The 142,755-nt window shown below is 56.5% G+C and overlaps 1 protein-coding gene across 1 annotated transcript; it reads right to left on the bottom strand.

Annotated features, from left to right (window-relative positions):
• Positions 1-63,073: 63,073 nt before the first annotated feature.
• DLL3 (delta like canonical Notch ligand 3) lies at positions 63,074-140,614 on the bottom strand. The gene is made up of 7 exons (XM_065420988.1): positions 140,564-140,614; positions 132,776-133,018; positions 126,116-126,173; positions 97,659-97,916; positions 79,416-79,777; positions 70,539-70,755; positions 63,074-63,744 (listed from the first exon to the last, which is right to left on the bottom strand). The coding sequence occupies exons 1-7, from the start codon at positions 140,612-140,614 to the stop codon at positions 63,074-63,076; spliced, it is 1,860 nt and encodes a 619-aa protein (XP_065277060.1).
• Positions 140,615-142,755: the final 2,141 nt, after the last annotated feature.

Here is a 142,755-nt window from a genome sequence, read left to right as displayed (position 1 = left end):
TGGTCTCTTTCGCCAACAGACGCTGGTCCAATCAAGACGTCTCTCTAATAGCCTGAGACCAACATGGCTACACCCACCCTGCAAATCTCCAAGGGCTGGAAGGGAAGCAGCGATGGGAGGTGAAGCTGGGCGCTGTCTCTTTGGGACCAGCCGATCTGTGAATTCTGCGAGGGGCCAGCGGATCAGGGGCTGCGCCTGCCACGGGGAAGCCTGGGGGCAGGCGTTTGCCTGGCGCCAACCTGAGCGGGCTAAACAGGGGGTGGCCGGTGACCCCCCCAGCAAGTACAGACAAAGCTTCCTGACGCGAAGGGGAGGTGGAAGCGAGCTGCCGCACAGCCCTGGGGACCCCGGGAAGCATCACAGGCTGCCCTGAGGGATCTTTAAGAATTTGGTCCTCCCCGAACCGACCCCAGCAGCTAATCAGCAAAGCTGCCTCTCTGCAAAGGGGAAGGGAGGAGAGCCCCTCGTTCTCGCTGGGTTTCTCCCTCTCGCTCTGCGGCCAGCTCCCGGCCAGGAGCTCAGCACCACCTAACCCATGCTGGAGCGGACAGCAGCGCCGGCGCCAGGGGGCGTTTTTACGCGTTAAGGACGGAGCCAGCGAATCGGGTGCGACTCTCACCCCCCCCAGCACAGTCCCCATTTTCTTATCAGCAGCCCCCACACAGACGCACGCTGCACCCGTCACCCAGTGCTGCAAAACCAGGGGCCACTCTGCAATCGGGGGAACACACTGCACCCCAGAGCCCACGTCGACCCCCCCCTCCCCACCCTGCCCCCCATTTGCATGGCGTGGCATCCCCCATGGTAACTCTGGCATCAGTCGGAGTGGTTCCATCTCTCCCCTCCCGCACATGCACACACAGGGGTGTTTTAAGGGGTAGATTGGTGCTGACGAGCGCTCACTCCCCACAGGGCCATATGAGGATATAACGCCCTCAGCTACAATAGCTCCACTACTGCGCTTGCTCCCCACAGCGCCCCCTTGGGGCCTTAGAGGATATACCACCCCAGCTACCCTAACTCCAGTACTGCACCTGTTCCAGGTGAGCGCTCACGCCCCACAGTGCCCCCCGGGGGGCATTAAGGGGGTATAACACCCCAGGTACCACAGCTCTGCTGCTGCAGCTGCTCCAAGCCATCCCAACCCGACCCACGGGATTCAGCAAAAGCAGCCGGCTTTGCGTTCGGCCCGAAAAACACCTGGAAAGGAAAGTGATGAGCTTATACGCGGCCGCCCGCAGGGGGCGCTGCTGCCAGCATGCAATGCAGCTGCTCTGAAGCGGCCTCAACAGCCCCCTGCCTCCCCCCACCCCCGCATACACACACTGGTCTTAGCTTCATGCACCTTGGGGTCATGCATGTTACCCCCACCTCCCCAGAGGAGCAGGCATGCGGCTCGGGGTGGCAGGAAGCACACGCGCCAGGGCTGGCTGGGTTAGGGATCGGCAGGGGTGGCGAGCGGGGGGGGGGGGGTCGCAAGCGCACCGCGCATCTTCATTACCTCGGTGGCAAAGATGCAGGGCTCCGTCTGGTCCGGGATAATATAAATAGGGCGATAGGGGCCTTCTTTGGGGTACCCAGCAGGGGCACGGGAGAAGATCGGCTCCGATTTCTTACTGCGAGAGAGAGAGAGAAAAACAGCGTCAGTGATGGGGGGGGGGGGAGGAACGAGATTACGCCGCCGCGGCAAGAGGGCCTGAATAAATCCTGACCATCAGGAGGCGATATGTGGGCGGCATCGTGAGGTCACGGCCCGTGGCCCCTGTTCACCCAGTTAAAAGGGGAAATCAAGACCGAGCAGGGAGGCTGGAACCAGCTGTGGTATCCAGTGGTTGAAGCCAGGACTGCTGGGTTCTCCTCCCAGCTCGCTGTGTGACCTTGGCTGAATCAAGCAGACTAGGGGAATTATGTACCCAGCTTCCATTAAAATAATCACATGGACTGTGGTAGTGCCGAGGTGCCCCAGTGATGGAGCAGGGCCCTATGGTTCTAGGAGCTGTACATTTTTATTGCTATTAGGTGTATTACAGTAGTGCTTGAACCATGGGGATCCCGGTCCATCCTTGAATGCCTAGGTGCTACCGTAATTCACCTAATAGCAATAAAAATATCTTATGGTAGCACCTAGGAACCCCAATCACGAACCCGGCCCCCATTGTGCCAGGCGCTGTACAAACAGCGAACAAACAGGATGGTCCCTGCCCCAGAGAGCTTCCAATCGAAGTATAAGACAGGAGACGACAGCTGGGGAGAAGTAGAGGACAGCACATGAGGAAACAATCAGCGAAAGATGGTCAGCAAGACGGGCTGGGCATACTGGCACAGGGATGGCAAAGGAGAACAATGCAGATGTTTAAAGGGAGCTCCTTCCAACCAGGGCCGCTCTCTCTGGCCTGACTGCTAACTCAGCCCCGAATCCCTGTGCGGATCTAGAGCGCACATCTCCTCTCTGCTCAGCATCCGGCCGGCCTGCGTCCCAGTGTCTCAAACCAGACCGGAGCTGCCAGAACTCGTCAGCTTAGAAAAATCAAGCTGGCAACATCTCCAATAGGGCGGACAACTCACCCCCGCACCAAAATCCCAGGTCCCCTGCTCCACAAAAACATTCCCCTGGCCGATCTGGGCCAGGGGAAAAAGACGACGTATAGTCAGAGCTGTCTGGACAAGGGTACTTCCATCCCATGGGAAATTCCGATATTTCGCCCGGGATGCGGGGGGAATCAAATTTCCTCACAATGAAAAAGTTCAACCCTGAAACGGCGGGGTGGGGGGGACGGGTGGGGAAGGGAAGAGTCAACATTTTTGAAAATACTTCCTTAGAATTGTCCTGTGGAAAAAGTCACCAAAAACGGACAATTTTACCAACCAACCAACCCACACCAATTTCACCCAACTCCCTACACCTTGTCAAGAAAACATTTCATTCAATCAGATCTGTGGATGGGGGCTGTAGAATTTAATTCCTCTTAAGGAGCTGCCTTCGACTCAAAGTTTGCTAGCCCCCCGCCCCCCCAAGAAAGCATTCACAAAACTTAATGGCAAAACAGATGACTAGCTAGAGCATCAAAGGTATTGTTAGCCATATATATATTAGGCATAGTATACACCATGTTCATGGGTATTATGCACACGGTATTAATATACATTATACATAGAATCATAGAATATCCGGGTTGGAAGAGACCTCAGGAGGTCATCTAGTCCAACCCCCTGCTCAAAGCAGGACCAACCCCAACTAAATCATCCCAGCCAGGGCTTTGTCAAGCTGGGCCTTAAAAACCTCTAAGGAAGGTGATTCCACCACCTCCCTAGGGAACCCATTCCAGTGCTTCACCACCCTCCTAGTGAAATAGAGTTTCCTAATATCCAACCTAGACCTCCCCCACTGCAACTTGAGACCATTGCTCCTTGTTCTGTCATCTGCCACCACTGAGAACAGCCGAGCTCCATCCTCTTTGGAACCCCCCTTCAGGTAGTTGAAGGCTGCTATCAAATCCCCCCTCATTCTTCTCTTCTGGAGACTAAACAATCCCAGTTCCCTCAGCCTCTCCTCGTAAGTCATGTGTTCCAGCCCCCTAATCATTTTCATTGCCCTCCGCTGGACTCTCTCCAATTTGTCCACATCCCTTCTGTAGTGGGGGGACCAAAACTGGACGCAATACTCCAGGTGTGGCCTCACCAGTGCCCAATAGAGGGGAATAATCACTTCCCTCGATCTGCTGGCAATGCTCCTACTAATACAGCATGTAAGTATTGGGAAGTTACATATTATGCTCTCCCCACAATTCTGTTCACCCATGTAACGTATCCCATCATATGCCGCAAAGCTGAGGGCAGGTTTGGATTTAAAAATAGGATGTCTGTCAAAGCCAAGACACACGAACCATGTGTCCCAGCACGGGGTAGGATTTACCTCCACGCCCAACTCTTTTGCAAGGTAGTATCCAAACCAGAAATAAGCGAAGGGCAGAAGAAAACCAAGTTACGGAACTGGTACAAACTGGTGGGTTGGATTTTAGCGATGGGTACAGAGTAGGGTGACCAGATGTCCTGATTTTATAGGGACAGTCCCGATTTTTGGGTCTTTTTCTTATATAGGATCCTATTACCCCCCCACCCCCGTCCCGATTTTTCACACTTGCTGTCTGGTCACCCTAGTACAGAGTTTTGTAACTTGTAAAATCAGACTGTAAATACTACTGGCTGAAAGGCAGTAGTCTATGAAGCACACTTCTTTTCGTATTGTACTACTTTGTCCTTAGCCCATAAATCAAGCCAAGTTTGCTTATTTGGTCTCTTGACCAAATAAGAACAAACCTCGAGTGCAGGGTGGATTTAAAAAAAAAAAAAAAAAAAATAGATTTTTTTTGGAAAAAATAAAAATAATTTGATTTTTATTAATTTCAATTAGAACAAGTTTTTCTTTTTTTTTAAAAAAAAGCTTGTTCAAAACGAAATCTGAATTGAATGCAAAATATATGTTAAGGCCTAAATTTATAATCTCTTCAAACATTTAAATTAAAAAAAAAAAAAATGTTGAATCCATAAGCCTCTATCAAAATTACCGAGTTAAAGGCTGTTTTTCCATATAAAAGAAAGAATCAAGGGAAAAAACAGTTAACTTTTTAGGTCAAGCTTTATAAATATGGCACAATATGTCATGTACTGTGTTACGGTCTTGTTTCATTTAATAAAAATAAATTTTATATGCTGTTGCATGTGTTTAATTTCATTCCCGGTACCATCCTAATGCAGTTTGACAAATCATGAGCCAAAAAAAAAAAATTAATTATATTAATTATCTAGCAAATAAGCAATATCATTCACCATTTTCCAATATACTAAAACTGTACAACTAATAACAGGAGTACTTGTGGCACCTTAGAGACTAACAAATTTATTAGAGCAGTGAGGTTCTTACCCACGAAAGCTTATGCTCCCAATACTTCTGTTAGTCTTAAAGGTGCCACAGGACCCTCTGTTGCGTATATGGGTATAGTGTTCCCTCCTAGGTAGCAAAAAGATAGAGCCTTTAAGCTAGATTTGGTATATTTCCTTGTAAATCAACATGTTTTAAAATGGTTCTAGCAAGCAATGAGAATGTCCCTTGGTTTAGAAAATAAAGGAAGTACGATGGATGAGACGATTAAATCGAGGATTTAAATGCAGCGTTCCACCTGATGATTTAAATCAATCCACCCTACACGAGTATAGGCAGATAACGGGCTGCACCTTTTAGTCAATATTATTTAGGTATCTAAAGATGCTGGCAGGCCCCTAACACAATTGTCAAAAGCACCTAAGTACCTAACTCTCATGGGCACATCTGAAACCCCCACCCCCCAGGTGTCTATCTGCGTCTTTAGGGGTCTGAAGGCCTTTGACAATCTGCCCCCATGTTCATAAGAATAGGGTTTTCCCCTTTAACGGTACAGTAGAAACAGGAAACTTTCCCTTTTCAGCCATTGCAGGCCCAGTCTAAGGCTTGGTCTACACTCTAGAGTTAGGTCAACGCGAGGCAGCGTACGTCAACCGAACTCTGTAAGCGCCTAGACTGAAATGTCGCTCCCACTGATTTAACCTGCCCACTACACGGCCTTAACACCACCTCTGCGAGAGGCACAGCGCTTAGGTCGACGTCCGCAACGCGGTGTCTAGGCCAGGGGTGGGCAAAATTTTTGGCCCAAGGGCCACATTGGGGTTCCAAAACTGTATGGAGGGCCACCCCCTGACTGCCCCCTCAGAACCCCCAGCCCATGCAACCCCTCCTACTCCTTGTCTCCTAACCGCCCCCTCCCAGGACCCCCCGCCCCCAACTGCCCCCCGGGAACCCACCCCTATCCAACCCCCCTGCTCCCAGTCCCCTGACTGCCCCGACCCCTATCCACACCCCCAGCCCCTGACAAGCCCGCCGGGACCCCACGCCTATCCAACCCACCCTGTTCCCCGTCTCCTGACCCCTATCCACACCCCCGCCCCCTGACAGGCACCCCGGGACTCCCACGCTTATCCAACCCCCCCGTTCCCCATCCCCTGACCACCCCCCCGCAGAACCTCCGCCCCATCGAACCACCCCCTGCCCCTTATCCAACCCCCCCCTGCTCCCTGTCCCCTGACTGCACCCTGGAACCCTCCGCCCCTTATCCAACCCCCCAGCCCCTTTACCATGCCGCTCAGAGCAGCATGTCTGGCAGCCGCGCCGCCTGGCCGGAGCTAGACACGCTGCCGCTCTGCTCGGCAGGAGCACGCCACTCCGCTGCCCAGAGCGCTGCCTGCGTGGCGGCGTGACTGCAGGGGAGGGGCCAGGGGCTAGCCTCCCTGGCCGGGAGCTCAAGGCCCGGGCAGGACAGTCCCGTGGGCCAGATGTAGCCCGTGGGCCGTAGTTTGCCCACCTCTGGTCTATGCTGACACTACATCGATTGTTGCTGCCTTTCAGAAGCCATCCCACAATGCCCCACGCTGACAGTTCAATCGGTGCAAGCCAGAGAGTGTCGTGTGGGCGAGCGGAAGCGATTTAATAACCGCGGTGGCCGTCCGTCGCCGTAACTGAAGTCGACTTAAGTTTTGTAGTGTAGACTTGCTCTGATAAAACTGCCCCAACTGAGGCAAACTGTAGAGGAAGGATTTAAAACACGCTCAGCGTTACCCGCCCAAGCATTCAAAATCATGAGTTGGACCCTAAAAATCAGGAGATCGCGCATGCTTTGTCTAAAGACAAAAGTTGACCCATTTTAACTACCCCGGCATAGTCAGAGAGGTACAACAGCTGTCGTGTGGTCACAGAAATAGGGTATAACAATATTCCCTAGCTCTTCTACAGCATTTTTCATCAGCAGATCTCAAAGCTCTTTGCAAAGCAGGGCAGGATTATTATCCCCATTTTACACATGGGGAAATGGAGGCACAGAGGGGCACTGACTTGCCCAAGGTCACCCAGCAGGCTTGGAGCCGACCCGGGACTAGAACCCGGGTCTCTGGAGTACTCCACCCCCAGGCCACACTGCCTCCATCCAGGGAGGGGAATTATCTATAGTGATAAAAGGCAATTCTAGCTTGGTATAACTGCATCCACACGAGGACTTGCACCAGTAGAACTGTATCAGGGTTACCGTACGTCTGGGATTTCCCCCGACATGATGCATCTTTTTCGATCCTCCGCCCTCTGTCCAGGTGGATTTTTCAAATAAGAGGAAATAAATATCCAGGATTTTTGCAGCGCCGACACTGCAGTTCAGAAAGAGCAATCTCCGCACCCCGATTGGTCCCTCCCCTGCATTCACTGGATCCTGCCCACCCTGGCCTGGCCCGCCAGGTAAGCGAAGCCACCAAGCGCCTCTCGGCCGGGCCACCTGCCCCGCTGCGGGGCTTCAGACTCAGCCGGGATGGGTGACAGGGTCAGGCCCCAGCTCCCTGCCCTGGGGAGGGGGAGAGGCCTGCAGGGAGGCGCTGACTGACAGGCTGGCACTGCATCCTGGGCCTGCACCAGCCTCCCTGCCACCATGACAGGGAGCACGACACTGCCCCCCACCTCGACAGTGAAGCTGCAGGTATCCCCTCCAGCACCCCCTCAAGTTCTCGCCTAACCTTGGGACACCTGGAGCTGGGTCTTCGAGGATTAAAAACACCAAATATTGCAAAACTTGCAATCAAATTGCAAACGTTGCTAACAGAAGTGGACTTAAAAATAACGAGAAGTGACACGATTATTTTTTTTTTTAAACGCTCCCGTCTTAGTCAATTGCAGCCAACACGTTCTAGAAAGGTTTGATGTGCGTCCACTGCTGGATGCCAGACTTGCAAAACCTTGAGCTAGTCTTTCCAAGCAGCTCAGGGTGTTGGGACCTGAGCGCTGTTGAAAATCCGGTTGCGAGGGTCACAGTGGGAGCTGCTGCGAGGTTTCGCAAATCGGCCTTTTCTGGAAGTAGATCTGTGGGAGCAGCGCTCTGGAAAACAAACTGCATGCCCAGTTGTGTGTTTGTGGAGTGTTAAAAGCTACACGGTGGGGGCTGTGCCTGGGAGAACCTGGCATCTCAGAAAATCAGAGATTTGTAGATTTCAAGGAGAGAATGGACCACTGTGATAATATATGGAGCTATACCTATTTCATAGAACTGGAAGGGACCCTGAAAGGTCATTGAGTCCAGCCCCCTGCCTTCACTAGCACGACCAAGTACTGATTTTTGCCCCAGATCCCTAAGTGGCCCCCTCAAGGATTGAACTCTCAACCCTGGGTTTAGCAGGTCAATGCTCAAACCACTGAGCTATTCCTGCCCCCCAATCAATCAATCAATCAATCAATCATCTAGTCTGACCTCCTGTATAACACCGGCCGGCAAACAGCACTGAATTAATCCTGTCTGATCTACAGCAGATCTTTTAGAAAACTGTCCAATCTTGGTTAAAAAAAAGAAAACTGTCAGTGCTAGAGAATCCACCAGGACCCTTGGCAAATTGTTCCAAAGCTTCATTCCCGTCACTGTTAAAATGCATGCCTTATTCATAAGGCATAAAACCCGGTCCATGGTAACTCAGAGACCGAGGCAGGGAAAGCCCCTGAATTCTGCAATGGTTAGATATACGCCCTGCCATAAGCTTGCGAATTGTCCCTCGGCTGTCATGGAGGGACCACAGAATTGTAGAAGTGTCAGACTGGAAGGGGCTCTTGAGAGATAATCTAGCCCAGGCCCCCTGCAGCCCTGACAGGGCTTTATCCAACCTGTCCTTAAAACCCTCCAGTGACGGGGATCCCACAACCTCCCTTGGACGCCTGCTCCAGAGCTTCACTCCCCTGAGAGTTAGGAAGTTTGTCCTAATATCTCACCTAAATCTTCCTCGCTGCAGATTACGCCCGTTACGGCTTGTCCTGCCTTCAGTGGACATGGAGAACAGCTGACCCCCGTCCCTTTACATCAGCCCATAATGTATTTGAAAAAACGTATCGGGTCCCCCCCTCAGTCTTCTTTTCTCAAGACTAAACATGCCCAGTTTTTTTAACCTTTCCTCCTAGGGCAGGTTTGCTGAACCTTTGATCCTTTTTGTTGCTCTCCTCTGGCCTCTCTCCAGTTTATCCACATCTTTCCTACAGTGCGGTGCCCAGAACTGGACACGATACTCCAGCTGAGGCGGCACCAGCGCCGAGAAGAGCAGGACCGTTACCTCCCATGTCTTACCTACAACAACCCCAGAACAGTATTAGCGTTTTTCACAACAGCAACACGTTGACTCATATTCAGTTTGTGATCCACTGTAATGCCCAGATCCTTTTCAGCCGTACGACCCCCTAGCCGGTTATTCCCCATTTTGTGGGGCTGCATTTGATTCCCCCAGCCCCCTCCTAAGTGAAGTACTTTGCACTTGTCTTTATTGAATTTCCTCTCGTTGATTTCAGACCAAATTCTCATGTGCCCGGCATTAAGCATGTGTCTAAAGTTCCGGTAGCATCAGGGCCAAAATCAGCGCCCGCTTTTTAAAATGTCACCCTATGTGATCTAAGGCAGTGGTTCTCAAACTAGGGCCGCTGCTTGTTCAGGGAAAGCCCCTGGCGGGCCAGGCCAATTTGTTTACCTGCCGCGTCCGCAGGTTCGGCCGATCGCAGCTCCCACTGGCTGCAGTTCGAATGGGGACTGCAGGAAGGACGGCCAGCACGTCCCTCGGCCCGCGCCGCTTCCTGCAGCCCACATTGGCCTGGAGCGGTGAACCGCGGCCAGTGGGAGCCGCGATCGGCCGAACCTGCGGTCGCGTCAGGTAAACAAACCAACCTGGCCCACCAGGGGCTTTCCCTGCACAAGCGGCGGCCCTAGTTTGAGAACCACTGATCTAAGACACCAGATGCCATGGTGATGGGCGCAGTATGTGGATATGACATTAGCAGCAGCACAGGTCAAGAATCCCGAGAAGTGCTTTCCGATTCTCAGAGTGGTGCGACAGAAGGATGAACTCTAGAAAAGCTGGGATGCTTTTAGGCCTGATGAAGCCATTTGATTATCTAGCCTGGTGGGGAACAACTGGTTCTTAAAATTAAGTCATGCCTCAAAATGCAGCACAGGGGAAAGCTTTTTGTAAGGATTTGCAAACACACGGTTGGACTTTAAGTGAATGAGCCCCTCAAAGCCCATGTTTAAAGACGACAAATAAAAAGGGTCATGTTTTCCATAACTCCCTCTCACCATCTGGATAAAAACTGGGTCTGATCATTCAATGTGCATGTCTCAGAAAAGTGAAGAATTGCTAAATGGTCCGATCGAGAGCTTTGTTCGTTATATTTTAATCATTTATAATTATGGACAGTGAGTGAGTGAGTGTTGATCAGGGTAACACTTCCCTCGGGCCAGCAACGACTTGCCTGTGGTTCTGCCACCTCTCCTTTTATATGAAAGTGGATAAAATAATGTTATTGCTAACAGGACAGAGGTACCATATTGTGCCGAATGATTTTAGTAAGCAATACACCAACCTGTAATGGCCCGAAGCCCTTTTTACTGGGAAAACCCCGGAGCAGAATGACATGCAACAGAATGACACTGAAATTGTCTAAATACCAAAAATGGTGCAAATAGAAACTCCCGCATGCATGCTGTATGGGTTACTTAACATGCTTGAAGCTGATTGGAGGAAGGTTGAGAAAGATATAGTGAGGAAAATGTATGAAAAGACTTAAGTGCACAAGGCCCAAATCAATGAATCACAAGGCCAGAAACTGAAGGAAGGGGACTGAAGGACCAGACCAGGGATCAGAGCTGGTGATGTTCTTCATGAATTCCCTGGTGCCCCAAAATGCTGTAAAACTCGGGCTCTCTACTTATGCGGTCTCATCTGTTTATTGTCTGTCATAAATGTGTGTTTGGACACCAGAAGTGACAATAATTCTGTCTGAAACTGTATTAAATAAAGACAAAAATCTATGAAGTCTAAATTGGGTGGATTTATGCCTCAGTTTCCCACCTTACTCTCCCAACAAGCCCGGCCTCCTGCATAGCCCAGGCCGGTGAATATCTTCCACTTGAGTGGTGGTCTTCGGACTTGTCTGAGACAGCAACCAAAGAAAAAACAGCGTATCCCTGCAGGGATCGAGGATATGAATCTGAAGGAATCGAAGAACTTTGTTTTATCCAAATGTGTCTAGAAAGATGATCCAAACACACACACACACACACACCCCCAAGAGATCTCAGAGAACGCCAGACCTGCATTCCACCTAAATAGGAAAAGGGAGGAGGGTTTATGTACATTTATGTACACTTTTTCTTAAGTTCTTTTCTTAATTAACTCCCTCCCTAAGGGGTTGAGTCCTGGCAGCATTGCCTGGTCTTGCAGCTTTGATAAGTTGTAAAACTGCATAATTCTACCGGAGCCCTTGAAGCAGGTGGTATTCAGGAACGCATATGCTGAAAGTCATTTAATTTCATGTTATTGATTTTTACATTAAAAAAAAAAAAGACAAATGAATCCCAGATTTGCCCCCAGTTAGCTCTGTACCGATCCCAGTGACTGAAGATTATTATTTGATAATCTACGCCTCTCTCTCAAGCTGCTGCCCATCTGTTTTCAGATCCCCTCTGACGCGTCTCTTCTCCCTTTGCTTACACCTTTCTTATATGCCCCACAGAAGATGTTCGGATTCAGTTGGTAGGAAACAGACTTCGTACATACCACGTGGTCTGCACTAATGGGCCAACACACAGTAGTCAGCCTTGTAAGGATTGATCCAGCATTCGGATCCGTTACTGTACGATGAAGTCACAGCATAATTTTAATTAACCCGTGGTCTTGTGCGCAGAGTCCCAGCTAACAGACAGCTTTAATGACACTGCTTCCTTGAGCACAGTTTAGTGGTTAGAGCAAGGGATTAAGGAGGCGGATGTCTAGGTTCTTTTTCCTCGATTTGGGAGGGGAGTAGACCTAGTGGTTAGAGCAGGGAGGGCGGGGAGTCAGGACTCCTGGGTTCTGTCCCCAGCTCTACCACTAACTCAGTGTGTGACCTGAGACGATTTAAGTCAATCGCTTCCTCAACCATAAAACGGAGACAAAGCTGGCTGAGAGGGGTCGCTCTCAGATGGCTGGTTCTATGGAAGGGCAAATGATTCCGACATTTAAAAACTGTTAACATAATCTGGATCCAGTCCTGCCCCCATGTGACCCCTGCTGTACACATGTGACCCCCTTACTGAAGTCACCACAGAATCTGGCACTACGTGTGTCTTTTGCAGCATCAGATACATTAGAGCCGGATGAAACATTTTTCCCCCCCTGAAAAACATTGCGACTAAGAAAGTTTTCAGAAACCAAACAAAAGAATAAATTTAGCTTCCCACCTCCCATCTCTCCTCTTCACCTGCACTATTTCAAGGAGGGAGGGAGCAAGGGACGGAAAAAGAAAAAATGTTTTGCTTTGTTCTTCTTTCGAAAAAAAGAAGATTCCACACAAAAAGACAAAAATGTTTTACTTCGTTTCCACCGAGAATCTAGAGCACATTTTCCCCAGCTCTAAGACAAACTGAGATGTTCAAAGCAAAGACCTCTTCTCTCACTCAACTCTGTTCTTACCCCGTGGCAAAGCATGAACAGGATCTTTGTCTATTACGCCTTCCCACAGGACGGAGATCCCAGTCTGTACAACACAGACTTGCCATGTCAATATCACTGTCTGATATGTGATCTGTAATCACGTCCGAGCAAGCACCCATCCCAGTATGCGCCACAAACACAACCTACATCTGAGAGTTCCTCCTTCCAGACCACTCAGCCCACCCCCTCGGTCCTCTCTTCCCAAAGAGCTTTTATATACAACCACCTGCCTCCATGAGTCAATAGAACCCACTTAGCTCTTTCCCAGAAGATATTAAAAGATGTTCCAGGCACACAGATAGACAGACATTGTTGTTATTATTATTAAGTTGCTCTGGGACTATTGTTATGATCCTCTCACTCAGAATTTCAGCTCTTTCCTAACTAAGTGGCTGAAAAACAGTCTCCCCTAAAAGAAGGTCTGAGATCTCATCAAGCCCTGGGGAACAAACCGTAGCTGAAAACACTCCATCAGATCTAGACAGTGTACCTGTAGTTTATTATGACTTTGCCTAGCAGTTCCAACTGAGAGCGGGGCTCCCATCATGACGGAGGCTAAGTGAGAGACAGTCCCTGGCCCAAACAGCTTACAAACTAGCTCAACAAGACGAACAAAGGAAGGGTTATTCTCTCAGATGGGGAAACTGAGGTACAGAGAGACCTGCCCAATGCAGGGTAGCCTGTGGCAGAGTTGGGAACTAAACCCTGGTTTCCCGCATCCCAGCCCCGTGCTTTAACCACAAGGTAAGACTGCCTCTCAGCTGTAACGTCTATAGCTGGACCCCAAATGATCCTTTCCTAGGCCAAGCAACTCCACACCTTCCCCGCAAGCCTCGCTCCTAATGGCACGGCTCCCCTGCTCTGGCACCGGCTCCTGCGCCCCGACCTCCCGAGGCAGAGACACAGCGGGATAATGGGCCGCGCAGACACAAAATTCACTAGCAACTCTGGCCGCCCCTCTTCCTAGCAGGCAGCGCGCCCTTCCCCGGAACCGGAGCCAGTCTCCCCTCCCCTCCCTCTGCCTGGGGAGGGGGGAAATCTATTTAGTATAAAGCCATGAAGTCCCTGCTCAATCAACCCCCCCCCCCCCGGGCGAGGTTCATCGCTGCCCTATGGCCCCCTTGAGCCAGCTAGGCCGGTGGATAGCGTGGGAGGGGCAGGCACACCTAAGCACCGCCCTCTCTCTCAGGGGCAGAGCTGGCACAGAAGCCCCTCCTCCCACGTTGGCATGGAGGGGCACGTCGAGGCGGCAGACTGGGTCGGTGACAGCAGAGATGCCAGCTAGGGCAGCCCCATACCCATGCCACCGGTGGGGGGGGGGGCTGAAATGGCCCAAGCTACCTCCCCGTGCCCCTGCACCAGCCCTCGTGCCCCTCCCCAGAAGCGAATAGGGTAGAATTCCCTCTAGCTCAAACAGGAGCCAGGGATCAGGGCCGTCAGCATAGATGGGGCCAGGGGGTGGGGATATCTAGTACAAAGCATTGGGGTTCAGGGAGCCAGGCGGAGGGGGACTGGACGGAGCTGCCCAGAGCTGGCTGGGAGCCCGTTTGCAAAGGGGCACCTCCTGCTGGGCCCAGGGGACTCTGGATCCTGCCCCCCTCCGCAAGCCCGGTAGAGAGGAGAAGCCAAAGGAAAAGGGGGAAGTTGAGGCGCTGTGAGACAACTCAGGGAAGCTCTGGCAGGTGTTTAAAGGAGCTGCCATCTGGCAGAAGCAGCCTTCGAAAGAGGGGCTGTGTTTTCCAAACAGAGGGGTACTCGGGGGGTTGGATTCACTCACCGCTGCTCAGCGGGGTCTGCAAAGCCAGGTGCATCCTCGCCACGCCCCCACCCAGGCTGACAAATCTTGGGAGACCCCAGGCCTGCTGGCACAGAGCTGGGCCACAAGGAGAGCTCTAAGGCCCATTTCACCATTGCCCTGGTTCCTTGCACAATGATCACCCAGGTTACCATAATACACCTAATAGCAATAAAAACATAAGCACCTAGCACATGACTTCGGTTCCCAGGTGCTACCGTAATACACCTAATAGCAATAAAAATGTACAGCACCTGGCACATGACTCAGGTTCCCAGGTGCTACCATAATACATCTAATAAATAAGAATAGTAAGTTCAGCTGCTGCAGCCCAGGTGTGGCAGCCCTGAATGGGATGGAGATGCGTGGGGGTGAGCTCCCAATCAGAGACAGCAGCACCAGGCCCCTGGGGCTGGGGATGGGTTTAACATGCCCACATCCTCGCCCGTGGCCCCACCCACTGCTGTTGCTGCACCCACTGCATGCCCCACTCAGCTTTCCCTCCAGCGGCAGTGTAAACACATTAGCTGCCCCCTGGGGGCCAGTCTGAGGGGAGGATAACAGCTCACTACTGCTGCCGGAGGCTGGCGGGGGGGAATGCTATGCACCAAGCGAGTGTTATAATCCCCTAGGGGTCCGCAGTGTTTCAGCATCCTCCCCTCCCCATTGTCCTTTGGCCCAGTGGCATGTGGGCTCCACATCACACAGGAACCCACCCCCCCCCCCAGTAAAATCCCACAGGGGCGGGGCTGGGTCTCGGGGCTGGAAGCTGCAAGCCCAGGGAGCCCACCGTCCTCCAGGGGTGCTGCTCTGGGTCCAGTTCGCTCATTGATGGGCCTGCATATGGCATCCTCCCCTGCCCCATCAACCTCGGAGGGCCAATATCCCAGCCCCTAGGGGCCAGGCTGAGCTGGTCTCAGTACTGCCTCCCGCTGGGCTGGGCTGGGTAGTGCCCAGGCCGAGCCAGTCCCAGCCGGAGCTCGCTCGCTCTCCTGCCCTCACACAAAGCACCCATGAGCCGGGCAGTGGTGGGGTCTGTGCCTCAGCTGGGGGGAGCTTTCAGCTGCACTGAGATGGTGGAGATGCCTCTCCCACCCATCCCCCGCCTCCCTACCTGCAGCTGTGGCCCCCCTTCCATTCCCTTCCCACCCCCGCACCCACCCCACCCCCGATCCTAGCACACACCCCCAGCTGTTCTCCCTTTGACCTCACAGCAGGCAACTCCCCTGCCAGGCGAGATGGGTTTCTAGGAAGAGGGTTGTATGGGAAATGCATGCCCCTGGGGCGGGATTTGGGGGGATGGGAGGATGTCCCCAGGAACCAGGGGGATGCAACTCCTGATGGGATAAGGGCACTCCCCGCCACTTTCCAGCACTTATGGGGTTAAACGGTTTGTGCAGCACTTCGCTGTGTGTAGGGAGAGCACAGGGCAGGGCAGACCTCAGGGTCCCCCAGGGTCTCTAGGAGGAGAGTGGGGTCTAGTGGTTAGAGCAGGGGGCTGGGAGCCAGGACTGCTGGTTTCTATTCCTGCCCCGGCCCCTGATTCTCACTCTGGTCCTGGGCAAGTCCCCTCCCCTCTCTGTGCCTCAGTTTCTCCATGGTGCAATGGGGGCATAAAGCAAAGAGGAGGCTCTCTTGAATTGCCAAGCTTCTCACGGGACTTATCTTCCCCTTCCAGCTCAGGGCAGGAACCCTGGCTGCTTTATACCCCTCCACTCCCACTCTCTGCCCTGCATAGACCCAGTGAGCTGGAGTCGTTAGTTCCTGAAGCCTCCAAGAGTCAGCATCATTATCCCCATACCGCTGGTGGGGAAACTGAGGCACGAAGTGGTTGTCATGATGTCACCCGATGAATCACAGAAGAGCTGGCAGCAGAACCCAGGAGTCCTGCCTCCCTGCTCTAACCCCTAGACCTCACTTCCCTCCTCTTGGCTTGGAGAGAAGCCAAGAGTCCTGTCTCCTAGCCCCCTCTGCTCTAACCACTAGACCTCACTCCCTTCCCAGAGCTAGGGATAGAACCCAGGAGTCCTGGCTCCCAGCCCCCCTGCTCTAACCCCTAGACCTCACTCCCCTCCCAGAGCTGGGGAGAGAAGCCAAGAGTCCTGTCTCCTCCCTCCATCCTGCTCTAACCCCTAGATCTCACTCCCCTCCCGGAGCTGGGGAGAGAAACCGGGATCTCTAACTCCTGCTCCACTCAGTAGACAACACTGCCTCATGTGCAATGCCACATTATTAAAAGATCCCCACCCAGGCAAGACCCCCACTTACTCCATCAAGCACCCATCCTCTCGCGGTGCCTTGCAGGTCTAAGCTCCAGCAGGGAAGCTGTGCTCCCAGGTCGCCCGGCTGCGGGGAAAGCAGCTCTCGCCTGTTGCCGGGACTGAACCAGCAGCTTCTGGATCCAAACACACGCACCCCACCCTGCCTGAGCTGATGGGGCAGCTCCGTGAGGCTGCAGCCAGTGAGAGGCCCACAAACCGCTCGCCGTGGTTCAGCTGTTAGCGAGGGACACAGGCCCATGCTGGCTTGATATGGGGTTTGTCCTAAGCCGTCTGTAGCCCCTATTTGCCAGAGGACAACGGAGAATCCATCCCACCCACCTGGCAATGGGAGGTGCCAGGTGCAAGCCCTTGAGACCACCTAGCTCGCGCTGCCACGGCCCCCTCTTTCCCCTCCCCTGCCAGACCCAGGCGACGGAAGGCCAGTGCATTGGGGTCTGCCTAAAAGGGGAACCTCAGACTGGGGTTAGAGACGGGCTCGCAGATCCACCGACCCCCCGGAGCAACAGACCTGGCCCCGCTCCGTCCACGCTGCTGCTGCAGAGAAGCGAGGCAGGGCGGGATTGGATCCAAAGGGGACAAAACTATCAAGGCTGCTCCGGACAGAGGCGGACCCTGGCTTTATCTCCGTTTCTCCCGCTCCCGAGGCTGCGCTGCCTGCTGTCACCCCATGGGGGCTCCCTCAGTCCTGATACTCAGCTCCGTCTAGATTCCCATCGCCAAGAGATCCTGGTGGGTCTGGCTCTGGGGTATCGCTTGGGGGCTCTTTAGTGAGGGCCATAAGCCCCAATACAGCAGCCCTAACCTGCCCCCGCTGGGCCGTACAGCAGCTGGGAGAATAGCCAAGTGCAGTCACGCCTCCCCCTTGTACAGTAATTTCCCTACACCCCCCCTGAATTTCCCCAACCCCCCCTCCCCCCAGTTTTGTGAACTAGTTACATGCCAAACCTGGTGGCTGAACTTCGCGACTTTGGCCTCACCCACAACTATTTCACATTTGGGAACATGTATACCTTCCAGTCAGCGGCACTGCTATGGGTACCCGCATGGCCCCACAGTATGCCAACATTTTTATGGCTGACTTAGAACTACGCTTCCTCAGCTCTCATCCCCTCACGCCCCTACTCTACTTGCGCTACATTGATGACAGCTTCATCATCTGGACCCATGGAAAAGAAGCCCTTGAGGAATTCCACCAAGATTTCAACAATTTCCATCCCACCATCAACCTCAGCCTGGACCAGTCCACACAAGCGGTCCATTTCCTTGACATTACTGTGCTAATAAGCGATGGTCACATAAACACCACCCTATACCGGAAACCTACTGACCGCTATACTTACCTACACGCCTCCAGCTTCCATCCAGGACACACCACACGATCCATTGTCTACAGCCAAGCTCTAAGATACAACCGCATTTGCTCCAATCCCTCAGACAGAGACAAACACCTACAGGATCTCTATCAAGCATTCTTAAAACTACAATACCCACCTTGTGAAGTGAAGAAACAGATTGACAGAGCCAGACGAGTACCCAGAAGCCACCTACTACAGGACAGGCCCAACATAGAAAATAAAAGAACGCCACTAGCCATCAACTACAGCCCCCAACTAAAACCTCTCCAGCACATCATCAAAGATCTACAACCTATCCTGAAAGATGATCCCTCACTCTCACAGATCTTGGGAGACAGACCTGTCCTCGCTTACAGACAGCCCCCCAACCTGACGCAAATACTCACCAGCAACCACAGAACAAAAACACTAACCCAGGAACCAAACCCTGCAACAAACCCCGGTGCCAACTCTGTCCACATATCTATTCAAGGGACACCATCACAGGACCTAATCACATCAGCCACGCCATCAGGGGCTCGTTCACCTGCACATCTACCAATGGGATATATAACATCATGTGCCAGCAATGCCCCTCTGCCATGTACATTGGCCAAACCGGACAGTCTCTACGCAAAAGAATAAATGGACACAAATCTGACATCAGGAATCATAACATTCAAAAACCAGTAGGAGAACACTTCAATCTTCCGGGACACTCAGTAACAGATTTAAAGGTGGCAATTTTGCAACAGAAAAGCTTAAAAAACAGACTCCAACGAGAAACTGCTGAACTTGAATTAATATGCAAACTAGATACAATCAATTTAGGCTTAAATAGAGACTGGGAATGGCTGAGCCATTACACACATTGAATCTATTTCCCCATGTTAAGTATCCTCACACCTTCTTGTCAAACTGTCTGAAATGGGCCATCTTGATTATCACTACAACATTTTTTTCCCTCCTGCTGACAATAGCTCATCTTAATTAATTAGCCTCTTAGAGTTGGTTGGGCAACTCCCACCTTTTCATGTTCTCTGTATGTATATATATCTCCTCACTATATGTTCCATTCTATGCATCCGATGAAGTGGGCTGTAGCCCACGAAAGCTTATGCTCAAATAAATTTGTTAGTACACCTCTACCCCAATATAACGCTGTCCTCGGGAGCCAAAAAATCTTACCGCGTTATAGGTGAAACCGCATTATATTGAACCTGCTTTGATCCGCCGGAGCGCGCAGCCCCGCCCCCCCAGAGCGCTGCTTTACCGCGTTATATCCGAATCCGTGTTATATCGGGTCGCGTTATATCGGGGTAGAGGTGTAGTTGTATTTACGGGCCTGTGCTCAATTTGTGTTTTCGATGATTTACCTTCTAAAAAAATCTGGCCTGTCTCGCACCCCCAGAAAGAGCATCTCACACCCCCAGGGTGCGCGTGCACCCCAGGTTAAGAACCACTGCTCTAAGTTGTGATCATATTCTGTTGCCTGCGATAAATCTGGTTCCGAAGCCACTCTGGATTTACCCCAGCAAGCAGGATTCAGGTGCTGCGGCATGAACAGAAGCTCAATATCCCTCTAGCACAGCTGGGCTAATGCAACGAAAATTGACGTCCTGGCGTCAAACGCCAACTCAGCTCCGGCTGTGCTGACAGCACGTGGCGCCCGGGGGCAGAGCAGCGGGAAGTGGCGTGAGCACTGGGTCATCTGGCCCTGCTATGCTAGCTACCCTTAAGTGGCTGGCACATGCATCCCTGCCCCTTTTGTCACCAGTGGCACCTGCCTTGAAACACTGCCGGATCGGAGCGGAGTGGGGACCTTCTTAACTCTCCCCCCCAACCCTGCATTGACACACTTTGGAAATACACCAGAGGGAGGAGGGGGTATTAACCAGCAGGGGAAAGCGATGCAAAAATGCGGATCAGAGCGGGGCGTTTTGCACCCGGTGTAAACAGCTGCATGTGGTGCCGGGAACCTGACCCAATGGTGCATGTGAGAATAGTCTGGCTCTGAGATGCAACAGAACCAAGGCGGTGGGCCCTGCTGAGCCCCTCACCCCCATCAGGACTCAGACCACGTCAGGCCCCTGCCTCGCAAACTTTTACCACCTGCTTGTCTCTTGGCTGGGACCTAACTTGAGCCCAGAGGCAGGAAGATGGCGTCAGAAGCAGATCCCGCGCTCATGCCCCAGTGCCGAAGAGGCCCGGCTCTAGGCACCCGGTCCTCCAAGCCCTGCCCAAGTGCGCGTGACGCGGGCGTGAGATGAAACGGGGCGGGAACGGCCCTGTGGTCTCCAGTCGCTTTGCAGTAGTGCGAAGGGGGCCCCGAGGGGCCGGGTGACAGAGCAGCCCAGCTGGGACTTGCACGTGGTGGTCAGCAAGAGGCACCGGGAGGGGAGCGTTCGAAAGGGACGGAGGACGCTGCGCTTGCCGGAAGTCTGCAAACAGGGCAGCTGGCTAGAATGGCAGGTGACCGGTTAAAATCGACATTAGCCACCCATGCGGAGGGAGGATGGCCCAGTGGTTAGAATGCTAGCCTGGGATTCAGGGGACCTGCATTCAGTTCCCCTGCTCTGCCCTAGATGTCCTGGCGAGTCTCTTAGGAGGTTTTTTAAAAGGTAAAGGAATTGAACGCAGGTCTCCTGCTGGTGCTCTAACCCCTACACCATCCTTCCTCTGGATCGGCCAAGGGAAGTCAGCACCAACAAATGCAAATGGGGTAACTGGGAAGGGTTCGGAAATAGCCATTCCTGCAGGGAGCAGAGTTTCACATGTGAGTTTCGGAGGGCAACAACCTTCAGATACCTCCAGGCCAGCAATCAGATTTGAACAGGCATCTTGAGCCTTGTTTATACAACCTCAAAAAACCCCAAATTTCCCACTGGGTCTACTCCCACAGAGGGGAAAACGACCAGCATCAAAATAGTTAACAAGCCTGGACATTTAAATCCATCATCATTAGGGTTCAGAGTTAATATGCCCTAATGAGAAACCCACACATCTCTCATAACTATAGCAACAGGAGGAATACAAGCCTAGAAAAAAATATTATCACCTTCCACTGTTATACTGAGAAGTTCAAATCCCTTCCAGTTCTCAACTGCCGCTGTTAACTCTGAACCCTAATGATAACAATTCTGACTATTCATTTTGTTCCCTCTGTAGCTACTGATCATTTAACCCTCCCAGGGGAGCTGAACCAGTGGGGAAAATTTGGGTGCTGTAGATACAGCCAGATGCTAGGCTCTGTACCTTCCAACCTTAGACTGTTTTGTTCATAGATTCCAAGGCCAGAAGGGACCATTGTGATCATCCAGTCTGACCCCCATATAAAACAAGCCATAGAACTTCCCCCAAATAATTCCTAGAGCAGATCTGTTAGAAAAACACCCACTGTTGATTTAAAAATGGCCAGGGATGGAGAATCCACCATGGCCTTTGGTCAATTGTTCCAATGGTTACTTACTCTCATTTAAGAATGTACACCCCAATTCCAGTCTGAACTTGGCTAGTTTCAACTTCCAGACATTGGAGCATGTTATTCCTTTCTCTGCCAGACGGAAGAGCCCATTATTAAATATTTGTTCCCCCATGGAGGTGCTGATAGACTGGGACCAAGTCACCCCTGAACCTTCTCTTTGTTAAGCGAAATAGATTTTGCTCCTTGAGTCTCTCACTACCAGGTAGGTTTTCTAACCCTTTGATCATCCTCCTGGCTCCTCTCTGACCCTCCTTCACTTTATCAACGTCCTTCTTGAATGGTGGGCACTAGAACCAGACCCAGGATCCCAACAGCGGTCGCACCAATGCCAAATCCCGAGGGAAAATCACCTCTCTGCTCCTCCTCGAGATTCCCCCGTTTATACATCCCAGGGTCACTTTAGCTCTTTCGGCCCCAGCGTCGCCCTGGGAGCTCAAGCTCAGCTGTTATCCGCCATCACCCCCAAATCTTTTCACCGTCAGAATCCCGCCCCCATCCGGTAAGTACGGCCTGCGTTCTTTGTTCCTAGATGTACGCATTTGCATTTAGCCGTATTCAGGAGCGACAGAAGGTCCCTAAAAGTGTGTGTGTGTGGGCCAGCAGTGCCACCCCTTCTCCCTGAGGCCCCGCCTTGCTCCTCTCCCCTCCCCCGCCTATCACTCGCTCTTACGGCCAGTAGGAAGTGGGAGGGCATAGTCCCCTGCCCCCGCCCCCCCAGTTCCGGCGCCCTTGGCCGTATTAAAACACACGTTGTTTGTGTGCGCCCAGTTTACCAAGCCACCCAGATCGCCCTGAATTCATGCCCTGGGCTCTGCGTTACTTACCGCTCCCCCAAAGGCTGGGGCACCTGCAAACTGTCAGTGACGTAGACGTGGGAGAGAAAATATTTTAGGCTATTACAGAGCCTGCTTTTACACCGCTAACAGCTACGCCCGTCAGGGGGGTGATTTTTTTTACCCATCTGCTTTGACCAGGACAAGCCCAAGTGCGGATGCAATTACACCATCCAGGATAAAGGGGCCTTATACCGCTATAGCTTATTCCACTTCCCGTACAGGACTGGGGAAAGAACACACCCCTTGTGTGATTGGACACGTCCTTAGAGGTGGAGCAGCTGGTGAAGAGAGGCAGTTCGAGAACCAAGCTGAAGCCAGATAAACTCGGGCACAAATTTGTTTTTAATCACCATGCGGCTGACCCGCCCTTGGAATCAACCTCTTTGGCTCTCGACTGGCTGCCTTTCAGGAAGAGACGCTTCAGCCAAACTCGCGTCACTGGGTGCTCAGCACTGGGGGATCTGGGTGAACCTGAACAGCCTGTGCTCTACAGGAAGGCAGATGAGATGATTTCATGGCGTTTCAGACCAGGAAGGATCATTAGATCCACCAGTCTGACCCCTGGATAGCACAGGCCATTACACTTCACCCACAATCACAGAAGATCAGGGTTGGGAGGGACCTCAGGAGATCATCTAGTCCAACCCCCTGCTCAAAGGAGGACCAATCCCCAGACAGATTTTTGCCCCAGATCCCTAAATGGCCCCCTCAAGGATTGAACTCACAACCCTGGGTTTAGCAGGCCAATGCTCAAACCACTGAGCTATCCCTCCAGAACCCCCAATATTGAGCCTACTGACTTGAGTGAGGAGGGATAGCTCAGCGGTTTGAGCATTGGCCTGCTAAACCCAGCGTTGTGAGTTCAATCCTTGAGGGGGCCATTTAGGGATCTGGGGCAAAATCAGTACTTGGTCTTGCTAGTGAAGGCAGGGGGCTGGACTCGATTCGATTCGATGACCTTTCAAGGTCCCTTCCAGTTCTGAGAGATAGGTATATCTCCATATAAGACTGCTTGATAACCCGGGAGCGAGCAAGCAAACAAACAATATGGGTTTTGATGCAGCTAAATGGAAGACGTATACATCTGGGAACTCAGAATGCAGGCCCTACTTACAGGATGGCGGACTCTCTCCTGAGAAGCAGCGACTGAAAGCTATTCCCTCCCAAAGAGCCAGTGCAACACTGGGGCCAAAAGTGCTAACATGATCCTGGGATGTATGAACAGGAATCTCGAGGAGGAGCAGGGAGGTTATTTCCCCTCTGTGTTTGGCCCTGGTGCGACCGCGGCTGGGATCCTGCGTCCGGTGCTGGTGCCCACAATTCAAGGAGGATGTTGGTAAATCGGAGAGGGGTCAGAGAAGAGCCATGAGGATGATCAGAGGGATAGAAAACCTGCCTGGTAGCGAGAGACTCAAGGAGCTCGATCTATTTCGCTTAACAAAGAGAAGGTGAAGGGGTGACTTGATCCCAGGCTGTCAGTACCTGCACGGGGAACAAATATTTGATCTTGGGCTCTTCAGCCTAGCAGAGGCAGGTCTAACACGACCCAATGGGCTGGAAGCTGAAGCTAGACACATTCAGACTGGGGGTGTGTCTACACTACCCGCCAGATCAGCGGGGATCGATTTATCGCGTCTAGACTAGACGCGATAAATCGACCCCCGAGTGCTCTCCCGTCGACTCCTGTACTCCAGCGCCGCGAGAGGTGCAGGAGGAGTCGACGGGGGAGCGGCAGCAGTCGACTCATCGCGGTGAAGACACCACGGTAAGTCAATCTAAGTATGTCAACTTCAGCTACGTTATTCTATACGCTCTTCTTGCCTGGGAATCCATGAAAAACCCCCATCTCAGACCTCAGGGGACTAAACTGATGCACACCGCAGGTGGAGACTGGGACAAACTGAGGTCCCACCAATTCCCAAGCCAGCCAATGCTCTCTTGTGGCCCTAAGATCAGGAAATGGATGCCATGCCAGCCCGGTCGCAGCCGGCCTGGATTCAAAGAGAATCTAGCCCAGAGGGCTGGTTGGAAAAGGAGGAACATTTTCCAAAGAAAAACGTGGAATGAGACAAAAAATAAATCTCAATAGATTTAAGATCAGGAGTTACTGACATCCTCAGAGCTTGATGTAAAGGCTTCAAGTTACAGAGAATCCACCCTTTACTCTACTTCAAACCAGCAAGTGGCCATGCTGCAGAGAAAGGCAAAAAAAAAAACCCAGGGTCTCTGCAGATCAGACCTGGGAGAAGATTTGTTTTGTTTAGTTTTCCAAGGAAGTTTGTTTGGACAGGGCTGTTGGGATTTTTGTTTTGGTTTTTTGGTTTTTGTTAATGAAATTAAACCCAATTTAGTTGATGTTTTCCTTTCGGGGTTCCCTGAAAAGGGAGTAAAAAACGGGACATGGGGAACCACCCCTGAAAACCCCCCACCCTGAAAATAGGTTGGCCATCGAAGACCCTGGAAAACATGTGCCATTTTGACTGAAAAGTCTTTTGGGGGGTAGGACAAAAAAAGCTGTTTGGATGGAAATATTTCCACCGGTTGTAACTGGCACCAACCAGAAAGATGTTGAGCCGGGATTCCCATACTTTTCCATGCCATGACCCCCTTTTCCACACCAGGGAACTCCTGTGCCCCCCCTTTATCTACCCAGGACTCATCCTGCCCCCCATCCAGTTGAGTTCTAGGGGCTCAGAAAAAGATCTAGCTAAGTCCATGAATGGCTATTAGCCAAGATGGTCAGAGACGCAGCCCCATGCACTGGGTGTCACTAAACCTCTGACTGCCAGAAGCGGGGACTGGACGACAGGGGATGGATCACTTACTAATTGCCCTGTTCTGTTCATTCCCTCTGAAGCACCTGCCATTGGTCACTGTGGGAAGACGGGATATTGGGCTAGATGGACCATCGGTCTGACCCACCGTGGCTTTTCTTATGACACTCTCCCCTCTCCATTTAGCACTATGTGCAGGGCGGGGGAGTGGGTCGCAGTCCCTGGGCTAGACCGATGCTTGATAAGTCAACAAGAACCACCTGATGCCTTAAGGCCACGTTTTTCCAAGTGCAGCCTCTCAATTTTGGGGCATCTCCAGTCGTGGGACCCTAAGCGGGGGACATCTGAGGCGAGGAAGCGGGAGTCTGGCTTTCACAAGTGCCAGGCACCTCCAGCTGGGAAACGGGAACCATCAGCACCCTCCGAAAACCAGGCCCCGAGTGGTCTCAGGTTGGGGTCCCCTCCAAAATCACAGCACACACCCCCTCCCCAAATCAGTGGCAGCACATGGTCGGATCATCCGCCAAGCCCCTCCCCTCACACACAAACCCCGCCCCTCATCTGCATGTAGGCCCCTCCCCTTGTCTTGGGGGCTGAATCCAGCCAACTGATCCTTGGTGAAGCTCGACCTGCAGAAGCCAAATTCCTGTTCGGCTGGATGGGAATTGGGTCAAAATCTAGGCAGCTTCGGCGGAAAAAAAAATCCAGTGGTCCATACCTCATTCCCTAACCTCTTTCTATTTGTCTGTCCTCGGTCTATGACCCTGCCATAGCTCCTGCGGCCTTTGAGAAGCCCCGATGACAGAGCGGGCGCTGTCATAGCGAAAATATCTGCCTGTCCATAGGGGTCTGTGCTGAGGAACCAGATCGGAGTTCAAGCCCCTTTCCGAAGAGACAGCGTCTAAATGGCCCTGGGGGTTATTCGGTGTCACCTGGTGCAGGTCAACAGGTGCTCAACTGACAAGCAAGGTAATGGGGAGGGTCAGTCTCCCCCGCCTGGCTTTTTTATCCCTGGGATCTGAGAGTCAAGCTGGGTTCTTTCCTTCAGCTGTAAAGAAGGCCCAGCAGAACCAGCCACTGCCCTTGATTGAGAGCGGCGCATGCAGTGGCCTCGTGCGGCTGTGTAAACGGGGGCAGATTCTGCTCTGGGATCTCAGCTCCTCGGCCTGATTCTCCTTTACCCTCACTACCACTTTTAAGCCCCATTGATGCTGCTAGATCGGCACAAAGAGCCCTGCGAACAAGACTCGGTCCCTCACATCTCTAGCCCTGATGGCTGTGAAGTGACCCTTCAGGCCGGGAGCCAGGTAGCAGCCCACACCTGAGTCTGCACAGAGCCTGACACCATTGCTCTGAGAGGCACAAATTCCTTCTGCCCTTCTAAACAAGAGCGTTGACTCTGAAGTCTAACAACTGCCATGTAAATTAACCGTTTCACTGCCGATCCTTTTAGGAGAAACAGCCAACTAAGGGGTTGGATGCACTGGCAGATCCTGAGCAGGGACGGCAGCCGGTAGCGATTAAGGGATGCTGGAGAATTTGAACGGTCATTCCCCAGGGAAAGGTGGGGGGAGAGGGAAAACAGACAGCCCCTCCCTGTCCATCAAAACCCCCATCAGTCATCCGCCCCCGCCCGGGGTGCCCAAACCCTCAGTTCCTTCCCCTCTCGTCGATACCCCCAAAGGACCTCGGAAACTGGTGTGTAGGGTAAAACAGACTGAATAGAATCAAGAGACATCAGTAATGACACGGGATCCTGCGCTGGTTGACGTGGCAGGGAGGGGCGGGGGGCCATCGCGCTGCATGAATTCTAGGGTCCACATCAGCGCCGATCCGATGGGACACGGGGCCATTACAACGGTGAAACCTCTCTCTGCTCCCCACCCCACTCCAACAGGCAGACCAGGGCCATGCAGTCTCCCCCATGCCACAGCCCAGCCCTTCCAAGCACCAGCCTCAGGTGGGCGAGGCACCCTCTGTCATCGGACCAACTTCCGCTGGTGAGCGCCACGGAGCGTTTCTCCGGGCCCAGCCATGGGGAGGAGCTCGGAAGCAGGTCTCTTTCACCGACAGAAGTGGGTCCACTAATGGAGATTCCCTCACCCACCTTGTGTCTCTAATATCCTGGGACCAACCCGGCTACGACAACACTGCGAACCCTAAGACGTGCCCATCTGCTGCTACCCCCCCTCCCCCCCAGCTGGACTGATTTTCCCATGCTGCACCCCTCAGCTTAGCTCCTGCCTCCACCCCCTCTCTGCCCCTTCCAACAAGCTGTAAGTGCGAGAGGGGATCCTTTGCCCTGCGGCACCTGGCGCCAGTCCCCACAGTTTGTAGGCCCCGGCTGGACTCTCCGAGCCCAGGGAACATTTGTAAAAGGAGTAATGTGTTTTTAACTCCCATCCTGGAGTCATGCAGCCCTGCCCTTCCCTGCCCCCTTCAACACAGAGAGGCTCCCATGGCAGTGCTGTTTGAAAGCAGAGGCACTCAGGGCCCAGGCCCGGGGCCCTGGCTCCCAGAGTCACAGCAGAACCAGCTTTCATTCCAGACAACAAGCTTCTAGCCCTCGTGATTGTGAAGAAAAAGCTTGAAAAGCCGACCTGAGCGTAACTGATGCCACGACGCCTGCCTGAGTCTGCAGAGAGCCTGAGCCGATTGCTGCTGCCTGAGTCCGCAGAGACCCCGAGCCCAGCGCTCCAAGACAGAGCTGGCTCAGAATCCCAATGGGGTGTTAACACTAAGCCCCACCTCTCTGGGCCCTTTGTCATCGCCACCCCAGCCAGGGATGCTGGGGGGAGGGGACGGACTTTGCTGCCAACCCACAATCACGGCTGTGCTGGGGATGGGTGTCAGCAAAGCCCCCTCCCCTCCGAGCTCGCCACCCAGGTATGGCAGAGTTCTTCCCGCTCCAGGACACACCCCAGCCCGCATGAAGGCAGGGAGTGGTGTTCTGGGGAGACCCAGGTGTTTGGGGGGTGGGGCGAGACCTGCCACTACACCCCTTTGATTTCTTTGATCTGGGGCAGGCGCACCTCCCAAGTCCAATATTATCAGTATTACAGCAGCACCGGAGAGGGGGGGCCCAGTTAGGGATCAGGGCCCTCACTGTGCTAGGAGCTGGACAGATGATCCCACAGCAGCCCCATTAGCAAAGGTGTCTGTCTGTCCATCTTCTGCCCCCTGCTGGAGGGGATGAGCCCTGCTATCGGGGGGAAGGGGGGCTTTCTGTCTGCCCCGGTGGAGGGATTGAGCCCTGCTTTGTGCGTACGTCCCTGTGTGTCCACCCTCCAATTCCACACATCTGCCTCCTCTCCATCTACCCCCTTCTGATTTCACAGCGTCTACGTCAGTGTTTCTCAAACTTTTGTACTGGTGACCCCTTTCACATAGCAAGCCTCTGAGTGCGACCCCCCCTTATAAATTAAAAACACTTGTTTATATATTTAACATCATTATAAATGCTGGAGGCAAAGCGGGGTTTGGGGTGGAGGCTGACAGCTCATGACCCCCCCATGTAATAACCTCGCCACCCCCTGAGGGGTCCCGACCCCCAGTTTGAGAACCCCTGGTCTACGTTTTCTGCTAAGGCCAGAAGGGGCCGTTAGATCAGCTGGCCCGACCTCCCGCAGAGCTCGGGCCGTTCACTTTCACCCAGAGCCCCCATGCTGAGCCCGGGGACTCAAGTCCAACCAAAGTGTTTGAGTGCCCGGGAAACGCGGGGAGACAAAGACCAGGCGAGAGCCCGGCGGCAGGGAACTGATCGGGGGAGATCTGCCCGCGGGATGCCCATGGGCGCCCCGCGTCGCAGACAAACCCAAACAGCCTCTTCCTCCTGATCTGACCTGGGGGAGAATTCTGCCCTGACCCCACATGTGAGACCAGCCAGACGCTAACAAGGCCCCTCAAGCTCAGGGGAAGAATTTGCTAGTATTTCAGGGGCTGTGAGCACTAGGCCCTTCAGGGCGTTTGCCCGTTTCACCCCCCGGTTACAGCACTGTCAGCGCTAAATCCCAGTGCACGGACCACCAGGGAGCCATGGGCAGCCATGCTCTGCACCGCTGTAATTCCCTCCCCCCCCCCCCCCCCCATGCCTTATAGCGCAAGCCAAGCAAAGCTTCACTGCCCCCAGGAGGGAGCCAGAAGACGCCACACTATGCAACTCAGCCTGTTCCCCCCCTCCCCTCCCCTCCCCGCATTCGGGACCCTCCCCACCGAGACGTGCTGGGCCCCTGGGAACGCAACCAACTCCTGCCCACCCCAGCATCCTCCTCCCCCGGCTCGGGACTCAGCTCCAGCCATCCTATCACCCCAATGTGAGGTCTCCTTTCTCTGCAGAGCGCCTGGGAACATGCCCTCCCTGCTCCGGGGCAGCCATGTCACGCCAGCCCCGGCCTGGGCTCATAGACTTTAAGGCCAGAAGGGACCATCTCAGCTGACCTTGTACACCTCACAAGCCACAGACCCTCACCCACCTACTCCTGTAATAGGCCCATAACCTCTGGCTGAGTCACTGACGTCCTCAAGTCTTGATTTAAAGTCTTCAAATTACAGGGAATCCAGCATTTACTCTAGTTCAGACCAGCAAGTGACCCGTGTCCCATACTGCAGAAGAAGGAGAAAAAACCCCCAGGGTCTCTGCCAATCTGACCTGGGGGGAAGATTCCTTCCCGACCCCAAATACAGCGATCAGTTAGACCCTGAGCACGGTGGGATTTGATACCGGGGGGATTTGATAGCAGCCTTTAACTACCTGAAGGGGGGTTCCAAAGAGGATGGAACTCGGCTGTTCTCAGTGGTGGCAGATGACAGAACAAGGAGCAATGGTCTCAAGTTGCAGTGGGGGAGGTCTAGGTTGGATATTAGGAAACACTCACTAGGAGGGTGGTGAAGCACTGGAATGGGTTCCCTAGGGAGGTGGGGGAATCTCCATCCTTAGAAGTTTTTAAGGTCAGGCTTGACAAAGCCCTGGCTGGGATGATTTAGTTGGTGTCGGTCCTGCTTTGAGCAGGGGGTTGGACTAGATACCTCCTGAGGTCCCTTCCAACCCTAATCTTCTATGATTCTATGTCAGCTAGTCCCACCAGCCAGATACCTGGGAAAGAATTCACAGTAGTGACTGAGAGCCCTCCCCTTCTAGTGTCCCATCTCCGGCCGCTGGAGATATTTGCTAACGGGCCACATGCCATTGTAGGCCACCTCATCAGACCATCCCCCTCCATGAACTTGTCAAGCTCAGTCTTAAAACAAGGGTAGTTTTGCCCCCACTGCTCCCCTTGGGACGTCCCTCCTCTGGTGGTTAGAAACCTTCATCGAATTGCAGCCTAAATGTGTTGGTGGCCTGTTGATATCCATTCATTCTTGTGCCAACATTGCCCCTTAATCAACTTCTCTCCCTCCCTCGTATTTATCCTTCTGATGTATTTAGAGAGAGCAATCCGATCTCCCCGCAGCCTTCCGTTTGGCCAGGCTAAACCAGCCAAGCTCTTGACGTCCTCTCGTAAGGGAGGGTCTCCATGCCTCGGCTCACGCCAGTAGCCCTTCTCTGCACCTGTTCCAATGTGAATTCCTCTTTTAACACGGGAGACCAGGACTGCGCATGGTATCCCAAATGAGGTCTTACCAGTGCCTTGTATCATGGTACTGGCACGTCCCCATCTCTACTGGAAATACCTCGCCGGACGCCTCCTAGGAGTTCATCGGCCTTTTTCACAGCCGCCTCACACGGGTGGCTCACCACCATCATGTGATCGGCCAGTACACCCAGGTCTTTGCCCTTCTCGGGTGTTTCTAACAGATACACCAGCTTATAGCAACGATTCTTGTTAGTCCCCAAGTGCATGACTTTGGGCTGTTACATTTCATCCCTTTTCTCTTACTCCCATTCTCAAGGTTGTGCAAATCCCAACAGCTCCTCCCCTCCCCTCACCCACCCCGGGGCCTCGGCCGCTGTGGACCACCCCACGTTCACCCTGGATCCTTTGCTGGAGTTGCCAGGGCTCTTCTTGGCATGGTTTTGCTCATACCCAGCTGTCTCTGATGGGGAGGCAGTGTGGTCTAGTGGATAGGGCACCAGGCTGGGATACAGCAGGGCTGAGTTTTAGCCCCAGCTCTGCCCTGGTGGGTGACCTTGGGCAAGCCACATCCTCTCTCTGCACCTCAGTTTCCCCTCTTGCCACTTAGCTGTCCAGACTGACCTCTTTGGGGCAGAGACTATCCCTCGCTCTGTATGTACAGCACCTTGCACACTGGGGCGCCAATCTCATCTCTGTACGCTGCTTTGAAGCATGCTGAAGTCTCACCACACACCCCTCAGTTCTCCTTTCTTGTCACGCTGGGCCAAAGATCCCTGGGTTGTAGCACTGCTACGCCAGGGATCAATTTGCCCTCCCCCCCCTCTGTTGACCCCTCCTCACCCACCCTGTAATATGAGAGCAATTCTACAGTAGAATCCCATCTACCGCTAGTCACGTGACCTCCCATTGCCACAGCCGGAGTTCCGCCTCTGCCCTTGGTGACTCCGCCTCCCCCCCTGCTTGTACCCCCCCCCCCGAATATCAGGGTTGGAAGGGACCTCAGGAGGTCATCTAGTCCAACCCCCTGCTCAAAGCAGGACCAATCCCCAATTTTTGCCCCAGATCCCTAAATGGCCCCCTCAAGGATTGAACTCTCAACGCTGGGTTTAGCAGGCCAATGCTCAAACCACTGAGCTATCCCTCCCCGTCTCAACCCCCCGTACGCCATTCCTTCCACCAACCACCACAAGAGTCCCCTTCTCTGCACTGTCGTAGTTCTAGACCCATTGGCCGGTAGCTGCCAGGCACCAGCTGACGGCACAGGCCCCAGTTGAACTCAGGAGAGGTCCATCAGCAAGGGGTGCCATTGCCACGGGGAGCCCCTCCCCCCCATTTCCCACTCCAAATCTGGGCTGTTAGCAAACTTGCCTAGTTGTTTTTTTAATCAGCTGGGGGAAGGAGAGGGCGCACGAGAGGCAGCTGTTCGGGAAGCCAGATCTAACTCTCCACGAAGTCCACGGGCGCCTTTCTGCTAACAGGGAGGGGAACCGGACCTCGCGCTGGGAGTGGGCTGAAACGGCCGGCTTCTAGACAGCTCACTAAGCCACAAGTTTTATATCATGGTTTATTTGTATGCCCAGAGGTGGCAGGCACAAACCAGGCCCCCATGGTGCCGCTAGCTGGATAGAATCACAGAAATGTCGTGCTTGATGGGACCTCAAGAAGTCATCCAATCCTGGGCCAAGTCAGGACCAAGTAGACCTAGACCGGCTCTGACAGGTGTTTGCCCAACGCGTTCTGAAAAACCTCCACTGACGGGGATCCCACAACCTCCTTTGGGAGCCTGTTCCAGAGCGTCACTCTCCTGAGAGTTAGAAAGTTTGTCTTGATCTCTCACCTAAGTCTCCCTTGCTGCAGATTACGCCCATTACTTGAGGCCTCTCTCTTGAAGTCTCTAAACCATGATTTGAGGACGTCTGTAACTCAGCCAGAGATTAGGGGTCTATCACCGGAGTGGGTGGGGGAGGTTCTGTGGCCTGCAACGTGCCGGAGGTGAGACTGGATGAGCCCAATGGTCCCTTCTGGCTTTGAAGTCGATGGGTTTCAAGTCGGGCATTGAGAAATGGAAGCACGTCAAACCTCTCTAGAAAACGTTGGCTGCAATTGACTAAAACAGGAACATTTAAAAAAAAAAAAAATCAAGTCACTTCTCGCTACTTCTAAAGCCATTTGCACTGGCGCTGCCTGTGAGTCTTGCAATATTTGGTGCCATCCCTGAAGGCCCAGCTCCAGGAGTCACGAGATGAGGAAGATTAGCTTCCATTTAAATAAAGAAATTAATTTTCTTTTAATCTTTAAATAGATAAGTAAAAAAAGTATTTTTTTAAAAAGTGAAGTAATTTTTTTTACAGGTAAAACACTTCTTAAAGAGTTAAAGACAAAAAATAAAAGGGAATTTAAAGGTCATTTTCCAGTCCTTGAGATTCTAGTGAATAGCTTGAAATCATGATCCAGTAGCAACCCAAAAGCTCAGGAACTGGAAAGCAGATAAAAAGAACCCAACAAATGTTTTTAAAAACCTCCTGGCTACGAAGCTAATCTCATTGTTGTTATTAATATGAATTATTAGGTAGTACCTAGGACCCCCAATCACGGAGCAGGCCCCCCCCATCCTGCCAGGTGCTGTACAAAGAACAAAAAGATGGTCACGCCTCCAAAGAATCTAACCTGCTCTGCACAGAGGTTTTGCCCTGGTGTAGCTATTTCAATTAGAGCTGTTAGTTATTTTTAACTGATACAGGTCTAGTGGTGTGGACGCAGTTATACCAAGATAACAGCTTTTGAAAAGCTGTTATCAGCCCCCCCCAGTCTTCTTTTCTCCAGACAAGACATGCCCAAGTATATTTTTTAAAACCTCTTTCCTCCTGATCAAAGGTTTAGAAAATCTGACCTATTTTTGTCGCTCTCCTCTGGACTCTCTCTAATTCATCCACGTCTTTCCTGAAGTGTGGCACCCTGAATTGGACACGGTACTCCAGCTGAGGTCTCCCCAGGGCAGAACACAGCAGGATAATTACCTCCTGTGTCTTACATACACCTATTAGCCTTTTTCACAACTGCACCACATTGTTGATCCATATTCAGTTTGTGATCCACTCTAACGCCCAGCTCCTTTTCGGCAGTACGACCCCCTAGCCGGTTATTCCCCAGTTTTGTAGTTGTGGGTTAGAGTTTTCCGTCCTGAATGCAATACTTTGCACTGGTCTTGATTGAATTTCCTCTTGTTGATTTCAGACCTATTCTCCAATTGCTCAAGGTCATCTTGAAATCTAATCCTGTCCTTCAAAGTGCTAGCAACGCCGCCCAGGCTGGTGTCATCCGCAAATTTTATAATCACATTCTCCACTCTATTACCTGAGCCATTAGTGAAAATATTGACTAGTACCAGACCCAGAACTGTCCCTTGTGGGGCCCCACTAGACACACACTCCCAGTTTGACAGCAAACTGTTGATAACAACTCTTTGACTACAGTCTTTCACCCACCTTATAATGATTTCATCAAGTCCATATTTCCCTAGTTTGCTTATGAGAACGTCATAAGAACAGCCATACTGGGTCAGAAACAAAGGTCCATCTAACCCAGGATCCTGTCTCTGACGGCGGCCAGTGCCAGATGCTTCCAAGAGAATGAACAGAACAGGTCAATTATCGCGTGATCCATCTCGTCATCCAGGCCCAGCTTCTGGCAGTCAGAGGTTTAGGGACACCCCAAAGTATGGGGTTGCATCCCTGACCATCCTGGCTAATAGCCATGGATGGACCTATCCTCCAGGAACTTAGTTGATTTAGTTGGGGATTGGTCCTGCTTTGAGCAGGGGGTTGGACTAGATACCTCCTGAGGTCCCTTCCAACCCTGATAGTCTATGATTCTATGAACTTATCTCATTCTCTTTTGAGGCCAGTTATACTTTTGGCCTTCACAGTATCCACTGGCAATGAGTTCCACAGGTTGACTGTGCGTTGGGTGAAGAAGTACTTCCTTCTGTTTTAAACCTGCTGCCTGTTAATTTCATCGGGTGACTCCTGTTTTTTGTATGATGTGAAGGGGTAAATAACACTTCCCTAGTCACTTTCTCACACCAGCCATGATTTTATAGATCTCTCTCATATCCCTCCTCAGTTGTCTCTTTTCTAATCAGACCAGCCCCAGCCTTTTTAATCTCTCCTCTGATGGAAGCTGTTCCATCCCCTGAATCGTTTGCGTTGCCCTTCTCTGCACCTTTTCCAATTCTAATATCTCTTTTTTGAGATGGGGCCACGAGAACTGCACGTGGTATTCAAGGCGTAGGCGTAGCATGGATTTATTCTGTGCATGATGATATCATGCGGGACTGGGGCAAAAGCCGTCCTCAAATCAAAATATGTCACATCTACAAATTCCTCCCATTCACCAGGCCAGCATAAATGCACAGAAGGGGGTGGGGGGGGGGAGAGAGAGAGGGATCCCAACCCCAAAGAGCTGACAATGGATCTAGGCCTCTGCAGCCATTTAAATAATCACCGCTAGCTCTTTTCGTTAGCAGATCTCAACGCACTTTATAAAGGAGATCAATATCTCTATTCCCATTTTACAGATGAGGAAAACTGAGGCACAGAGCCGGGACCTACCCAAGGGCACCCAGCAGGCCTGTGGCAGATCCAGGAATAGAACCCAAGTCCCCTGCATCCTAATCCAGGGCACTAGCCCTGGCTTGTGTGCTTCCACTCCCGGCTCCTGCATCATGCACGGTCTATCATTCCATGCCCAGGCCGTTTACTCTTTCCATACCACGGCTAGCACCACCACCACGTTTCTCCAGCCCGATACAATGAGACCAGAGCAATTGTGTACCATCGTACCACGACCTCGGCTTTCCCGCATGCTGCAGCTTTAAGGCCAGGCTGTATCTCTCAGATTCTTCAGGGTTAGACAGTCCTATGGTGTAGGGGCCTGCGCTGACTGCCACCCATATCCACAGCTGGAATCGATCACGTTTCCAGCCTAAGGGAGCATTCAACAGCCAGGCTGAACCTCGGGTATAGCACGGGCCAGAGAAACCCAGCCAGGGATTTCTTCATTCAGCCCCTATCTGGTGGTTGAGCTAGAGTGGGGCTTTTGGAAAGAGCCAGCCAATCACAACGCCGAGTGAGGGAGAATCCAACCCATCCCTGGGAAGCTGCTCAAATGGTTAATCCCCCTGCCTGTCACAACCTTGCAGGTTGTGTTTGTACGGTGCCTCGCACAAAGGACAAATAATCATTTCCACTCTGAATCTATCTCGTGTCCAACCCCCAGCCGCCGGGAGTCCCTCTGCCTAGGTCCAGCTCGCTCACAAGATATGGGCTGGAAACAGGAATTCCTGGGCCATTTTCTCCAGCCCGGGTTATGCAGGAGCTCAGACTGAGCCGATCATAAGGGTCCCTCATGGTGACCAGATGTCCCGATTTTATAGGGACAGTCCTGATTTTTGGGTCTTTTTCTTATATAGGCTCCTATATAAGCAGCCATTCCAGCTGAGCCCTGGGGCAGGAAGGAGTCCACTTTGAGCCTGCCTGGCCCACAGGCATAAGTCAGAGCAGCCTCAGGGCTACCCTAACTTACACTTTGCCTGACTATAGCCCTACACGGACATTTAGGCAAGTGGGACTAGCCAGCATACAGCCCTTCCCTCCACTGCAATGGCCCCATGGAGCTACTTTGCAGGCCTGTGCTCGGCCACCAGCGACCCGGGGAATCGTACTTATTCATGACGGTTTCAACCCCTTGTCTTTATTCGAACTTCCACACCCCACGACTTTGGGGGAGCCCCGCTTCTCATAGGCTAACTGGTTAGTTCCTCTGAGACAATCACCTCATTCAATCACCGTAACGATGTGTGGCGAGCACCCCGCCGATACCCTAGAGTCCCCCAAATACTCAAACTGGCTTTAACGTGGGCCGTTGCAGGATATATTCCCGAAATACCAGCCACGGAACACCCTGACTTCCTGCCGCAGCCTAGCGGGTGATCGAGGGTCATCGCTAACTTGTGCCAACTTAGGAGCTAGGGTCACTTCCTGGTTACTTGACACAAGCAACTTTTTCTTTAGGCCAGAGGCCTTGGTTAAGCTAAATATCGCTGGGTACGTCTACACTACCAAACATCGCATTTGGGCTCCGGCTGGAGCCGGGGCTCTGAAATCCTGCAAAGCGGGAGGGCCTCAGAGCCCAGGTCCAGCCCAAGAGGCTACACTGTATTTTTCGCCCCGCAAGCCCAAGTCAATTGACCTGAGCGCGGAGACTCGAGCCGTGGGTTTTTTCTTGCAATGATGACATACCCTCTGAGGACTGTAGGCCCCGGGTTAGAACATTTCATTCATATTTCTATTTCACGTCTATATACGAAATACACCGGATCTCGTTTATCCTTGGCTACGGTGTGTGTGTAATTCTTCGACGGGCAGATCTGTACCACCAGAGCAGCACAGAAGGGCCAGGGCTCCAAGGAGGCATAAGTCTTTGAAAAGGGCGGCCCGGGGACTTGGGGAGGGGCTGGAAAGGAGAGCGGAGGCCTGCCGGAGCGTGGGGCTCAGGGACGGCCAGAGGAGGAAGACGTTGGAGCGAAGGTGGGAGGACGAGGCAGAGGTCACTGACGGCAGAGCACAAGCCAGCCAGGGATTTCTGCATCCAGCCCCTATCTGGTTGCTGAGCTAGAGTCGGTGTTTTAGAAAGAGCCGGCCAATCAACTCTGCGGGACGGAGAAACCACCCCGTCCCCTGGTGTGGGTCCGGATCTGGGGGCGTGTGCGTCACGATTCCTTCCCATCCGGGGAGTTGAGTTTATCTTTGGGGGTTCTGCTTTCTTGCTGTCTCCTGCTAAGGGGCGGGGCATTGGTAGGAAGGGGGTGTTAACCCTTGGTCTCCCACAGAGGAAGCCCACCCCGAGGCCAGCCTAGCGAGCAGCTTCCACCACGGCTCTCAGCACCAGCCCCCCGCAATCCTTGCCCCTGCCTGGACCCTCTAGGAGCCCCCCCCCCACACTTCCAGCCCTGCTGCCAGAGAGGGGGCGCTGACCCCAGAGTTAGAGTGGGCAGGATTCCCCCTGCAGGGGGCACTGGCCCCAGAGTTCCCCCCTCCCCACGAGCTAGGGTCTCGCTGGTGCGTCGGGAGGCTCAGCAGGGCCCCGGGGTCACTGGGCCAGACCCACTTGCATCCTTTTGGGATCCAGCACCCCAAGGGGGTGGCTGGATGGGGGCAGGAGTCACTGATGGCAGAGGACAGCAGGAAGGGTACTGAGAACCCAGAGAGGGCAGCTAATGGATGGCGGCCCCTCGATACACCCAATCTCCTCCCCTCTCCCACCCCACACACCAACCTCCCCATAACACCTTCTCCTCCCCCCCCGATACCCCGTTCCCCCTCCCCTCACCTCCTCTCCAGGCCCTATTTTGCCCCCCGTCTCCTCCCCACAACATGTCCTCTCCTCCCTCCCCTTCCCTCACCCAATTTCTTTTGTCCCCTCTGTATTTGGTGGGCTCCCTGTCGTGAAGCGTCCGGGACACTCCGTTAGAGCAGTAACCACACAGCAGGAGCGGGACTGGCAAATTTGCCCCCCCGCCCGTCCCATCCCAAGTCACCTGAGTGCAAAGGGAGAATCCCCATCATCTAGGAGCAATAGAAGGTCTATGACACATGGTCAAACAGTTCCTATGCCATCCAGCGGAGGGTAGCAGTATGCACGCACGCCCATTCCCGGCAGTATCTGGGAGCGTTTAACCCTTGCCACTACAAAGTGCCTTTGATAGAACCTATCGTTCCTCAGGGCCTCTTCCAGTCCCAATGCCCCAGGTACACAAGCTTCCTCTGCAAAGATAAGGACCTCCCTCCACAAAACACAAGCCTCCAGCCCAGGCACACAACCCCCACTCCCCTTCTCCAGCAGCCCCCCCCCTTTATACACTGGGGAGGACTGGAGCTCACCAAGGTTGGGGGACAACAGCTGGGTGAGCACAGGATTGGTGGGGGGGGAAGGGGATGACAGATCAAGTCTCGCATCCCCACAAAGGAGACCTGGATGCAGGGAGATGTTCCAGGCCTGGGGAAAGATTCCCTGGATGAGACGTCTCAATGAGGAAAGACGGGGCACAAACCCAGCTCAGGACCAGACAGGAATGACGGACACAGGGCATCATCCCCCAAACACAACCCATGACCCCCAGGCCAGCTGGGCCCCCGACACAGCCCAGAGGGAACCAGCTTTTTCACTACCCACGGGCAACCTGTAGCAGCATGACCGCCCCAGTCTGGCTTCACACGGCTGTAGGGTTGCCAGTTTTGGGGGTGTAGGACACATGGTGGAGCAGCTCAGAATCTATCCAGCAGAGGTCACTGGTCTCACACACACACATAAGTCATTTGGTTACAGTATCACAGCTTTAGGAGACCAGTTGAATATTGTAGGGGGGAAGAGGTCTGAGTCCAGCCCCTTGTGCATCTGTCACCTGATCTCGGTCACTGTGTGTCTGGGCAGCGCCCGGCCCGACGGGGCCCTGATCTCAGTCACTGTGTGTCTGGGCAGCGCCCGGCGCGATGGGGCTAGGGTTGCCAACTTTCTAATCGCACAAAACTGAACACCCTAACCCCGCCCCTTCCCCAAGGCCCTACCCCTGTCCCTGTCCCATCCCTTCCCCGAGACCCCACCCTCCGCTCACTACATTCCCCCTCCCTTGGTGGCTCGCTCTCCCCCAGCCTCACTCGTTTTCACTAGGCTGGGGCAGGGGGTTGGGGTGCAGGGAGTGAGGGCTCTGGGGTGAGGCCAAAAATGAGGGGTTCAGGGTGCGGGAGGGGGTGAGGGCTCCGGCTGGGAGTGCGGGGGCTGGGGTGGGGCTGGGGATGAGGGGCTTGGGGTGGAGGAGGGGGCTCCAGGCTCGGGGGGTAGGGCCAAGGGATTTGGAGTGCGGGAGGTGGCTCTGGGTTGAGGCAGGGGATTGGGGTGCAGGAGGGCGTACGGGCTCTGGGCTGGGGATGCAGGCTCTGGGGTGGAGCTGGGGATGAGAGGTTTGGAGTGTAGGAGGGGGCTCCGGGTTTGGGTGGGGGCTCAGGGCTGGGGCAGGGAGTTGGGGTGCGGGAGGGGGTGAGGGCTCCGGCTGGGAATGCAGGTTCTGGGGTGGTGCCGGGGATGAGGGGTTCAAGGTGCGGGAGGGGGCTGTGCGTTGAGGCAGGGGGTTGGGGTGTGGCAGGGGGTGAGGGCTATGGGGTGGGGCCGGGGATGAGGGGTTCAGGGTTTGGGGGGGCTCAGGGCTGGGGCAGGGGGTTGGGGTGCAGGGTTTTGGCACGGGTTTATCTTGGGCAGCTCCCAGTCAGCGGTGCAGCGGGGCTAAGGCAGACTACCTGTCCTGGCACCACACTGCACCCCGGAAGCGGCTGGCAGGTCTAGCTCCTAGGCGGGGGGGGGGGGGGGGGGGGCAGGAGGCTCCGGGCGCTGCTCTTGCACACAGGCACTGCCCCCCCCAGCTCCCATTGGCCGCAGTTCCCGGTCAGTGAGAGCTGGGGGGGGGGGGGGGGTGGAGGTTGGAGCGGGGACAGCGCGCGGAGCCCCATGGCGCCTCCCCCCTCCCACCTAGGAGCCGGACCTGGTGGCCGTTTCTGGGTGCAGCGCGGTGCCAGGACAGGTAGGAACTAGCCTGCCTTACCCCTGCAGCACCTCTCACTGGACTTTTAACGGCTGGTCAGCAGTGCTGACCGGAGCTGCCAGGGTCCCTTTTCGACCGGGCGTTCCGGTGAAAACCAGACACCTGGCAACCCTAAATGGGGCCCTGATCTCAATCACTGTGTGTCTGTGCAGCGCCCGGCGCGACAAGGCCCTGATCTCGGTCACTGTGTGTCTAGGGGGCCCTGATCTCGGTCACTGTGTGTCTGGGTAGCGCCTGGCCCGACGGGGCCCTGATCTCGGTCAGTGTGTGTCTGGGCAGCGCCCGGCGCGACGGGGCCCTGATCTTGGTTGCTGTGTGTCTGGGCGGCACCTGGCGCAACGGGGCCTTGATCTCGGTCACTGTGTGTCTGGCCAGCGCCCGGCGCGACGGGGCCCTGATCTCGGTCGCTGTGTGTCTGTGCAGCACCCGGCGCGACGGGGCCTTGATCTCGGTCGCTGTGTGTCTGGGCAGCGCCCGGCGCGACGGGGCCCTGATCTCGGTCGCTGTGTGTCTGGGCAGCGCCCGGCCCGACGGGGCCCTGATCTCGGTCGCTGTGTGTCTGGGCAGCGCCCGGCCCGACGGGGCCCTGATCTCGGTCGCTGTGTGTCTGGGCAGCGTCCGGCGCGACGGGGCCCTGATCTCGGTTGCTGTGTGTCTGGGCAGCGCCCGGCGCGACGGGGCCCTGATCTCGGTCGCTGTGTGTCTGGGCAGCACCCGGCGCGACGGGGCCCTGATCTTGGTTGCTGTGTGTCTGGGCGGCACCTGGCGCGACGGGGCCTTGATCTCGGTCACTGTGTGTCTGGCCAGCGCCCGGCGCGACGGGGCCCTGATCTCGGTTGCTGTGTGTCTGGGCAGCGCCCGGCCCGACGGGGCCCTGATCTCGGTTGCTGTGTGTCTGGGCGGCACCTGGCACGACGGGGCCTTGATCTCGGTCACTGTGTGTCTGGCCAGCGCCCGGCGCGACGGGGCCCTGATCTCGGTCGCTGTGTGTCTGTGCGGCACCCGGCGCGACGGGCCCTTGATCTCGGTCGCTGTGTGTCTGGGCAGCGCCCGGCGCGACTGGGCCCTGATCTCGGTCGCTGTGTGTCTGGGCAGCGCCCGGCCCGACGGGGCCCTGATCTCGGTCGCTGTGTGTCTGGGCGGCACCCGGCGCGACGGGGCCCTGATCTCAGTCAGTGTGTGTCTGGGCAGCGCCCGGCCCAACGGGGCCCTGATCTCGGTCACTGTGTGTCTGGGCAGCGCCCGGCCCGACGGGGCCCTGATCTCGGTCACTGTGTGTCTGGGCAGCGTCCGGCCCGACGGGGCCCTGATCTCGGTCGCTGTGTGTCTGGCCAGCGCCCGGCCCGACGGGGCCCTGATCTCGGTCACTGTGTGTCTGGGCAGCACCTAGCAGAATGGGGCCTTGATTTTGGTGTGACAGAAATGGTGATTTCCTGCAACACCCTGGACAGCCCTTCCTGAATTAAGTTGAAGTATCTTAGGAATTCATTGTATTAAAAATGCAATTGTTTATGTACCATTGTGGGATCGTGGACGACTTTTGCAGGCGGGAGGCATGACTAATGGAAATCCTGGCAATTGTTATGAGCTGTCTGAAACAATGGTCAAGACAAGAATGAACTTTTAAAGCACAAGTCGATTTCCCAGGAAATCCCTCGGCTGAGGGGTCTGGAAATGTACCTACTCCAGTTATGCCTGAATTTAGCCTTCCGACGCTTCGCCCTGGGAAGGTGGGACCGGATCCCCTCTAACTGGAGGACAAATTAAAGCCCCAAAAGCCGTACAGAGAAGTAGCTCAGAGATTCATGGCAGGGCACTGAGCCGAAGCTGCGATAAACCTGTGACCCCAGAAAAACGCCTGGGTCGAGTTTCAAGGACTAACCAGCCAGAGCTCGTGTTGGCGGATCTCTGGTGAGCTGGTCAGCAGGCGGGTAAGTTCTTTGAGTGTTTCAATATGTTTTCTCTCTAATGCTTTCACCTTACGAATACATGTGCTTGCTTAGAAAGGGCAGGTTGGTCCCTCAACTATGCGCAGTTACTCGTGTATAGGCTCAGAGAGGGAAGCACAGCGACTGGCTGAGGCAGTCTGGCTTGCTGGGGAATTTACAGTGTAGACAGGGAACTGTGCAGCCTGGAAAAAAAAATAACCCCGCCCCTCCTAGAACGGGGAGAGACACAGGTTTGTGCCCAAGAGAGGTGATGGCTGGGGAAGCAGAAGGGTAGGAGTGGGTGCCCTTGGGGACCGGAGAGGGGGAATACAGATGCAGGTAACCTGAAATATGGCACTCAGTGACTGTGTGTCTGTGCAGCGCCCGGCGCAACGGGGCCCTGATCTCGGTCACTGTGTGTCTGGGCAGCGCCCGGCATGACGGGGCCCCGATCTCGGTCACTGTGTGTCTGGGCAGCACCCGGCCCGACGGGGCCCCAATCTCGGTCACTGTGTGTCTGGGCAGCGCCCATCGTGCTGGGCACCACAAAAACACAGAGCAAAGGTCAGTGCCTGCCACACAGAGCTCACAGAGTAAATAGACAGAGGGTGGCAGGGGAAACTGAGGCACAGAGCAGGATCAGGGATTTGCTGAAGTTCACACAGCAAGTCTGTGGTGGAGCTGGAAATGGGACCTAGATCTCCTGTGCCCTTCCCACACTGCCTCCCCCCCACCACATGCGATCTCTTGCCGAGAAAGGGGCACAATTAAATTTCAGCTTTGTCAAGGCTCCGGGTTTGACTCTATGGTGCCCGACGCGGTAATACACAAATATCCCCCCTGTGACTGGCACCAATGGCCCTCGCCGCTGACATCTGCCCTCGACCCCCCAGCCCCACTTCGGAAACCCACCTATTTCCCCCCCCTCCGCCACACGATCTATCGCTCCCCTCGGACTGCACCTGTCTCCTGGAGGGGGAAGAGGAGCAGAGGCAGCAATTGGCCCAAACCAGAAGAGGAAGGGGGAAAAAAACCCCACACCCTCCCACCCACACATTACAGCCCACAGTACACCCCCTCCAGCCCCCGATCCCAGCTCACAGCACAACACACCACACACACACTCCAGCCCCTGATCACAGCCCACAACACAACGCACACGCACCCCTCCAGCCCCTTATCCCAGCCCACAACACAACACACACACCCCTCCGGCCCCGATCCCAGCCCACAACACAACGCACACCCCCTCCAGCCCCCAACAAAACACACACCCCCTCCAGCCGCAATCCCACCCACGACACAATGCACACCCCCTCCAGCCTCCAAGCCCAGCCCACGACAACACACACACACCCTCCAGCCCCCAACAAAACACAGTCTCCAACCCCTGATCCCAGCCCACGACACAATGCACACACCCCTCCAGCCCCGATCTCAGCCCATGACACAATGCACACACCCTCTAGCCCCAATCCCAGCTCACTACACAATGCACATCCCCCTCCAGCCCCCGATCCCAGCCCACCACAAAACGTACACACCCCCTCCAGCTCCTTATCCCAGCCTTCGACACAATGTACATACCCCTCCAGCCCCCAATCCCAGCCCACAACACAACGCACACAACCCTCCAGCGCCGGATCCGAGCCTACAGCCGAACACACACCTTCCAGCTCCCGATCCCAGCCTGCAACAAAATACACACCCCTTCCAGCCCCCGATCCCAGCTCACAACACAACAGAGACCCCCTTGCACCCAGATCCCGGTCCACAACACAGACTCCCTCCAACCCTGGCCCACAACACAACAAATATGCCCTCCAGCCCCGATCCTTGCCCACAACACAACACACACCCCCTCCAGCCCCCAAAACAACGCACATACCCCTCCAGCCCCTGATCCGAGCCCACAACAGAAAACACACACCCTGCTGCTTCTTATCCTTATCCCAGCCTTCGACACAATGTACATACCCCTCCAGCCTCCAATCCCATCTCGCAACAAAACCCACACACACTCCTCCAGCCCCCGATCCCAGCCCGCAACAAAACACAAACCCTACAACCCCCGATCCCAGCCTGCAACACAACACACATATCCCTTCAGCCCCCGATCCCAGCCCACAACACAACACACATATCCCTTCAGCCCCCGATCCCAGCCCACAACACAACACACATATCCCTTCAGCCCCCGATCCCAGCCCACGACACAACACACACAACCCTCCAGCGCCGGATCCAAGCCTACAACCGAACACACAACTTCCAGCTCCCGATCCCAGCCCACAACACAACACACATCCCCTCCAGCTCCTGATCGCAGCCTGCAACAAAATACACACCCCTTCCAGCCCCCGATCCCAGCTCGCAACACAACACACAAACCCAACAGCCCCCGATCCCAGGCCGCAACACAACACACACACCCCTCTAGCCCCCGATCCCAGCCCGCAACAAAACACAAACCCTACAACCCTCAATCCCAGCCTGCAACACAACGCACACCCCCTCCAGCCCCGATCCCAATCTGCAACACAACACACACACCCTCCAACCCCTGATCCCAGCCCGCAACACAACACACACTCTCCAGCCCCCGATCCCTACCTACAACACAACACAGACCCCCTCGAACCCAGATGCCGGCCAACAACACAACACAGATCCCCTCCAACACCAGCCCACAACACAACAAAGGTCCCCTCCAGCCCTGATTCAGCCCCACAACACAACACACACCCGCTCCAGCCAGTGATCCCAGCCCACAACACAACACACAACCCCCCCCCCGGTTTGGCTGGGAGTCTCCTGGAATCGGGCTTGTTTTCCTGGAGGCTACTGAAGCCAATCTGGGAGATTTTAGGCTGCTAAAAGTCCGGCGGCGCAGCGGGGCTAAGGCAGGCTCCCTGCCTGCCCTGGCTCCGTGCCGCTCCGGGAAGTGGCCGTCATATTCATCAGCGGCTCCTAGGCGTAGGCGTGGCCAGGGAGGTCTCCATGGGCTGCCCCCGCCCTGACTGCCGACTCCACAGCTCCCATTGGCCAGGAACTGGGAACCACGGCCAATGGGAACTACGGGGGCGGTGCCTGCAAGCAGGGGCAGCTCGCACCGCCTCCTGGCCGCCCCTGAGCCTAGGAGCTACTGCCAGACATGCCGTTGCTTCCGGGAGCCACCCGAGGTAAGTGCCACCTGGCCGGAGCCCGCACCCCTCACCCCCTCCCGCACCCCAACCCCTTGCCCCAGCCTAGTGAAAGTGAGTGAGGATGTGGGAGAGTGAGCAACGGAGGGAGAGGGGGTGGAGTGAGCGGGGGGCAGGGCCTCGGAGAAGGGGCGGGGTAGGGGGTGGGGCAAAGGTGTTTGGGTTTGTGTGATTAGACAGTTGGCAACCCTATCCAGCCCCGATCCTGGCCCGCAACACACACACACACACACACACTCCAGCCCCAGATCCCAGCCCAGAAAACAACACAGGCCCCCTCCAGCCCCGATCCCAGCCCACAACACAACACAGGCCCCCTCCAGCCCCGATCCCAGCCCACAACACAACACAGCTCCCTTCCAGCCCCGATCCTGGCCCGCAACACACACACTCCAGCCCCAGATCCCAGCCCACAACACAACACAGACCCCCTCCAGCCCCGATCCCAGCCCACAACACAACACAGACCCCCTCCAGCCCCGATCCCAGCCCACAACACAACACAGACCCCCTCCAGCCCCAGATCCCAGCCCACAACACAACACAGACCCCCTCCAGCCCCAGATCCCAGCCCACAACACAACACAGACCCCCTCCAGCCCCGATCCCAGCCCACAACACAACACAGGCCCCCTCCAGCCCCGATCCCAGCCCACAACACAACACAGACCCCCTCCAGCCCCAGATCCCAGCCCACAACACAACACAGACCCCCTCCAGCCCCAGATCCCAGCCCACAACACAACACAGGCCCCCTCCAGCCCCGATCCCAGCCCACAACACAACACAGATCCCTTCCAGCCCCGATCCTGGCCCGCAACACACACACTCCAGCCCCAGATCCCAGCCCACAACACAACACAGCCCAGCCCACAACACACACACACACACACACACACACTCCAGCCCCAGATCCCAGCCCACAACACAACACAGCCCAGCCCACAACACACACACACACACACACACACACACACTCCAGCCCCAGATCCCAGCCCAGAAAACAACACAGACCCCCTCCAGCCCCGATCCCAGCCCACAACACAACACAGATCCCTTCCAGCCCCGATCCCAGCCCACAACACAATACACACCCCCTACAGCCCTAGGGTTGCCAACCCTCCCGGTTTGGCTGGGAGTCTCCTGGAATCGGGCTTGTTCTCCTGGAGGCTACTGAAGCCAATCTGGGAGATTTTAGGCCGGTGAAAGTCCAGCGGCGCAGCGGGGCTAAGGCAGGCTCCCTGCCTGCCCTGGCTCCGCACCGCTCCGGGAAGCAGCCAGCATGTCCAGCAGCAGCTCCGAGGCAGAGGCGCGGCCCGGGGGGCACACTGCCACCGCCCCGAGTGCTGACTCCGCAGCTCCCAGTGGCTGGGAACAGGGACAGGGGCGCCATTTAGCGGGGCCAGGGGGGCGGAAGCCCCCTGAGTTTCACACAGAAGGTGTGCGAGCTCTTAACTACAGCCCAGCATTAATGTGAAATGTAAGTTCTGCAGAGAAGAGGTGCCCCTGGGGCGGGGAGTCAGTATTTTGTTTACAGACAGAGGCAGGGTGATTAAGATAAGAAAGGGCCGGTGATTAATGAAAGGATCTGGAAGTGTAGCCTGTAAAACAGGAATCCCTCTGTGGAGGGGTGGGAGGGATTGTTTTAGAGCAGTGGTCCCCATGGGTGCCATGGCGCCCGCCAGGGCATCTATGTGCGCCCGCGTAGTGGCCGGCGGACAAGCATCCGCCGAAATGCTGCCGAAAAGCGGCGTCATCAAGAGGTGTCGCCGCTGAAATACTGCTGATTTTCGGCGGCATTTCGGCGGCGACGCCTCTTGGCGTTGCCGCTTCTCGGCGGCATTTCGGCGGATGCTTGTCCGCCAGGCACGGTCCTCGGTGGCTCGTCGTCCGGCGCCCGCCACCCGGAAAAGGTTGGGGACCACTGGTTTTAGAGAGAAGGCAGGGGACGCAGAAGAAATGCAGCCAAGCCCTTTGAGTCAAGGTTACATTCAGAAAAGGGGGAGATCTGGGGGCACGGGAAGGGCGAGCAGTGTATAGAAAAGTTCCCACTCTCCCCGTGATACTTATGTGGCTCCATCTCCGTAGAATCTGAGCGCCTCACAAGGTCTAACCGATTTCTCCTCCCAGCCCCTCAGTGAGGTCGAGCCGGGCTGGTCTCCCCATTGTACAGATGGGGCACTGAGGCACACACACAGACCAAAGGCCAGATTTTCAAAGGTATTTCGGCACCTAGTGGGCTTTTCAGAAGCGCCTAGGTTAGGGGCTTTGTAAACCCCTCTAGATGCCTAGCTGCATCTTTGGGTGCACAGGTGCTGACTTTTCAAAGTGCCAGAGGGTGCTCGACCTCTGGCTCCATCCCTTCCCCCAAAGCCTCGGCCCCACCCCCACTCCGCTTCTTCCTGCCCAGTCCTGCCCCCTCCCCCGAGTGTGCCGCATCCTCCCCTCCCAGCCTCCTGCATGTCGCAAAACAGCTGTTCGTGGTGGGCGGGAGGCGCGGGGAGGGAGCGGGAGGCGCTGATCTGCGGGGCCCGCCGGTGGGCGGGAGAGGTGCTGATAAGGGGGCTGCTGGTGGGTGCTAAGCACCCACCATTTTTTCCCCATGGGTGCTCCAGCCCCAGAGCACCCATGGAGTCGGCGCCTATGTTTGGGTGCCTAAAAGGTTTTGAAACTCTGTCTTTAAGGCACTGGCCTGAGGTCGGACAGGAAGTCCATGGGGGGAGTAGAACCCAGGTCTCTCAGGGCTACCTCCTTATCCAATAGCCCAGCCTCTCTCTCTGCTACAGGCTGCAAAAAAGGAGGACTCTGATCACTGAGAGCAAAGCCAAGGTGGCCAGTTCTCTGAGACTCCAGCAGCCGGTCCCAGGAAGTTTGGGATGGAGCGGCATGATTGACAGCCTGAAAAGCAGCCCAGAGGTCAGGCAGGATGGAGAAGGAGAGTCAGATGAGAGAGAGGAGATCGCTTAACTCCCAAGAGGTGGCCGGCTCTGCCCCAGGCCTGGCTACAGAGCAACGCCTGCTGTGCAATTGTACATTTGAACTGAAACCCAGTTTGTTTGGTCATGTTTTGTTCGGAGTTGGAGAAAAGGAAGGAATCGGAAAGTCTCAGATCAGTATCAGGGGGGTTTAATGCCTCAGATTCTTAGGGATTCAGCCAGCGTTCCCTCTAATTTTTCCCACCCATGTGCGGAATGAATTTTATGTGCACCAATATGGAGGGGATGTGTGACACGTGACCTTCATATTGGTGCACATAAAATTCATGGGGCGGGGGTGGGGCAGAGGGGTACGGACTATGGGAGGGGGCTCAGGGCTGGGGCAGAGGGTTGGGGTGCAGGGGGGTGAGGGCTCTGGCTGGGAGTGCGGGCTCTGGGCTGGGGCCGGAGATGAGGGGATCAGGGATGGGGCAGAGGGTTGGGATGTGTGTGGGGGGGTGCGGGCTCTGGACTGGGGCCGGGGATGAGGGGCTCAGGGATGGGGCAGAGGGTTGGGATTGGGGGGTTGCGGGCTCTGGGCTGGGGCCGGGGATGAGGGGCTCAGGGATGGGGCAGAGGGTTGGGATGGGTGTGTGGGGGGGTGAGGGCTCCGGCTGGGGGTGCGGACGGGGGTGAGGGGCTCAGGGCTGGGGCAGAGGGTTGGGATGTGTGTGTGGGGGGGTGAGGGCTCCGGCTGGGGGTGCGGACTCCGGGGTGGGGCCGGGGGTGAGGGGCTCAGGGCTGGGGCAGAGGTTTGGGATGTGTGTGTGGGGGGGTGAGGGCTCCGGCTGGGGATGCAGGCTCTGGGGTGGGGCCAGGGGTTAGGGGCTCAGGGCTGGGGCAGAGGTTTTTTGATGTATGTGGGGTGGTGAGGGCTCCGGCTGGGGGTGCAGGCTCTGGGGTAGGGCCGGGGGTGAGGGGCTCAGGGCTGGGGCAGAGGTTTGGGATGTGTGTGTGGGGGGTGAGGGCTCCGGCTGGGGTGCGGGCTCTGGGGTGGGGCCGGGGGTGAGGGTCTCTAAGGATAGAACAAGAAGCAATGGGCTTAAACTGCAGCAAGGGAGGTTTAGATTGGACATTAGGAAAAAACTTCCCAACTGTCAGAGTGGTGAAACACCGGAATAAATTGCCTAGGGAGGTTGTGGAATCTCCATCTCTGGAGAGATTTAAGAGTAGGTTAGATAAATGTCTATCAGGGATGGTCTAGACAGTATTTGGTCCTGCCATGAGGACTCGATGACCTCTCGAGGTCCCTTCCAGTCCTAGAATCTATGAATCTATGATGGGGCAGAGGGCTGGGGTGCAGGGGGGTGAGGGCTACGGCTGGGGGTGCAGGCTTTGGGGTGGGGCCGGGGGTGAGGGGCTCAGGGCTGAGGCAGAGGTTTGGGATGTGTGTGTGGGGGGGGGTGAGGGCTCCGGCTGGGGGTGCGGGCTCTGGGGTGGAGCCGGGGGTGAGGGACTCAGGGCTGGGGTAGAGGTTTGGGATGTGTGTGTGTGGGGGGGTGAGGGCTCCGGCTGGGGGTGCGGGCTCTGGGGTGGAGCCGGGGGTGAGGGACTCAGGGCTGGGGCAGAGGTTTGGGATGTGTGTGTGGGGGGGGTGAGGGCTCCGGCTGGGGGTGCAGGCTCTGGGGTGGAGCCGGGGGTGAGGGGCTCTGGGGTGGGGCAGAGGGCTGGGTTGCTGGGGGATGAGGGCTCCGGCTGGGGGTGCAGGCTCTGGGCTGGGGCCAGGGATGAGGGGCTCAGGGATGGGGCAGAGGGCTGGGTTGCCGGGGGATGAGGGCTCCGGCTGGGGGTGCGGGCTCTGGGCTGGGGCCGGGGATGAGGGGTTTGGGGTGCAGCAGGGTGCTCTGGGGCTACGGCGTGGAGAGAGGACTGGGGCTGGGGCTGCAGGATAGGTGCCCCTCTCCCGGCTGCGGCAGATCTGGACCGGGGCTAGGTTTGGGCCGGGGAAGGGTCTCCCGCAGCAGGTCCGGGGCTGAGTTGGGGCCGGGGGAGGGGTGGGAGGGATGCCCCGGCCACAGCAGGACTCCGGGGGCGGGATCCGGCCGGGCGGATTCCCCGAGCACGTGCACAGCCCTACACAGGCTGCCGCACGGCCTCCTGGCTTACAGGGAACTTAGGTTTCATCTGTACCCAGGCCAATTCCGGCACCAAGAACAGCCATTGCATCCACAGAGTGCGTAAAGTCGATGGTTATTGTCATGATTTGTATTATTCACTGGGCTCCGTTTGCGTGCTCAGCCCTGTTCAGAATATGCCAGAGAATATAGTCCCTGAGCCAAAGGGTAGCCCTGGCGGAGGTGGCTCAGCTGTTGTGTGAAGTGTGTAGTTACTGAGCACACGTTAATATCTATGAGTGGAGGTGCTGATGGCAACTGAAGTTTTACTGGATACCGAGTAGAAGATTTCGGTGGCACCTTAAATACTAACAGATTTATTTGGGCATAAGCTTTCGTGGGTAAAAACCCCCACTTCTTCAGATGCATGGAGAAGGTAAAAACCCACTTCTTCAGATGCATGGAGACCTTCTCCATGCATCTGAAGAAGTGGGGTTTTTTACCCACGAAAGCTTATGCCCAAATAACTCTGTTAGTCTTTAAGGTGCAACCGGACTCCTCGTTGTTTTTGTGGCTACAGACTAACACAGCTACCCCTCTGATACTAGATTTGACCCTCCAACTTTCTTTCAAGTGGAAGAGCTGCCCAGAGCTCCTGTCCCTGTTTATTTTTCTTTCCTGCCTGCAGTGGCCCTGATATACCTCAGAAGTTAATTTTTTTTCTCAACTTTAAAATATGGTGTTTGGTTTTAAATATTCTCCTGCGAGACCTGCAATTCAATCACTGGAGTGTTGTGTTTAAGAGCCTTCTGGAAAGTAACTAGCCTTAAAACAAAAGTGAAAGCAGGGTGGCCAACTCTCATGATTTTTATTGTTTTCCTTAAAGCCCCAGCTCCTGGATTCAAGTGGAGATGTGATTATTTCAGCCTTCGTTCTTAAAGAAAAATGAAGTTTCTAGCCCTTGTGGCTGTGGAGAAAGCTTCCAAATGTGACGCCAGCACACCCTAAAGGGTCGAACAGCAGAAGGCAAATAAAAAGAACCCCAAATCTATGATTTTTACATAATCACATGATTTTAAAGCCAATCTCATGATTTTTGATCATTTGGGATTGGCAATACTGTGAAAGTGACTTGAAAGTGTCAGTTTCACTCCTGTTTAAGGTCAGTTGCTAGTTTATTATTTGTAGTGAGGGAACAGCCCTAGAGCCCAGGCAGGTGCCGTATAAACCTCACTGGGCCTTGCCTAGTAGGATGTTTCAAAAGTTAAATGTATTCCAAGCTTGGTGAACGGCAAAAAAGCGATAGAAAGTCATCTACATTTTCCTGCAGTTGTTTCAATTGTTGTATTCAAGGGTTAGTAGCAAAGTAAGAATAGACATTCCAATGTTAAACCTAACCCGTGTCCCTTAAGTGGCTTGACACAAGATGTGAGAACATGTTACGATTAGAACTGAGTGGGTTTAATATTTATTTAATTCTCTTTTTTTAGATATAAGAATTAGATACAGTGCTCCTATCAGCTAATTTCTAAACTATTATCTGAAAAAAACACCTAGAGATTTCAGGTGGCTAAGTAGCCCCTGGAATCACGGTTAAAGTTTGCCCCCCCCCCAATCTGAAATGGCGCCCCTGAACGAGGAGCTGCGGGGATGGTGCCTGTCGGCAGGGGCGGCACACACAGCCGCCTGGCCAACCCTGAGCCTAGGAGCTGCTGCCGGACATTTTGCCTCTTCCGGGAGCCACCCAGCATAAGTGCTGCCCGGCCAGAGCCTGCACCCCTCGCCCCTTCCTGCACCCAACCCCCTGCACCAACCCTGAGCCCCTCCCCACACCCAAACTCCCTCCCGGAGCCTGCATCCCACACCCCAAACCTCCTGCACCAACCCTGAGCCCCCTCCCGCACCCAAACTCCCGCCTGGAGCCCGCACCACTCCCCCCCACACACACCCCTCGCCCCCTCCTGCACCCAACCCCCCTGCACCAACCCTGAGCCCCTCCCCACACCCAAACTCCCTCCCGGAGCCTGCATCCCACACCCCAAACCCCCTACACCAACCCTGAGCCCCCTCCCGCACCCAAACTCCCGCCTGGAGCCCGCACCGCTCCCCCCCTCCCACACCCCTCGCCCCCTCCTGCACCCAACCCCCCTGCACCAACCCTGAGCCCCTCCCCACACCCAAACTCCCTCCCGGAGCCTGCATCCCACACCCCAAACCTCCTGCACCAACCCTGAGCCCCCTCCCGCACCCAAACTCCCGCCTGGAGCCCGCACCGCTCCCCCCCACACACACCCCTTGCCCCCTCCTGCACCCAACCCCCCTGCACCAACCCTGAGCCCCTCCCCACACCCAAACTCCCTCCCGGAGCCTGCATCCCACACCCCAAACCCCCTGCACCAACCTTGAGCCCCCTCCCGCACCCAAACTCCCGCCTGGAGCCTGCACCGCTCCCCCCGTCCCACACCCCTCGCCCCCTCCTGCACCCCTTGCCCCCTCCCGCACCCAACCCCCCTGCCCCATCCCTGAGCCCCTCCCCACACCCAAACTCCCTCCCAGAGCCTGCATCCCACACCCCTTCCCACACCCCAAACCCCCTGCACCAACCCTGAGCCCCCTCCCACACCCAAACTCCCTCCCAGAGCCCGCACTCCTCCCACCGTCCCACACCCCAACTCCATGCCCCAGGCTCAGCTAGGAGAGCCCCCCACATTCTGAACCTCTCGACCCCACCCTCCAGCCCAGAAGCCAAATCCCCTGCCCCAGCCCGGTGTAGGGTGACCAGACAGTAAGTGTGAAAAATCGGGACGGAGGTGGGGGGTAATAGGTGCTAATATAAGAAAAAGCCCCCCAAAATCGGGACTGTCCCTATAAAATCGGGACATCTGGTCACCCTAGCCTGGTGAAAAGTGAGTGAGGGTGGGGGAGAGTGAACGACGGAGGGAGGGGTGCTGGAGTGAGCGGGGGTGGGGCCTCGGGGAAGGGCTGGGGCAAGGGGCTGGACAAGGGTGTTTGAGTTTGTGTGATTAGACAGTCGGCAACCCTATCCAGCCCCGATCCTGGCATGCAACACAACACACACACCCTCCAGCCCCTGATTCCAGCCCATGACACAACACGCACATGCTTCAGCCCCGATCCCAGCCCACTACACAACACAGACCCCCTGCCGCCCCTTATCCCAGCCCACAACACAATGCACACCCACTCCAGCCCCTTATCCTGACCCACAACACAATGCACACCCACTCCAGCCCCTTATCCCAGCCCGCAACACAACGCATACACCCTCCCAGCCCACAACACAACACAGACCCCCTCCAGCCCCGGATTCCAGCCCACAACACAACACAAACCCTCCAGCTCCTGATCCCAGCCCATGACACAACACTCACATGCTTCGGCCCCGATCCCAGCCCACTACACAACACAGACCCCCTGCCGCCCCTTATCCCAGCCCACAACACAATGCACACCCTCTCCAGTCCCTTATCCCAGCCCACAACATACTCCATCCCCGATCCCGGTCCACAACACAATGCACACACCCACTCCAGCCCCTTATCCTGACCCACAACACAATGCACACCCACTCCAGCCCCTTATCCCAGCCCACGACACAACACACATCCCCTCCAGCCCCCGATCCCAGCCCACGACACAACACACACCCCCTCCAGCCCCTGATCCTGGCCCACAGCTAAGGTGGCCAACCCTCCAGGATTGCACTGGAGTCTCCAGCAATTAGAGATTAATCATTAATTACAGATGATGTCATGTGATGAAACCTCCAGGAACACCTCCCACCAAAATTGACGACCCTACTCCTCTGGGGTGGATCCATGCCTAATAATTCACCAGAGGGTGGCATGTGAGTCTCCGCTAATAGCCAGTAACCTATTGGACACCAGAGTCATCGCCAGATATACGCAAGGATAATATTTAAGGCATTATGTCGCTATACTGGGAATTATGTTCTTAATGTCTTGGAGTGAAGAGAGGGTGCTAGGGGATGACGTACCTCGGAGAAGTTCCTTTCAGGTAGGAGGTAACAGGTTCCTTTCTCCCTGTCCGGCCACGTGTCTTGTGCGTCGTACGCAGACTGGACACATGGCTTACACTTTAAGTGGCGAGAGTACTGAACCCAAGGGGCACGGTGCACTCTCCGTCACCGGGCGGTGTTTAAATCAAGCCGGGATGTTTTTCTAAATGCTCTGCTCTCGGAATTATTGGGGGGCATTTAGGGTGACCAGATGTCCCGATTTTATAGGGACAGTCCCGATATTTGGGGCTTTTTCTTATATAGGCTCCTATTACCCCCCCACCCCCTGTCCCGATTTTTCACATTTGCTGTCTGGTCACCCTAGAGCAGTGGTTCCCAAACTTTAACACCCTGCGAACCCCTTTCACTAAAACGTCAAGTCTCGCGAACCCCCTCCTAAAAATGAAGATTTCCAGGGATTTTCTCCTTGACCTGAGTATAAATGATAACAGCCGTGATCTTGGCCATATAACATTTGTTTTGATGACATGCTTATTACACACGATTTGTTATGAATTATCATTTATCGTGACAGTATTTTTATGACATGACGAAAACGGCAACACTCTTCCAAACTCTCACTTTCGTAGCTTGTCTCACTTTGAATAAGCCTGTTTTTAGGCAAGGCTCCTAGTTTCATCAAGGAGTATCAGATGTGAAACAGCAGGAAGGGATTTAAGAAGCCAACTCAAAGAGTTCCTCCTACACAAGCATTCAGGTCTTGAGCAGTCCAGGCAAACGACGCATGTTACAACAAAGCTTAAACTCGGTCTTCATCATCATTTTAAAAACAATCCTAGCTGCCTATTTCATTTTAAAAACAGCAAAAAATATCCACCTCCCTTTCCATTTCTTATAAGGAGTCTTGAAGTTTCAATCTCCTCAGTGTGATAGATAGGCTTGCTTTGATCTGCTTAGCTCTTGGAAGTCCAGGGGCTCCGGGCTGCCCAGGGTCCCTAGGAACAGCTCTGTCCATCATTAGAGATTTTTTTCCCCAAGAACCCCCTGTAACATTTTGTGAACCCCCAGGGGTTCACGAACCCCAGTTTGGGAACCACTGCCCTAGAGGCATTTCTCTGGCCCGTCCGATACAGGAGATCAGCCCGGATGACCACGGTAGCCTTGGAATCTAGACCTCACAATGGGAGCCGGTTTGCGTACTAAGGCTAATCAAGAGATTGCGAAATCGACAAGAGAGGAAATCTACAGGAAGGAACGATTAGCAAGGGGAATGGGGGGAGGGGGGGCTCTGTTTCCAAATAAGGACAAAGGATGGGTCTGTATATCTAGGGGTGGCAGGGGACCCCCTGGATCCTTCACCGAAGAGGCCAGCTGACCGCAGGGTTCTCTCATAAGCACTGGTGAGCCATATATTATTAGCCAGGAGAGAGTATCTTGTTAATTACATCTAGGGACATGCCTGCATGGTAGAGTTACCAACTTTCCAATGTCTGAAAACTGCTCCACCTCCAGGCCCTTCCCCTTGCTCCGCCCCCTCCCCGGAGGACCCGCCCCCGCTCACTTCTCTCCCCTCCAATCAAATCAAAAACACCTAAGCCCCAAAGCAGGAATTATTGCAGAAAATGGCATGTTTCCTACCCTCTCTTTCAATCTTAACCATTATCCTTTCTGAGGAAAGGAGGGAGGTGAAGATTCGCTGCAATACTAGGGTGACCAGACAGCAAGTGTGAAAAATCAGGACGGGGAGGGAGGTGTAATAGATGCCTCTATAAGACAAAGCCCCAAATATCAGGGCTGTCCCTATAAAATCGGGACAGCTGGTCACCCTATGCAATATTTGTCAGGGTACTCTGGGAAGTGTCATGGAGTTGCTCACAACTACTGCAATAAGCTCCAGTACTACATCCCTAACCCTGCAGCGAACCAGAGATGCTACGGAAAAGAAGAGGGAAGAGACTGCTGACATAACAACCCTTCAACAGAGAACTGTTGGGATACTGAGAGTTACTCACAAGGGACTGGCCCGGTACTTTGTACTGGGCACAAATCAGACATCAAGAATTGTAACATTCAAAAGCCAGTAGGAGAACACTTCAATCTCCCTGGACACTCAATAACAGGCCTAAAAGTGGCCATTCTTCAACAAAAAAGCTTCAGAACCAGACTCCAATAAGAAACTGCAGAACTGGAATTAATTTGCAAACTGGACACCATCAAATTAGGCCTGAATAAAGACTGGGAGTGGCTGGGTCACTACAAAACGTAATTTTCCCTCTGCTGATACTCACACCTTCTTGTCAACTGTTGGAAATGGGCGACGTCCACCTTGATTGAATTGGCCTCGTTAGCACTGACCCCCCACCCCCACTTGGTAAGGCAACTCCCATCTTTTCATGTGCTGTAATACACCTCTACCTCGATATAACGCTGTCCTCGGGAGCCAACAAATCTTACCGCGTTATAGGTGAAACCGCGTTATATCGAACTTGCTTTGATCCGCCGGAGTGCCCAGCCCCGCCCCCCCGGAGCCCTGCTTTACCGCGTTATATCCGAATTCATGTTATGTCGGGTCGCGTTATATCGGGGTAGAAGTGTATATATACTGCTTACTGTATTTTCCACTCCGTGCATCTGATGAAGTGGCTTTTAGCCCACGAAAGCTTATGCCCAAATACATTTGTTCGTCCCTAAGGTGCCACAAGGACCCCTTGTTTTTGCTGCTACAGACTAACACGGCTGCCCCTCTGAAATGTACACAAGGTACAATACTGTGCAGCATGAAATAACCAAGCAGAAAATGTGTGTCAGCCACAGAAGCCTGCTCTGATTCGCCCTCTCCCTTCTGTACAATGAAAGCAAAACATGGACTTTGGCGGGCCGCATTTTCATTTTGCCTGAAAAGCCCAGTCTTGCCCCCTCCTCTGTCCAAAGAAACATCACCCGAGCCTCACCTTCGCCAAAACCGCACTTCGAGCAGGTGAAACATTCCTTTCGACAGAGATCTCGGTGCTGGACAGAGAAAAGGTCCACGGATCAACGAGGCAAGTCCCGTAAATAACCCCAACCAGACAGCGGGCATTTAGGACGCATCAGGGAGGGAGGAGGGAAGAATGCGGGGAGCAGGAGAGATACTGACTCTACTGAGCTAAATCTCCAGTGCCCCCCCCACAAAAAAAGGGTCCTAAACAAGTTAGAGCTTTAAATAAGATCCAATACGGGGACCCACACACATATACACACCAGAGGTGAAGATACAGCACATAGTAGTTCCAGGCCATTGGGATCTGGAGGTGTGCATGTGATCTCCCTGTTTCTCCTAGGGGATGAGTGGGAGGGGAGCTGGCTCTAGGTTCTGCAGCAGTGGGGGGGGGAGGTTGTTTGCACAGGCAGGGTGCATGCCTGGAAGGTGGGGGTGAGGATCAGAGCCAAGGTGACCCCATTGGGTGAGTGGGGCGCGTGGGGTTTTCCAGCCGCAGGGGATGGCTGGGGACACAGCGGCTCCTGGCTGTGTGCGCCGTGGCGGGGGAGGGATCGAAAGCGACGTGAAACACTCCCCCCTCCACCCGGGGGAGCAGGGATTCTTCTGCCAGGGCTGAGTGGGAACGCCCTTCCCCACGGGCTGGCCCCGGCGCCAGGCAGCGGGCACAGTAGGTGCGCGGGGAGGGCACCCCTGACCCAGCTACTCACCCATGCAAGGTGGGACCTGGCAGTGGCGGGAGGGGCGCTGCCTGCGGGGCGGCGGGGCAGGAGCCCGGGCTGCTCCTGGGTGCGCTCTCGCTGCCCATCCCCGGCGCTGTGCCGCCGCCGATGTGGCTGCTGCTGGAAGAGGCGGAGAGGGAGGCTCCGGCGGCGTGAGGGGGGAGCGGGCGCACGCTGGGGGAAGGATTGTGGTGGCATGGCCACTTGCTACCCCCCATTGCCAACTCTGTGCCACGCTCCTCTCGCAGCGCCTCCCTGCCTGTCATCCGCTTGCTTGGCCCCAATTGTTCCGGCGCCCCGGCAGGCAGTAACCGGACTTTGTGTACAGTCAGAAACACTGACCGGACACCCAGTCAGGTGCCCTTTTCGACTGGACTTTCCAGTCCTGGCAACCCTAGTGTGTGGCGCGGCGCAGTGAACCGAGGCGGAGCTGGGACGACCGGCTCCTTTGGGAACAGAGGAGCTGTAAATACTGCGAGTGTCCAGCGGACTGGGGGCTGGACTCTCCAGGGGGACGCGCGGAGGACTCAGGGGTGAGCACAGGGACCTGCAGAGGGACGGCAGAGCCTGCGCCGGCGGAGACGGGAGCGCTTGAGTTGCCACTGGCCGGCGGAGTCGGGGACCTGAGCCCCGGCAGGCCCTGCCAATGCTCCCTCATGCTAAGGCTGGGTGGTAGCGAGGTGCCGCACAGCCCTGGGTACCCCGGGGAAGCCTCGCGGGGGGCTCCTTAGGTGACGCCTCAACAGAAATAAAGCACCTGTGTCCCCCGAATGCTCGGTCTTTGCAGCATGGCTGGAGGAGGAACGGAGCCGGCTCCGGGGCACGGGGGGAGATGAATTCTAGGCCTGCAGCGAATGCCAGTCCCAGGCCTTAGAGACCTCCAGGAGCAAACCACGGGCCACAGCTCAGCCCCAGGTGCTGATGGAGAGACGCTGGCCTCCGTGGAGGGCTGAGCCAAAGCTGACACGGAGCCACCGGGAGTGGGGGGGAGCAGGTGTCCCATCAGGCCCCCAACAAGACGCTGCTTTGGGGGCTGGCTCGAGGCGCCTCACCAGTGCTCTCTGGTCACTGAGCTTCACAAACGCCCTGGGAGCACCCCCCTCCCCTCACTGTACAGACAGGAAACGCAGGACATGCGGAGAACGTGACTCGGACACCATCAAACGGGGACTCAGAGGCAGATGAGAACCCAGCTCCCCCCTGCTCTAACCACTAGACCCCACTCTGCGCCCAGAGCTGGGGAGAGAACCCAGGAGTCCAGACTCCCAGCCCCCCCAACTCTAACCACTAGACCCCACTCCCCTCCCAGAGCTGGGGAGAGAACCCAGGAGTCCAGACTCCCAGCTCCCCCTGCTCTAACCACTAGACCCCACTCTGCACCCAGAGCTGGGGAGAGAACCCAGGAGTCCAGACTCCCAGCCCCCCCCCCCTCTAACCACTAGACCCCACTCTGCACCCAGAGCTGGGGAGAGAACCCAGGAGTCCAGACTCCCAGCCCCCCCCCCCACTCTAACCACTAGACTCCACTCCCCTCCCAGAGCTGGGGAGAGAACCCAGGAGTCCTGACTCTCAGCTCCCCCTACTCTAACCACTGGACCCCACTCCCCTCCCAGAGCTGGGGAGAGAACCCAGGAGTCCAGACTCCCAGGCCCCCCCCCACCCCCGCTCTAACCACTAGACTCCACTCCCCTCCCAGAGCTGGGGAGAGAACCCAGGAGTCCTGACTCTCAGCTCCCCCTACTCTAACCACTAGACCCCACTCCCTGGCCAGAGCCGAGGAGAGAACCCAGGAGTCCAGACTCCCAGCCCCACACTCTAACCACTAGACCCTACTCCCCTCCTAGAGCTGGGGATAGAAGCCACTATGCAATGCTCCCTTTCTTAAACATCCTGCTGCAGCAGACGAAGCTGCTCAAACATCTGATGGCGTTGCCCCTTTCTGGGGCTCAGCCATCCAGCGTCCGTCATCTCCGCCCTGCACCCAGGGGACCCCCTGCCTTATACCTCCTGCTGGCAGAGGGCAGAATCCCATCCTGGGGGCTGGGCACACAGACTGCCCCCCTGGCCATCCATCTGATGCCTGCTGCTAATATGGGGGAGCAGCCGGGCAACCCCCGCTGGCAGAGCCAGGCCGCCCCACTCCGCCCGCGGCTCCCGGCCCCAGCAATTCCCTCTGTCGCTGCGGCTACGACCGCCAGGGGCACAGGTCACCAGCTACTCCCAAGGAGGCACATGGAGATGCCGCCCAGTGGCAATCTCCTTCCCCCCGGCACACACCAGGGCTACAAGGTGGAAGAGAAACCTTGTCTTTGAACAAACCTTTCCCAGAGGAGCAAAGCCCCATAGAGCTCGGCACACAAGCCCTCCTGCTGCTCAGGGCCCACAGAGAGGGGCCGAAGCCTATGGGAGAGACACCCCAATCATGCCACTCAGTTTAGATCCAGTGCTCCTAAGCGTCAGGCTCAAGGATTCACATCTCTCTCGGTCCGATACAGCTGCCAGCGTTGATGGATGGAGGGCCGCAGCACCCCCAGGAGGCAGGGAAGCATGGCTATCCCGCAGGTAAACCAAGGCCCAGGAGCAACTCAGAGGCAGGAAATGAATGTTCCAGGCCAGCCTGCCTTCCCCTTGCTGGCTGAATGGGGACTCCTAGACTAGCAGGAGCTGGGGGCGTTTGGCCACAGTGACCGGAAAGGGACCTGCCTCCTTGCTCTTCGCAGGCAATACACGAGCACACGCGCTGCTGTTCTCCTCTGCCGTGTAATTCCGGCGAGTCTGCCAAGGTAAACCCCTGTCTGGCTACAGCCTCGCGGGAGCATCTAAGCGTCACGCTTGGACCTTCATAGGCACGCAGCTCGGACCCTCCTGCTCCACAAGCCAAGCTCTGCCCCTGCCCCTCCTCGCTGCTCGGCCTAAAGGAGACGCGCTGCATGCAGTAGAGGGTTTATGACCCACGGCTGGGCAGCTCCGATTGCATCCAGTAGGGGGCAGGGCTGAAACACACTCAAGGATGCAGCTTGCACCGCTGCTGCTGCCGCCTTCGACTGGCTGGAATCAGAACATCTCTGCTGTGTGTCATAGACCCCAATACCACTGCTGGGGATTCTCCTTGTGCTCAAGTAGTGATGGGGGTGCTCTCAGAGCAGCAAGAGCTGGTCTCAGGGACTTGATGGGCTTCTAACTTCTGTCAACTACTAAGCCTGGGCTACAGGCATATTTAAGCCCCGCTCAATCCACATCCCTTAGCAAGTGCAGGGTCCCTCTGGACCACGCCTTCTCCAAGCCCTTGTCCAGCCTCACACCCCGTCCATTACGAAGCCCATTCCCGGCCCAGCGGCTCTCAGATTCGAGCAGCTCGTCCTGAGATTCAGCCTTCAGCCCGGCTCATCCCGTCAATGCGGCTGCCTAGGCCAGAGCTGCAGTAAGGCCGTTGAGACACACTCCTTCAACAGATGGAAAAACCCCTTCGCCTTCTTCTAAATGTCAGTTATAATTTGTATACACAGACATCTGTTTTTACATAGGCGGAGGCCTTCCGCTGCTGCTAAAAATCGATAGGCAAAATTCCCCCGTGTTCATTACAAACGTCTCATCGGCACGGACACCCCTCAGCCCCAGGTGCAAACTCTGCAGGGGATCCCCCAGGCACAAGATGGCAACGCAACGTGCATGCCGATTTCAAGGGACTGAATTCACAGGCTGGTCAATCAGTAGGGCACTGCAGTCAGCACGCCAGTGCAGATCTCAAATGCAGTGGCGTGATTCCACTGAGTGCAGTGCCATGCTGATCGCACAGGCAGTGAAATCAGCCCCCTGCGAGCGAGATCTGCGCTGAGTTGCAGCGGTGTGCTGATAAAAGCGGATTGATTCCACTGACTGCAGTGCACTGCTGATTGCATGGCCACTGAAATCAGCCCACTGCAATGGAGATCCGCACTGAATTGCAATGACTGTGGTGCAGGAGGCTGATTTTGCCCGCTATCCAGTCAGTCCTGCCTTGCAATAGAGCGCTGCACTGAGTCGCTAAGCTACACTGATTGCACTGGACTGATTCCACTGATTGCAGAGTCAGTGAAATCAGCCCACTGCAATCAAGATCCACACTGACCGGCAGTGTAAATACGGAATCGTCACCCTACACTTCAGAGAACACTCCACGGAGATCTGCAGTGCCCGATTCACTGCACTGATTCCAGCTGAGCGCGGCCCAGGGACACAGTGCAAGATTCCGTCCTGGGGCAATTCTCATCGACATCAGTGGAAGCTGCGCCCTCTTACACCAGAGCTGGATTTAACCCAGGCCGCAAGGTCCTGATTAACAGAGGTGCTAAACCCCTGGCCCGCCCCTTGATTTCAACTCGAGTTGGGAGCACCCAGCACTTCTGAGAGCCAGGCTTTGGAGCATGGTGAATGACACGGATGTCTGTGAAGAAATCTGGAAATCCACCCGAAATGGCCAGCGCCTGCAGCATGTCCACTGAATTGCATTGAGATGCCAGTGATTGCAACGCACCTACCGAAGCGCACCGATTTCAGAAATCACGCATTGATTGCAGCACCTCCACTGATTTCAGAAATCATGCGCCAAATTGGTAGTGACTTCAGAAATCATGTGCCAAATTGGTAGCTGATTTCAGAAATCATGTGCCAAATTGGCAATGACTGCAGCGCCCCCCGCTGATTTCAGAACTCATGTACCCAGTTGGCAATGACTGCAGCGCCCCCCGCTGATGTCAGACATCATGCCCCGGCTTGCCAGCCACCGCACTGCACCCACCGATCTGCACCCATTCGCCCACGCCTGCGCCGCACCAATCGGGAGGCGCGGCGCCGATTCCAGCAAACACCAAACCCGCAAGCGCCGACCTGGGGAAGGGGAGCGGGGCCCACGAGATGCAAGGGACAGGAGTCCCAGGTCACTTACTTCTCCGGCTTCTTCTTGCAGGCGGCGTCCCCGCTGAGATCCAGCAGCTTCCGCTTGCAGTTGAACTTGTCCCTGAGGCCGTCGCCGCCAAACTTGGGCTCTTTGTTGGGCACCTTGAACCGCCCGGGTGCAATGAGGAAACCTTCCCTCTCCTTCAGGTTGTTGACGGTGTCCAGGTCATTCCGCACGGTGCCCTTCCCCGCCTTGCGGCCCTGCCTCATCTGCCGCAGCACCGCCAGCGCGGCGCACACCACCAGGGCCAGGGTCACCAGCCCCAGGGCGAAGGAGACGGCCAGGGCCATCGGGAAGGGGTCGTCGGCCGCCAGCCGCCGGCTGCTGGCCGGGGCGGGGCTCTGCACCTTGAACTCGCAGCTGGAGCCCATGTAGCCGGCCGAGCACTCGCAGACGTGGCCGGAGAAGTGGGTGTAGCAGGTGCCGCTGTTGAGGCAGGGGCTGGAGCCGCAGGCGTCCACCCGCACGCTGCAGTCCTTGCCGCCGTAGCCCAGGGTGCAGGAGCAGGTGTAGCTGTTGGCCCCGTCCAGGCAGGTGCCGCCGTTGACGCAGGGGTTGCAGGCACAGTCGTCGATGTTGCGCTCGCACCGGGTGCCGGCGAAGCCCGGCCGGCACTTGCAGAGCACCCGGCGGCCCAGGTCCAGGCAGAGGCCACCTAGGAGGAAGCGACGGAGCGAGTCAGGCGGGCAGGGGGGCGCCAGGCCCCGGCTGAGCCTGGGGTGGATTTGGTGGGCACGGGCATGGGGCCAGGACTCCGCCATGGATGCCCCAGGGTCAGACTCTTCTAGCGCCAATCCGGATCAGGGCCCCGTTGCACTTGGAACATGGAGTGCAGCCCGTCGGGGCACCGCCCACCCAGACAATTCCCCGACCCGGCAGGGCCCCGGCCACTGTGGGCACCTTGGACTCTCCTGCTCTCTGCCTTCGGCCTGGAGCTATTGGGGTCAACTCCGGGGGTCCGAAGGGCCCGTGCACCACAGGAGGCCAGACTAGATGAGCTAACGGTCCTATCTGGGCTGGGCCTGGTACACAGATATTAGACCAAGATCTCAGGCGATCTGCTTTCCCCGATAAGAGTCGGGGGAACAGGAAGAGCTGTAAATGGCTCATCCAAGGTCCCCCAGGTGCCAGGCCTGGGACTAGAACCCAGGAGTCCTGAGTTCCAGTCCATTGCCTGAGCAGTGAGAGGGGCTGAAATGTATGAAAATGTATGAGCTTTCCCCCCCCCTCCTCTGCACCCCCACAGCCTGCCCCATCTGCCCTCTCTGGAGGGGAGCTCTGGCTCGTCGGAGCCCGGTTGCCCACGAGGGAGCCCAGTTCGTGCCAAGCGGAGTCCCGTGTCCTGCGCACCGAGCGCATGGCCAAACGGCGGCCCCATCTGAGCCAGCCGGAGGGGAAGGATCCCACCCCTTCCCTGGCTTTGAGGGGCGGGTTTGCTTCTTCCCAAAGGAGGGGGAAGCTGCAGTTTAAGGACACAGGAAGTGGCAACCGAGGGCAGATGCTGCACAGAAAGGTCTAACCCTGCCCCCACCCACCCCACTGCCATCTCACTGGGCCGGAACATCCCAGGGGGAGAAGAGGACTCGTCACCTCTCCCTTGGCAGCCCAACCCCCACCCCTGGGATAGTGACCTGATTGTGCCCTACAGCACAAAAACCTTCAGAGTTGACCTCCACCAAACACGCCCCTGCCTCTCGCTGAACGGTCCTGGCCGGATCCTCGGCTGATGTAAACCAGCACAGCTCCACCGAGCACCAGTTGGGGATCTGGCCCCATTGACTCCAATGGGAGCGACACCGTTTTGTACCACCTGGGGATCTGGCCCCAGCGTCCTCCAGCAGTGAGTCTCACTGGTTAACGAGGCACCATGGATGTAATACAAGCCCCTCTATTTTTAAAGGAGTGCTTGGAGTGCCCCCTTGGGGTGGAATACAGCCAGACAACTCCCCACCCTCCCCCGGGACCCGCAGGCCACAGCCAGACAGTGCCAGGATCTACACGCCGCAGCCAGATCCCCCACCCTCTTCTCAGGAGCCACAAGCCACAATCAGACAACCCCCTGGGATCTGCAGGTCACAGCCAGACGGCACCCCCAGGAGCCCCTGGCATTGTCTCCCCCAGCCACACAAGTGACAGGGAGCTGGAGACGCAAAGTTAATTGTTCCTGTGATCCCAGCTCACCGCAGGGCAGGACATGATTAAGGGGAGAGACTGTGTTTTGTTCCATGTCTGTACAGCGCCTGGCACAATGGGGTCCTGAGGCACCTAGGCACTACCATAATACACCCAACAGCAATAAAAATATACAGCGCCTGGCACAATGGAGCCCTGGGCTATGACTGGGAGGGGGTGTCCTTAGGCATTACAGTAATATACCTAATAGCAATCAAAATGTACAGTGCCTAGCACAACAGGGGCCAGGGCCATGACTGGGGCTCCTCGGTGCTACTACAAAGCTAATTATAATGTTAGATGGTCGTGTGGACTGGGACTCTAGTCTTGTCTTCTAGTTCCAACTCTGCTTGCTGGGTGACAGGCAAATCAGTTCCTTTTGCGGTCGCTCTGTGCCTCAGTTTCCCCATCTGTAAAACGAGGATAACGATAGCAACCTTCTTTCTACAGTGCTTTGAGACCGGCTGACGGAAAGAGCTACGGGTGATGATTATTAGGAGATCCTGATATGGTGCCTGATCCCGCTTTGGGCTGTAAACCCAGAGCATTTCACACTGGGTCCTGATTGGCACTGGTGTAACCACTTGGGTCCCAGATCGGTCCCTTCTGAGCCCCCAGAGCAACCTCTCTGGTTTTGCTACTTCTCATTCCCGGTAGCTGGATTAGCCGGATTCTAGTCCAGCTCCTGATTCATCGTCTCCTCATCACCAGCACCACCAAAGGAAGGGTTAGCCCTGTTCCCAGCACTGGGGCAAATGCTGCTCCTGGTTACCCCTGTGCAATGCCTGGGTGTACAGTGCAGGAGGAAAAGGAGAAGAATGGCTGGATATTGCTCTATTTACAACCCACCCTCCCCCCGCTCCAGATCCTGGGGCTGGCTGATCCCAGCAGAAGTCAGAGCAGCCCCAAGGCTGTTGTAACTTAGAGTTGCTGGCCACGCCCCTTCCCCCCCCAGCCACGCCCCTTATCCCAGGAGATAGAATTCTGTCTCGGTGCTTCTCATCCATAGGGCCTCAGATGCCAAGGCCAGACGGGCCCATTGTGATCATCTGGCTCCCCTGTGTAGCACAGGCCATAGAACTTGGCTGTAGTAATTCCTGTTTGAATTAGAGCAGGTCTTTTCAAACAAAAATCCAGCCTTGATTTAAAAATTGCCAGCGCCGAAGAACCCGCCGCCCCTCTCGGCAAGTTGTTCCCATGATTAATCCCTCTCACAGTTAAAAACTGACACTTCATTTCCAGCCTGAATGAGTCTCGCTTCAACTTCCAGCCGTTGGAGCATGTTCGACCATCCTCTGCTGGACTGACGAGCCCAGGATCAAATTCTTATTCCCCACGTGGCTACGGGTAGGCTGGGGTCAAGTCACCTCTTAACCTTCTCTTTGCTAAGCTAAAGAGATTGAGCTCCTTAAGCCTCTCACTAGAAGGCTTCCCGATCCCTTGAGCATTCTCACGGCTCTTCTCTGACCCCTCTGCAATTTACCACCATCCTTCTGTGCCCCACCTCCACCGACGTCCTGGATTGAGTACACCAGCGAGGGCACAATTTGGCTTGCTGGATCCTTACCTTACCAGTCAAGCCAGAGCCAGGAAGAGCCCAGAGTGACTCTCAGCTCCCCGGGACGGAGAGGGGGGGGGGGCATCTCTTTCAAGCACAGCTCCCTTGCCTCTTGGGACTCTCCTCCATGTGTATAAGCAGCTTCCCATCTAAGCATTTGCCACGTTAGACTTCAGCGCCTTTTTGACGCGCTTCCTCGCCCTCTTTGAGCTCCCCCTTTCGGAAGGTGAGTGCTAGCTTTTGGAACGAATCTTCCCTACTCGGGCTGTTCAGCTTCAACCTACGAGCCGAATTCCAGCACCAGCTGCAGGCCCCATTGTGCCAGGCGCTGCACAGACAGAGAGACAGCCCCTGCCCCTGCCCCTGCCCCAAAGAGCTCACGAGCTAATACACCAATCAAGACTGGATGTTTTTTTCCCCCTAGAAGATCTGCTCTAGTTCAAACCAGAAATCTGATGAGGTTCAACAAGGACAAGTGCAGAGTCCTGCACTTAGGATGGAAGAATCCCATGCACCGCTACAGACTAGGGACCGAGTGGCTAGGTAGCAGTTCTGCAGAAAAGGACCTGGGGATTACCGTGGACAAGAAGCTGGATATGAGTCAGCAGTGTGCCCTTGTTGCCAAGAAGGCTAACGGCATATTGGGCTGCATTAGTAGGACCGTTGTGAGCAGATCGAGGGAAGTGATTATTCCCCTCTATTCAGCACTGGTGAGGCCACACCTGGAGTATTGTGTCCAGTTTTGGGCCCCCTATTACAGAAGTGATGTGGACAAATTGGAGAGAGTCCAGCGGAGGGCAACAAAAATGATTAGAGGGCTGGGGCACATGACTTACGAGGAGAGGCTGAGGGAACTGGGGTTATTTAGTCTGCAGAAGAGAAGAGTGAGGGGGGATTTGATAGCAGTCTTCAACTACCTGAAGGGGGGTTCCAAAGAGGATGGAGCTCGGCTGTTCTCAGTGGTGGCAGATGACAGAACAAGGAGCAATGGTCTCAAGTTGCAGTGGGGGAGGTCTAGGTTGGATATTAGGAAACACTATTTCACTAGGAGGGTGGTGAAGCACTGGAATGGGTTACCTAGAGAGGTGGTGGAATCTCCTTCCTTAGGAGTTTTTAAGGTCAGGCTTGACAAAGCCCTGGCTGGGGTGATTTAGTTGGGGTTGGTGCTGCTTCGAGCAGGGGATTGGACTGGAAGACCTCCTGAGGTCTCTTCCATTCCTAATCTATGATTCTAAGAACTAATTCAGAGCAGTCCTAGGGCCTGGGTTATACAGGAGGTCAGCGATAGATGATCACAAAGATGCCTTCTGGCCTTGGATTCTCTGAAGTGTGGGAGGGGAAACTGAGGCACAGAGCGAGGAAAGGGACTTGCCCAAGGACACGCAGCAAGGCAACGGCAGAAGTGGGACTAGAACCTAGGTCTCCAGAGGCCCAGTCCAGTGCTCTATCCACTAGACCACATTATCTATTGAGCAGTTCCTCTCCAGCGTGTGGTGTAGGACTGTTGCTTCTATGATGGGAGCACTTAGGAGCCCCAGTCAAGGAGGGTCCCTATTGTGCCAAGGGCTGTAAATTTTTATGGCTATTAGGTGTATTATGGTAGCACTTAGGAGCCCGTCGTGGCCCAGGACCCCATTGTGTTGGGCGCTGTACATTTCTGTTGTAATTACACGTACTACAGTAGCAGCTGGGAGCTTCAGTCATGGACCAGGACTCAATGCTGCCAGGTGTAGAACATTTTTATGGCTATTAGGTGTATTACGGTAGCTCCTAGGCATCCCAGTCATTGACCAGGACCCCATTGTGTCAGGTGCTGTACATTTTTATTGTGATTAGGTGTATTTGGTAGCATCCAGGAGACTCAGTCATGGGCCATGACCTGATTGCACTAGGCACTGTGCATTTTTTTATGGCTATTAGGTGTATTACAGTAGTGCCAAGGCAGCCCCCCCCCCCCCCCCCCCCCCCCCCCCCCCCCCCCCAGCCGTGGACCAGGCCCCAGTTGTGCCAGGTGCTGTACAGACACACAAAATACAGTCCTCTCTCCAGAGAGCTCTTAAGGTAGATGTCAGAAAAGACACATCAGGTGTGCAGGAATGGGGGGTGGATCAGGAGAAACTGGTTGTAATTTTCCATCAACCAGATTTTTCAATTGATCAATGTGAGAGATATTAGGGGGGCTTCGGAGCTCCCCCCAAATACTTTTCAGGGGGGAGAAGGGGAGAGAACAAATGAAACACCCCCCAAAACTGCCCTTTGTTTGTTTTTGTTTGTTTCTTTCTTTTCTGAATTTTTGGCAGAAAACATTTCCCACCCCCAGGGCCGGCTCCAGGCACCAGCTTGCCAAGCAGGTGCTTGGGGCGGCCACTCTCGAGGGAGGCGGCAGGTCCAGCTATTCGGCGGCAATTCGGCGGACGGTCCCTCACTCCCGCTCAGAGCGAAGGACCTCCTGCCGAATTGCCGCCGCAGATCACGATCGCGGCTTTTTTTTTTTTCTTTTCTTTTCCGCTTGGGACGGCAAAAACCCGGGAGCCGGCCCTGCCCCCCCGCCCTTTTTCGAGAACCCTCGCAGGAAAAAGCCAGCTACCCTACTGCGCTGCACTCCGCCTTTCCAGACTACTGTACCCCGTTTAGGAGTCTGACTGGTCTTGCACACCCCCAAATTACACCTCACTTAAAAACGACTGGCTTGCAAAATCAGACATCAAATTACCAAAGTGTCCCAGCGCACGGCTACGAAATTGTCCTTTGTACTGACCTCACTAGCGCTTTTTACGTAGCCTGTTGTAAAACTAGGCCAATCTCTCGATGAGTTGACGTACCCCGGAAGACCACTGCAGACCCCCCAGGGGTACCCTGGCTGAGAACCATTGCACTCTGCCCGCCGAGGGAGAACAGCCCTTGCTCTATGTGTGCCTGAGAGATGGCTAACCCCTCCTCCCCACACATCCTGTGGGGTGCCAAGAAACTGCTGCCCTAAATCTCCTTAATTGCTATTTCAGAACAGCGCTAGCCCTTCTGGGTTGTCCCAGAAGAGTTCTCGATGTAGACAAGGCCATGCCCTAAGAGTTTACAATCTAAATAGACAATGGAAGGATTATTACCCCATTTTACAGATGGGGAAACTGAGGCACAGACTAAGTGACATTCTCAGTGTCACACAGGGGTTCAATGGCAAAGCAGGGAATTGAACCACGCCTTGGCTTTGGGCAGAGTCATATTCTAGTGTCTTGGGGATCTGCATAGAGGGGATCTGTTCCGCTGGGAAACTTCAGGGGATAATATAATATATGGAGATATACCTATCTCATAGAACTGGAAGGAACCCTGAAAGGTCATTGAGTCGAGTCCAGTCCCCTGCCTTCACTAGCAGGACCAAGTACTGATTTTGCCCCAGAGCCCTAAATGGCCCTCTCAAGGACTGAGCTTACAACCCTGGGTTTAGCAGGCCAATGCTCAAACCACTGAGCTATCCCTCCCCCCCTTCCAGCCCACTTCCCATTCAGACCAGGGCTTCTCCAGCTACCAGCCGCCCAACAGCAAACCCCTGGGAACCTGGCTAGGTGGGGTGAGACCCACCCAACGACTTTCTGTCACCGCCCGCCCCAGAAGCTTAGGGAAGGAGAGAGCAGCGAACACCGGTTCCCCCCGCATCCCTCCCAGGCCTGCATGCTGCCTTCGCCCCCTGAGCCCAGAGAAGAAAGCAGCGTGGCCCTTACTGTTCAGACATGGGTTATTGGTGCACCGGTCGATCTTCTTCTCACAGTTGGAGCCGTGGTAGCCCAGGGGGCAGTGGCAGGTGTAGCCGCCGGTGGGCTTCTCGGCGCAGGTGCCCGCGTTGAAGCAGGGCCCGTCGGCGCAGGTCATGGCGCTGATCTCGCAGTTCTTCCCATAGAACCCCTGGGGGCAGGTGCACTTGTAGTCGTTCTCCAGATCCTGGGAGCAGAGGGAGGGAGGGAGAAAGAAGCAGCAGGTTCTAGATTTAAATCTGTAACCAGCAGGGGAGGCCGATCGAGCACCCAATGGATCCAGGGACAGGTGCTATGAACATTACGCCCCCCGAAGAGCCCGGCTCCTCGTCAGGAGAAGAAAGCTGGCCTCCCAGGGAAGAGGCGGCGCTGGGGCTCGGGGCTCGTCGATGCTACGGGGGCTGTCCTGGCAGAGCTCCGGCGTCGGAGCGATGCGGCAGAACCGCGACAGGAAGGGGATAGGAAAAGCACCTCCCCAGCGGCCGTCACGAGCCTGACGGAAGCATTCTTCCAGCGTCCTGCGGGGGAGGCGGGCAGAGCAGCGGATTTCCCACGCCCCCGAGCGCTGTCACGGCCTCCACCGAATTTCTACATCTTCGGGTGGTCCCCGCGCTATTCCCAGCTCTGCCGCAGACTCCCTGGGCAGGTCTTTGAGGCCCACGTCCTCAGACGTCCCCAGGCTCCTAACTCCCATGGGAATTAGGCGCCTCAATACCTTTGAGGACCCAGGTCTTAAAGCTTTGTGAATACACAAAAAATTGTCCTGTTCTCACTACTTCGCTTGGCAGCTCTTTGGGGCGGGGGCTGGCTTCTTGCTCTGCCTTTGTACAGCCCCTAGCACAAAGAAGGCTTGGTACATGACTGGGGCCCCTAGGGGCTACCGTAATACACCTAATAGCAATACAAAAGTACAGCACCTGACACAGTGCGGTCCTGCTCCATGCCTGGGATGCCTAGGCACTACCGTAATACACCTAATAGCAATAAACTGTACAGTGCCTGGCATAATGGGGTGGGCCTTTTGGTGTGGGCCTTTTGGTCCATGATTGAGGCTCTTAGGTGCTATCATAATACACCTAATAGGTAACTTAGCCTTGTTAAAGCTGTGGATGCAGTTATACTGGGATAAAGGGGCTCGTACCCAAACAGGAAGGGGAATAAGCTACACTGGTATAAGGCACATTTATCCCGCTGTTACTCCACACTCTGGCTTGACGCAGGATAACTATATCAGGTTAACAAAAAACAAAACCATACCCCTAACTGGCATTGTCGCACCGGGACAAAGTTTGTGTGTAGAGCTAGCCTCAGTCCTCAGTGGCCAGAGTTGATGCAGGAGGCTAGACTAGATCACCAAAGAGGTCCCTTACCATCGATAACCCCTCTGTGCCTCAGTTTCCCTTCTGTAAAACTGGGAGAATAATTCTAACTCTCTCTGTCCTGTCTATTTCAACTGTGCTCTTCAGGACAGGGATTGATCCTCACTCTGTGTCTGGGTAGCGGCCGGCGCGACAGGGCCCTCATCTTGATTGCGGCCTCTAAGTCTCCCATAATAGTAAATGTGCAGCAGTGGCCAGAAAACGCAAAACGTTAAAGTGGCAGAAGGAATGACATGGGACATAGCAGAAAATATTTGAATGTGTATTCTACAAGGACATTCTGGCTTGGGCTAACTGCGTTCCATTCAGGTCACACCATGGAATACAGCAATGACATACAGAGGGATTGCGTAGATAGGCAGGGAGACCATTAGAGGTCTGTATCATTACTAATATTTATTAGGTGTGTTACGGTAATCCTCATTCCACCCTCCTGGCCACAGTCTTTTTGGAGGGGTGTTTCCTAGATGCAGTGACACCTCCGGACCCAGTCCTGGCCCAGAGCCCATTGTGTCAGGTGCTGTACAATTTTATTGCTAGTAGGTGTCTTATGGTAGCACCTAGGAACCCCAGTCACGGCTCAGGACCCCATCGTGATGTGCACTGCACAGACCCAAGAACGAGAGAGATTGAGAAGGCTGGGGGTGTGTAGTTTAGAATGGAGACCTGCTCAGAGAGAGGATGGAGATGGTCGATTGGGGGCTGCTCTTCACCCTGGCTCCTAACACAAGAGCTGCAAGGCCGCATGTTTAAAGCTGATGACTAGATGGTTACACAAGGCACCACTGGCCTGGGGAACTCACTGCCTCATGATTATTGTCATCACTGAAGCCAAGATCTGGGCAGGATTCAAACTCAAGGGTTGGATATTGGTGCAGAGAATGGGCCTATCCAGACTGATCTGAAAGAGGTGCTTTGGAGGGGAGCTAAACCCGCACGCTTCAGGACATTGTCCAGTCTCTACCTAACCCAGGTCAGGAAGCAACTTCCCCTCCAGGCAGGTTATCCCTTCATTGCCCAGTAGGGGGGTGTCTTGCACCTTTGTCTGACACAGCTGAGACTGGCTGCTGTTCAAGACAGGATACCGGGGTAGATGGGCCCCTGGTCTGATCCAGTCCAGCAGTTCCTATGGGCCTGATAATAGAGGCCCCCTCGCCAGACAGAGGCTGGAGGCTCTGAGGCTCAGAGAGGCAGCCATGATCTCAAATGACACGGGGGGTTGGGGAAACTGGGCTGATGATTCACTAGGGGGCACTCTCCCCTCGTGGTCAGTGCTGACCCTAATGCCCCAGGGCAGTGCTAGGGGGCGCTGTGATGCAGGGAACATGGGTTAGCAGGGGGCACTCTCCCCTCCGAGACAGGCCCTCAGAATTGAGGCCCTCGTAGTAGGAGCTTGCTAGGAGACCTCCGGCACACACTCCCTCCACATCCACCCTTGGGTTTGCACTACCAGTCGTGCCACCTGCCAGTGGGCAGAGGGCCCAGGGGTGCACATAGGTTCTAGGGGTGCCCTAGGCCTGGTATTTACAGACTAGATTACCAAAGAGAGTCCCGGGAGGTCTCTAACTGGAGCCTGCATCCATCACATAGCCCGTGATCAGCTCTGTGAAATGTACATGGGGATACTATGCAAGAAGATCTGTATATAGATTGAGGGGGGAGCCGTGTTAGTCTGTAACCACAAAACCAGCAAGGAGTCCGGCGGCACCTTAAAGACTAACAGATTTATTTGGGCATAAGCTTTCGTGGGTAAAAAAACCTCCCTTCTTCAGATGCATGGAGTGAAAGTTACAGGAAAGCTTACGCCCAAATAAATCTGTTAGTCTTTAAGGTGCCACCGGACTCCTTGTTGTTTTTGTATATAGCTTGGAAATCCTGGTCTCAAAACCTTGTCATTAAAGGTAGGAGACCCAGAAGCTGGTTCCACCAGACAGGAGACAGAGACCCAGGGGTGAAAGTAGAAATAGGGACTTACCGGTACTGGGTTGGGGCCGGCTCTCGCCCCCGGAAGGGGCGGGGCCTCGGGCAGAAGGGGTGGGAATGGGGGGGGGGTCAGAGCCAGCCCCGGCCCGCCCTGTACCGGTAAGTGCCCTCTCCCTCCCCCACCGGGGTAGCAGCGGCAGCTGGGGGCTCCGTCAGCAGTTTAAAGGGCCCAAGGCTCGGCCGCCGCTACCGCCCCGGGACCTTTAAACCGCTGCTACCCCAGGGCTCCGGCAGCAGGGCTCTGGGGGCTATTTAAAGGGCCTGGGGCTCCAGCCGCTGAATGGAGCCCCAGGCCCTTTAAATTGCCGCCTGGGGAAGCCGGGCCGCCCTGGTGGTATGCCGTACCGGGGCATCCCGGCTTACTTGGATCTCTGCAGAGACCTCTCTCCCTGGCTGAACTTTGGGTATCTTACACCGAGGGTATATTTGCAGGGACGTCAGGAGAAGATTAACAGGAAGAGATGAACAGCGCGAGGGGAGAGGGGGCTGTTTTACAGGTAAAACAACATCGGGGGAAACAAGCTGCCCCCAGGCTTGATCTTACAAAAGGAGGGGCTCGGTCATCCTGGTTGAAAAACATGGGGAGAAGGACTTTGGGGGCAGCAGGACTTATTAGACAAGAGGGCATCTTTTAGTCAAGGGCAGACTCTCGTATACGTGTTAGGACTTGATTTTATAGGTAACCCTGGGATCCATGCATCGATTCCCTTGGTTTCCTCCGTTTCGGCTCAGTGCCATTCGAATCTCTGTTCGATGGATGGATCTACCGACAAAACTACGTGCTGGTGCAGTGGGAGCGGGGACCCCGTAAGCCGGCGTGTTCTTTTGGGAGCGGCGGCTCTGGGACTTCTGTGAGCACAGGGGGACGCTCGGAGAGCACAGGGGTTGGAGCACATCTGCCTCTAGCTTGCACGAGGGACAGCGGACCCTGTGCAGGTGTAGGACTCGGGGGGCTGCCCCCCCCAGGCAGACACTGACTAGGTATTTTCAGGTACCCCTGCGGATCAGCACAGGGAGAGGGGAAGGAAAGGGAATCCCTGACTCCCTCTACCTCTGCCCAGCACCTGCCATCGCTGTGCAGGCGTGAAAGCCTTCTCCTATGCCGCTGGGCCAGCTGCCACCTAGACCCCCCCTCCACCCTGCTTCAGATCTTAGGCTAGAATTGCCAGGGTCCAGGCTGGAACACCCCCTTGTCCCGCCCTCCCGCCTCTCCCAGGCCGGCGCTCTGACCACTAGGCCACCCTGCCTCTCTGTTAACTCGGCACCCACTGGAGACAGCTGCATTGCGGGGGGCCCAGTTATGGGAAGGGCCTGCTCCTCTGGGGGCACAGAGGGCCTATAGGGCAGCTCAGCCATTTTGCAGGGCATGGAGGGGGGCATTTTCGCAGCCTCCAATCCCTCCCCCTGCCACCCTCCCGGCCTCAGGTCTTTTCGGAGGGGTGTTGCCTAGATGCAGTGACGCCCCCTCACCCAGCCCCCTGCACACGGGAGGGAGCCATCGATAGCTCTGCCCATCACCATAGCATCCTGGCTGCACGGACCCCGGGACTGGGGGCAGGAGAACTGACCCCCACTGGGGGGATCTAGCGCATTATACGGATGTGGCTGCTGCCTCCCATATTGCAGGGGCAGGGGGTTAAGGTTCACTCAGCCCCCCCACCCTCACCCCCTCCCCCCAGCGTCCAGCCCCCAGATCCTCTGCTGTGCATGGCCACCCCACCCCCGCTGCAGTGCTGGAAAGGGGGGGGGGGGGAGAGGAGAGGGAGGCTGATGTTACAGCTGCTGCCAATCCAGTGGGGGAGGGGCAAGTTGGGGGGTACATTGGGGTGGGGGAGGTGATAATGGGGGGGTGCAGTGGCTCCGGTTGTGGGGGTGATACTGACATTGCAGCTACCTCCATTCTGGAGGGGGTAGTGTGAGGGGGTAGTGGGGGAGCTCAGTGGGGTGGGGGGTGCAGTGGGGTGGGGGGTTAGTGGAGGGTCGCAGTGGGGTGGGGGTGCAGTGGGGGGTTGCAGTGGGGTGGGGGGGTAGTGGAGTGAGGAGGTTAGTGGAGGGTTGCCGTGGGGTGAGGGAGGGGCGATATTGATGTCAAAGCCGCCTCATTCTTGAAGGGGTTGGGGGCACTGTGGAGTCTGGGGGGGTGTAGTGGGGTGTGGTAGGGGTTCCAGGGGGTTACAGTGGGGTGCAGGGGTTACAGAGGGATGAGGGTGGGGTGCCATGGAGTGGGGCAGGGGAGGGGGTGATACTGACATCACAGCTGCCTCCACTCTTGCAGGGCTGGGGGGGGGGTCGCAATGGGGTTGGGGGTGCCGTGGGGTGGGGCCGGGGGTCGCAGTGGGGTGCATGGGCAGGGGAGGGGGTGATACTGACGTCACAGCTGCCGCCGCTCTTGCAGGGGTTGGGGGGGGTCGCAATGGGGTTGGGGGCGCCTTGAGGTGGGGCCGGGGGTTGCAGTGCGGGGCGGGAAAGGGGTGATACTGACGTCACAGCTGCCGCCGCTCTTGCAGGGGTTGGGGGGGGGTCGCAATGGGGTTGGGGGCGCTGTGGGGTGGGGCCGGGGGTTGCAGTGGGGGGCAGGGAAGGGGTGATACTGACGTCACAGCTGCCGCCGCTCTTGCAGGGCTTGGGGGGGCGCAATGGGGTTGGGGGCGCTGTGGGGTGGGGCCGGGGGTCGCAGTGGGGGGCAGGGAAGGGGTGATACTGACGTCACAGCTGCCGCTGCTCTTGCAGGGGTTGGGGGGGTCGCAATGGGGTTGGGGGCGCCGTGAGGTGGGGCCGGGGGTTGCAGTGCGGGGCGGGAAAGGGGTGATACTGACGTCACAGCTGCTGCCGCTCTTGCAGGGGTTGGGGGGGCGCAATGGGGTTGGGGGCGCTGTGGGGTGGGGCCGGGGGTTGCAGTGCGGGGCGGGAAAGGGGTGATACTGACGTCACAGCTGCCGCCGCTCTTGCAGGGGTTGGGGGGGGGTCGCAATGGGGTTGGGGGCGCTGTGGGGTGGGGCCGGGGGGCGCAGTGGGGGGCAGGGAAGGGGTGATACTGACGTCACAGCTGCCGCCGCTCTTGCAGGGCTTGGTGGGGCGCAATAGGGTTGGGGGCGCTGTGGGGTGGGGCCGGGGGTCGCAGTGGGGGGCGGGGAAGGGGTGATACTGACGTCACAGCTGCCGCCGCTCTTGCAGGGCTTGGGGGGGGGTCGCAATAGGGTTGGGGGCGCTGTGGGGTGGGGCCGGGGGTCGCAGTGGGGGGCAGGGAAGGGGTGATACTGACGTCACAGCTGCCGCCGCTCTTGCAGGGCTTGGGGGGGGGTCGCAATAGGGTTGGGGGCGCTGTGGGGTGGGGCTGGGGGTTGCAGTGGGGGGCAGGGAAGGGGTGATACTGACGTCACAGCTGCCGCCGCTCTTGCAGGGCTTGGTGGGGCGCAATAGGGTTGGGGGCGCTGTGGGGTGGGGCCGGGGGGCGCAGTGGGGGGCGGGGAAGGGGTGATACTGACGTCACAGCTGCCGCCGCTCTTGCAGGGCTTGGGGGGGCGCAATGGGCTTGGGGGCGCCGTGGGGTGGGGCCGGGGGTCGCAGTGGGGGGCAGGGAAGGGGTGATACTGACGTCACAGCTGCCGCCGCTCTTGCAGGGGTTGGGGGGGGCGCAATGGGGTTGGGGGCGCTGTGGGGTGGGGCCGGGGGTCGCAGTGGGGGGCAGGGAAGGGGTGATACTGACGTCACAGCTGCCGCCGCTCTTGCAGGGGTTGGGGGGGCGCAATGGGGTTGGGGGCGCTGTGGGGTGGGGCCGGGGGTCGCAGTGGGGGGCAGGGAAGGGGTGATACTGACGTCACAGCTGCCGCCGCTCTTGCAGGGCTTGGGGGGGCGCAATGGGGTTGGGGGCGCCGTGGGGTGGGGCCGGGGGTCGCAGTGGGGGGCGGGGAAGGGGTGATACTGACGTCACAGCTGCCGCCGCTCTTGCAGGGCTTGGGGGGGCGCAATGGGGTTGGGGGCGCTGTGGGGTGGGGCCGGGGGTCGCAGTGGGGGGCGGGGAAGGGGTGATACTGACGTCACAGCTGCCGCCGCTCTTGCAGGGCTTGGGGGGGGGTCGCAATGGGGTTGGGGCGCTGTGGGGTGGGGCCGGGGGTCGCAGTGGGGGGCAGGGAAGGGGTGATACTGACGTCACAGCTGCCGCCGCTCTTGCAGGGGTTGGGAGGACGCAATGGGGTTGGGGGCGCCGTGGGGTGGGGCCGGGGGTCGCAGTGGGGGGCAGGGAAGGGGTGATACTGACGTCACAGCTGCCGCCGCTCTTGCAGGGCTTGGGGGGGCGCAATGGGGTTGGGGGCGCTGTGGGGTGGGGCCGGGGGGCGCAGTGGGGGGCGGGGAAGGGGTGATACTGACGTCACAGCTGCCGCCGCTCTTGCAGGGCTTGGGGGGGCGCAATGGGGTTGGGGGCGCTGTGGGGTGGGGCCGGGGGGCGCAGTGGGGGGCGGGGAAGGGGTGATACTGAGGTCACAGCTGCCACCGCTCTTGCAAGGCTTGGGGGGGCGCAATGGGGTTGGGGGCGCCGTGGGGTGGGGCCGGGGGTCGCAGTGGGGGGCAGGGAAGGGGTGATACTGACGTCACAGCTGCCGCCGCTCTTGCAGGGCTTGGGGGGGCGCAATGGGGTTGGGGGCGCCGTGGGGTGGGGCCGGGGGTCGCAGTGGGGGGCAGGGAAGGGGTGATACTGACGTCACAGCTGCCGCCGCTCTTGCAGGGGTTGGGGGGGCGCAATGGGGTTGGGGGCGCTGTGGGGTGGGGCCGGGTTCGCAGTGGGGTGCAGGAGCGGGGAAGGGGTGATACTGACGTCACAGCTGCCGCCGCTCTTGCAGGGCTTGGGGGGGCGCAATGGGGTTGGGGGCGCTGTGGGGTGGGGCCGGGGGTCGCAGTGGGGGGCAGGGAAGGGGTGATACTGACGTCACAGCTGCCGCCGCTCTTGCAGGGCTTGGGGGGGCGCAATGGGGTTGGGGGCGCTGTGGGGTGGGGCCAGGGGTCGCAGTGGGGGGCAGGGAAGGGGTGATACTGACGTCACAGCTGCCGCCGCTCTTGCAGGGCTTGGGGGGGCGCAATGGGGTTGGGGGCGCTGTGGGGTGGGGCCGGGGGGCGCAGTGGGGGGCAGGGAAGGGGTGATACTGACGTCACAGCTGCCGCCGCTCTTGCAGGGCTTGGGGGGGATCACAATGGGGTTGGGGGTGCCGTGGGGTGCGGCCAGGGCTTGCAGTGGGGTGCAGGAGCGGGGAAGGGGCGATACTGACGTCACAGCTGCCGCCGCTCTTGCAGGGCTTGGGGGGGGTCGCAATAGGGTTGGGGGCGCTGTGGGGTGGGGCCGGGGGTCGCAGTGGGGGGCAGGGAAGGGGTGATACTGACGTCACAGCTGCCGCCGCTCTTGCAGGGGTTGGGGGGGGTCGCAATAGGGTTGGGGGTGCTGTGGGGTGGGGCCGGGGGTCGCAGTGGGGGGCAGGGAAGGGGTGATACTGACGTCACAGCTGCCGCCGCTCTTGCAGGGGTTGCTGTCGCACTCGTTGGTCTCGATCTCGCAGCCGGTGCCCGTGAAGCCGGCCCGGCAGCTGCAGGTGTAGCTGCCCTGGCCCGTGTTGGTGCAGGTGGCGCCGTTCTGGCAGGGCCGGTGGTTGGTGCAGTAGTTGAGGTCCTGGTTGCAGAAGAGGCCGCCCCAGCCCTCCCGGCAATTGCACTGCCAGGGCTGGCTGCAGGTGCCGTGCAGGCAGCCCGGGTAGCGGACGCACTCGTCGCACAGGCGCCCCTGCCAGCCGATCCGGCACTTGCATTCCCCGGGCCGCTCGCAGTAGCCGTGCCCCTCGCTGCAGCCCGGCAGGCAGATGGCTGGAGAGTTGAACAGAGGGGAGAGAGAGAGGGGTCGGGGCAGGGGGGGGGAGAGGGAGAGAGGGTGGGATGGGGGGGGAGAGACGGAGAGGTTGGGGGGGAGGGAGAGAGGGAGGGATGGGGGTGGAGGGGAGTAGGGTTTGCTGTACAGATTTAATGCCTTTAACCACAGGGGGCACCTGCCACCATCCCACCTGCCTCAAAAGGCCCCACAGCTGGAGATTTTGGGGGGGGGGGGCTCCTGTCTCCATCCCCTTCCCCGACCCGTTGTTCCCTGGGACAAAAGGAGGGGGGCTGGGAAGAGGAGGCAGCCCTGACCCACTCCCTGATTCAGCCTCCCCCCCTTTCCCCGTAGAGCTGGGTGTGGGGGCGGCTAAGCAGGGAGCAGAGTGGGGAGGGAGCTCGGGGGGCAGGGCAGCTTAGCGGGGGATGGGGGTGTTGACCATTTCCATGGGGCCGGTGGGGGGTGCCTTTCGAGGATGATCACCACGCTCAACAGGGCTGATCGGGGCAGAATGGGGGCAGCTAAGCCAGGCACTCATGGCGAGCGATCTCAGTTCCCAACGGGGCACGGGGAGGGGGCGTTGGCCACTTAGGGAGGGTGATCTCCATGCCTGACAGGGCCGGCGAGGGGTAGGGGTAGCGAGGCGTGTGAGGTGGGGGTGGAACAAGGTGGAACTGGAGGGGGAGGGGCGTGAGGAGAACGAGGTGTGTTGGGGGGGCGTGAGGGTAGCGCGGCGTGTCGGGGGGCGAGGTGTGTGAGGGGAGCGAGGGGTGTGAGGGGGTGCATGGCACATGAGGGGGTGCATGGCATGTGATGGGGGCATGAGGGGGCAGGGGAGCAAGGTGTGTGAGGGGGACGTGAGGGGGCAAGGCGTGTGAGGGGCGTGGGGGGGCAAGGTGTGTGAGGGGGCACAAGGGGGGCGCGGCGCGTGGGGGGGGCGGCGCGGCGCAAGGGGGAGTACTGCCAGGAGTAAGGCCCTTAGCTACGCCCGCTCAGTACTTCTCATGCCCCAACAAGGCCGCTGGACAGACCCCCCTGCTGGACTGGCTGCTCCACACACGTCCACGGCGCCTCTGCCTCCCTGTGCTGGTCTCTCCAAGCCTGGCTTCTGCTCTGCTCCTCCACTGGTCCAGCCCAGATCCTGCCCTGCCCCGGCCTTGTTCCCATCCTGTCCCGGCCTCAGAACCAGCCCTGTTCCTGCCTTTCCGGACTCCTGGCAATCCAGGTCTGACCCTCGGCTCTGGCTACTGACTCCGTCTCTGTCTCAGCCCTTGGCTCGGGCATTCAGACTCCGACCGCTAGGCCTGATGGCCCACCACCCATTCCGCTGACAGTTTGAGCGGCCCAAAGTAAACAGAGGGGAACTAGGCTGACAAGAGGTCCAGACCAGTGGCTCATATGGATCCTACCCCGGCCAATATTCCCCTGCTGGAGACACGGGGTGCCTTGCAGACCCCACACTGCAGGCCCAGGTCGCTGCCCATAGTTGTTCCCCACTGACCAATGCAGGGTGGGGCTGAATATCAACCTGCTGACTGGGGTGGCTCTGACCTGGGCATCCCCACTGCTGCAGAAAGCAAGCCCACGCCTGGGCAAACTTGAAGACTTCATTCAAGCCGTGGCTGTGATCTTCAATGACCCTAGTCACGAGCGTACAGCTGAGGCCGCCCTTCGGCTGTCGCGGCAGGGATGCCGGCCGGTCGCTAAATATGCCGCGGCGTCCCGTTGCTTGGTAGCGACTACTGAATGGAACGAAGCCACGCAGCATTATCATTTCCACTTCGGCCAAAAGGGCGACATCAAGGACGAGCTGGCATGAGTGGACTCCCTGCCCACTCCGGACACCTTGATTGACCTCAGGATCCAGATTGATAACCGCCTGGTGGAACGCCACCAAGAGAAAATGTCAGCTTCCCGACGCCCGCCAGTCCTGGCATCTCCAGCCCAACCTTGGGTACCTTCCCATGCAGCCTGACCAAGACCAGCCCCATCTCACCAACACAGAGAAAAGGCGACATCAGGCATCGGGGCTACGCCTATACTGTAGAAGAGCAGGACATTTGTGTCAGGCTGCCCTTCTAGGCTCCAATCTGCACCCTGGTCAGAGGAGACCAAACCCCAGCATCCGATGAGGGGTCCAGGCTGGGGTGGCACTCCCTGACTCTCATCGGTAACCAGCACCAGTTCCTGTCTGCTGGTACTTTGGCCATGACTGAATGGGTCCTGACACATCTCAATCTCCCTCTGAAAATCTGACATCCCTCCATCTCTGAGTCCTTCCTGGAGGCATTGGTGGATTCAGGTGCCTCAGGCAACTTCATGAATGAGGACCGTTGCATGAGTATATCACATCCTCCCCCTCAACCCAAGGACGCTTCAGACTTGTTGAAGCCTATTGACGACTCACTCCTCTCATCGGGCCTGGTTCCCCACCAGACCGAACTCCCTGGAAGTTGTGACTCACCAAGAGACCCTTCAGTTTGAACTTATCCAAGCCCCACACTTTCCAGTAGTTCTCGGCATGCCCTGGCTCACTACCCATGGCCCATGTGTTTGTTGGAGGGCAGGTAGGATACAGTTCTGCTCCCCACCTTCCCAACAATTCTGTCTCCTGCAACGTGACCATACACTGGGAACCCTTCATGGTTCAGCCTGCTTTCCTCGAAATTCCAAGTCTGCACAGGAAGTCTCGTTAACCTCTACGGTCCAGTCCGCTGCCCCTGCGTTACCACTTAAATACAAGGATTTTGCTGATGAGTTCAACAAAAAGAACATGGACACTCTGCCACCTGATTGCAGCTATGACTGTCCCATTGATCTCCAGCCTGGAGCAGAAGTCCCTTTTGGCTGCATCTACTCCCTTTTGGAGCTAGAACTTCAGGCTCTCCACAACTGCCTCCAGGAAAAAAAAAAAAAAAAAAAATCTACAAAAGGGGTTAATCCGTCCTGCCACGTCTCCAGCTGGGGCTCCAATTTTCTTTGTAAAGAAAAAAGACGGATCGCTAAGGCTCTGTATTGACTATTGGGCATTAAACAGAGTCACAACTCAAAAATCGATACCCTGACCCTACCATTAATGAGCTTTTCGAAAGACTCCACTCCACAAAGGTTTTTACTTAGCTGGAGCTTCACACGGCCTATAACTTGGTCCAGATTAGTGAGAGAGTTGAGTGGAAGACTACCTTCCGTACATGGTGTGGACACTTTGAGTACCGGGTCATGCCGTTTAGCCTGTGCAATGCCCCAGCAGCATTCCAGCACTTCATAAATGATATCTTCAGGGATGTGTTAAACCGCTATGTAGTCGTCGTTGTCGTCTTCTCCTCGTGTCCTTGCCACAAACTAGATCTTTTTCCAGAACTGTGCACAAGTGATGGCTCTTTCCATCACTTCAGGGAGGTCCTCCTTTGTCCAGGTCTCCCCAAAGAGTTGGCAAACAAGCAGGTGCTCCGTGGTCTGCTCCTCACTGCAATCGCATATATTCGTGTCATTAGAGTAGCCCCTTTTAATCATATTAGTCTTTGATCTGCCACTTTGCGTATACAGGTGCTTCAGGCATCACCACGTTGACTGGTCTGTATCAGCCCCTCTGGGAAGGTCCTCCTGGGGTTCCAGATCTATTTCAGTGCATCCAACTGCACGTATTCTTTCATTCCATAACCTCAGTCGTGCCTTGCCAAGCTGCCGTATCCAAAGGCACAACGCTGGTTATAAAACTCTTTCGCGATTTAAGGCGTTTGATTTCTCCTGTGTGACCATATAATGGATGCCTTGGATCTCCCATCTGCCATGATATTTTCCTCTGGCTTTCTACCTTCCTCCTGAGATCAGGTGGTGGAATGCCAGCCAGTAAGTACAGGCTGTCCTTTGGTGTTGGCTTTAGACAGCCCGTTACTCCATGACAGAACAGAGTTTAGAACAGAGTTTAATTTCTTAGCATGGACAGATTGTTCCCACACTGAACATGCATACTCTGTTATGAAGTAGCACAAGGTAATAGCATTGGCAAAGTAACTGCATTGGCTCCCCACTTTGAGGTTTAATTTCTTAGCATGGACAGATTGTTCCCACACTGAACATGCATACTCTGTTATGAAGTAGCACAAGGTAATAGCATTGGCAAAGTAACTGCATTGGCTCCCCACTTTGAGGTGACCAACTTTCAGAGGATGTTGTTACGGGTGCTAACTTTCCCTTTCATCTTCTCTATATGTGCTTTGAAGGGGAAAGTGTCCGGTCCAATGTCACCCCCAGGTAGACAGGGTGTGGATGATTAACCTGTGGGATTCCATCCTAGGTGATGTTTAGTTGCCACTTGGCTTCTTGGTGGCATAGGTGAAAGGCCATCACCTGTGTCTTGGTCAGGTTGGCACGAAGTTGGTTCTTACTGTAATAAATTGAGAGGTTGCTCAGTGCACATGTTAGCTGATTCTTGAAAGCGGCAAAGTCCTTCTGTGACATGATATATAGATCATTGGTGTATATAAAGCTCCTCCTATTGTTGTGTATGGGCTGGTCATTGGTATATATGTTGAAGAGGGTTGGTGCTAGTACAGTGCCCTGTGGGAGGCCATTTCATTGTTGTCTCTAGCACAGGGTTTCTCAAACAGGGGTCGCCGCTTGTGTAGGGAAAGCCCCTGGCGGGCCGGGCCGGTGCGTTTACCTGCCCCATCTGCAGGTCCGGCCGATCGCAGCTCCCACTGGCCGCGGATCGCTGCTCCGGGCCAATGGGAGCTGCTGCAAGCTGGGGCTTTCCTACACAAACAGCGACCCCTGTTTGAGAAACCCTGGTCTAGCCGCTCCATTTCTTGCACAGTTCTACATATAAACATCTGTCCTCCAGAAGAGATCGGATGAGCTGCGTTCGGTTGTAGTCGTGTCATTTTGTAGACTTTGGCAAGCAAGTTTTGGTGGTTGACTGTGCTATGTAGTCATGTATCTGGACAACAACCTCATCTTTTCCACCAGTCAGGCTCATGATCAGCAAGTCTGCCGCATCCTAGGACTTCGCCAGCACCATCTATACGCGAAGCCTGAAAAATGCAAGTTGGACCAGGATCCAATATCTCCCCCAAGGAATTAACCATGGACCCATGCAATCATTGAGGGATTTTCCAGCCTGGTTACTCCTCCGACTGCCCTTCAGCCAAAAGGAGTCCAGCTCACCAGAGTCTTTGGAAGCCCAAACCACCTTTGATCAACTAAAAGAGTAGCTCACCACAGCACTCATCTTGGTTCACCCAGATCCTGCTAAACCATTCACGGTGAAGGCTGATGCAGCCAATTTCGCCCTGGGTGCAGTACTGTCCCAACTGGTGGGTCCTGACAGTGGACTTCACCCATGTGCCGATGACTCTCGCAAGCTAGCCCTAGCAGAGAAGAATTATGATATCTGGGATAAGGAACTCTTAGCTATCAAGGCAACATTTGAGGAATGGCAACACCTGCTAGAGGGGGCCAGGTTCTCTGTCCAAGTGCTCACAGATCACAAGAACCAGGAATATCTTCCAACAGCCAGACACCTCAACCAACAACAGATCCACTGGTCCCTCTTCTTCACCTGGTTTAACTTCATTGTCACCTAGCACCCAGGAGCAACAAATGGGAAGGCCGGTGCCCTGTCCCGTAAGGCCGAGTACCTGCAAAGGGGTGAGAACTCCCTTTATGATTCTAAAGGAATCCAGCTTCATCAATGGCACAGAAGATGAAGCCTAATGGAGCCCATTCGTACCTTGTTACCCAACGACCCCTTTGCTGCTCACATCCTCCAGACTCTGGAGAACGCTGACTCCTCACTAGCCCCCAGGTTCAGGTTCCAAGATATGGTAGAGGACCCCAAGGACCATAGCTATGTCTGGAAACGGCATGTCATGATGCACCCCTTGCAGGGCACTTCGGCCACCTCAAAACCTGGAACCTAATCACAAGGAGTTTCTGGTGCCCAGGCTTACACACCTCAAAGAAGAGCTACCTAAGATCCTGTGCCCAGATCAAGTGCCCATGCTAAAAACTTGGCCTTTTCCGGACCATGCCCATTCCACCTCAACCATAGGCTACCGTTTCCATTGGCTTTATTGTGGAGCTGCCGCCTTCCCAGGGACATACAACAATCTTAGTCATAGTCGACCTCTTAACCAAAAGGGCACACTTCGCCCCCGGCCGCGCCATCCCCCTGCCTCTGCCTGGAATACATTTTTCAGTTCCATGGATGGCCATCAAGCATTGTGTCGGACCGTGGTTCTCAGTTCATTTCCCGGTTCTGGCAAGAGTTTCTACAACTTCTGGAGATTGAGCCTCTCCTCTCAATTGCCTACCCATCCACACACTAATGGACAAACGGAGCAGATCAACCAGATTTTTTAACCAATACCTGCTCTGCATCTTGAACTATTATCATGACAACTCCCATGTGCTAAGTTTGCTTACAATAATGCCACACATGCCTCTACTCAGCAAAGCCCGAATTTTGCCAAATATGATTTTCACTCTCTACTTTCTTCCGGATGTCCCCACGAACTCTCCAGTACCAGCAGTCAGAGATCTAGCTACCCATCTCCACCAGGTACACCAGGAACTCAAAGAGCACTTACAAGGAAGCATATAAATGTCATTTTGATTGGGATCACCCAGCTGTCCCCAACCTTTCCATAGGAGAAAAGTCTGGCTGTCCACCCACAATCTTAAATCTGCTCACGCCGCAGCCAAACCGGACCACCAATATCTGGGCCCTTTCAAGATTGAGGCATGAATCAACCCAGTAACATTCAGATTGCAATGACCCAAGTCCCTGAAAATCCGCCCTGTATTTCATGTCTCCCCTCTGAAGCCATACACGGAGAATCCATTCCCACATCACTCCAGCCCTCAGTCTCCCCCTGCCCCTGTAACAGTCCAAGGGCATGACGAGTGTATAGTTCGGCAAATTCTTGACTCCCCACTAGTCAGAGGGCAGCTCCGATAGTTGGTGGACCCGGAGGGTAACAGCCCAGAGGAGCAGTCCCGGGAACTGGCAAATCACATCCGTGCCCCAGATCTATTGTGGGCATTTCACAGAGACCACCCCAAGAAACCAGTCCTGGTGGTACCTTGAGGGCACCCTCAATGGGGGTGGTACTGCCAGGAGTAAGGTCCTCAGCTGCACCTGCTCAGTACTTCTAGTGCCCTAACGAGTCAACTAGGCTGCCGGACAGACCACCCTGCCTGACTGGCTGAGGAAATCAGCAGTCCGGTTCTTAAACCTAGCAGCAGCAGCTCCTCGCTGGCTGCTCAACATACATGTCCATGGCCTCTCTGCCTCCCTATGCTCCTCTCTCCAAGCCCTGCTCATGCTCTGCGCCTCCACCGCTCCAGCCCAGATCCTGCCCTGCCTCCAGTCCTGTTCCCATCCTGTTCCAGCTCTGCTCCTGCCTTCCCTGACTCCTGGTAAGCCAGTTCCGACCCTCGGCTCTGACTCCAACTCTGTCTTGACCCTTGGCTCTGGCATTCGGACTCCAACCACTAGGCCTGACTGCCTACAACCTGGTCCGCTGACAGCATGAGGGGAATGAGGTGTGTTGTGGGTGGCGTGAAGGGAGTGAGGCGTCTCAGGGGAGCAAGGTGCGTTGTGGGGCATAAGGTTTTGGAGGTGGGGATGGAGTGAGATGAAGGCATGGGGGGGAGTGAGGTGCATTGGGGGCGAGGGGAGCGAGGCAGTGGGGTTGGAGCGAGGTGTGTTTGTGGGGTCCTGAGGGGAAAGAGGTGTGACAGGGCGGACTGAGGGAAGCGGGGTGCAACGGGAGGCCTGGGGGTGGAGTCAGGTGAGGGCCTGAGGGGAGCGAGGTGCATTGGAGGCGAGGGGAGCGAGGCAGTGGGGTTGGAACGAGGTGTGTTTTTGGGGTCCTGAGGGGAGGAAGGTGTGTCAGGGGGCCTGAGAGGAAAGAGGTGTGACAGGGCGGACTGGGGGAAGCGAGGTGCAACGGGAGGCCTGGGGGTGGAGTCAGGTGAGGGCCTGAGGGGAGCGAGGTGCATTAGGGGGAGGGACTAAGGGGAGCAAGGTATGATTGGGGGGACAGGGAGGAGAGGGAGGTGGGGGCCTGAGGGGAGTAAGGTGCATTGGGAAGCGAGGTGCATTTGGGGGGCATGAGGGGGAAGTGAGGTGTGTTTGGGGGGAGGGGTGGAGCGAGGTGTATTCAGGAGCGGGGGGGCGAGGTGTATTCGGGGTGAGGTGACATTTATTGGGGGCAGATAGTTGAACGAGATGTATTGGGGGACTGGGGCAAGGCGCGTTCCGTGCGGGGGAGCAGCTATCATTGGGACAGGGAGTGGGTTAAGGTGTATTGGGCTGAGGTGGGTTTGGGGGAACGAGGTGTCTTCAGGGGGCAGGAGGAACAAGGGTGTGTGTGGACACACACATCCAGGCAGACACATGACACACCTATGTCTGACTCTCCTCTCACTACTGCACTAAGGGCGGGCGGGGGTCGCGGGGGGTCTCTGCCGAAAGCCAAGAACTAGCTGACCATCGTGGTGCTTGCAGGATGTTTGTACAGGAAATAGTTTAAGAGATGGAAAATGTCAAGTAGCATGTTCCAAAATCGCTGGAAATGGGGCACGGCACCTGCGGCAGGGCGGGTCGCAGCCACCTCAAATCACGAGTGCAAACGATCAGCACCTTTCGACCCAGGCCAGCCCTGCGTTTTCAGTCTGGACCAGCCTCAACAAAGACCAAAGAACCCCGAGAAAAGACTCTGAACAGGGGACCCTCGGGGCCAAGCTGAAGTTAACTAAACGCCTTGGTTATGAGAAGAGACCAAAAGTCTGGGACTGTAGAAGAGAAAAAGATGGGGTACAAGATGGCATCCATTACAGAAACAGCAACACTCTGCCAGCGTGAGCGTCTCGTGCAAAATGGATCCCAGCTCTCTGAACGGACTGACCGTTGGGTGAGAGACTGGAGGGAACTTGGTAATAAATATAGGCTCTAGACTGGGTTTTATATTTTTCTTTTATCTGTAACTGGAGGTTCTTGGAGACGCATGGTCCCCAATCTGTATTCCGCATCCCATGGGCTCCACACTCCTGAAACTAGAGATTTGTTCCAAACAGGGTCCACACCTGTGCAGTTGCTCTTGTCTTGCTCCAATCCGAGGGTATAAAGGACAGTGCTGACGGACGTCCCTCCAGTTCATCCCTCACTGCAAATCAGACGAGATCCACTGCAGAGGGGAAGTGGAATACAGACAAGGACCACATTCTTGGACAATACGTAAGTATCCTCCATTTCTTCTTCGAGTGCTGGTCCCAATGTGTATTCCACACTTGGGTAATTAGCGAGCAGTACTCAGACAGGACGAGGGTGCAAAGATGCAGTTGGGCCCGATGTCTGTAACGCCTCTGTCCCACTAGCTGCATCTGCAGCCTCGAAGTGGTGATGCTGAATTTGCCCCGTCTGGGGAAAGGCGATGTGCCAACTGATAGTGAAGGAGGATGCAGCCAGAAATTCATTTAGTCTCTGAGCAGATGTTTGTCCCCATGTTCGTTCTGCTATAACAACAAACACCCAAAGCGGTTTTCTAACTGGTGGCGTTGTTCCCTGCAGGTGGAATGCCAAAGCTCATCTGATGTCGAGAGTGGAGTCTCCCATCTTCCTCGGAAGCATGAGGTTTAGGAAAGAAAATTGGTGAGCAAGCAGGTTGATTCACGTGGAACTCATGTTAGGGATGAATTTCAGATGGAGGCAAAGGGAAACCCTCTCCTTATGAAATACGGAGTACGGCGGGTCTGCCATAAGAGCTCCTAGTTTGCTCACCCTTCTGGGACAGCAACTCAGAAGGTGACCTTCATGGAGAGGAAGGACATGGAACAAGTGGCCAGTGGTTCATAACCAACGGGAAGGCTTTAAGGAGTCCTCTTGGGAATCTGACTGTTGTTCGGTGATTAAAAATAGAATAGCAGGAGAATGGAAGGCGCTAATTGCTGCAGGTGGACTCACAGCAAGCTGGAAGAAAGCCCAACATCTTGAGATGAAGGATGTAGTCAAGAAGAGCAGGAAAACCCACCAACCCAGAGGTCAAATAAGTCCATTGCATCCAGGTGAAGAAATGTCTCCATTTAGCCAGACCGCATTTTCTAGTGGACTCTTTTCTGGTTCAATTAAGAATAGGCTGGATGTTTTCCAAACATGAACGTTCTAGGTCTGATGCCCAGGCCGTAAGGTGGAAAGGGTCTGGGTTGCGGGGCGTCTGGCTGTGCCGTTCCCCTGGGTCAACAGGTTGGGGAAGGGTTGGATGCTGATGGGATGATGTGCCACCATTTGCAGAAGGAAGCTGTCTGGGGTCCATGGTATGCAATGAGAATGACTCGAGTTTTGTCGTGACGAATCTCAGTGCCTGTGGTAGTAGCGGGAGGGGAGAAAAGGCGTATCTCAGGTGGGACAAGGGTGTTGTTCTTGCAGCCCTTGCCCATAGCAGCCCTGGAGCGATATAGGGCAAATTCCTTGTTTGTCTGGGATGCCCACAGGTCCCAGGATGGCATTTTCCACTGGGTGAATCTCTCGTTCAGGCCGGAATTGTGTAAGTCCCATTCATGGTCTGTGGAGACGTGTCTGCTGAGATTGTCCTCCAAAGAATTCTGTGCCCCTGGTAGGTATGTCACCAAGATCATTGTGCAGCTCCTGACATACCAGTTCCATTAGTTGATGGCCTCTACCCACAGAAGAAGGGATCTTGCTCCACCTTGTTTGTTTACATAGGAGACAGTCGTCATGTTGTCTGACGTTATTTGGACATGGCTGGATAGAATCAGTGGGAGGAATAGATGGCAGGCTAGGCAGACTGCTCTCAGCTATAGCCGACTGATATGCACTCTGGACAAGTGCCCTGTGCAGGGTGATTGCCCATGTGCGCTCCCCATGGGGTGTGAATGCAACAAAAGGGACTCCCTCGCGCACTGGCTCTGGGTTTGTCCACCAGGCCAAAGAAGTCTTAAGCTTGGCTGGAATTTAGGCCAATAAGTTTAGGCTTGAAATTAAAGGCAGGCGTCTAGGCATCAGAGCAGTGAAGTTCTGGAACAGACTCCAAAAGGGCAAAAACCCTAACTTGTTACAAGACTGAGTTTGATAAGGTCACGGAGGGGGTGGTATGAAGAGATTGCCTGCAAGGGCATGTAGCCGATCTGCAACTGCTAGCAGCAAATATCTCTGATGGCTGATGATAGGACACTAGATGGGGCGGGCTCTGAGTTACTACAGAGAATTCTTTCCCAGGTGTCTGGCTGGTGGCTCTTGCCCACACGTTCAGGGTCTAACTGATCACCATATCTGGGGTAGGGAAGGAATTTCCCCTCAGGTCAGATTGGCAGAGACCCTGGGGGTTTTTCCACCTTCCTCTGCAGCATGGGGCATGTGTCACTTGCTGGTTTGAACTAGAGTAAGTGGTGGGTTCTCCGTAACTTGAAGTCTTTACATCAAGATTTGAGGACTTCAGTAACTCAGCCAGAGGTTATGGGTCTATTACAGGAGTGGGTGGGTGAGGTTCTGTGGCCTGTGAGGTGCACGAGGTCAGCCTAGATGACCATGATGGTTCCTTCTGGCCTTAAAGTCTATGAATCTATGAGAACTGTTACGCTGATGTTCATGTCGTCATATCAGAGAGAGGACTGCAGACAACAAGTGGAGCCTGGCAAACGGCATGACCCAAGTACACGAGGCCATGTGGCCTAATAGGGAAAGACAGCCTTTGACTGCGGTTCATGGTTTGAGCGTAACTTTTCTTATCAAGTTGAGTTTCTCACCATTGGGAGGTAGGCCCTTGGTGAGATCCAAACTAGGGTAGCCCCCATCAAGTCTATCGTCCTTGTGGGAGGTGAAGTGGACTTTTCTTTGTTTACGTAGACTCCCAGGGATGCCAGGAGAGTAAGAATATGATTGGTGACTGACCTCCTGACTGGATTTGCCCGTTAGTAGCCAATCATCCCGGTATCACTGAGAAGACCTTCGTGAAGACACTCGGTGCTCTGGTTAGTCCTGAAGGACTCTGAACTGGCAGGGTTCTTGCCCTACCAGAAACCCGAGAAACCTTCTGTCCGGCTGATACGTGTCCACATGAAAGTAAGTATCTTTGATGCTGAGAGCCACGCACCACGCACCCTCTTCTAAGGGGAGGATTATTGATGCCAGCGTAACCATTCGGAGTCTTGACTTGCTGTCGAAGATTGAGAATGAGCCTCCAGCCTCCATTTTTCTTGGGAGCAAGGAAGAATGGGGAGTAGAACCCCTTTGCCTTGAGGCTCCATGAGCAGCACCTGGTGGAGAGAACCCAGCTGCTGATGGAGAATCTCCTTGGGACAGGGAAGCAGGGCGAGAAACTCAATAACATAGCACCCACTCATCTTTGTTGTTACTGCCCTCCAGTGGTGTGCAAAGAGGGCCACCAAAGGCTTGGGGGAGGGGAGGGAATCAATAGAGCTACCCAACGATAGAACTATCTCAAGCGTCCCATCAAAAGAAACCCTAGTTGGCGGGTGGGCTTGAGCAGTGGCGGCTGAGGTGGAAGAAGCCAGCGATCTCTGTCTGTGAACCCTTTGTCGTTTACGCGGCGATTCGTAAAGGTGCTGGGGGGCGGGGACATGGCTGGGCCTGGAGCTGTGTTTGGGGTGTTCCCTCTTCGGGGCTAAGGCCCAGGGAGCGGAGGGTTGTCCTAGAGTCCTTCAGGGAGTGAACTGATTCATTCATCTTCTCATTGAAAAAATAAGATTCCTCAAAGGGCGAGTGCTCAGTGGCTTTCTGGACCTCCCTGGGGAACCCTGAAGCATGAAGCCACAACTCACGTCTCATGACAGCGGCTGTGGCAATGGCTCGAGCTGCACCCAATGAGGCCAGTAACGACGGCTTAGCCACCTGCCTTCATCGATGAGGGCTTGGAATTGGCCCTCGGCCTCCTGGGGCGGTTTATCTTTGAGCCCCACCAATGTAGCGGAGTTTGTGAAGTTGCGTTTCGCCAACAGGGGCTGGTAGTTGGTGCTTCAAACTTGGAGGCTGGTAGATGAAAATAGCTTCGGCCCTGAGAGGCCAAGGCGTTTATCACCCTGGTCAGATGGAGTTGGCCTGGGGGACTGTAATCCGGACGGTTCTCTGGCTGCCTGTACCACCAAGGAGTTCGGCGCTGGGTGGGTGAACAGGAACTGGGCCCCTTTCAGTGGAACCAAGTTCTATTTTTCTGTCCTTTTCAGGGGATGGGCACAGGAGGGCCTAGCGGGCTCCAAAATGGCTTCCTTCTAGGAGCCTACACTGTCTGTCGTGGACCTCCTCAAGAGGGATCTGGAGCTCGGGTCATGAGCCTCTGTAAAAGCTCCTGCTACTGCCTGTAGTCATCAGGCAGGAGAGGGGATGATGGCATATTTGCCTCATTGGGGGAGGAGGATGACACACCCGTTAAAACCGTCGCAGCCAGTTTGATTTCCTCCTCCGCATGCCCCGACAGAGCCTGTGGTACCATAGGGGAAGGTCCAGAACAATTCCTGCTTGGATCTCAAGAGCCCCAATAAGGTCAATATGATGGGTCAACCGGCTGGGGGAAAGGGAGTCCCCCAAGGCATTGGACATCATCGGTCCCTTTGGTAGTGGATGGCTCCAAGACATCCTAGAGGTTCTGTCCGGACTGATCTCTCTCTCTGAGGGGTTGAAGTCTTGTGCAGGTGGTCAGATTCCTCTGGTGAAAAAGTCATCTCATGTTTTACCAGCGGTACCGGAGGAGGAATGCTCCGACCTGCAGATGTAGTAGGGTTTTCAAAGTGATTTCTTCTGGTGTAGAGATGTCTCTGAGGAGAACTGGACTGATAACAGAGGAGACAGCGGGTATATAAAAGCTAAAAATATTCTCCGGAGTAGTAAAGGTCTCAGTTTAAGCTGGAGTACGGGGGGTACTGGAGGTTGGTGCCGACAGAGCTGGTGTGCCCGAGGACGGATCCATCATGGACTGAGGCAGTCCTGTGGAAGGGAAGTCCAGGGTGGAACTCCCAGACGGAGCCGTGGGATGCCGATCCTTCAGTCTAGGAGTTGGAGGTGGAGTTGGTACCGACGGATCCTTCCCCTTTCACACCGTCCCTTCTTGCATGGAAGATTTAGGCAGCTCTAAGCACTTAGGAACCGTGCGCAAGGACTCTCCTGACGTGGACCGAGTACGGGGGGGCGGGAATCTTTTCTTTTAGAGGCCGTTCTGGAAGGGAATCCGTCCTTGTATCTACTGCAGCGCTGAGTTTCTGAAGTACTGGTACCCTGCCCTGCCAGCGTGACCTCTCAGCGAGGTCGCACTGTGCGGAGGACACCCAGTGTACTTTACAAAATGGCTTCCGCCATGTGACCACATGGAGGAAACCATTTTGTTTTGGTACAAGTGGCCTTGCGGGTGGCTCCACTACATCACTGATGGCCATGCCCCTTACTCTCATGAGAGGGTTTCCTGGGTTTAACAGACCCTGTCTCAATCCCGGAGCTCAGGTGGCCGCTCACACATTCCCGGAATACCAGGCATGCCGGTACTTCTGGGAATGACGTGGGCCCGCCCCCACCTGGGTGACCTCGCACGCAGTCGTTCCACACCGCGGGGGGGAGGTGGTGCCATTTTGAGGCATGCGCAACCCCGCCGGCGTGACCTCACACGCACAGTGTGTGTACAAGATCGGGCCGCGTGAGGGGTGCCATTTGGAGGAGCGCGTTGCCCCGCCCCCGCAGGCGCGAGCTCCCATGCTCCTTAAAATGGCGTCCGCCATCCAATACTGGCTTTGTCTCAGTGTCGGATGGGGGGCAAACCCCCAAAAGAGGACTGCCCAGTTCAAAACCAGATAGGCAGCCTCCCTACTAGGTGCTTGTGCTCAGACGGGCGCTTCCCACAGTCTGAGGCGGCTGCCTGTGGGGCCTGGATCCGATTGCGGTCTCCAGGCCTTCAGACATTGCCGCTTCTTCCCTCCCTGAAGAAGGGAGCTAACGCTGCACTTGCTGAGCGTCTCCGAGACCACCCTGGTGTTTGTCGCTGCTGGAGAAGGAACGGGGGCAGGCAGCCCGGTTCTTAAATCCCGAGACTCTGCGGGGAGAACTAGCCTACGAACCAGTAAACGAGTACGGCGACGGAACGACGTACGTGATCGAAACCTGCAGGTTCCGAAAGAACAAGGATCGCTATGGACACCGAGACCGCCGCATGGCCTGAGTCGGAGTCAAGGAGAAACTGGAGGGGCGCCGGTCCAACCTGGGGTCCGAGCACGAGGAGGACAACGGCGCGGGCGTCGACCAACGGACACCGCTTGCCGTCAGCCACGTGCGGAATACACATCGGGGACGTCGACACAGCAGCCGTGGCTGGGTTCGGGCTGCGGGGCTATAAAACCCCAGGCTCTGAAATCCCACCACGGGAGCAACGTTCAGCCCGAGCCCCCCAAGTCTGAGTCAGCTGACCAGGCTCTGAGACTCAGTGTTAGGGGTTTGTTATTGCCGTGTAGCCGTATCCAGAGGGACCAACCTGGCCTCGCCAGTCCTGTTCCGTGCACCTCTTCTAGATCTTTATCGTAAGCGGCGTTCAACAAGCTTATATGCGGTTTTACGCTGGACACAGCCAGGCGCTTTGCACTCAGGACATAAGCGCAGCCAGATTGGGTCAGACCAAAGGTCCATCCAGCCCAGTATCCTGTCTTCCGACAGTGGCCAACGCCAAGTGCCCCAGAGGGAGTGAACCTAACAGGTCATGATCAACTGATCTCTCTCCTGCCATCCATCAGGACGGACAGTGTTGAACTGAGGGGAAGCCGGCGCCCTGGGGCGCCCTCTCTTCCCACACAGGCAGCGGGTTGATGCACTCGGCTGAAACAAGGGGGTGGGTGGGGGGGTGCGAATTGCTAGCCTGCATTGGGGGAGAGCGGGCAGCAGAGCTGGGAGGGTTCGCCCTGGTGGGCACGGACTAGGCAGGTGGTAGAGAATCACCTGGGTAGCTCGGGTGGCCCTGAAAACTGTCCCAGTGTGATGGGGGAGGCAGGGGGAGCAAGGTACATTTTTTGGGGGGGAAGGGCATGGGTGGATTGAGGTGTGTTGGGGGAGCGAGGTGTGTTTTGGGGGACAGGGAGAGCGAGGTGTCTTTGGGGAAGCTTTGGAGGCTTGGGGGGGAGAAGTGTATTTGGGGAGGGTGGGGGGAGAGATGTGTTGGAGGGGGTCAAGGTATATTGTGGGGAGCAAGGTGTATTCAGTGGGAGCGAGGTTTATTCAGGGGCTCCACGGGGGAGAGTGAGATGTATTTGGGGAGACCTGGGGCAGCATGTATTCTGGGGGGGGTCGGGGCAGAGCAAGATGTATTCCAGGAGGTCCTGGGGGGGCTAGCAAGGTGTATTTAGAGGAATCCAGGGGGGAGTGTGGTATATTCAGAGGTCGGGGGGGGAGGGCAAGGTGTATTTGGAGGGGTCCAGGGGAGTGTGGTATATTCAGAGGTCTGTGGGGGCTAGTGAGGTGTATTTGGAGGGGTCGGGTGTGTGTGTGTGGGGTACATTCAGAGGTCGGGGGAGCGAGGTGTATTCGGAGGGATCGGGGGGGGCATGGTATATTCAGAGGTCTGGGGGGCCTGTATATTCAGAGGTCCAAGGGGGGAGCATTGTGTATCCGAGGGGCGTGGTATATTCAGAGGTTGGGGGGGGGCTAGTGAAGTATTTTTGGAGGAATCCGGGGCTGGGGTGGCGAACGAGATATGTTTGGAAGGGTCGGGGGGGGCGTGGTATATTCAGAGGTCGGGGGGGGGGCTAGTGAGGTATATTTGGAGGAGTCCAGGGTATGTGTGAATGAAATGTATTTGGAAGGGTCAGGGGGGTATATTCAGAGGTCGGGGGGGCTAGTGAGGTGTATTTAGAGGAGTCCGAGGGGTGAACGAGATGTATTTGGAGAGGTCAGGGGGGTGTGGTATATTCAGAGGTCCAGGGGGCATGGTGTATTCAGAGGTCAGGGTGTAGTCAGAGGTCGGGGGCATGGTGTATCCGGGGGGCATGGTATATTCAGAGGTTGGGGGGACGTGGTGTATTCAGAGGTCGGGGGGACGTGGTGTATTCAGAGGTCCGGGGGGGCGTGGTGCATCCGGGGAGCATGGTATATTAGGGGTCGGAGGATGGATTCAGAGGTCAGGGGGGCATGGTGTATCCAGGGGGCGTGGTGTATTCAGAGGTCCAGAGGGCGTGGTGTATTCAGAGGTCGGGGGGCGTGGTGTATCTGGGGGGCGTGGTGTATTCAGAGGTCCAGAGGGCGTGGTGTATTCAGAGGTCGGGAGCTGTGGTATATTCAGAGGTCCAAGGGGCGTGGTGTATTCAGAGGTCGGGGGGCGTGGTGTATTCAGAGGTCGGGGGGGCATGGTGTATCCAGGGGGCGTGGTGTATTCAGAGGTCCAGAGGGCGTGGTGTATTCAGAGGTCGGGGGGCGTGGTGTATTCAGAGGTCAGGGGGCGTGGTGTATTCAGAGGTCAGGGGGCGTGGTGTATTCAGAGGTCAGGGGGCGTGGTGTATCCAGGGGGCGTGGTGTATTCAGAGGTCCAGAGGGCGTGGTGTATTCAGAGGTCGGGAGCTGTGGTATATTCAGAGGTCCAAGGGGCGTGGTGTATTCAGAGGTAGGGGGCGTGGTGTATCTGGGGGGTGTGGTGTATTCAGAGGTCAGGGGGGCATGGTGTATCCAGGGGGCGTGGTGTATTCAGAGGTCCAGAGGGCGTGGTGTATTCAGAGGTCGGGGGGCGTGGTGTATCTGGGGGGCGTGGTGTATTCAGAGGTCCAAAGGGCGTGGTGTATTCAGAGGTCGGGAGCTGTGGTATATTCAGAGGTCTAAGGGGCGTGGTGTATTCAGAGGTCGGGGGACGTGGTGTATCGGGGGGACTGTCACTCACTCACCCTCGGAGCAGTACTCCCCCCTCCAGCCGGGCAGGCAGACGCGGGCGCCCAGCTCGTCGCAGGCGTAGTGCCCGAAGGGGTCGTCGCGGGGGCGGCAGTAGTCGGAGCAGCCCTCGCCGTAGTAGTGCTCGTCACACAGCACGTGGTAGGAATAGCGCAGCTCGCTCTGCTCGCCCAGCTGCACGTCCTGGGACCAGTCCTCACCCACCGCCAGCCGGCGCCGCGTGGCCAGGCGGCTGATCAGGTTCTGGGCGTCCTCTGAGGGGTTGGAGGGCGGGGGGGGGGGGGAGGGAAGAGGAGAAACGGACGGTCAATGAAGAGCCTGGGAAAAGCACAATGCTTCCCCTCCCCCCTTCCCTGCAATGACCCCCCTCTCTCATGGGGCAGGGCCAAAAACCGGGCCCTTCAGCACAAAGGGCCTGAGCCAGACACCACTGAAGTCAAAGGGCCTTGGGACGAGGCATAGACATTGCTCACTTCAGCTGAAGGAGGAGCTCCGTTAGCCAGCAGCGGTAGTAAGGCCATTATCCTCTATACGGACCAGCCACTACAGGGAAACACAGAATACTGACCCAACAGGGTAATGCCCTTTGCTCCCTACCCAGAGGAGGGGTCACTCTTAAAGAGGTGTGGGCCAGGTCCTTTAACAGAGTCCGAGGACAGGAGGGACCTCTGCGATCATCCAGCGTGACCCCCAGTGTAACAAGGCCAGAGCACTTCCCATTGGCGCTAGAGCAGATTGTTTCGTAAGACATCCACAGTCTTAAGTTTAAAATCGTCAGGGATGGAGAATCCACCTCGACCCGTGATCAGTTGTCCCAATGGGTAATGCCCCTCACTGTTGAAATTGTGCATCTGATATTCCCGTCTGACTATTTCCAGCTGCAACTTCCAGCCGTCAGATTGTGTTTGACTTTTCTCCCCTAGACCGAAGAGCCCTTGATTAAATATTTGTTCCCCCTGTAGGTGCTGATAGACGGGGATGAAGTCACCCCTGAACCTTCGCTTTGCTAAGCTAAATACATCGAGCTCCTTGAGTCAGGCACTACCAGGCAGGTTTTCTAACCCTCTGATCATTCTCATGACTCTTCTCTGACCCCTCTCCGATTTACCAACATCCTTCTTGAACGGTGGGCACCAGAACCGGGCACAGGATCCCAGCAGCGGTCGCACCAGGGCCGAACACAGAGGGGAAATAACCTCTCTGCTCCTCCTCGAGATTCCCCTGTTTATACATCCCAGGATCACCTTGGCTCTTTTGGCCCCAGCGTCGCACTGGGAGTTCATGGTCAGCCAATTATTCGTTCCCCCCACCCCAAAACGTCTTTCAGAGTCACTGCTTTCCAAGAGAGAGTAGCCCAAATTCTTTCCTTTCTAATTCCCATAATGAACTCGCTGCATCAGCTCCCCTCACTCCATTGGCTTAAATCCCGCCCCCAGCCCACCCGGGATCCCTTCTCCATCCGCCACCCCACTCAGTGCCCCCCACCCGCCATGAATCTGCCCAGCTGGCAGCTGCTTGCCCTCTACCCAGGCAGACAGAATCATAGCGATGTGGGGCCGGAAACCATCTAGTCCAGCCCCCTGTGCGGAGTCCGGACCAAATAACCCTAGACCAGGCCTGACAGGTGTTTGTCCAGTGACAGGAATTCGATAACCTCCCTTGCAAGCCTACTCCCGAGCTTCCCTCCCCTGAGAGCTCCGAATATCTACCTTCAATCTCCCTCGCGGCAGATTAAGCCCATTTTTTCTTGTCCTCCCTCCAGCGGACATGGAGAACAACTGATCCCTGTCCTCCTTAGAACAGCCCTTAATGGATTTGACGACTGTTCTCAGGTCCCCCCTCAGTCTGCTTTCCTCCAGACTAAACAGGCCCCGTTTTTTTAACCTCTCCTCCTAGGGCAGGTTTGCTAAACTTTGGATCCTTTTTGTTGCTCTCCTCTGGCCTCTCTCCAATTTGCCCACATCTCTCCTAAAGCGCGGCGCCTAGAACTGGCCATCGTCCTCCAGCTGTGGCTTCCGCAGTGCCGAGTAGAGTGGGATAGTTACCTCCCGTGTCTGACATACGGCACTCCTGTTAATACCCCCCAGAATGATATTAGATTAAAACTGCATCACACTGTCGGCTCCTATTCAGTTTCATATCCACTAGATTCCTCCCGTTTCTTTTTCAACACTATTATCCCCTGGCCAGTTATTCCCCAAGCATTTGATTTTTCCTTCCCCAGGGAAGTATTTCACACTGGTCTCTACTGAATTTCCTCTTGTTGAGTTCAGACCAATTCTCCAATTTGTCCAGGTCGTTTTCAGTTCCAGTCCTATCCTCCAAAGTGTTTGCAATCCCTCCCAGCTCGGTGTCATCTGCTGATTTTATAAGCATCCTCTCCACTCCATTGTCCAAGTCATTCATGAAAATATTGAACGGTACCGGCCCCGGGACTGACCCCTGCGGGACCCCACCAGTTACACCCTCCCAACTGAGAGCAAACCATTGATAACTACGCTCTGAGCACCGTCTTTCAACCAGCTGCACACGCACCCGATAGTCGTTCCATCTAGACCCACACTTCCCTAGGCTGCTTAGGAGAAGGTCATGTGGGAAGGTGTCAAAAGCCTTCCTAAAAATCAAGATACATCACATCTAGTTTTACACACACACCCCCCGATCGAGTAGGCCCGTGACCCTGCACACACCTCACAGATGGGGCCAAGTAGGTGTACCCACAGCACGTGCCCCCCACCCAATTACACCTCCTCCCCCCACAGCACCCCCCCTCCATCCACCTGGGACCCCGCCTTGTCCCCACTCCCTTGCGATCCGTGACACTAGCGCCAACCTGTAAGGGGAAAGAACAATGCCCCCTTCTTGCCCCCACATGTGTCGGGGGAGGGGCCGACCCAGCCCAGGCAGGAAGGGGGTCAGACGCTGCCTTTGGGGGAGAGCCTGTGTCTATTTGCCGTTCCCATCCGTGCCTGAGTTCCCGCCACACCCCCTTCTCCAGCACTCGCTCTCCTGCCTCCAGCGCCCCCACAACACACACCTAGCACCCCTCCTCCCCACCCAACCCCTGACCCTTACCCCCTCCTCCCCACCCACCCAATTCCCACACCCCTCTCTCCTCCTGCACCTCTACCCCCACACCCAACCGTCACACCCAGCACCCTGTGGAGAATGTGGGAATGTCTTGTAACATTTTAAGGAACAGTGTATGATGCAGTTTACCCACTGCCTGGGAAGGGGTCAGTGCCTCCTCTGGGGATAGGGGGATTGAGGGACATGTGTATAACATCTCTGCCTGAGGCTGTATCCTCCCTGCAGAGCCTAAGCCGGCATAGCTCCCTAGTATAGACGCAGCGTATGCGACAGAAGGAGTGCTGGCCTGTATGGTAGCACCAGCTCCCCGACCGACAGTAGCCAAACCACCAGAAGCACTGTGTGTCTCCACTGACGGCTGTGTTGGCATAGCCAAGTTGGCTGGGGGGGCAGTGGCTTTTTCACACCCCCGACCGACAGAGCTATGCCAGGCTACGTTTTATGACTCTAGCGTGGCCCGAAAGTGCCGTCAAGAACTGAAAGGAACCCACACAGATGAATGGCAGATCCAGGGACTGGCATAGGAACCCTTCACCCCCAGCCGCCCGAGAAAGAGAAGAGCTGGGATCCAGCAGGGGTGAGGACAGAAACATAGGCGGGACCAGGCCTAGGTACAGAGACACAAGGTGGCCCCCAGGACAGCTGCTTCTGCGCAGATAAACTCTGTCTTAAGCTTGGCTTTTCCATGCACATCTCAGCACTCTCCGAGGCTAGATTCCTGATGACTAATCAATGCTCCATTGTCCTGAAAAGGCTGCCTGGTCTCACCAGGCGTACGCCCTGGGTGCACGGCTCCCTGAAGGGGTACAAGTGCCTATAGGAGTCTGAACTTGGCTGGTCTCTCGATAGAGCATCCGGACAGAAATGAGGTCCCAGAGTTTTGGGAAAAGCTATGCTCAAGGCAAGGCAAGACCTAGTGGTCCTTCTAAGACAGTGGTTTTCAACCAGGGGTAGGCATACCCCTAGGGGTACACAGACGTCTTCCAGAGGGTACATCAACTCATCTAGATATTTGCCTAGTTTTACAACAGGCTCCATAAAAAGCACTGGCGAAGTCAATGCAAACTAAAATCTAATACAGACCACGACGTGTTTATACTGCTCTATAATACTACACAGTCACTGAAAAGTACAATATTTATATTCCAATCGATTCATTTTATACTTACATGGTCAAAATGAGAAAGTCAGTGATTTTTCAGTACTAGTGTGCTGAGACACTTTTGTATTTTTATGTCTGATTTTGTAAGCAAGCAGTTTTTAAGTGAGGTGAAACTTGGGGGTACGCAAGATTAATCAGACTCCTGAAAGGGTTACGGTAGACTGGAAAGATTGAGAGCCACTGTTCTAAGGGACTGGATGAAGGCCAGAGCACTGGACCCATATTGATCCATGACAGCTGGTGGCAGTAGTGGGATACTGGATGCACCAGTAGTGTTTTGCATCCAGTGTTCACTGTAGAAAAAAAAAAAATCAAACCACCAAGGTTAGTGAAAGGAAACAGTAAGGCAAATGGTGTGGAAGACTGTAGAGCTGTACAGAGCAAGAAGGCTAACCGCTGAACAGTTAAACAGGGCACAGATGGCTGCACGACTTGAGAAGGACAATTGGGCAAGAACCATGGTCCAGACCCAGAAGGGGTTCCGGGTGAGCAGCCCAGTTTGAGAGCAGAGAAGAGGGGAGAATCGGAGAATGCCCCAACACAAGAGCTGGAGCAGCAGAGACTGGGGCTGAAAGCAAAGGAGCTTCAAACGGAGGCACCGACGCTGGAGACAGCCAGGTCCAGCAGCTGAGCAAGAACAAGACGCGCGAGCGCGCCGCAGCCAAAACACGAGTCATGACAGAGGGACGCATGCACCGGAAATCAAGGCGCCAAGGAGCAAGAGGCCGTGTGGAACCCCAGCTGGGGAGATCTACTCCATAGATACAACATTACTGCCCCACTTAGAGGAGGATGGGGATAGAGATGCCTTCCTCGCTGCCTCGGAGACTGCTTACATCCGAATTGACCCCTAGGACAAGGTTTCAGCCGGAGTGTGCAGACGACCAGGGGAGGGACATATACGGAGGTTGCCACCCCGGTGGGAGAATAGCTCCACCAATGGGGTACAGGTGCAGGAGTCACTTCTCTGGAGACTTTGTTGGGTTAGAACAATTCCACCCAGCGTGGCCCCCATGAGTTTAAAAGATTGGATGGTTTACATGAAGGTGGGAGGCTTTTTTGAAAACACCTGCTCCAGGGAGTCTTTTGGGGCCGTCCTCCGGCCTGAGTCATACAGGAGATCAGACCAGATGATCACAACGGTCCCTTCTGGCCTTGAGATCTGTGAAAATACGGTTAGTGGCTCAGAAGTCTAAGGATCTGTCTGTCGCAGGCTGATTGGCACATGAGTTTGTGGACAGTACATCCAGTTATCAAACAAGACTCAAAGGGGATTGGCCTAGGCATGGGGTGGGGGGGTTGTGGAAGCACCCCAGATGTGGGATTTGGGCAAACTCAAACTGGGAGGGGGCAGCTGACCTGGGTAGCCCCCGGATCCCAAAGATCTAAGCTGCAATATCTGCAGAAGGATGGGGCATAACGGTGTGTACTGCCTGAACCTCCGTTTCCTGGGGCCTGCCCAGAACCGAAGCGTTAATCCATCATCTGCCCAGCCAGGAAGGCAGCCGGTACCTTAGCTGTGTGAGTGACCGCGTGGGAGAAAGATGTTACTCAGCCAGCGCCTCTTGTGCATAGGATCTGCTGGTAGATAAGTCCCCACTCCGCACACAGGTGCACGCACCCTGTTATACTCTCCTGGCCCCAGATCCAGCTGATCCCCAAAGGGAGCGAAAGGTGGGAGATATTGGGGGGACAGCGGGACCCTGGAGCCAATCCCCACGTAGTAAAGCCCCATCGAACACTGCAATCTGGGGCAGGATCCGCGTGCGAAACCCGTGCCCCGCCTGGCAGCACAGGAGTTCTGGGCAAACTCCGGCAGTGCTGTAGGTGGGGGAGCCTGGAGGAGGCCCCTTTTGCTCTACTTTTCGGAAGGGACGCTGTAGCTTTGAGCGGATGCAGCGTTCTTGGAGCCGCGTTGGTCCCAGGATACAAGACCAGCTAGGTGAGGTAACTGGAGCTTTAAGGCACAGTCCAGCCCTTCTCCTGGTACAAACCAAAGGCCTGGGGCAAGCGCTGAGGGGAGCCACATGGACAGACCTGGAGGTGTCAAACAGGTGGGAGGGAGGGGGAGCTTTCCCACCCCCTACCTGCCACACAAGGGAAACTCTGGTAAGCTCACGACACCTCCCCATCTGTAGACAGATACCTGACCTGGAGTGGGGCAGAGGAAGGACCCCCACCCAGCTCCACCCAGAAGGCATAAGTCTCACCAGGCGAACTCCCTGGAGCCTGCATCTGTGACCAAGGCAGTTACTTCCCTGCCTGCCTGCACTGGGGAAACTGAGGCACAGCTGAGCCTTGCCGCGGCTGGCCGAGCATGCGCGGGGAGGGGGACTGCCAGAAGTGTGAACCCTGTCAGGGGGTGGGGAAAGCCCCAGAGAAGGGTAAAGCAGCTGGCAGGCCGCTGATGATGAAAGACATCTTTTCACAGGGTGGCCACGGCCGTGGTAGGTTCTCTTAACCCAGAGGCCCTGAATCACAGCGCATTGGGGGTGGGGGCAGACAGTGACTTCTGCCCAAGAGAGGAAATGGGGTCCTGGCATATGCACCCCTGCCTTACCTGACCCTGGGACACCCAGAGCCACAGCTGGGTTAAGTCCCGCTCAGCAGGGGGACAAACCTTCCCTGCTCCCCTCTGCAAACTATTCCAAGAGGCGCTTCCTGGCCCACCCTAGCCTGCAGCGCTGACGGCTGACACCTGGAGGAATGGGAGGAGGTAGCAGTAGGGTCTGATTTCAGCCTCAAACCCGAAGGCTTTAGGGGGGCACAGGGGTGTAGAGGGGAGGGCATGAAAGCTCCCCATGTGGCCCTTGCTAGCGTGACCTAAAGGAGAAGACCTGTGGGATGGATTTGAAACAGCTCTGTCCTGCTAAACGACAACTGCATGTTGTTTAATGAGTAACAGCTGTTCTGTAAGACACTAGAGATTATCTGGCAGAACGGTTCTCCGGGGAACTGGAGACGTTTGCCCTGGCGCGTTCTGATGACTGTAGGAGAACGCTAAGCTGGAGGAGAGGTAGATACGCTGGAGGGTAGGAATAGGGTCCAGAGTGACCTAGACAAATTGGAGGACTGGGCCAAAAGAAATCTGATGAGGATCAACAAGGACAAGTGCAGAGTCCTGCACTTAGGATGGAAGAATCCCATGCACTGCTACAGACTAGGGACCGACTGGCTAAGCAGCAGTTCTGCAGAAAAGGACCTGGGGATTACAGTGGACAAGAAGCTGGATATGAGTCAGCAGTGTGCCCTTGTTGCCAAGAAGGCCAATGGCATATTGGGGTGTATTAGTAGGAGCATTGCCAGCAGATCGAGGGCAGTGATTATTCCCCTCTATTGGGCACTGGTGAGGCCACATCTGGAGTACTGCGTCCAGTTTCGGGCCCCCCACTACAGAAGGGATGTGGACAAATTGGAGAGAGTCCAGCGGAGGGCAACGAAAATGATCAGGGGGCTGGGGCACATGACTTACGAGGAGAGGCTGAGGGAACTGGGGTTATTTAGTCTGCAGAAGAGAAGAGTGAGGGGGGATTTGATAGCAGCCTTCAACTACCTGAAGGGGGGCTCCAAAGAGGATGGAGCTTGGCTGTTCTCAGTGGTGGCAGATGACAGAACAAGGAGCAATGGTCTCAAGTTGCAGTGGGGGAGGTCTAGGAATCCACACAGATGAATGGAAGATCCGTTCATGAGCCCTTCGCCCCAGCCGCCCAGGAAAGAGAAGAGCTGGGACCCAGAGGGTGGCAGGGGTGAGGACAGAGATGTAGGAGGTACCGGGGCTGTGTTAAGAACTAGGACGAAGACATAAGGTGGACCCCAGGAGAGCATGGGATATCAGGGCAGCTGCTTCTGCCCATATAGACTGTCTTAAACTTGGCTAAAGACTCTTCGGTGCTGGATTTCTAGTGACTAATCAGTGCTCTGTTGTTCTGAAAAGGCTCCTGGTCTCACCACACACATGCCCTGGGTGCATGGCTCCCTGAATGGGTACAAGTCTCTACAAGAGTCTTATCTCGGCTGCACTCTCAGTAGAGCGTCAGGACAGAAACAGGGGTGCCAGAGATGAAGGCCCAGTCTGGGAGTCGGAGAGGTGCAGAATTTACCCTTGGGAAAGGCTATGCGCAGGGTTGGCAAGAAATAGGGGACCTCCTAAGACACCATATGAAGGCTGAAGCAATGATAGATGTAGATCTATGACAGCTGGTGGCAGTAGTAGGATACTGAATGCACCACCCACCCAACCCCCACGCCTCCCAGCAAACAACTCTCATAGGAATCGCCAGAGGATTCTGGATCAGAGCTGAGGCCCACCTAGCTTGGTATCCCGTTTCTGACAGAAGCCAGCACTAGATGCAACACGGAAAGATGTAAAGATCCTGCAGTAGCCGAGGGGAATAATCTGCTCCCCACACAGATCTCACCCTGGTCTTTACTAATTACAGATCTTAAGCCTCAGAGCGGGAGGTTCAGCTCCCTCCTGTACAGACTCTTCTAACCCTGCATATTCTTGTTCTCTACATGAATGTCCAAGACCGTTTTCTCTTGTGCTACTAACGCGGCACCGGTGGGTGGGTTGGCAGCAGTAGGGATGGAACTGGCGACCTCTGGATTTAAAGGCAGGAGCTTTTCCTGCCCAAGCTAAGAGACCCAGCTCCCCGATCAAGGCTACAGCAGGCTCTTCCACCCTATGGGTATGCCTACATTGCAAAAAAAAGGCGTGTTCTTAACTCACGTGCTTAATTCGCGTTAGCTAACCTGGGTTAAAACAGCAATGAAGACCCAACCAATCGGCTCTAGACGCCAGGCTTCTCTAACTCCAGCTGCTAACCCGAGTTAAGAGGAGAATGAGAAGTCGCTTACCTTGTACAGTGACTGGAGTTCGAGCTGGGTGGTCCATACACACGTTCGAGCGGGTGGGGTACACGCACAGCGGTGGAGTTCGGAGTCTTTTGGCCAGAAGTGTCCACACGGCACATTCGTGCCCTGGGGGCTCTTTGTGTTTTTCCCGCAAGGGTGTCTAAAGGCCGAGCATGCCGGCATGCTCCATTCCTCTTCACCGCAGAATCAGAGTTAAAGGGCTCCTGGCACGTGCTTATGGAAGACATCTCAGCGAACCGCAGTCACTTCTCCTTCGAGTCATTGTCTATATGCACATTCCACTGATGCTGGCTTCCGTGCATTGAGTCTAGGAGAATAAAGACTCAAGTATGGGCCGGCTGAACGCAGCTTCCAAGCTGGAGACTTCAGTAAGTACCTAGTGCTTAGTGAATGAATGGATAGCGTCCCCAGTGGCTGCCCTGCCTGTGCGCACGTTCTTTGAGGAGGCTGCTGAGGCACTGATGGAACGAGTCTTAAAAAGGATGGGGAGTCCTTTGCCCCCTCAAAGCAAGGCCTCGCGTCGTCAGAAATCCACATGGACAAAGGCTGTGCCTCTCATCCTTCCTAGAATGGCCACGAAGGGTCTAGGGGAAGATCTGCATGGCTTCTTTCTTTGCAGATAGGAAGCCGGAACTTGTTTGACATCTCAGGTGTGCAGAACTGGAAGCATGAGGCTAAGGAAAGAACACGGATAGGTGGATTTGCTGGTTCAGATGGAATTCTGTGACTCCCTTTTGGCAAGAGCTTTGGATGGGTTCTTAAAGACACTGGATAGCTGACTATAGAATAAAGGACCCAGCCGTGCTTGACTCTCTCCTACCCTCCTCACCCAGCTGATAGCTACCCTGAACGCCATTTTCACAGACAATTGCAAGACAGAGCACAATCGCCATTAGTCCATCAGCACTGAAACAATCAGGTTGAGGTCCAATGGGGAAACCAGAATAGGTGGAAACCCACTGATCAGGCCTTTTAGAAATTTCAAGACCACTGGACGCGAGAAGGTAGATTGGCCCTCTATACGGGGAGGAGGTTAAGCGATCACGGCCGAGCGTACCGTCAGCGAGAGCTCAGTGGCAAGTTAAGCCATTTGAGTTCCAGTCGATAATCCAGGATCATGGGCATGGATGCCTTCTGAGCGTTCAGAGACTTGTGACACCATCCGTGAGAAATTCTCAGCCATTTTGCAAGGTAAGTCTGTCTTGTAGAGTCTGTCCAGCTGCCAACCAGGATATCCCAAACTGCAGAGAAGCAACAACCGTCCAGAAGCCCAGCTGTGAGATGAGGAGACTTCAGATCCAGATAACTTTCCCCTTGTCCTGTGACAATAAGTCTGCTACCAGAGGTAAGATCTTGAGCCGAGAGCCGGAAAGTCTCAGGATGTCAGAAACCAAGACTATCTCAGCCATGCCAGGTGCTCTCAGGCCGAGACCATGGCCGAGACAATCTTGGTTTCTGGACATCCTGAAGGTGTTGTTTCATCTTGCAAATGGCTCTGTCCACAGATAGCGCCAGTCTGAGAAGATGGCTTGAAAAATGGAGTCTTTGAGTTCCCACTCGTGGTTCAAGGAGACGTACCTGCTCCGACCGTCTGCTATGGTGATCTGCAGACTGGGTAGACGGACAGCCGAGAGGGCAATCCAACGTCTGATGCCCCAGCTCCACACCTGGATGGTTTCTTGGCCAAGCGGGTTGGATCTGCCGCCTCCCTGGCTTGTTGAGGTAGAACATGGAGGTGGGGTTGTCCGTCATTATCTGGGCATGCTGACCTGCAATATGACTCAAGGAGGAGTCTCCGGGCTTCAGCAGCACCATGAGCTCTCAGAGGTCGATGTGCATCTGTGTCCTCAGGGCATTCACAGGCCCTGTGTCTGCAGGTTGTCCATATGTGCTGCCCATCCCGAGAGCAATGTGTCCATCCCCCTCATCCTGGATAGGTGGGGAGTGCAAAGGGGCGTTTGCTGGGTCTTTCCACCAAGCCAGAGATGATCGACCCAACGGGGGCATGGAGAGGGCCATATCCAGATGATATTTGCCTGGGGTGCAGACAGGCCTCGGCCAGCCCTTCACGCATCGGAGGTGTAGTCCGGCATGAAGCTAGGAGACCACGAAGAGCAAGGGAAGTTCTCCCAACTAGAGAGTCTCACTCCTCCGCCACCACTACAAGATCAGGGATGAAAGATTCTTGAACCTGTCCCAAGGTAGGAAGCCCATGGGTTTGAGCAGTGCACCGGTGAACTCCAGGTTCGGCACCAGGCTGCGGGTGTATTGAGCAGCGTTTGCGACCCAGTGAGGTGACTTTCCCTGAACCAGCCAACTGTCCCGATGAGGGCATACTGACATGCCTTTCTTGCTTCAGTATTTTGCTGTAATCTCCAGAGCTTTAGTAAATAACCTCAGGGTGGCTGAGAGGCAAAGGGATAGGATACATACCGGTAATGCCAGTGACCTACCATGGATCTCAGGTACCTGCTATTGGATGGTATCATGCCTATATGGAAGTACACATCCTGAAGGTTGAGCTATACGAACCAGTCCCCGGAGAGGGAACAATCGAGTTGAGGGTCACCACCCTGAACGTCAGCTTGCGTATGAACATGTTCAGTCTAAGATGGTTCACCATCCGTCTCCCTGCTTTGAGATGAGGAAGCATCGTCTGTAGAAGCCCGTTCCCCGCTACGGCAGCAGGACCTGTTCTGTTGCTCCAAGAGGCTCTCTCTCGTTGTAGAAGACCCTAATGAGAGTGGTCCCTGAAGAGGGATGAGGCGGCAGGTTGGGGTCGGGCACTGTGAGGCACTGAATAGGATAACCTTATGATGTCCAAAACCCACTGAGCTAAGGTGGTGCAGGACGATTTCTAAAGGAGGGAGCTAGCTCTGAAGCCAAAGGAATGGTCTGGATCTCCGGCCAACCCATCAAAACAGGTGTTTCTAAGGAGGAAGGTGGGACGCCTGGGTCGATGAGGCAGGCTGCCTTCTCCTGTGGAAGCGCTGTTTCTTCCCGGAGGGGTTCTGTGGCCCTGTGGTGGAAGAAGGGGGGGTCAGACTGTTCTTTGAGGAGCAACGGTGAAGTTCACCACTCCCGGGTGACATCACAATCCCTCGGTGTTTACACACCAGCTCCTAGAAGGAAGCATTTCAGACAGCAAAGACCAGAGCACGCCCACCGCCATGGCCAGGGAGCGAGATGCAGCATCGTTACCGACTGCCCCTCAGCAATCCCAGGATGCCTCCATCCCGCCACCATGGCTACCCGGCTATTTTTAGCACCCTGGCTCAATCAGAGCAACACAGGTATGTCTACCTCAGCCGGAAACTACACCTCCAGCTGCAGCGTAGACACATTGTTCCATTGTCCTACTGTTCTTACAGTTAGGACGTTTTTCCTGACATTTAATCTAAACCTGCTGGGCTGTCGTTTGAACCCACTGCCCCTTGTCCTGCCCTCTGTGGGAAGAGAACAGCTTTTCTCCATCTTTCTTATGGCAGCTTTTGGAGTATTTGAAGACCACTAACGTGTCCCCCCGCAACCTCCTCTTTTCCAAACTAACCATACCCAGCTCCTTCAGCCTTTGCTCATACGGTTTGCGTTCCATCCACCCTTTGTCGCTCGCCTCCGGATCCTTTCCGGTGTCTCTACATCCTTCCTATACAGCGGTGACCAAAACTGGTCACCGTACTTCAGCTGTGGCCCACCCAGCGCCGAGTAGAGCGGTACTGTCACCTCCGTTGACTTCCTCCATGGGTAGGAGCACCATTGCTCTTCTCTTCAAGAGGTCTTGGAACCTGTTACAACCGTCCAATTGTGGGGCTGGGGCGGGGGGCACCGCTGCTTCATCTGGTGAGGATGAGGATGACAACGATGGCAAAGCAGTTGGCCCTGCTGGGTCTACAAAACCATGCTCTGAAGTGTCCCGAGCCTCTGTTTACCAGAAGCTGGGAATGGGCGACAGGGGATGGATCACTTGATGACGACCTGTTCTGTTCATTCCCTCTGAAGCACCTGGCATTGGCCACTGTCGGACGACAGGATGTGGGGCTAGATGGACCATTGCCCTGACCCAGTAGGGCTGTTCTCAAAAGAACGTTTTGTCCTTGCTCCTCCTCTCAGCTGGGAGAAGGCTGAGCTGGTGCCCGCGGAGTTGTTGCAGATGTGGTTGAAGGAGTCTTTGGCGTACAGCTCCTGTCCAAGTAGTCCTGTCTTCCCCTGAGATGGACACAGGGGCCCCCCAAGAGGGCCACATGGGCATAGAGGGGAGCAGACCATGGAGTGATAGGGTCCCAGTATCGATCCCTGGAGTGGTCTTTAGAGCTCTGGTGGGAGGTAGAGGATGATGGTGGCCCTTGGGGAATACCAGTGCGGTTATCACCCAGGGCCACCAAGGAGAATGAATATGCCGGGTCCACAGGTGGCACTGTGACTCTGAGCATCACGGGCGGCTTGGTGCCGTCTCCAGCCATCCCGGGACGGTCTGGGTGAAGTCAAGAGAAGCAGCAGGTCAGGATCCTGTAGGACCCAGAGGTCGCTCTATGCCGTGAATCTACCCAGTGCTGGTAGATGTTGCGGGCGGCCCAAGTTTCTCCCCCGGGAGGAGGCTGCCCCTGGTGCTGCTGACACACCCTGCAGGAGTTGGAGTCCGTAAACCAAGCCAAGGGTCAGGGCTGGAATGAGTCAGAGACCAGGGGCAGGGATTAGGAACAAGAAAGGAACCATGTCAGGGCAGGGAAGCAGAAACCAGGAGTCGGGGGGAGACGACCATCGGTAACGAGCCTGAGCTCTGGGGAGAAGCGTGGCACCGAGTGGGGTGTGGGTGGTCAGGCCTAGCGGTCGGAGCCAGAGTCAGGGGCCAGGGTCAAAGACGGCGTCGGGTGCTGAGCAGGGCTGGAGACGTAAGAGCACGTCTCTTGGTTCCTCCGGCCAACCTGGCGGGCCTGGATCAGAGGCTGACCCAATGGATTTGTGTTGCAGAAGGATCTGCCGTCTGGTCTCGCAATCCTTTACGCATCTGGGAGGTCAAGGATTTGCATATTTTCTAATCACACAGTAATGAGCAGAACAGATGTGCTGTCCGTATGGGCACCAACCGCTCTGTCGCGATGCCGGGTGGTGGTGGAGAGGAACTGATGGCTGTACCCTGGCTGAGGAGGCCCAGTGGGCCGGCCCACCGTATGAACACTGCTAGGTAAGAGCCCGTGAGCTGGAGGGTGAACGACCGCATTAACGAAACGTGCGTGTGGACAAACACTCAAAGGAGAACACATTTTGCAGTGTAGACATACCCGGACACTACTAGAGGAGGACAGAGCGCCACACCGAGCTGTGTCAGTGACACTAGGTTTCCTTGTGGCAGTGGGTTCCACTGGTTAATGACACGGCAGGGTATCGGGTTTGAATTTCCCACGGTTCAGTCTCATCGACTGTCCCCTTGTCCTTGTGTGAGGAGACGGGGGGAGCAGACCCGCCCGATCTCCCTTCTGTCCCAGGGGCCACTGTGTTATAGATATTTATCACGTCCCCTCGTACTCCCCCGCTCACGCAACAATCAAGGTGTTCCAGGTCCCTGCTCATTCTCCACCCAACCAGGACCCATTCCCCCCCCCTTCCCTCCTCTCCCCTGCCCGCCCCTCTACATCCCCCTTGACCTCCCACCCATCCCCTCCATCCCTCCAGCATCCCCTGCCATCCCCTTACCTGCCCCTCTCCATCCCCCCACCCCTCCCGCCTGCGTGCCCCCTCCATCCCTCCGACACCCCCCCTCGACCCTCCTGTTCTCCCCTCTCCATCCCCCACCCCTCCCGCCTGCGTGCCCCCTCCATCCCTCCGACACGCCCCTCGACCCTTGTGTTCTCCCCTCTCCATCCCTCCAGCACACCCCCTCCAAGACCCCCCTCATCACCCCTGCCCACCCCTCTGAGACCCCCCCTCACCTAACCCTAACCCTGCACTCCCCCCTCTGTCCCTACGGGAGCCCCGCGCCCACCCCGCACCCTGCTCTCTACCTCAGAACTGACATTACCTGTTACCAAGTCACTGACAACACGGAGAAAAAGGATCTTGAACGCTCGTGGGTCCACGTGCAACCAGCTAAAGCACAAGATGGGATACTCAGGGGCATCTGCTACAGACCCTCAAATCACACGTGGGAACAGGCCGAGGGGCTCCTTACACAACTATCTACACTGCGGGGAGGAAGGGGGGGATTTCAGTCCGAGCGGCGTACGTGGGAGGTCTCATGTTACCAGTCCCAAAACACCCTGGGAATGGCTACAGACCACAGAGAACAAGTTTCCTACCTCAACAAATTGTTGCATCCCAACCCAGGGGAATTCAACATTAGACCTCGTCTCAACCAATAAGGAGGAACTGATCACAGAAGAAGTGACTCACCCTGGGCAATTCGAGACGCGTGTCCCTAGGGGTGCTCCGCCGGGAGGCGTGTCCGCGTCCCCGCGCTGCTGATCAGAGAACTTTGGGAGCCATGTCCGTTGGGCCCGCACATGCGCCGTCTCTCCTTGTGCCGCGCCACGAGGCTAACCCCCACCCCAATTCCTTCTCTACCGCAGAATCATAGCCAGACGATGAAGGAAAGGGGAAGAGGGCGGGTCGTGGAGCACCCACAGGGACATGCATCTCGAAGAACCATCATTACCGCACAGGGCGAGCCGCTGCTTCTTCGAGTCACGTCCCCATGGGTGCTCCATTGTAGGTGAGTCCCGAGCAGTATCCCCCCCCGGAGGGCTGGGACTTCCGACTCGGATGGGTCACAGACGAAAGTACCAGGGAGCCAAATATGGCAGCGGAGGCAGAGTCCCATAACATTCTGCCAAGGTCCGGCTCGGCACAGCTCCGAGATGGGGCCATGCTTTAAGAAGGCGACAGCGGAGGAGACCCATCTCCGAGCGGGTATGGATCGAGTCCGTGTCGTGAATCTGGCAGCACTTAGAAAGTCACTGGGCTGATAGCGCTTCCCGTCAATGCAGGGGACCTCCTGGAGGCCTTTGTCCTAGCGAGGTAGAACGCAAGGGGCTCTCCTACCGTCTAGGGTGTGGAATATGGTCTCCCTATTGTCCCAGGGAGGCAGGAAGGTGGATCAACTGGTTCCCATGGCACAAGGAGGCCACTCTAGGGATAAACCTTGGACGCTGCCTTAGCATGACCTTGTCGGGGAAGAATATTGTGTACGGGGGATGTGCCATTAAGGCGGCTATGTCCCCATCTCTTCTGGCTGAAGTAATTGCGACTAGAAAGATCTTTATCAAGCATTCGTAAAACTACAATCCCACCTGGGGAAGTGAGGAAACAGAGCAAGACGGGTACCCAGAAATCACCTACTACAGGACAGGCCCAACAAGGACAATAACAGAACACCACTGGCCATCACATACAGCCCCCAGCTAAAACCTCTCCAGCGCATTATCCACGATCTACAACCTATCCTGGAAAATGATCCCTCACTCTCACAGACCTTGGGAGGCAGGCCAGTCCTCGCTTACAGACAACCCCCCAACCTGAAGCAAATACTCACCAGCAACTACACACCACACCACAGAAACACCAACCCAGGAACCAATCCCTGTAGCAAACCTCGTTGCCTACTCTGTCCCCATATCTACTCTGGCGACACCATCAGAGGACCCAACCACATCAGCCACACCATCGGGGGCTCATTCACCTGCACATCCACTAATGTGATATATGCCATCACGTGCCAGCAATGCCCCTCTGCCATGTACATTGGCCAAACCGGACAGTCCCTCCGCAAAAGAATAAATGGACACAAATCGGACATCAGGAATGGTAACATACATAAGCCAGTAAGTGAACACTTCAATCTCCCTGGTCATTCTATTACAGATTTAAAAGTCACTATCATTGAACAAAAAAACTTCAGAAACAGACTTCAAAGAGAAACAGCAGAACTAAAATTCATTTGCACATTTAACACCATTAATCTGGGCTTGACTAGGGACTGGGAGTGGCTGGCTCATTACAGAAACAGCTTTTCCTCTCCTGGAATTGACACCTCCTCATCTATTATTGGGAGTGGACGACATCCACCCTGATTGAATTGGCCCTGTCAACACTGGTTCTCCACTTGCGAAGTAACTCCCTGCTCTCCATGTGTCAGTATATAATGCCTGCATCTGTAACTTTCACTCCATGCATCTGAAGAAGTGAGGTTTTTACCCATGAAAGCTTATGCCCAAATAAATCTGTTAGTCTTTAAGGTGCCACCAGACTCCTTGTTGTTTTTGTAGATACAGACTAACACGGCTACCCCCTGATACTTGACTAGAAAGACCGTTTTCATCGACAGAGGAGATAGCAAACAGGTGGGCAGGGCCTAGGCCACCCTTTTAATACTAGATTTCTGTCCCAAGACGGGGAGGGAAGTCTAGGTTGAGGGAAGACGTTCGTTATTCCTTTGAGGACCCTTTTTGTGGCTGGGTGCGACAGTACGGAGGACCCCGTATAGAGTGGTGAAAAGCTGTAGCAGCTGCTAGGTGGACTCTGAGACAGCTCAGGGGTAACTCCAATTTCTTAAGGGTCAGAGCATATTCCAGAATCTGCAGAAGAGTTGGGGGCTCCGGACAGATTTGCTGGGATGTGCACCAACGCTGGAACTGGGACCACCTCCACCGCTATCGGGTGGAGGACTTCCTGCTGTGGAGTAGGAACTCTTGTACGTCCTTTGAGCATGAGCTCTCGAGAGGCCGGAACCGTGTCGGAGCCATGCTTTGAGTCGGAGGATCCCCAAGCTGGGATGTATGGGGTGCTCCCCTTGTCCTGCGTGAGGAGCGGTGCCATGGTTGGGAGGGAGATCAGCAGGTACGTTGCAAGCCGCATCAGGTAAGGGTACCAGGTCTGTCTCAGCCAGATGGGGTGATCAGAATTACATGAGCCCCGTCCCTCTTTATCTTTAGCAGGACCTTCAGCAGAAGAGGAAAGGAAGCTGTAAAGAAGGTCCTTGCCCAGAGAACGCCGTCTGATCCCTGCCCTGGAACAGAACCACGGACACTTCAAATAAATCCATAGATGATGTTCCCCGTGGTGCGAACAAGTCCTGAAGTACTGACGGGTGCATCTCCCATTCGTGGTCTAGCGGGAAGGTGCGACTCGGTTTGTGCACTACCATGTTCTGCGTGCCCGGAAGGTAGGCCGCGGATAAGGTGATGTTTCGAGAGATGCAGCATTTCTGGCCCCTCCTTGGCGAGGGACGTAATACATGCCGGCTATGTTGTCCGGCAGGACTTTGGAGCCTGCTATCAGCATGAGGAAAGGGGCGCAGGCATTCCTGACCGCCCTCAGTTCGAGAAGACGGATACAAAGGGAGAGCTCTGCCAGAAACCATTTGCCTTGTGTTGTGAGCCCATTTCAATGCATGCCCCATCCTGGGAGGGATGCACATGGTGAGAAATAACAAAGGTGACCCCTGGAGGAAAGGGGATCTCTTTGCATGCATTGACCGGGTCTTTCCACCGGTCCAGGGAGTTTTTGACCCTGGTTGGTAGTGACAGGGGTTTGGCCAAACTGTCCCTGTTTGGTCTGTACACTGAGCTGTAGGCATCTCATGTGAAGTCTGGCGTGCAGAGTCACCACCGTGTCCGCTGCCATATGCCCCAGGAGCTGGAGGCAGGTTCGGGCTGGTACTTGAGGGAGGGAGGGTTGGACGGCTTTGGCTTGTAGCGCGTCTAGGTCGGCCCCTATAAATTCCAGGCTTTGCACTGGTGCAAAGCTCGACTTCTGGGAGCTGATCTGCAGCCCCAACTCCGTGAACAAGCGTCTCGTATCTTCGGGGGCTTGACAAGCTTCCTGAGGAGACAGTCGTCTAGGTCAGGGTAGATCCTGATCCCTGGAGATTTTAAACGGGCGGCCACCATGGAAAGAACTATGGGAAATACTCTCGGAGCCGAGGAGAGACCAAAGGGAAGGACCCCGGATTGGTAATGCTCATATCGCAGAGTGAACCTGAGGAAACGTCTGTGAGCCGGTAGTATGGAGATGTGAAAAATAGGCATCTTGTAGGTCGAGGACCGAAAACCAGTCTCCCAGTTCCAGTGACAAAAGGATCGTCGATAATGGGACCATCTTGAACTTCTGAGCTTTGATGAAGTTGAGAGCTCAGAGGTCCAGGATGGGCCTCCAACCTCCCTTCCTTTGGGGTATCAGGAAGTAGTGAATAGATCCCTCTTGCTTCGCAGATGTTGGGGTACTGGCTCTATGGCTCCTAACTGCAGGAGTGGATATATCTCCTGCTGTAGAAGACTCTTGTGAGAAGGGTCCCTGAAGAGGGACGGGGAAGGGTGTGGTGGAGGGGGGTAGCGAGGTGAAGCGGATGGAATATCCAGATCGGAGGATCTCTAGGACCCATCTGTCCGACGTTACGGGCTCCCAGGCACTGCTGAACGCTGGCCAAATGGGTGCAAGGTTACAGGTGGTAGCACGGAGCAGTCTCGGCCTGTCAATAGCGGTGTTTCGGGGCAGGCAGTTGGGTCGAAGCCTGGGAGCCCGAGGGCGTCCGCTTCGAGAACCTCCCCTTTTTCCTTTGGGGCTAATAGTGCCGCTGCGGCGGGAATACTGTTGAATACGGTCTGTGCTGGTATCGGGGGCTGAATCGTCTCCTTTGCCCCGGTGTACAGATTCCCAAGGACCCAAAAGAGGCCCGGGAGTCCTTCAAGGAGTGGAGGGAGCCGTCGGTCTTCTCCACGGAGAGCCTCACCCCTTCAAACGGGGAGGTCCTCCACTGCTGTCTGCACCTCCTTTGGGAAACCCGAGAGGTGCAGGCACGACGCGCGTCTCATCCCCACCTGGGTCCAGAAGCTGACTGCAGGGCTGGTTTGGCCACCAGTTGGCATTCCTGGACGATGGCCTTGAAGGAATCCCAGGAGCTGTTTGGCACCTTGTCAAAGAAGTCCTATAATTGGTGGAGTTGTACTTCGCAGGAAGCGCCTAGTAGTTTTGTCTGCTCACTTGCAAAGTGGAGCCACCGAGGCCGGGTTTTCCCACACCACCTTAGCGCGATCTAGGATGGCCTCATTGAGCGGGAGGGGGGCTTCAGCGGTGGAAGAGGTATGGAGGATACCAACAAAGTTGGTGACGCGTATCCTTTACCTCCTCTCATGGTACACTGAGGGTGTCGGCCGCCATCTTCGCCAGCTCCTGGAATAGGCAGAAATCGTCCGCAATGGAGGGCGGTGATGGCATGACCGCCTTGTCTGGCGAAGAGGGGGATATGGCCTTAGGTGCAATCCCCTCCTCTGCCACCATCTCCTGCTCTGCCACTTCAAAGGGCTCTAAGGCTCAAATTCTGCCTCTGGCGATTTGCGGTGCCCTGGAGAAAGGCTGGCGGTGCCCTGTCCGGGGGTCCCAGTAGGGCCACTGCCCTGGCATAAGCCCTGGTGTTGCCCACGGGTGACCATATCAGGATGGCAGCAGTGCCATCTGGTGCTACATTCGCTGACCCTGTTGGTGTTGGGTCCCATATGGAGCTTGGGAGGAGCGAGTGTGGAAGGATTGTGGGGAGATACCCCTTGAGCAGCCCTGGCTTGGTACCGAGATCACAGCACCAAGGGTAAACGGGATGACCCGGGTAATTACAGGCTGTCGGACTCGCATCGATCCCAAGCAAGATAATGGAGGGGCTGATCTGGGACTTAATTATATTACCCTTCTTTGATTCTTTATTAATCAATGCCAAGTAAAATGGGTTTATGGAAAATTAGTTTGGTTGATAAAGGTAGTGGTGCTGATGTGATATACTTAGATTTCTGTAAGGCATTTGACTTGATAGTACACGACATCTTTATAAAAACCTAGAAAGATCCAAAATGAACACGGCCCACATTATACGGACGAAAAGCCGGCTAAGTGACAGGTCTCAAAAGGGAATAGTCATCGAGCGGGTCCGTTTCTAGGGGGGGTCCCGCAGGGATCAGTTCTTGGCCCTTCACTATTGGATATTTTTAACAATGACCTGGAAGGAAACATAAAATGCACACTAAAAGTTGCAGATGACAAAGATGGAGGAAGTGGTAAATAATATAGAGGACGGGTCACCAATACAGAGCCATCTGGAACACTTGGTAAACTGGGCGCAAGCAAACAAAATGTGTTTGAATACAACTAAACGTAAGGTCATTTATCATGGAACGAAGACCGCAGGGCAGACTTACATGATGGGGGACTCCATCCTGGGAAGCTGCGAGTTGTGTTGGATACAAACACGAGTTCCCAGTGTGACGCTGTGACCACAAGGGCTCGTGTGACCCTGGGATGCATCAACAGGGGAATGTCGAGCCAGAGCAGAGAGTTTATTTTCCCTCTGTAGTTGGCCCTGGTGCAACCACTGCTGGGATCCTGTCTCCAGTTCTGGTGCCCACAATTCAAAGGATGTTGATAAATCGGAGAGAGGTCAGAGAAGAATCACGAGAATGATCAAAGGATTAGAAAGTGATAGATCAAAAGAGCTCAATCTATTTAACTTAACAAAGAGAAGGTTAAGGGGTGACGGGATCCCAGGCTAACAGTACCTACCTGGGAACACGTTGAGAACAGGCACCTCAGGCCAGCGAAGGAAGGTCTAACAGGACCCAGCGGCTGGACAGGGACGCTGGACACATTCAAGCGGGAGATAAGGCGTACATTTTTACCAGCGAAGGGAATGAACGTTTGGAACAACTCACCCAGAGTCGTGGCGGATTCTCCATCCCGGACAATTTTTAAACCAAGATGAGATGTTTCTTTTTTTCCTAAAAGAAGAACTCTAGCGCCACCAGGAATGAACACAGGGCAGTCCGGTGGCCGGCGTTTGACAGGAGAGCAGATGAAATGATCCGAGTGGCCCCTAGCGTCTTTAGAATCTATGAATCCCTTTGCAGCCCAGGGACCTCCCAACGGCCATTGGCAAAGGGCACAAGGGGGACAGATGGGTTTACAGGGATCCACCAGGTCTGATGTCTACATAACAGCGCGCCAAAGGGGGGCATGTGAGGTCTCTACCACCATCGTCCTAACCAGCCCGTGATGTATGTCCAGATGCTATTTAAGGAGTTACGTATCTCTACGTTCGAAGGTATGTATGTTAGGCCAGGTCACCAGGTGATACACAGGTTCTGGGCAGGCAGGCGGGATAGGAGACGCTTCTCTGGCCCTGACTGAGCATTGTGTATTGAGCGTCTTACAACGTGAGTCTCTCTGCACATGAAGCCGCCGGCTAATCGAGACCACGAAGTCACCAAGAGGGCACAAGATCTACAGGCGCACACGGCCTCGCTGGGGCGGGGGTGTCCTATTTATGACTAAGATCAAAGAAGAAGCCTGGAGAATACGCAGAGACACTCAAGAGCCAAGTTGCCAGCGGGTTTCTCTTAGGAACGGAGGATGCCGGCCAGCCGGGCTGTTAAAGGCTGGGAGAAGGACCGGGGGGAGTGGGAGGGGGAGCCGATCTCTGGAGAGAGGGGAGTGTCAGGTAAGTTCGGTCTGGGCTCTAGTTCTGGTGTGGACGTAACCCATTGTGTCCCATCATTCTACCTCCCGGCTGTTACTTGGAGCTCTGCGAGATCCCCTGACACCGGATTTCCCTCCGAACGTGGCTAAGGCCTGGGCATTCAGGGTGCAGGGAGACAAGGTGGATCCGGGAAGCTGGGCTGGGCTGATCCTCTGGGAGCAGCGGGGCTGTGAATGCGGCGAGTGCCGGGTGGAGCAGGGGCTGGGTGCTCCAGGGGGATGCTCGTGGGAGGGGGAGGCTGCTGGTAACTTGCAGAGGGCCAGCAGGGAGGGGAGCGCTTGTGTTCCCCGGGCCAGGGGAGTCGGGGAGCAGAGCCCTGGCAGGCCCAGACAGGGATTCCTCATGCTAAGGGCAGGTGGTGGCGAGGTGCCTCACGGCCCTGGGTACCCCGGGAGCGTCAGACCCTTCCTCCATGTTATCCTCCCCACTCAACCCACCCTAGAGTGCCCCTTCCTCCCCCCTGCACTCGCCTGTCCTTCCCCCTGGGACCCCCCATGGCCTCCTGCACCCCATATTCCCCGCCTCATCCCCCTGGGGCCCCCATTCCCTTCCCCCCCATATTCCCCTCGCCCTGGGACCCCCTAATATTCCCCTCTCCATCCCCTGGAACCCCCATTGCCTTCCCCCCAGGACCCCCATTCCCTTCCCCCTCTGTATTTCCCCTACTCATCTCCTCTCCATCCCTCTGGGACCCCCCCCCCACTCCCAGCACTCTGCCACTCCCCACCCCCTCCCCTCAGCAGTTCTCCCCCCAAGTCAGACCCCCCCCACTCCCAGCACTCTGCCACTCCCCACCCCCTCCCCTCAGCAGTGCTCCCCCCAAGTCAGACCCCCGCCCACTCCCAGCACTCTGCCACTCCCCACCCCCTCCCCTCAGCAGTGCTCCCCCCAAGTCAGACCCCCCCCCAACCCCCCCCACACACACACCCTGTCCTGGAGCCTGCAGCTTTGGCCCCTCAGCTCAGCCCAGGGCCCTGCATCGGGGGAGGGGAGGGGAGGGGAGGGGGGGAATTGAGGGGGTTGCTCCTCCCCCCAAAGTGTCCCACCAGCCAGCACTTGCCCTGCCTGTGCCTTGGTTCCTCACACCCAGCCCGCTCCAGCCACACAGCCCTGCCACTGCCGTGGGCCCCCGTGCCCCCCAGCTGGGATCCCCAGCCAGGCTCCACTCTGCACCTCCCCATCCTCACCCCCCCACACACCAGATTCCCACCTCTCTCCACACCACCACACCCCCCCCCCCGGACAGCCACCCCCCTCTTCCCCTCCCCCTTTTCCGGACAGACTCCCCGATATGCACCATCCCAGCCCCACCCCTCCCCCAGCCAGCCACCCCCCTGCTCCAACCCACCCCCACCCCTCCCCCAGCCAGCCACCCCCCACTTCCCCCCCTTTTCCAGACAGACTCCCCGATATGCACCATCCCAGCCCTACCCCTCCCCCAGCCAGCCACTCCCCACTCCAACCCACCCCCACCCCTCCCCCAGCCAGCCGCCCCCCACTTCCCCCCCCCTTTTCCGGACAGTCTCCCCGATATGCACCATCCCAGCCCCACCCCTCTTCCAGCCAGACTCCCCACACACACACCATCCCGTCCCACCTGTCACCCCCCCAACCACCCCCCCAGACCTCACCACCACCCATTCCTCCCACAACCTCCCCCCTCTCACTACCCATCCCCACCCCGCCCCTGCCCAGTCGCCCCCAGCAACCCTCCCCCGCCAGTGCCCCCCCATCCTCCCCTTGCTACAGGATCCAGTACAAAGAGGATCTAATGCTCCACCCCCAGCAACAGGGTTTCTGGGGAAGGGCAGGGGATGGTTCCTCGCCCCAGCACCCAGCGGTGTGACCCCCTCACTGGGATCCCCCCATCCGGCACCCGGCTCCTCTGCCCCCCACGCCCCGCTGGGATCCCCCCATCCGGCACCCGGCTCCTCTGCCCCCCACCCCCCGCTGAGATCCCCCCCTCCAGAACCCGGCTCCTCTGCCCCCCCCCCCCCCCGGCTGGGATCCCCCCCCCCGGCACCCGGCTCCTCTGCCCCCCACGCCCCGCTGGGATCCCCCCCCGGCACCCAGCTCCTCTGCCCCCCACACCCTGCTTGGATCCCCCACCCTCCGGCACCCGGCTTCTCTGCCCCCCACGCCCCACTAAGATCCCCCCGCTGGGATTCCCCCCCCCCCGGCACCCAGCTCCTCTGCCCCCCACGCCCTGCTGGGATCCCCCCCCCTCCAGCACCCAGCTTCTCTGCCCCCCACGCCCTGCTGGGATCCCCCCATCTTACACCCGGCTCCTGTGCCCCCCCCCCCCGGCTGGGATCCCCCCCCCCCCGGCACCCGGCTCCTCTGCCCCCCACGCCCCGCTGGGATCCCCCCCCGGCACCCAGCTCCTCTGCCCCCCACACCCTGCTTGGATCCCCCACCCTCCGGCACCCGGCTTCTCTGCCCCCCACGCCCCGCTAAGATCCCCCCGCTGGGATTCCCCCCCCCCCGGCACCCAGCTCCTCTGCCCCCCACGCCCTGCTGGGATCCCCCCCCCCTCCAGCACCTAGCTTCTCTGCCCCCCACGCCCTGCTGGGATCCCCCCATCTTACACCCGGCTCCTCTGCCCCCCAGCCCCCACCGGGATCCCCCCCTCCAGCACCCAGCTTCTCTGCCCCCCACGCCCTGCTGGGATCCCCCCCATCTTACACCCGGCTTCTCTGCCCCCCACGCCCTGCTGGGATCCCCCCATCTTACACCCGGCTCCTCTGCCCCCCAGCCCCCACCGGGATCCCCCCCTCCGGCACCCGGCTCCTCTGCCCCCCACCCTGCACTGGTATACCCCCATCCGGCACCCATTTCCTCTGCCCCCACCCCTGCTGGGATCCCCCCCCTCCAGCACCCAGCTCCTGTGCCCCCCACGCCCCGCTGGGATCCCCCCCCTCCGGCACCCGGCTCCTCTGCCCCCCACCCCCTGCTGGAATCCCCCCCCCCGGCAGCTGGCTCCTCTGGCCCCCACCCCCTCTGCTGGGATCCCCCCACCAGCACCCAGCTCCTCTGCCCCCACCCTCATTGGGATCCCCCAATTCAGCACCAGATCCTGTGTCCCCCTTACCCCCTGCTGGGATCCTCCCCCATCCGGCACCCGGCAACTCTGCCCCCACCTCTGGAATTCTCCACGGCCCCCAGGGGCTAACCTGGTCCCCGCAACTCTCCCCTGATCACTAGTAACCCAGGTCTCTATCAGCTGCTTTCCCTCACCCCTGCTGGCTCCAGTACCCATCACGGATATCGGGGTCACCCCACCATGGCCTGGCCAATGTCGCCCCAGAGCTGAAGGCTGTAAAGGAGTTGGGGTGGGGGGTGTCCCGAGAATTTCCTCCCCATCCCCAGCTACAGATGCTCAATCCCACCCAGGGAACCCCCTGCTACCCCCCCCCCCAGGTTTGCTATTTACCCCCCCCCCCCAAAGGAATCCCACAATTCCTTAGGGCTGACCCTTGCTCCGCTACTGTGAGCTTCAGCTGGGAGTGGGTGGAGATAGGGAGTGACCGGGAATGGGGTTGCCTGGTGCCTGAATCCCAAACCCTACGGCTGGGCACCCTCAGACCTAGGGGAAGTTTGGAGCCAGGCCCCATCCCTCTACGCCGGCGCCACAGGGATGCAGTGGGGGCCACCCTGGGGGAAGTGGGCGGTACGGGGTCGACATGTGGCTGGATGCCCGTCCTGGGGGACGCGGGCAGTAAGGGGGCAAAGTGCCGGTGTAGGGCTGTTCTGGGGGGCAAGGCAGTGGCATGGCCCGAGCACACTGCGCCCTGCCCGTTCGGCCTGCCCACACGCGGCTATGGCTGCCAAGCGTGAGCGAGAGCCGCCCAGGAGTGGGCGGGTCGGGCTGGGCTGCCCCTGCTCCATATCTTTGGGGGTGGGGGGGCCCACAGGAGCTGGGTGCTGGCTGGAGTGGAGGAGTTGGGGTGGGTTGCAGGGCCAGTTTAAGGCGTGCACACACAACAGGCCTGGTGGGTCCCAGCTCTGGCAGTCACACGATCCCAGCAAGATCGTGTTTCAAATAAGAAATTCTCTAGCCCTCGTGATTGGGAAGAGCAGGGTCTGGGGTCACCGATGCAGTGACGCTGCCTGGGTCTGCAGAGAGCTTGAACCCATTGCTCAGAGAGGGGTGAGCTGCCCCGAGCGTGACCGACGCAGTGACGCTGCCTGGGTCTGCAGAGAGCCTGAACCCATTGCTCCGAGAGGGGTGAGCTGCCCCGAGCGTGACCGACGCAGTGACGCTGCCTGGGTCTGCAGAGAGCCTGAACCCATTGCTCCGAGAGGGGTGAGCTGTCCCGTGTGTGACCGACGCAGTGACGCTGCCTGGGTCTGCAGAGAGCCTGAACCCATTGCTCCGAGAGGGGTGAGCTGCCCCGAGCGTGACCGACGCAGTGACGCTGCCTGGGTCTGCAGAGAGCCTGAACCCATTGCTCCGAGAGGGGTGAGCTGCCCCGAGCGTGACCGACGCAGTGACGCTGCCTGGGTCTGCAGAGAGCCTGAACCCATTGCTCCGAGAGGGGTGAGCTGTCCCGTGTGTGACCGACGCAGTGACGCTGCCTGGGTCTGCAGAGAGCCTGAACCCATTGCTCCGAGAGGGGTGAGCTGTCCCGAGCGTGACCGACGCAGTGACGCTGCCTGGGTCTGCAGAGAGCCTGAACCCATTGCTCAGAGAGGGGTGAGCTGTCCCGAGCGTGACCGACGCAGTGACGCTGCCTGGGTCGGTCGAGAGCCTGAACCCATTGCTCCGAGAGGGGTGAGCTGTCCCGTGTGTGACCGACGCAGTGACGCTGCCTGGGTCTGCAGAGAGCCTGAACCCATTGCTCCGAGAGGGGTGAGCTGTCCCGTGTGTGACCGACGCAGTGACGCTGCCTGGGTCTGCAGAGAGCCTGAACCCATTGCTCCGAGAGGGGTGAGCTGTCCCGTGTGTGACCGACGCAGTGACGCTGCCTGGGTCTGCAGAGAGCCTGAACCCATTGCTCCGAGAGGGGTGAGCTGTCCCGTGTGTGACCGACGCAGTGACGCTGCCTGGGTCTGCAGAGAGCCTGAACCCATTGCTCCGAGAGGGGTGAGCTGTCCCGTGTGTGACCGACGCAGTGACGCTGCCTGGGTCTGCAGAGAGCCTGAACCCATTGCTCCGAGAGGGGTGAGCTGTCCCGTGTGTGACCGACGCAGTGACGCTGCCTGGGTCTGCAGAGAGCCTGAACCCATTGCTCCGAGAGGGGTGAGCTGTCCCGTGTGTGACCGACGCAGTGATGCTGCCTGGGTCTGCAGAGAGCCTGAACCCATTGCTCCGAGAGGGGTGAGCTGCCAGCCCCACTACTCCACCGTGCTAGCCTCACCCCAGCAGGGAGCTCTGCCTGGGGCAGGAGGGGCACAGTGCATCAGGTCCAGCGCCTCCCCCCACCCCACCAAGCAGAGACGCCCTGGCTGCAGAGGTAAGTACTGGGACCCCCCACTGCCACCCTGCTTCTCTGGAGGAGGAGGGGGTCCCTGCTGTCCCTTAGGGAGTCAGACTCACGATGTAGGGGGCGGAGCTATAGGGGCTCATGATGTGATGTGCCATGGGGCCAGCGTTGGCATCATCTGTCCCTACTGGGTTGGGGGTGGCTGGGACGGGCAGACCCGGGGGACCAGGTGCAGGACCGGGGAGGGGGAGGGTGTCCCATCAGTCAGGGTGCAGGTTCTGTGTGAGCCTGGCAGTGCCCCCCCCCAAAAAAAACAAAGCTCTCCAAAGATGGGGCTGCCCACACCCCCCAACCCTGCAGCGCCCCCTGGTGGGCGGCTGGGGTATCGCTCACCTGTGGACGGCTCGCCGGCCTCGGCTCTCCACGTCTCGATGATGAGGGAGAAGGTGCCCTGGAGCGGAGAGAGAGCAGAGAGCGTGAGGGGGTGGGGTGGAGAGGGGCGGCCCGGGACAGAGATGGGATGGTGCCAGGGATGGGGAGGGGGAGGAGCATGGGGCTGAGGAGGAGGAGCCTGGAGGGGGGGTGCACAATAGGGGAAGGACTGGGGTGGGGGAAACAGAAGGCTGCCCTGGGGGTGCCTAACTGGGGGCACTGGGAGGAGGGGGACGCTGGGCACGTCTTACCCTGGGGGAGGGGAACTTGACGGGGGGGGGGGGGCGCATATGAATACAATGATAAACTCAGAAGGGCCCATTGTGATCATCTAGTCTGACCCCCTAGACAGCACAAGCCACAGACCTGCCCAGGAATCATTCCCAGAGCAGAACTGTTAGCAGATCATCCTGTCTGCATTTTAAAACGCTCAGTGCCGGAGAATCCACCGCGCCCCTCGGCCAGTTGCTCCTGTGGTTAATTACCCTCCCTGTTAAACACGGACACCTCCTTTCCCCTCTGAATTCGTCCAGCGTCAGCTCCCAGGCGCTGGCTCGGGTTAGCCCTTTCTCTGCTAGACTGAAGAGCCCTGGATTAAATATTTGTTCCCTGGGCAGGTGCTGACAGCCTGGGATCCAGTCACCATCTTTAGCCAAGCTAAATAGATCGAGCTCCTTGAGTCTCTCGCTACCAGGCAGGTTTTCTATCCCTCTGATCATCCTCATGGCTCTTCTCTGACCCCTCTCCGATTTATCAACATCCTCCTTGAACGGCGGGCACCAGAACCAGGCACAGGATCCCAGCCGCGGTCGCCCCAGGGCCAAACACAGAAATAACCTCACTGCTCCTAGGCGAGATTCTCATTTATACATCCCAGGATCACACTAGGTCTTTCAGCCCCGGCGTTGCACTGGGAGCTCGTGTTCCGCTGATTCTCCACCACGACCCCCGGGTCTTTTTCAGGGTCACGGCTTCCCAGGAGAGAGCCCCCCAGCCTGCCCGTACGGCCGACAGGCTTAGTGCCTAGGTGTCTCCACTGACATTTAGGCGTGTTAAAAAGAAAAAAATTCGCTGTTTGCTTGTGCCCAGTTTACCAAGCAACCCAGAATGGCTCTGAGTCACTGTATAATTGCAGGGGGTGGGCTGTATTATGGGGGGAGGGCCCTGAGGGAGAGATATTATGGGGGTGGCGCTGGGGGAGAGGGATCCAAGGGATGTATAATGGGAGTGGAATATAGTAATTGGAGGGGGTGGGGTTATTGGGGTGTATTACTGGAGAAGGGGGTGGATTATTGGGGCAGGGGCTGGAGGAAGGGGGTGTACGAAAAAGAGTATCGTGGGGCCTGTTATGGGGGCTGTGCTGACCCAAGCGACCGGCTAGGCGGAGAGCTCCCACACGAGGCTCTGGCCCACCATCTCTTGAGCCCTGATCCCTCTGGGAACCCTTGACACAGGGGGCGGGGCGAACTCTGGGCAAACAGGGCATCACCAACCCAGCTCCCCAGAGGAGTGGCGACCAGGGGAGTTTGGCGAGGGAGCGGGAGAGGCAGACACACCTAACAAACAGGCTCTAAGCTTAGGCCAATAACACCCCCCTCTTCCCCCCCAAAATCCCTGCTAGAGTAAAAATACTGCAGGCAGGCGTCCCGAGCAGAGTGGGGGCTCCCCGGTTCATAGCCCTGAACACAGCCTGTGCCGTTACCTGCCGCGTGGGCCGGGGGCATTATGTGGGCATTCGGGGCCAGCAGAGACCGAGTGCGGGCTCTGGAGACCAGAGTGGGTGAACCGGAGGAGCTGAGGGAGACAGAGGGGTACGGAGAGGAGACTTTTGGGGACACAGCAGAGCGGGTTCCACCCCGTCTGCCAGCCCCGTGCTGCTGAGGAGGGGGAGGTCTCGGGGAAGAAGAACATCAGGCTGGGGCGGAGGGAAACAATCTCATCGTTGGGACCCTCCTTCCAGATGGTATCATGGTTCTCCTCTCACGCTGAGACACCCCCTCCGGGGGAGGGGACCCCAGTTATTAGGAAGAGACAGGTCATAGCAATAGGGGAGGCGATCGGTAGAAATATAGATACAGTAACATAAGAATGGCCATACTGGTCAGACCAAAGGTCCATCTAGCCCAGTATCCTGTCTCCCGACAGTGGCCAGTGCCAGGTGCCCCAGAGGGAATGAACAGAACAGGTGATCAGCAAGTGATCCATTCCCTGTTGCCCATTCCCAGCTTCTGGCAAACAGAGGCTAGGGACACCATCCCTGCCCATCCTGGCTAATAGCCATTGATGGACTTATCCTCCAGGAACTTATCTAGTTCTTTTTGAACGCTGCTATAGTCTTGGCCTTCACAACATCCCCTGGCAAGGAGTTCCACAGGTTGTGCGTTGTGTGAAAAAAAGACTTCCTTTTGTTTTAATAGCTGGGTTTGTGATGACCAGGAGAACCGCCGGGTGAATTGCCTGCCAGGTGCGAAGGTTACAGATCTCTCAAGGTATCTACACAGTCTTATGTGTAGTGCTGGGGAGGAGCTGGTGGTCATGATACATGTAGCTACCAATGACATAGGGAAGGATAGGAGAGAGGTCCTGAAGGCCAAATTTAGGCGGTTAGGTAAGAGATTAAAGTCCAGGACCTCCATGATAGCATTCACTGAAATGCTTCCAGTTCCACACACGGGGCCAGCCAGACAGGCAGGACTGCAGGGCCTCAATGTGTGGATGAGACAATGGTGTAGGGAAGAAGGACTTAGGTTTATTAGGGACTGGCAGCTTAAATTTGTGCCAGGGCTTAGCCCTGGCACCTCTGGGCTTGGCAGTTCATAGCCCCGGCACCTTTAGGCTTAGGGTGACCAGATGTCCCGATTTTACAGGGACAGTCCCGATTTTTGGGTCTTTTTCTCACATAGGCACCTATTACCCCCCGTCCTCCTGTCCCGATTTTTCACACTTGCTATCTGGTCAGATTATCTAGGCTTGGCAGTTCATAGCCCCGGCACCTCTGGGCTTGGCACGTCAGTTATGAATGTAAAAAAATTCCTTGAGTCCTGGCACCTCTTTCATTACAAATTAAGCACTGGGAAGGGGGGAACCTTTTGGGAAAGGAGACGCCTAGAAAGGAAGGATGGGCTCCACCCAAACCAAACCAGAACCCGGGTTGCTGGCATGCACAATTTAAAAGGTCGGAGGGAAGTTTTTACACTCAGGCCTGGGGGAAAGCCGACAGGTACAGAGGATCACCGGGTTTGGGCAGAAACATCACCCGGGGAAGGATTTATTAAAAGGGGAACTCTGTAGTAAAGGGGATAGGAAAGAAGTTGGTAACATACAAGTAGGAGCTAGCGAGATGCAGTCAGGTGTCAAAAAGTCCGGTTTAAATATAGCCCATGAAGGCAAGCATCGGATACTGACAAAATGGACAAGTGCTTATCTACAAATGCTAGCAGTGTAAATGCTAAGCGGGGTGAACCAGAGTGCCTGGTATTAAGTGAGGGTATGAATATAATAGACATCATGGAAACTGGGTGGGATGAGGATAGTCACTGGGACACAATAATACCAGGGTACAAAATATATCAGAAGGACCGAGCAGGTGGTGCTGGTGGGGGAATGGCCGTATAAAGCACAAAGTAAAAATCTTAAATGAATCAAACTGTACCATAGAATCTCTATGGATAGAAATTCCAGGCTTGACTAGTAAGTGTCTAGCAGTAGGAATATCCTACCGATCACCTGGCCAGGATGGGGACAGTGACTGTGAGAGATTAGAGAGGCTACAAAGGCCGAAAACTCAATAATAATGGGGGACTTCAACTATCCCCATAGTGACTGGGTACATGTCAGCTCAGAGCGGGATGCTGAGATAAGATTTCTAGACCCCCATTAATGACGGCTTCTTGGAGCAGCTAGTCCTGGAACTCACAAGGGAAGAGGCAATTCTTGATTTAGTCCTAAGTGGTGCACAGGATCTGGTCCAAAGGGTGAATACGGATGAACCGCTCGGTAATAGTGACCATAACACAATTAAATTTAGCAGCCAAATACCAATGAAATCCACCACAGTAGCATTTAACTTCCAAAAAAGGAGAACGACACAAAATTGAGAAAACGAGTTAAAGAGAAATTAAAAGGAACAGTCACAAGAGTGAAACGCCTGCAAGCTGCATGGAGACTATTTAAAAACACCACAATAGAGGCGCAAACTAAATGTATACCCCCAAATAAAAAATGCAGCAAGAGGACCAAAAAAATGCCACCCTAGCTAAATAGCGGAGTAAAAGAGGCGGTTGGAGGCAAAAAGGCATCCTTTAAAAATTGGAAGTCAAATCCTAGTGAGGAAAATAGAAAGGGACAAACTCTGGCAAGTCAAGTGGAAAAAATATGAGGCAGGCAAGCCAAAAGAGAACTTGAAGAGCAACTAGCTAAGGACACAAAAACTAACAGCGAACATTTTTAAGTAGATCAGAAACAGGAAGCTGCTAAACAGTCACTGGGGCCACTGGACGGTTGAGGTGCTCAAGGAGCACTTAAAGACGACGAGGCCCTGGCGGAGAAACTAAATGAATGCTGTGCTTCGGTCATCACCGCAGAGAATGCGAGGCAGAGTCCCACGCCTGAGCCATTATTTTTAGGTGACAAATCTGAGGAACGGTCCCAGATTGAGGTGTCGATAGAGGAGGTTTTGGAACAAATAGATAAATTAAATGGTAATAAGTCACCAGGTCCAGGTGGTAGTCACCTAAGCGTTGTGAAGGAACTCAAATGTGAAACAGGAGAACTACTAACCGTGGTACAAAACCTATCACTTAAATCAGTCTCTGTACCACACTACTGGAGGGAAGCTAATGTAACACTGATTTAAAAAACAAAAAAGACTCCCAAGGCGATCCTGGCAATTACAGGCCTGTAAGCCTGACTTCAGTACCAGGCAGACTGGTTGAATCTAGAGTAAAGAACAGCATTATCAGACACATAGATGAACACGCTACATTGGGGAAGAGTCAACACAGCTTTGGTAACGGGAAATCACGCCTCACCAATCTATTAGAATTCTTTGAGGGGGGTCAGTAATTATGTGAACAAAGGTGATCCAGTGGATATAGTGTACTTGGACTTTCACAAAGCCTTTGACAAGGTCCCTCCCCAAGGGCTGTTAAGCATGGGATAAGAGGGAAGGTCCTCTCCTGGATCAGTAACTGGTTAAAAGACAGGAAACAAAGAGAAGGAATAAATAGTTTTCAGAATGGAGAGACGTAAATAGAGGTGTCCTCCAGGGGTCTGAGCTGGGACCAGTGCTGTTCAACATATTCATAAATGATCTGGAAAAAGGAATGAACAGTGAGGTGGCAAAATTTACGGATGATACAAAACTACTCAAGATAGTTAAGTCGAGAGCAGACTACGAAGAGTTACAAAGGGATCTCACAAAACTGGGTGACTGGACAACAAAACGGCAGATGAAATTCAATGTTGATAAATGCAAAGTAATGCACCTTGGAAAACATAATCCCAACTATATATACAGAATGATGGGGTCTAAATTAGCTGTCACCACTGAAGAAAGAGATCTTGGAGTCATTGTGGAGAGTTCTCTGAAAACATCCACTCAATGTGCAGGGCAGTGAAAAAAGCGAACAGAATGTTGGAAACCAGTAGAAAAGGGACAGATAATAAGATAGAAAATATCATATTGCCTCTCTATATATCCATGGTACGCCCACATCTTGAATACTGTGCACAGTTCTGGTCACCCCATCTCAAAAAAGATATATTAGAATTGGAAAAGGTGCACGGAAGGGCAACAGAAAGGATGAGGGGGATGAAGCAGCTTCCATATGAGGAGAGATTAAAAAGCCTGGCACTGTTCCGCTTGGAAAAGAAACGCCTGAGGGGGGATATGACAGAGGTCTATAAAATCATGACTGGTGCGGAGAAAGTGACTAGGGAAAGTGTTATTTACCACTTCACATCACACAAGAAGGAGGGGTCACCCAGTGAAATTAATGGCAGCAGGTTTAAAACAAACCAAAGGAAGTATTTCTTCACACAACGCAGTCAACCTGTGGAACTCCTTGCCAGGGGATGTTGTGAAGGCCAACAGTTCAAGATAACATTTAGATAAGTTGCTGGAGGACAGGTCCATCAATGGCTATTAGCCAAAAGGGTCAGGGATGCAACCCCATGCTCCAGGTCCCTGAACTTCCAACTGCCAGAAGCTGGGACTGGACGACAGGGAATGGATCACTCTATAATTGCCCTGCTCTGTTCACTCCCTTTGAACATCTGGCATTGGCCACTGTCGGAAGACAGGATATTGAGCTAGATGGACCCTTGGGCTGACCCAGTCTGGCCGTTCTTATGTTCTTGTTATTGGGGGAGAGGGCTGGGGGAGGTGGGAGTTTAATGGGAATGTATAATTGCGGAGGAGGTGGGAGTTTAATGGGAGTGAATTACTGGGGGAGGGGAGTATAACGGGCTGTACTATGGAGAAGGGTGTGGGATGAGGGGGTATATAATGTAGATGTATTATTTTGGTAGGGGGTGTATAACGGGGTTATTATGGGGTGCTGGGGTGTATTATTGGGGGAGGGGTGTAATATGGGGGAGGGCACTGGGGGGGGCTCTCACCGGCCACTTGAAGTGGAAGGGCACGTGGATGGGTGCGCTGGTGGCCACAGCATTGCGGTCGGCGGGGACCATGTCGCTCAGGGCGGCCCCGAAGGTGCAGGGGGGCTCGGGGGACACCACAGCCTGGGCGTGCTTGAGGCAGACGCGGAAGAAGAGGCGGCAGGGCCTGGCGCTGGGGCACAGGCTGCGGGCGCTGCTGCGGAACGAGTGTACCTGGAGCTCGAACACGCCAGCCGGCTGGGCCTGCGGGACACAGTGGTGGGGGAGGGGGGTTAGCATGGGACCCTGCCAGCCTCCCCCTGGAGATCCCCCCACCCGACCCTCCCAGCTCACTGCTGCCCACCCCAGAGATCCCCCAGCCCACAGTCTGCGTTTCCAGCACGTATCCCCAACCCACAGCCCAACCCTCCGGCATGCAGCCCCCACCCCAGAGATCCCCCCAGCCCACAGCCCGTGACCCCAATCACACAGCCCCCACCCCAAAGATCCCCCAACCCACAGTCTGCGTTTCCAGCACGTATCCCCAACCCACAGCCCAACTCTCCGGCACGCAGCCCCCACCCCAGAGATCCCCCAACCCACAGTCTGCGTTTCCAGCACGTATCCCCAACCCACAGCCCAACCCTCCGGCATGCAGCCCCCACCCCAGAGATCCCCCCAGCCCACAGTCTGCGTTTCCAGCACGTATCCCCAACCCACAGCCCAACCCTCCGGCACGCAGCCCCCACCCCAGAGATCCCCCAACCCACAGTCTGCGTTTCCAGCACGTATCCCCAACCCACAGCCCAACCCTCCGGCATGCAGCCCCCACCCCAGAGATCCCCCCAGCCCACAGTCTGCGTTTCCAGCACGTATCCCCAACCCACAGCCCAACCCTCCGGCACGCAGCCCCCACCCCAGAGATCCCCCAGCCCACAGTCTGCGTTTCCAGCACGTATCCCCAACCCACAGCCCAACCCTCCGGCATGCAGCCCCCACCCCAGAGATCCCCCCAGCCCACAGCCCGTGCCCCCGATCACACAGCCCCCACCCCAAAGATCCCCCAACCCACAGTCTGCGTTTCCAGCACGTATCCCCAACCCACAGCCCAACCCTCCGGCACGCAGCCCCCACCCCAGAGATCCCCCAACCCACAGTCTGCGTTTCCAGCACGTATCCCCAACCCACAGCCCAACCCTCCGGCATGCAGCCCCCACCCCAGAGATCCCCCCAGCCCACAGTCTGCGTTTCCAGCACGTATCCCCAACCCACAGCCCAACCCTCCGGCACGCAGCCCCCACCCCAGAGATCCCCCCAGCCCACAGTCTGCGTTTCCAGCACGTATCCCCAACCCACAGCCCAACCCTCCGGCACGCAGCCCCCACCCCAGAGATCCCCCAGCCCACAGTCTGCGTTTCCAGCACGTATCCCCAACCCACAGCCCAACCCTCCGGCATGCAGCCCCCACCCCAGAGATCCCCCCAGCCCACAGTCTGCGTTTCCAGCACGTATCCCCAACCCACAGCCCAACCCTCCGGCACGCAGCCCCCACCCCAGAGATGCCCCAGCCCACAGTCTGCGTTTCCAGCACGTATCCCCAACCCACAGCCCAAGCCTCCGGCACGCAGCCCCCACCCCAGAGATCCTCCAGCCCACAGTCTGCGTTTCCAGCACGTATCCCCAACCCACAGCCCAATCCTCCGGCATGCAGCCCCCACCCCAGAGATCCCCCCAGCCCACAGTCTGCGTTTCCAGCACGTATCCCCAACCCACAGCCCAACCCTCCGGCATGCAGCCCCCACCCCAGAGATCCCCCAACCCACAGCCCGTGCCCCCGATCACACAGCCCCAACCCAAAAGATCCCCCAACCCACAGTCTGCGTTTCCAGCACGTATCCCCAACCCACAGCCCAACCCTCCGGCATGCAGCCCCCACCCCAGAGATCCCCCCAGCCCACAGCCCGTGCCCCCGATCACACAGCCCCCACCCCAGAGATCCCCCCAGCCCACAGTCTGCGTTTCCAGCACGTATCCCCAACCCACAGCCCAACCCTCCGGCACGCAGCCCCCACCCCAGAGATTCCCCCCAGCCCACAGTCTGCGTTTCCAGCACATATCCCCAACCCACAGCCCAACCCTCCGGCACGCAGCCCCCACCCCAGAGATCCCCCCAGCCCACAGTCTGCGTTTCCAGCACATATCCCCAACCCACAGCCCAACCCTCCGGCACGCAGCCCCCACCCCAGAGATCCCCCAGCCCACAGTCTGCGTTTCCAGCACGTATCCCCAACCCACAGCCCAACCCTCCGGCATGCAGCCCCCACCCCAGAGATCCCCCAGCCCACAGTCTGCGTTTCCAGCACGTATCCCCAACCCACAGCCCAACCCTCCGGCACGCAGCCCCCACCCCAGAGATCCCCCAGCCCACAGTCTGCGTTTCCAGCACGTATCCCCAACCCACAGCCCAACCCTCCGGCACGCAGCCCCCACCCCAGAGATCCCCCAGCCCACAGTCTGCGTTTCCAGCACGTATCCCCAACCCACAGCCCAACCCTCCGGCATGCAGCCCCCACCCCAGAGATCCCCACAGCCCGTGCCCCCGATCACACAGCCCCCACCCCAGAGATGCCCCCAGCCCACAGTCTGCGTTTCCAGCACGTATCCCCAACCCACAGCGCAACCCTCCGGCATGCAGCCCCCACCCCAGAGATCCCCCCAGCCCACAGCCCGTGCCCCCAATCACACAGCCCCCACCCCAGAGATTCCCCCAGCCCACAGCCTGTGCCCCCGATCACACAGCTCCCACCCCAGAGATCCCCCAGCCCACAGCCTGTGCCCCCGATCACACAGCCCACCCCACAGATCCCCCAACCCACAACCTGTGCCCCTGATCACACAGCCCCCACCCCAAAGATCCCCCAACCCACAACCTGTGCCCCCGATCACACAGCCCTCACCTCAGAGATCCCCCAACCCAGAGCCTGTGCCCCCAATCACACAGCCCTCACCCCAGAGATCTCCAACCCACAACCTGTGCCCCCGATCACACAGCCCCCAACCCAGAGATCCCCAAACCACAACCTGTGCCCCCGATCACACAGCCCCCATGCCAGAGATCCCCCAACCCACAGCCCAACCCTCCGGCATGCAGCCCCCACCCCAGAGATCCCCCAGCCCACAGTCTGGGTTTCCAGCACGTATCCCCAACCCACAGTCCAACCCTGCGACATGCAGCGCCCACCCCAGAGATCCCCCCAGCCCACAGCCCATGCCCCCGATCACACAGCCCCCACCCCAGAGATCCCCCAGCCCACAGTCTGCGTTTCCAGCACGTATCCCCAACCCACAGCCCAACCCTCCGGCATGCAGCCCCCACCCCAGAGATCCCCCCAGCCCACAGTCTGCGTTTCCAGCACGTATCCCCAACCCACAGCCCAACCCTCCGGCATGCAGCCCCCACCCCAGAGATCCCCCAACCCACAGCCTGTGCCCCCGATCACACAGCCCCCACCCCAGAGATCCCACAGCCCACAGCCTGTGCCCCCGATCACACAGCCCACCCCACAGATCCCCCAACCCACAACCTGTGCCCCCGATCACACAGCCCCCACCTGAAAGATCCCCAACCCACAGCCTGTGCTCCCAATCACAGCCCCCACCCCAAAGATCCCCCAACCCACAGCCCGTGCCCCCGATCACACAGCCCCCATGCCAGAGATCCCCCAACCCACAGCCTGTGCCCCCAATCACACAGCCCCCACCCCAGAGATCCCCCAACCCCCAGCCCGTGCCCCCGATCACACAGCCCCCACCCCAAAGATCCCCCAACCCACAGCCTGTGCCCCCAATCACACAGCCCTCACCCCAGAGATCCCCAACCCACAACCTGTGCCCCCAATCACACAGCCCCCAACCCAAAGATCCCCCAACCCACAGCCCATGCCCCCGATCACACAGCCCCCATGCCAGAGATCCCCCAACCCACAGCCCATGCCCCCGATCACACAGCCCCCACCCCAAAGATCCCCCAACCCACAGCCCGTGCCCCCGATCACAGAGCCCCCATGCCAGAGATCCCCCAACCCACAGCCTGTGCCCCCAATCACACAACCCCCACCCCAAAGATCCCCCAACCCACAGCCCATGCCCCCGATCACACAGCCCCCATGCCAGAGATCCCCCAACCCACAGCCCATGCCCCCGATCACACAGCCCCCAACCTAGAGATCCCCAACCCACAACCTGTGCCCCCGATCACACAGCCCCCATGCCAGAGATCCCCCACCCCAGAGATCCCCAACCCACAACCTGTGCCCCCGATCACACAGCCCCCACCCCAAAGATCCCCCAACCCACAGCCCGTGCCCCCGATCACACAGCCCCCATGCCAGAGATCCCCCAACCCACAGCCCATGAACCCGATCACACAGCCCCCACCCCAGAGATTCCCCCAACCCACAGCCCCCCACCCCAGAGATTCCCTCAACCCACAGCCCGTGCCCCCAATCACACAGCCCCCACCCCAGAGATCCCTCAACCCACAGCCCGTGCCCCCGATCACACAGCGCCCACCCCAAAGATCCCCCAACCCACAGCCCGTGCCCCCGATCACACAGCCCCCACCCCAGAGATCCCCCAACCCACAGTCTGACCCCCACCCCAGCGCACTGTCCCATCCACCCAGAGATCCTCCCAGCCCAGAGACTGTGCCCACAAGCCCCCTGGCCCTCCCTGGGGTGAAATCCCCACATGGCACCTCCAAGCCCCCTGGCCTCCCCTTCATAGTTTGCACACACACACACCCCCCCCCAACTAACAGCCTTTGCTTCTCAGGGCACAGACCCTTTCATCCCTCCCCCTCTAGATATCCCCCTCCTGCCACCCCCATCCCCACCCCCTGCCTCTCACAGCCCAGGGTTAATCTCCCTCTCCAAAGAAACTCCCCCCACTCCAACCCTGTCACCCCCACCCAGGGCACAAGTAACCCCACCTCCCCCAGGAGCAAAGCCACCCCCTGGACCATGCAACCCCCCCAGGACACCCAGCCCCCTGGATCCTGTACCCCCACCACCCCCAGGGCATAGTTTATCTCCCCCCCTCCCCCGCAGCCTGGAACCGCCCCCTTCCCTGGGCAAAGCCTCCCCCAGAGGTTCCCTTCTTTAACTCCCACCCGCCGACATGGGTCGTCCCCCGCCCCCCCGCACCAAGGGCCTCCCCGAGAGAGAGGCCCCGTTTTCCACAGACCCTCCCCAGTGCCTGAACCCTTCCTGGGGTCCTGCCAGCCCACCCTGCGTGCGGGGACCCCCGGGGTGAGCCCGGGTCACCTGACCCCTCCCCGATCCCCCCCAGGTCAGCGCGCAGAGCTGGTGGTGGGAGCTCCCGAGCCGCCAGCCCTGCCCAGAGCGCAGCCCCCTTGGAGAGGTCCCGGTTCTCCGCCCCCTGCACCAGCGCGCAGCCCCCTTGGAGAGGTCCCGGTTCCCCGCCCCAGAGCGCAGCCCCCCTTGGAGAGGTCCCGGTTCCCCGCCCCAGCGCGCAGCCCCCCTTGGAGAGGTCCCGGTTCCCCGCCCTCTGCCCCAGCGCGCAGCCCCCTTGGAGAGGTCCCTGTGTCCGCGCCCCGCAGGGCACGGCGCTCTCAGAGAAAGGTCCCGATTCCTCTCCCCAGCCCCCCCCCCCCCCCGCGACGTGTCCCCTTTGGAGCAGACTCCCCCAGCCACACGCTCAACTCAGCAACCTCCCTTCCCAACTCCCCACCCCCCGCCCAGCCCCCCATGGAGCGGTCACCGATCCCCCCCTCTCCTCCCCCAGGTGCTAACCCCTTGGAGAGGCCACGGTCGTCATCCCCCATTCCCACCCCATGGCGTGCACAGCCCCCCTTAGAACAGTTCAGGTCCCCACTCCTTGTGCCCCTGTTCGCAGCCCCCTTGGAGAGATCCCGACCCTCCCGGATACCGCCCCTGCCCTGCGCGCTGCGCCCCTTGGAGAGATCCCGACACCCCCCCCATACCGCCCCTGCCCCCCTTGGAGAGATCCAGAGCCCCCCCGGATACCGCCTCTGCTCTGCGCGCTGCCCCTCTTGGCCAGATCCCGACATCCCCCCCATACCTCCCCTGCCCTGCGCGCTGCCCCCCTTGGAGAGATCCCGACCCCCCGATACCGCCCCTGCCCTGCCCCCCTTGGAGAGATCCAGAGCCCCCCCCCATACCGCCCCTGCCCTGCTCCTCTTGGAGAGATCCAGAGCCCCCCTGGATACCGCCTCTGCTCTGCGCGCTGCCCCTCTTGGCCAGATCCCGACATCCCCCCCATACCGCCCCTGCCCTGCGCGCTGCCCCCCTTGGAGAGATCCCGACCCCCCGATACCACCCCTGCCCTGCCCCCCTTGGAGAGATCCAGAGCCCCCCCCATACCGCCCCTGCCCTGCGCGCTGCCCCTCTTGGAGAGATCCAGAGCCCCCCTGGATACCGCCTCTGCTCTGCGCGCTGCCCCTCTTGGCCAGATCCCGACACACACCCCCATACCGCCCCTGCCCTGCGCGCTGCCCCCCTTGGAGAGATCCCGACCCCCCGATACCGCCCCTGCCCTGCCCCTCTTGGAGATAGGGTGACCAGATGTCCCGATCTTATAGGGACAGTCCCAATATTTGGGTCTTTTTCTTATATAGGGTCCTATTATCCCCCACCCCCTGTCCTGATTTTTCACACTTGCTGTCTGGTCACCCTACTTGGAGAGATCCCGACCCCCCACCCCATACCGCCCCTGCCCTGCGCGCTGCCCTCTTGGAGAGATCCCGCAACCCCCCCTCCATACCGTCCCTGCCCCGCGCGCTGCCCCCTTGGAGAGATCCCGACCCCCCCCCCATACCGTCCCTGCCCCGCGCGCTGCCCCCTTGGAGAGATCCCGACCCCCCCCCCCCCATACCGTCCCTGCCCCGCGCGCTGCCCCCTTGGAGAGATCCCGACCCCCCCCCCCATACCGTCCCTGCTCTGCGCGCTGCCCCCTTGGAGAGATCCCGACACTCCCCCCCCCCCATACCGTCCCTGCCCCGCGCGCTGCCCCCTTGGAGAGATCCCGACCCCCCCCCCCCCTCCATACCGCCCCTGCCCTGCGCGCTGCCCCCTTGGAGAGATCCCGACCCCCCCCCCATACCGTCCCTGCCCCGCGCGCTGCCCCCTTGGAGAGATCCCGACCCCCCCCCCCCATACCGTCCCTGCTCTGCGCGCTGCCCCCTTGGAGAGATCCCGACCCCCCCCCCATACCGTCCCTGCCCCGCGCGCTGCCCCCTTGGAGAGATCCCGACCCCCCCCCCATACCGTCCCTGCTCTGCGCGCTGCCCCCTTGGAGAGATCCCGACACTCCCCCCCCCCCCATACCGTCCCTGCCCCGCGCGCTGCCCCCTTGGAGAGATCCCGACCCCCCCCCCCCTCCATACCGCCCCTGCCCTGCGCGCTGCCCCCTTGGAGAGATCCCGACCCCCCCCCCATACCGTCCCTGCCCCGCGCGCTGCCCCCTTGGAGAGATCCCGACCCCCCCCCCCATACCGTCCCTGCTCTGCGCGCTGCCCCCTTGGAGAGATCCCGACCCCCCCCCCATACCGTCCCTGCTCTGCGCGCTGCCCCCTTGGAGAGATCCCGACCCCCCCCCCATACCGTCCCTGCTCTGCGCGCTGCCCCCTTGGAGAGATCCCGACCCCCCCCCCCCATACCGTCCCTGCTCTGCGCGCTGCCCCCTTGGAGAGATCCCGACCCCCCCGATACCGCCCCTGCCCCGCGCGCTGCCCCCCGGGGAGGTCCCTCTGGGCCCGGAGTCACTCACCAGCTGTGCGCAGAGCAGGGCCAGGAAGCCGGCCAGGAGCAGGGGAGCCATGGGGCGAGGAGGCGGCGGGCGGCCCTGCGGGGCTCAGTCCCTGAAGCAGCAGCAGCTTAGTCCAAGTGGGAGCGCGCCGGGAGCCGGTGCGCCCTGGGAGGGGTCGGTACGCGCGCGGGAAGGCAGCGGGAGGTGGGGGTCGCGGGGGCCCGCCCGGCGGAACCCAGAGCCGGCGGAGGGACGCTGGAGGGGCCGGCGGAGGCTGTGGGGCAGGCAGAGCAGAGCGCACGGAGAACGAAGCTGCCGCCTGCCGCCTGCGGCTCTTTTAAACCCCGGCCCTGCCTGGCCCGGCTCGCCAGCCCCCGCCCCCTTCGCTCCCCCTCCCCTTCCCCTCCCCCCCGGCAGGGGCAACCCCCCGCCCCAGCGGAGCGAGCGAGTGACTGGGACTGGCCCGGGTCCCCTGCGGCCTCTCCGGGCTCGTGGGTTCTGGGATTTACCCTCTAGCCCCACGCGTGACCCTGCCCCGGCTTTGGTGCCTACCGGGCAGAGCACCTCACTACCCAGAGATGCGTCTGCCCCAGGGCCCACGCCCGTGCCACTGCCCTGGCCCGTTGGCAGTCCTGCTTCTGCTGCCGGAGCCAGGGGGGAAGAGAGGCAGCCGCTGAGAGCTGGGGTTATGGGGCACCCAACTGGTGACCCCCTGAGCTGGAAGGGATCAGAGAAGAGGCCCATCTAGCCGGGTCTCAGGCCTCCCCGGACAGCAGCTAGCACCCAAGGCAGCCCAGGAAGGTGGAATCAAGCTGGCACGGAGAGTTAGAAAGGGGCTGAAATGCTGGGGCAGGATCTCTCTGCCAAGGTTGGTGCTAACATTTCATAGAACCTAAGGCCAGGAGCCCGTTAGCTCACCTCGTCTGGCCTCCCCCCGAGCGCCCCTCATTTCACCAGGGTCCCCCTTTATTGAGCCCAATGACCCTAGGCAGAGATCAGGAACGACCCAGGTGCTATCAGTGGCAGGGAATTAATTACATTAGGCCGGACAAGGGGGAGCTGCAGAGAAAGGAGGAACCTGCCCCCTACCCCACCGCCCTCCAGCTTTAACTCTTACAACCCTGGCTATTCCTGTTATCCACAGAAATGGTTGATCCCTTTTTGACATTTACATTCTTGGCCTCTGCGCCTTCCAGTGGCCGTGAGTTCCACAGGCTAATGGTACCTTGTGGGAAGAAGGCATTTCCTGTTTCTGGTTTTGAATCAATCAATCAATCAATCAATCACACACACACACACACTTTCAATTTCAGTGCCTGTCCCCCTGTCCTTGTGTGATGAGACAGGGGAGCAGACATTCCTGATTTCCATTCTCTCTCCCCCAGTCCCCGTGGGATAGAGATTTATCGCAGCTCCTTTCTACAGGAACAATCCTGGGTCTTTTTCACTCTCCCTTCGTGGGAGTTTTTCCAGGCCCCTGATCATTCCCGGTGGCCCGCTCTGCATCCACACGAGTTCTGTGCTCTCCTTCGGGAGTGGGACAGGATCCAGACAAGGCTGTAGGGTTGCTTTATATAATGGTATTAGAATGTGGTCCAGCCTATTCTCCCCTCCCCCACTTCCTTATGAAGCCAAAGACCTATCAGAGGTGCCGAGTACCCACAGACCCAGGGAACATCAACAGGAACTGGGAGTGTGGCCAGCGCATCTGAAAGATCAGGCAATAAAAATGTACAGCACCTGGCGCAATGCGGGCCTGGTCCCTGACTGGGGCTCCTAGGCACTGTAATAAAATAATAATTAATAATTCAGGCACCCAAAACCACCAGCCACTTTTGAAAATGTTCTGCACCTGGGAACCAGGATGCCTGGGCTCTGTTCTCAGTTTTCCCAGCTACATTTTTTAAGCCTCATTTTGTCACTTCCCGCCCATATTTTGTAAAAAATAATCTCTCCCCCCAAAAAATCCTGTCCTCACCTGTATTTTGTAACGCCTCCCTTAGATCTTAGGAGGGGCCTGGGGGTGGATCAGGAAAATAGCCATGTTGAATTCCTGCCAGGGTCTCCTTATGCAGCACAGCGCCACCAGTGAGTTCCTAAATGGCATCAGAATTGGTACAACACATGCCTGTCATTATCTCTGTTATTACATCCAAAGTAATCTATGTTAAAAGAACACCAAGGCTGCAAAGCCAAGCCCTCCAAAATTAGGA

This window comes from Emys orbicularis, chromosome 21, assembly GCF_028017835.1.
Source record: "Emys orbicularis isolate rEmyOrb1 chromosome 21, rEmyOrb1.hap1, whole genome shotgun sequence".
In the NCBI taxonomy this organism is placed as follows: Eukaryota; Metazoa; Chordata; order Testudines; family Emydidae; genus Emys; species Emys orbicularis.
Note: the sequence above shows the minus strand (reverse complement) of the source record. Positions and strands in the feature narration are given on the sequence as shown.

Coding starts and splice junctions, on each gene's coding strand:
- DLL3 (XM_065420988.1), bottom strand. CDS start 140,614: ATGGCTCCCCTGCTCCTGGCCGGCTTCCTGGCCCTGCTCTGCGCACAG. Junction 79,778..97,658: donor GGGGGAGTACTGCTCCGAGG/GTGAGTGAGTGA, acceptor TCAACTCTCCAG/CCATCTGCCTGCCGGGCTGC. Junction 63,745..70,538: donor CAATAACCCATGTCTGAACA/GTAAGGGCCACG, acceptor GCTTCCTCCTAG/GTGGCCTCTGCCTGGACCTG.